Below are 139,463 nucleotides of genomic sequence, written 5' to 3'. Positions count from 1 at the left end.
TCCATTGATCTATATATTCGTTCTTGTGCCAGTACCAGGCTGTTTTGATTACAGTGGCTTTGTAGTATAATGTGATATCCGATATTATGATCCCTCCAACTTTGTTCTTCTTTTTCAAGATTGCTGTGGCTATTCGGGGTCTTTTTTGGTTCCATATACACTTTTGGAGTATTTCTTCTAGATCTGTGATGTTACATTATAGAACCTTGAATTATGCTAAGTGAAATGAGCAGCTACAAAAGGACAAACGTATGATTCTACTTATATGAGATACCTAAAATAGTCAAATTCATAGAGATAGTGGAATGGTGGGTGCCAGGTTCTAGGCAGAGAGAGAAATTGGGGAGTTACTGCTTCATGGGAACAGAATTTCAGTTTGGGAAGATGAAAAGTTCTGGAGATGATGGTGGTGATGGTTACACAATAGTGTGAATGTCTTTACTGTCACTGACCTGTACACTTAAAAATGGTTAAAATGGCCCTGGCCGATTTGGCTCAGCGGTTCGAGCATCAGCCTGCAGTCCAGAGAGACCCGGGTTTAATTTCCGCTAAGGGCCTGTACCTTGGTTGCAGTTTGTCTCTGGCCCAGGTTGGGTCATATGGGTGGCAACCACTCAATGTGTTCCTTTCACATCGATGTTTCTCTCTCTTCTTCCCAGTTTATCTGAACAAAAAATGGAAAAATGTCCTCAGGTGAAGATAAAAAAAAATAATAATAATAGTTAAAATGGCCCTGGCCAGTTTGGCTCAGTGGTTAGAGCATCGGCCTGCGGTCCCCCCAGGTTCGGTTCCCGCTAACGGTGCGTACCTCAGTTGCAGTTTGTCCCCGGCCCTGGTTGGTCATGTAGGTGGCAACCACTCGATATATCCCTTTCATGTTGATGTTTCTCTCTCCCTCTCTCTCCCTCCCACTCTGTCTGAACAAAAAATGGAAAAATGTCCTCGGGTGAGGATAAAAAAAAATGGTTAAAATGGTACATTGTTACGCATATTTTATCCTAATAAAAAAATTTTAGAAAACCAGGGTATGGTAGGCAGGAGGAGCAGATATAGTAACCCAGAATATTGGTGTAGTTAAAATTGAGTACTACAGTGATACCTCGGTTCTCGAACGCCTCGGTTTTCGACCAAATCAGGATTCGAGAAACTTTTGTCTCGGAATCCGAACAAATATTTGGAACTCGAACTTCCGAGTTGAGCCGAATGGCGTTCATTCGGCCCAGCGCGCCTTGCTTGCGTCATCAGTGTGAGTGCAGAGAGAGTCACGCTTTGTGGAGTCCGCTTTCCTATTGGGTTTCATTGCTTCGGTTCTCGAACAATTCGGTTCTCGACCGTCCTCCTGGAACGAATTATGTTCGAGAACCGAGGTATCACTGTACTTTGGCTCTGAGCCTCCTGAAACTAAGAAAAAAGAGTTACTCTTGCCCGGCCACTGTGGCTCAGTGGTTGAGCATCGACCCATGCACCAGGAGGTTGCCAGTTTGATTCCCGGTCAGGGCACATGCCCAGGTTGTGGGCCCGATCCCCAGTGGGGGGCATGCAGGAGGTGGCCAATTGATGTTCTCTCTGTTCAATGTTTCTATCTTTCTTTCCCTCTCCCTTCCTCTCTCCAAAATCAATAAAGAAATAAATAAATAAAAAGAGTTACTCTTGCCTTAGCCAGTGTGGCTCAGTTGGTTGAGTGTTGTCCCATGCACTGAAAGATTGCCAGTTCAATTCCCAGTCAGGGCATATGTCCATATGCCTTGGTAGGAGGTTTACTGGAGGCAGCCGATTGATGTTTTGTTCTTACATCGATGCCTCTCTCTCTCTCTGTGTCTCTTTCTCTGTCTCTCTCTCAAAAATCAATAAAAAATCTTAAAGAAAAAAAAAGCTACTCATCACAATGTCAAGAATGGGTTGATTGGTTCTAACAGTTTAAGGAAACGATTGCATTGGTTTAAATTGTGGCAGCTAAGTATTAAATAGTCTACATGCAATAGTATATTATGACAAAGTTAAATATCGAATACAAAATATATAGACTAAAATCCAGAAATTATGATATTTTTGGTTAATAGAGGAAACAAGGATTTTTTAGAAAGCAATATGTATGTAGAGTCTTCACTTTCTGTGCTATAGATCACTAATTGTTTACTGCATTCTATTCAACCCTTAAATTACTAAGAACTTTAAAAGTCAACTCATGGGTCTCAAGAGCAGGAAAAAGGGTAGGGCTACAGGCACCCATTCCGATACATTCAGTCCAGTCATGCTTTAGACTTTCTTTAAAGTAGGATCATGTTGCTGTGGGTGTGCTTTGAAAACCACTTATCCTACATACAATGTACCTTTGAAATTATGATAGAAATCTTGCTACTTAAGAATATGAAGTTCAGCCCTGGTCAGTTTGGCTCAGCAGTTAGAGCCTCAGCCTGTGGACCAAAGAGTCTCGGGTTTGATTCTAGCCGAGGGCACGGACCTTGGTTGCAGTTAGTCCCCGGCCCTGGTTGGGGTTGTGCGGGTAGCAAAAGAATGTGCAGTTCAATATTCTGATTAATTTGTTTTTAGAATATATGCTATACTGTTTGCCTAAATAATATTGAAAAGTAAAAAAAAAAAGTTACATTAAAAGAAATAAAATAAAAAGTAAAAATGTGGCCCTGGCTGGTTTGGCTTAGCTGTTAGAGCGTCGACCTTCGGTCCAGAGAGACCTGGGTTCGGTTCCCGCTAGGGGCACATACCTCAGTTGCGGTTTGTCCCCTGCCCTAGTTAGGTTGTGAGGGTGGCAGCCACTCAATGTATCCCTTTCACGTCGATGTTTCTTTCTCTCTCTCGTCCTCTCTCTCTCCCTGCTCTGTCTGAACAAAAAATGGAAAAATGTTCTCGGGTGAGGATAAAAAAAAAAGGTAAAAATGTGTATATTTATTAATATGCAATATATAGCTATTTGAAGAAACCATTAAAGGTATTTTATTTTGCTATTGGGACCAAGGTAAATTAAGATTTAGAAAAGTATATAGATTGTTGTAGCTTTTATTTTAAAAGTGGTTCTAGGCATGTGGAATACGAAGATAATTAAGAGAATCTCTGCTTTTAAAGACTCTTATGAGTCTGCTGAGAGACACTATGTAGGCTCTTATAATACTGCTAAATAAATACCAACAGAGAGGGAAGCAGAAATACTATGCAAACACAACTGGAGGGGCGTGTCACATGGAGACTCCTCTGGAAGGAAAGAGGCAGTGTCACAGAAATCCATGTTGAGTAAATAAAATCTCTGAACTGTTTTAAATGTTAAGGAGGAGTTAGCTGTGCTTTATGAATTGAATTGTTCCCCCCACAGAAAAAGATATGTTGGCTTTCTAACCCCCAGTACCTCAAAGTGTGACCTTATTTTGGACATAGGATTTTTTTTACAGGGGTAATCAAGTGAAAATGGGGGTCATTTGAGTGGGCCCTAATTAATATGACGGGTGTCCTTATAAAAAGGGGGCATTTGGACACAGATAACAGGGAAGACAACATGAAGAGGCACATGCAGAAGATGGCCATGGACATCCAAGGAACCAACCTTGTTGATACCTGTAAATTGGAGAATGTAATTGATTTTGGACTTCTAGCCTCCAGAACTATATATTTCTGTTGATCAGGTAAAAAAAGAAAAGAAAAGAAAATCTAAGCATTTAACCCTAACATTCTAGGTCATTCACATTCTGGGCCCCTGTAAAATTTCTAACTTTGTTAGTCTCTTGCACAACCTTCCATTCCAGCCAAATACGTTCACTCATTCACTAATCAACACATTTTACTGAGTGCCCACCATGCAATGGGCGGAAGATGTGACTGTCATCCAGTGTCTCCACTTTTGTGAAGCTTTATGTTCTAGAGGGAGAGATGCTTAATGACCATTTTCACAGTTTATTATTTAATTACAGCTGTGGTTAGAGTTAGAAATAAGAATGAGCTAAGAGAACCTGACCTAGTGTGGGTGAACCAGGGAAGGTTCTCTGAGAAAGTAATGCTTGGACTTGATGGATGAGTAAAAGCTCATGAATGAAAAGAACAGTCCTTGAAGACAGCTTTGTGTTTTCCTATCTCTCTGCTTTTGCGTATATGGTACCATCTGCTTGTACTACGTGCCTCCTTCAAGTATCCACATTCGAACTGAAGATTTGGCTCATGCCCTCCCTTCTCCAGAAAGCCCTTCCTAATCATCTTCAGCCGAAGTATTCTCTCCTCACTATGAACTAGACAGGTTTGTTGGTTTTTAGCTGTAAGCTATGCATGGTCCTATGACGTTTTTGCAATTCTCACTTGCCCTGTTACATAAATCTGGAAATCACCCTTGATTCCAACCTCCATCCAATCTGTTAACAAGTCACTTCTCTTTTAGTTGCATGCAGAATTTTTTGAGGAAGCAATGATTACATGACTTAGTTTAAATAATCTTAACCCTTTTACCTTTTAAGTTGTAAAATAAAATATTATTTTACAATTTAAACAAATTACAGGAGCTGGATTATGCAGAGAATTTATATTATGATTCATAGCTTAATGAGTTACAAGGAGGATATCCTTATAACCACTACTCAGGTCAAGAAATAGAACTACTCAGCAATACTACTTCTGGGTATTTACCGAAAGAAAACAGCCCTGGCCAGTTTGGCTCAATGGTTAGAGCGTTGGCCCTCGGACCAGAGAGTCCCAGGTTTGGTTCCTGCTAATGGCATGTACCTCGGCTGCAGTTTGTCCCCAGCCCCAGTTGGGGTCGTGTGGGTGGCAACCAGCTTATGTGTCTCTCACATCGATGTTTCTCTCTCTCTCTCATCCTCTCTTCTTCCTGCTCTATCAGAAGATAAATGCAAAAAAAAAAAAAAAAAAGTCTTCTGGTTAGGATAAAAAAAAAGAAAACAAAACCACTATATTGGAAAAATATATGCATTCCTATGTTGATTGCAGCGTTAGTCACTATTGCTCAGATATGGAAGCAGCCTAGGTGTCCATCGATAGACTAAAGGGTAAAGAAAATGTGGTACACACAATGGAATATTACTCAGCAATAAAAAGGAATGAAATCTTGCCGAATGTGACAGCGTGGATGGACCTAGAGGGCATTATGATAAGTGAAATAAGTCAGAGAAAGACAAATATATGATTTCACTTATATGTGGAATCTGAAAATCAAAACAAATGAGTAAAGAAAATGGAAACAGACCCATAAATACAGAGAATAAGCTGATGATTGCCAAAGGGGAGGGACGGGCAGGGGGTGAAAGGGAAAAAAATAGGAAAGGAAAAAAAATTTTTTTAATGAAGACAAGCTCTAACATAGAAGTATTGAGTCACACTTATATTTCTAAAACTAAACAACTGAGGTTTATTAGATCATAGTATGAAAACTTGTCCTTTGGAAATCATTATTGTGTTTCCAGTACTATATTCTTTTATTATTATTAATTTATTTATTTTTATTACAGATGTTTCTCCTTTTCCTCCCTAGACACTTTCCTCCCTATTCTGCCCCCATCCCCATCCTAAAAGGATTGTTGTCAGTGTCTATTGGTTACGCACGCATGCATGCGTTTAAGTTCTTTGGTTTATCTTATGCCTTCCCTCCGTCCCCCTCCACAGAGGTGTATCAGTCTGAACCATACTTCTTTCTTTGTCTCTGGGTCTATTTTGTTCATCAGCTTTTTTTGTTCAATATATTCCACAAATCAATGAGATCATGTGGTATTTGTCTTTCTCTGGTTGGCTTATTTCGCTTAGCGTAATACTCTCCATGTCCCTTTATGTCATCTCAAAGGATATGAGATCCTTCTTTTTTATAGCTGCATAGTGTTCCAGTTGTGTATATGTACCACAGCTTTTTAATCCACTCATCTATTGATGGACCCTTGGGCTGTTTCCAGATCTTAGCTATTGTAAATAGTGCTGCTATGAACATAGGGGTACATATATTTCTTTTTTTAAATTTTTTTATTTATTTGTTTTTGTTACAATTGTTTCTCATTTTCCCCTCATTGACACCCTCCTCTTCTTCTCCCCCACCCCATCCCCAGCTTTGTTGTCTTATGTTCATTGGTCATGCATACATGCATGTAAGTTCTGTGGTTTATCTTTTCTCCCCCCTACCTCCCCTCCTCTGAGGCTTGTCGGTCTGTACCCCATCTCTATGTCTCTGGGTTAATTTTGTTCAGCAGTTTGTTTAGTTCATTATATTCCACAAATAAGTGAGATCATGTAATATTTGTCTTTCTCTGCTTGGCTTGTTTCGCTTAGCATAATACTCGCCAGGTCTTTCCACGCCATCTCAAAGGATAAGAGATCTTTCTTTCTTACAGCTGCATAGTATTTCATTGTGTATATGTACCACAGCTTTTTAATCCACTCATCTAGTGATGGTCACTTGGGTTGTTTCCAGATCTTAGCTATTGTAAATAGTGCTGCTGTGAACATAGGGGTACATATATTCTTTCTGATTGGTGTTTCAGGTTTCTTAGGGTATATTCCTAGAAGTGGGATCACTGGGTCAAATGGAAGTTCAATTTTTAACTTTTTGAGGTAACACCATAGTGTTTTCCACAGTGGCTGCACCAGTCTGCATTCCCACCAGCAGTGTACTAGAGTCCCCTTTTCTCCACACCCTCGCCAACACTTGTTGTTTGATGATTTGTTGATGGCAGCCATTCTGACAGGTGTGAGGTGATACCTCAGAGTCATTTTAATTTGCATCTCTCTGATGATTAGTGATGTTGAGCATTTTTTTCATGTCTCTTGGCCATTTGTATGTCCTGTTTGGAGAGGTGTCTGTTTAGGTCCTCTGCCCACTTTTTAATTGGGTTTTGTCTTTCTTTTGTTGAGTTGTATGAGCACTGTATATATTTTGGAAATTAGCCCCTTATCTGATGTATCGTTGGCAATTATTCTCTCCCATAGAGTGGGTTCCGTTTCCGTTTTGATGGTTGTTTCTTTTGCTGTGCAGAAGCTTTTTAGTTTGATGTAGTCCCATGTATTAATTTTTTCCTTTGTTCTCTTGCCTTAGGCATTGTATCAGTGAAAATTCTGCTGCATGTGATTGATGTCTGAAATTTTGTTGCCTACCTTTTCTTCTAGCATTTTTATGGATTCACGAGTCACATTTAAATCTTTTATCCATTTTGCGTTTATTCTTGTGTATGGTGTAAGTTGGCAGTCTAGTTTCATTTTTTTTGCATGTAGCTGTCCAATTTTCCCAACACCATTTATTAAAGAGGCTGACTTTACTCCATTGTATGCTCACGCCACCTTTGTCAAATGCTAATTAAGCATAATGTCTTGGGTCTATTTCTGGGTTCTCTATTGTGTTCCATTGATATATATGCCTGTTCTTATTCCAGTACCAGGCTGTTTTGATTACAGTGGCTTTGTAGTAAACCTGATATCCACTATTGTGATCTCTTCTACTTTGTTTTTCTTTTTCAAGATTGCTGTGGCTATTCAGGGTCTTGTTTGGTTCCATATAAACTTTTGAAGTATTTGTTTTAGTTCTGTGAAATATGTCATTGGTATTTTAATGGGGGGATTACATTGAATCTATGATTGCTTTGGGTAGTATGGACGCTTTATTTTATTTTTATTTATTCTTATTTATTGATTTTGGAGAGAGAGGAAGGGAGAGGAAAAGAAAGATAGAAACATTGAACAGAGAGAACATCGATTGGCCACCTCCTGCATGCCCCCCCACTGGGGATCGGGCCCACAACCTGGCCATGTGCCCTGAATGGGAATCGAATCGGCAACCTCTTGGTGCATGGGTCGATGCTCAACTACTGAGCCACACTGACCAAGCAGTATGGACATTTTAATGATGTTAATTCTTCTAATTTATGAACAAGGTATATGCTTCCACTTTTTTATATCTTCCTCTATTTCTTTTTTCAGTGTCCTGTAGCTTCCTGCAAATATGTCCTTTACTACTTTGGTTAAGTTTATTCCCAGGTATCTTAAATTTTTTTTGCTGCAGTGGTGAATGGGGATTTTTTTTAGTTTCTCTTACTGTGAGTTCATTATTGGTGTATAAGAATGCCATCAGTTTCTTGAGGTCAATTTTGTATGCTGCTACTTTGCCAAATTTGTTTATTAAATCTATTAGATTTTTGCCCTGGCCGGTTTAGCTCAGTGGTTAGAGCGTTGGCCCACAGACCAGAGAGTCCTGGGTTCGGTTCCTGCTAAGGGCATGTACCTCTGTTGAAGTTTGTCCCCGGCCCCAGTTGGGGTCATGTGGGTGACAACCACTCGATATGTCTCTGTCACGTTGATGTTTCTCTCTCTTCTTCCCTCTCTTCCTCTCACTCTATCTGAAGATAAATGCAAAAATGTCCTCCTGTGAGGATAAAAAAAAAGTCTAGTAGATTTTTGATAGAGTCTTTAGGATTTAGGGTTTTCTAAGTACAATATCATGTCATCTGCGAATAATGACAGTTTCACTTACTCCTTTCCAATTTGGATCCTTTTTATTTTTTCTTCATGTCTAATTGCTGTGGCTAAGACTTTCAGTACTATGTTAAATGGCAAAAGTGGGCATCCTTGTCTTGTTCCTCTTCTTAAAGGAAATGCTTTTAGTTTTTGCCCATCATTGAGTATGATATTTGCTGTAGGTTTTTCATTCTATTCCCACATTGCCGAGTGTTTTTTATCAGAAATGGGTGCTGGATTTTGTCGAATGCCTTTTCAGCATCTACTGGTATGATCATATGGTTTTTATCTATCACTTTGTTTATGTGGTGTATCACATTTATTGATTTTCGAATATTGTACCAGTCTTGCATCCCTGGGATGAATCCCACTTGGTCATGTTGAATAATTTTTTTTGATGTATTGCTGGATCCAATTTGCTGGTATTTTGTTCAGGATTTTGGCATCTATGTTCATCAGGGATATTGGCCTGTAGTTTTTTTTCTTTGTAGTGTCTTTTTCTGGTTTTGGAATTGGAATTATGCTGGCCTCATAAAACAAGTTTGGAAGACTTTTTCCTTCTTGAATTTTTTGGAATAGTTTGAGGAGAATGGGTATTAGCTCTTCTTTGAATGTTCGATAAAACTCCTCTGTGAAGCCATCAGACTCAGATTTTGGTTTGCTGGGAGATTCTTGATTATATCTTCAATTTCCGTAGCTGTTATTGGTCTGTTCAAGTTTTCTATCTCTTCCCAGGTCAGTTTTGGGAGGCTATGTGTTTGGAAATTTGTCCATTTCACTTAGATTGTCCAATTTCTTCTTCATAGTATTTGTTAACGATTTTTTTTTTGTATGTCTGTGGTGTCAGTTGTTACTTCTCCTCTTTCATTTTTAATTTTGTGTATTTGGGTCCTCTCTCTTTGTTTCTTGGTCAGTCTAGCTAAGGGTCCCTCAATCTTGTTTACCATTTCAAAGAACCAGCTCTTTGTTTCATTTATCTTTTGAATTGTTTTTTTTAGTCTCTATGTCATTTATTTCTGCTCTGATCCTTAGTATTCCTTTCCTTCTACTTGCTCTGGGTTTTTCTTTATGTTTACTTTCTAGTTCTTTAAGTTGTGAGGTTAGTCAATTAGACATTTTTCTTGTTTCCTGAGGTAGGCCTATATTGGTATGAACTTCCCTCTAAGGACTGCTTTCACTCCATCCCATAGATTTTGTGTTGTGTGTTCATTTTCACTGGTTTCCAGGAAGTTTTTAATTTGTTCCTTGATCTCCTGGGTAATCTATTCATTGTTTAATAATATGCTATTTAGCCTCCATATGTTTGAACATTTTTATTGTCATTGATTTCTAGTTTCATGCCATTGTGATCTGAGAAGATGCTTGATATGATTTTAGTGTTCTTGTACTTGTAGAGATTTAGTTTGTGTCCTAACATGTCGTCTATCTTTGAGAATGTCCCATGTGCACTTGCGAAGAATGTGAATTCTGCAATTTTGGGGTATAATTCTCTGTAGATATCTATTAAATCCATTTGATCTAGTGCTTCATTTAGATTCTGTGTTTCCTTGTTAGTTTTTTGTCTAGAGGATCTATCCAGTGATGTCAGTGGGGTGTTGAAGTCCCCTGTTTGTATTGCTGTCAATTTCTCCTTTGAAGTCTTCCAGAAAATTTTTAATATATGTTGGTGCTCCTATATTGGGTGCATATATGTTTACCAAGATTATATCTTCCTGTTGGATAGATCCTTTCAATATTATATACTGGCCTTCTTTGTCTCTAGTTATGGCCTTCGTTTTGAAGTCTATTTTTATCAGATATGAGTATTGCTACCCTAGCTTTTTTTCCCTTTCTGTTTGCTTGGAAGAGTTTTTCTATCCCTTCACTTTCAACCTGTGTGAGTCTTTTGTTGTGAGACGTGTCTCTTGTAAACAACATATATATGAGTCATGCTTTCTTATCCAATCAGCTACTCTGTGTCTTTTGATTGGAGCATGTGATCCATTTACATTTAAGGTTATTATTGATATGTACTTATTTATTGCCATTTTTGTTTCTTGTGGTTATATTTTTCTTCCTATTCCTTCTACTAATTAGAGCACTCCTTTTAACTTTTCTTGCAGTGATGGTTTGGTGCTAATATATTCCATTAGCCTTTTTTTGTCTGGGAAGCTTTTTTTTTTTCTCACCCGAGGACATTTTTCCATTTTTGTTCAGCTAGAGTGAGAGGGGGAGAGAGGGAGGGAGAGAGAGAGAGAGAGAGACAGAGAGAGAGAAACATTGACGTGAAAGGGACACATCGAGTGGTTGCCACCCACATGACTGGACCATGGCCAGGGAATGAACTACAACCGTGGTACATACCCTTGGCTGGAATCAAACCCAGTTATAGGGAGATGCTTTAAGATTATATAAATACCCTCTTCCTCACCAAACTTTCATTTACTAGTTTAAGCATTTATTGATGATTCTCAAATCAACGGCTACAATTTTGAGCACCAACCATATTCCAGTTATTACTATAGGTGCTTAACACGTATCATTTCTATGTCGCCGATTAGGAAACTGAGGCCGAAGAGGTGAGCCATGGGGCAGGGACTCACAGCTAGCCAGCGGTGAGACATGGGGCAGGGACTCACAGCTAGCCAGCGGTGAGACATGGGGCAGGTACTCACAGCTAGCCAGAGGTGAGACATGGGGCAGGGACTCACAGCTAGCCAGCGGTGAGACATGGGGCAGGGACTCACAGCTAGCCAGAGGTGAGCCATGGGGCAGGGACTCACAGCTAGCCAGCGGTGAGACATGGGGCAGGGACTCACAGCTAGCCAGCGGTGAGACATGGGGCAGGGACTCACAGCTAGCCAGCGGTGAGACATGGGGCAGGGACTCACAGCTAGCCAGCGGTGAGACATGGGGCAGGGACTCACAGCTAGCCAGCGGTGAGCCATGGGGCAGGGACTCACAGCTAGCCAGCAGTGGACACGGGAGCAGACTGCAGGACCATCTGCTCCAGGCTCACATGCTGCAGGCTGGGAAGCAAGTGCAGGCTGGGAACTTGGGATCCAAGCGTCAGGTCTGTTGGGCAAGCCTGTTGCTGACGTTCCTCCCTTGTGCTTCCCAAACACCCCTGGACTTCGAGAGGATGTTGAGCAGGCGGACTCCAGGGCTGTGGGCTGTGACATGCTGGGTGTTCTGACATCAGGAGCAATTCCCCAGATAGAGTACCAGCTACTCAGACTGGTCCCCTGTTTGCAGCATCACGTGTCACTACGTGTCTGCAGCGCCCTGCATGTCTGGCTGGGTCAGTAGCTGGGTTCACAGAACCGGAAGCTCCAAGCTGTCTTTTCACAGTGCAGAGATGGAAGGTCTTGATAACCTGGAAGGTTCTGGGTTAAACACCTTCACTTATTCCTCTTGTGGGGCCTTAGCTGAGAGAACCAGAGCCTAGGCAGGGTGGGGTCCTAGGGCCGGGAGCCAGAGCCCTGAGTCATGGGGAGACCAAAGAGTCAGGGCCAGGGCAAGACACACTGAGCCAGAAAACCTGGAGGAAAGCCATGGTCTGAATGCTGGGAGGAGGGAGAAGTCACCAGATGCAGGCAGGGTCACAGGAGGGGCTGCGACCAGGACTGGAGCCAGGAATAAGCTCCAGCAGGTCAGGATCGCTTGGGGCTGCTACAGGAGCCCTGAACCTGTGTCTGGAGATCCTCAGTGCTGGAGGCTTGTTCTCGTGGGCTGGCAGTGGCCTCAGCCTGGGAGGCTGGCCCAGGAGTGTGGGTCCCCCTGGATCAGGAGGCCACCCAGCGCAGTGCCCCAGCTGCTGTGATTCCTCAGGCAGGCCCGGCCCTCTCTCGGGATGAAACTGCATTCTTCAAGAGTTTTACTCTGAGACTTTCTCTATAGTGGCTCTTTTCTCCTTAAGCTATCTGGAAATCATTTCAAATTTACAAAAGGTTGTAAAAATAAAAAGCAGCACAATATAAAAATACACATTTTCCCCTGAACCATCTCAAAGTGAGTTAAGTACATCCTAGCCCTTTACCCCTAAATACTTCACTGTATCATCATTGCTGGTTTTCTCTCCCTTGAAACTAATAAGCAGTGTGGGGAGGCCATGCACATATCATGTTCTTTATCAAAACTGCCCCCTAGATTTAGCATCCACAGCTAATTCTTGCCTACGCCCATCTTTACCACGATGGGTGTATAATAGTGACTTGCTGGCTCCAACACTCCTACCACGCTTTCCGTCCCGCCCCCTGCATTCTCCTGTGAACCAGAGACCTCGCGTTTATGTATTTATGGGCTCATGGCAGGGACTCATGAATTCCTATTTTTTCCATGGTTTACAATTTAATATCTAATTATTTTGGTGTTCAAATTGTCCCAGATTTGCTAGTGGGAATTCCTGTGACCCTTCTCCTTTTTCTTTTCTTTTTTCTTTTTCAGCACTTCCTTACTCTCTGGTATAACAAGGGGTTCCAAGCATTTCTTGCACCAGCCCCGGACTCGGTCATTTCCCCGAAGGAGCCCAATTTCTTTTACTGCTGAAGCTATTAGAGGTCAAGTGTGGAGTATTAGGTCTTGGTTGCTTCTGAAGTGTCTTTGCTCCTTGACTCTTTCAGTGGACAGAGCTAGGAAATATATGCATGAATGCACATCTCTGCATATGTACATTTATTTGTATATTCATAAATACATGTGTGACATAAACATGTATAACATATGCATATACATCGTTTAGAAATCATGAATTTGCACTGACACTTCTTCACAGCGTTATTTCCCGCCTCCCCCATTCTACAGCCTCTTCTCCCTCAGTGAGAGTCCTGACCCCCAACCACAGGTGCTCAATCCTATAGGATCGAAAATAGTTTATTATGTCTAAAATGGTTTCTGAGTGTTTTGCCCACACCATTAGAGACAACAGGCCTACTAACAAGAGTTCAGGGTCTGTTTATAATTCTTCCTCATCCTCACCACATCTCTGGCCCCGACTGAGGGTATTTCATCAATACTGAATTAAATTTAGTCCAATTAGTTCTTTTTTTTCTTTCAGTGTGGTCATAGTACTTACTTGAAATACAGTTGGTTTCATTGTTTCCGTTTGCTCTTGGGTTTTAGTTGACCTCCTTGCCATTGGGATGTGTAAAATATAGCCATGCTTTTGAAAGTCAGAACTAAGCAGAACAGTGGCCATGGAAGTTGGAATCCGCTAAGGAGTGTGTAACAACTCACCTGCCGAATAAAGTAAAAAAAATAAAAAGAAAAAAAGGAAGTCAAAACTATACAAAAAAGTGTGCAGAGAGAAACATCAATGTGAGAGAGACACATCGACTGGTTGCCACCTGCGTGACCCCAACCGGGGCCAGGGATGAACTGCAACCGAGGTACGTACCCTTGGCTGGAATCGAACCTGGGACTTTCTGGTCCACAGGCTGATGCTCTAACTGCTGAGCCAAACCGGCCAGGACTAGCTCCCAGTCTTATAGGTCAGAAGCCTAGGTGGGCTTTATCTGATTCTCTGCTCAAAATATCCTAAGGCCAAAACCATGATGTTGGCTGGGCTCTAACCTGGAGTCTCTGGAAAGAATTCACTTCTGAGGAAATTCAGTGGCAGAATTCAGTTCTTGGACTGAGGTCCTCATTTTGTTGTGGGCTCTCAGCTTCTAGTGGCTGCCCCTCACTCCTCGCCACGTGGCCCCTCCATCTCCAAACCAGCCACAGTGTGTCAAATCATTCTCTTGGAATCTCACTGTCCCCTGTCAAAGATAAAAAAAGGTCGCCCTTTGGCTCAGCGGATGGAGTGTCAGCCTGTGGACCAATGAGTCGTGGGTTTGATTCCAGTCAAGGGCACGTACCTTGGTTGCGATTCATCCCCGGCCCTGGTTGGGGCCGTGTGGGAGGCAGCCACTCGATGTGTCCCTTTCACATCTATATTTCTCTCTGTCTCTCTCCCTCCCACTCTATCTGAATAAAAATGGAAAAATGTCAGTGAGAATTAAAAAAAAAAAAAAGATAAACAAAGGTGGACACACTGTTAAAGTGTTAAGGACGGATTTTAGTTAGTTACAACTATTGCACTAGAGAAAAGAGTACACTGTGAACTGAACTCAACTTCGATTTGTACAGAGATGACTGAGTTTTCAAAGGGAGAAGGAGGTGGAGTGACAGGAACGGAAGGGGTTTAGTAGAGTCAGGGAAGTGAAAGTTTGCAAAGGGTCAGCTGGTGTAAATGCAATTAGGCCAGCTATGTTTGCTAGCTGGCAATAATTGAAGATTCTGACTCCCAGACAGACTGGGAGAGAGAGGCCCTACTCTCGAGTATTGGCTGGAACAAATATTTAATTCTTTTGGTAGCCTTGAGCTTTCTTGGGCAGTAGTTTAAGGGGGCCTAGGATAATCCTACGGATGTGGCCTTGAAACTATTAGAAACTAGGTTAATGTTTGTTCGAGTCTTTATAGGCCAAGGTCAATGCCCAGTTGAGAAGAGGCTCAGAGGAGCTTGGCTAGGCCTGCCTGGATAGCATCCCTTTTGCCATTTAATGTAACATAATCATGGGAGTAACACCCCTGGGCTAAGGTTACAGGGACCATCTTAAAACTCCCAACCTTCCTAGCAATTGTCCTGGCCAGCCCAGGATAGGAGGTCTGCGCTGTTCAGGGTTCTGAGCAATGCCAAGGCTGACTCAGTTGCTTGTTACCATGAATGGGAAGAGCCTTAGGATCCCATCAGGAAATTTTTGGGCACGTATAGTGTGGGAAGAGTGATGGAGGCTACACACAATGTCTTAGAGAATGAAGGTAGCGGCACCCCCGGGTTAACTTGAGTAAAAGGCGACTGCGGTAGGGCTGTTCCGTGTGGCCGATTCCTGTCTGTGCTTTTGTGCAAGAACATACACCCACGTCAATGCCTTTTAACGCTTATTCTGCTTTCAACTTCCTCAAGTTGAGTGACTTGGCCCTTGCTTTGGGAAGCCACCCCAGTGTGAGTGGCTGGTAGAAGCACAAGCTCTAAGTTAGATGAGTCCAGGATCTGCTATTGACAGGCTGAGGGGCCTTGAAATTACATAGCTTCTTAGTGTCTTGAATGATTTCATCTACAAAACACGAATAATAATAGCAGCTACCTCCTGGGGAATCAAATGAAATCATGTTCATAGAGTGCAAACGCATTTCCGGCACACAGTACGCGCCCAGCAAATGTTAGCTGTCTGAATTTATCACTCTATCTTGCTCATTTCTGGCTCTGTACCCAAGTTTTTCTCGGCTTTTCTGTGGTCCTTAGTGTTAGTCTCTGGATTCTCTTGGCACAATGACTTTTGGTTCCCAAGTGTCCTGTCCTGTAGCTAGTTCTACTCTTACATCTGCTAAAGGTGGAACCCTAAAAAGAAAGTACCCTGCATATCAGACATCAGCTTCGAGAAACCCAAAGAAGAAGCAACCTTCTACCCCTCAGGAGCCTTGCACAACATCGTCTTTTCGCTTAACTCAGTTCCAAATGCAAGTCTCGAGAAAAGGCATCTCTTGCCCTGGCCGGTTTGGCTCAGCGGTTAGAGCGTCGGCCTGCGGTCCAGAGAGACCCGGGTTCGGTTCCCACTAAGGGCACGTACCTCGGTTGCAGTTTGTCCTCGAACCTGGTTGGGTCGTGCAGGTGGCAACCACTCGATGTGTCCCTTTCAGGTCGATATTTCTCTCTCTCTCTCCCCCCCACCTCCCACTTTATCCGAACAAAAAATGGAAGAATGTCCTCGGGTGAGGATAAAAAAGAAAAAAAAAGAAAAGACATCTCTTCTGTTTAGTTATTATTATGTAACAAAGTACTTCAAAACTTGGTGGGTTAAAATAACCATTTTATTTTGATCATGCTTTTGTGAGGCAGGAGAGGGTTTGGTTAGGTTGTCCATCTCCAATCCATGCTAGGGCAGCTGGGGCTGGGGGACCTACTTGAAAGACAGCCTTTTCACCCCCACGGAGCACCTCCACATGCTGTCAGCCTCCCAGGTCTTCAGGATGCTTGGGCTTCTCACAGCAAGGCTGTCAGACTTCTCGCATGGCAACTGGCTTCCCCCAGGGTGAGCATTCCGAGAGGTCCAGGCAGACGCTGCAAGGCCTCGAAGGGACTATGCTCCAACTTTGAGAACATCATTGCTGCTGCATTCTTTTGTTCAAACAATTCTACAAAGCCAGATGGGTTTCTAGGAGAGGGAATTAGACTCCGCCTTTCAATGGGAGGAGTAGCAAAGAATGTGTGCGATCTTTATCAACCACAGCATCTGATGAGTGGACGCCGACTCCCACCCGGAACCCCACTGCAATGAGGTCTGGGAAATGTAGCTTTAGGGTTTCTAGTCTCTGTGGCAATAAGGAAGATGGGGCCCTGGAAGGAGGGTGAGACCGTCGACCTGCTGTATGCACCACGGGCTCTCCGCATTCAGTCGTGCCTTAGTGATCAGATTCTGCAACCAGCTTCCCTTCATCCTTGGCGTCAAATGGGAACTGGGAGCAGTCATTCCCCCACTCTAGCCTGTCCTACCGAGTTGTACTTCTCAATCCCTCACCCCTTTCGCTCATCGCCAACCCTGTCCCCTCTGGCAACCCTCAGACTGTTCTCTGTATCTGTGAATCTGTTTGAACGTTGTTTACTTGTTTATTTTGTTCTGTAGGTTTCATATATAGGTGAAATAAAAATGTTAATAGTGATTGTCTCAGGTATTTTTCATTTTAATACTTGGATGTGTATTCTAAACTGTTTCTGGTAAATATATATATTTCCTAATTGGAAAAAATAAAGTTGGAAGGAAGAAAGAAAAGAGAGCAGGGAGAGAGGGAGGGAGGGAGGGAGAGGGAGGGAAGAACTACTGAAACTGATTTAGTTGGAAGGCTGATTGCTTTTCAGGGGCTGAATTTTCCAGAAGAGTGAAGCTGGGAAGTGGTATAAAATCGGAGTGGCCTCACCCTGGCCGGTTTACTCAGTGGTTAGAGCGTCAGCTGGCGAACTAATGAGTCACAGGTTTGATTCTGGTCAAGGGCATGTACCTCGGTTGCAGTTGCGGTTCATCCCCGGCCCTGGTTGGGTTGTGCGGGAGGCAACCAGTCGATGTGCCCCCTCTCACATCGAAGTTTCTCCCTCTCTCCCACTCTAGCTGAAGATAAATGGAAAAGTATCCTTGGGTGAGGATTTACAAAAATAATAATAAATAAAATCTGAGTGGCCTCTTTCTCTCATCTTCCTCACCCACTCCTGGGTTGTTAGATGTTCAGGGCACTAGCAATAGCATCCAGTGCAGTTACTGTCTTCAGCATCCCCTTGAAGAGACTTCTGCTCGAAGCTTCCACGGGTGGGGCTTTGGCCTCCCCAGAGCTTTGGATGGACTATTCTCATCCAAGCTCCGAGGCTGGAGGACTGTGCTGATTAAAGAACCCCTTGCTTTGGAGCCAGGGGTGTGGCCATATACATCTCCTTCCATGAAATTCTCACCCAAAATTACTCCCTAAATCAAGCTGCCAACCTTTTTATACCTTTGGACTGGATAATTCTGTGTTGTGTTGTGGGGCTGTTCTGTGCACTGTAGGATGTTTAGCAGTTTTCCTGGCCTCTACTGACTATATGGTTAAACCTTCCCCTTCCCCATTTGACAACCAAATGTGTTCCCAGACATTCCCACTGTCAAATGTTTCCTTGGAGTGATGGTGGCAAAATCACTCCAGGTTAAGAATCATTGACCTAGCCCTGGCCGGTTTGGCTCAGCGGTTAGAGCGTCGGCCTGCGGTCCTGGGAGACCCGGGTTCGGTTCCCGCTAAGGGCATGTACCTCAGTTGCAGTTTGTCCCCGACTCTGGTCAGTCGTGCGGGTGGCAGCCACTCGATGTGTTTCTTTCACATCGAAACACATCGATGTTTCTCTCTCTCTCTCTGTTCCTCTCTCTCCCTCCCACTCTACATGAACAAAAAAAAAAAGTACAAAAAAAAAAGAATCATTGACCTAGCCCCCTTGCTACTCAAAGTATAGATCATGGACCAGCAGCATACAGGTATCACCTGGGAACTTGTTAGAAATGTAAATTGTCAGTCCCCCCAACCCCAGACCTACTGAATCAGAATCTGCATTTTAACAAGATGTGATTTGTGTGCTCATTAAGATGAGAGGCCTGGTCTAGCACGCCCTGTAGAAGGTAGCCTCTAATGTATTTCGGTGACTCAGGTGAAACTGAATTTTTTTTTTTTTATCCTCACCCGAGGACATTCTTGCATTTATCTTCAGCTAGAGTGGGAGGGAGGGAGGATGAGAGAGAAACATCGACGTGAGAGAGACACATCGAGTGGTTGCCACCCACATGACCCCAACCAGGGCTGGGGACAAACTGCAACAGAGGTACGTGCCCTTAGTGGGAACCGAACCCGGGTCTCTCCAGACCGCAGGCTGACACTCTCACCGCTGAGCCAAACCAGCCAGGGCCAAAACTGACATTTTAAACATAAAAATAAAAAATATCAAGGCCATGGTCTGGCCTTATTGACACCATCTCCTTTCTCACTGGCCCTAACTCAGGGCTTGTACTAGAATCTCCATGAACTTTCTCAACCTACAGGGGTCAAGGCCCCAGAGTTTCTGATTCTGTGGATCCAGCATAGGGCTCTAGGGTCTATGAACTTTGCCTCTCCGGGTGATGTGCTCCCAGTTAAGAACCCTTAATCTAACAGTACTGGGTCCTTAGCTGCCTCATAGCAGATCAATTACTCAAATTGTAAAATCTCCTAATGGAATAATTGGATAAGAAGTGAGCCCTGGCCCTATTTCAGAAGCACAGGGGAAATGGGGTCATATCTGGATTCTGGAAGTGGATTCTGTTCTGTGGCTTCCAAACCTGGAGGAGTGTGATCTCTGGAAGTGGCCAGTTGCTGACTCCCCCTCTTTTGCCTGGAGCCGCTCTTTCTCCTATCACACCCTGCATGGCACACACCCCGGCCGAAACTCTAATCACCAAACTCAGATTAGCTTCCCTTTCAAGAATACCCAAGCTTGCTTATTTCCTCTGTGTCCTCAAACAAGAGTAGCTGGAAAAAGTGACAGGGCAGGGTTTCTTGGAAAGCAATCTGGCCTGCATCAGCATTAATGATTAAAATGTGTCCTCGTGTGGCTATTCCCCAACAGACAGCACATTCTTAAGCTATTCTAACTCAACGGTCAGAAATTCTAGAGCTCATTTCCTCAGTTCTTGAGATTTAAATCCTTTCATCCCTGGAGAATCAGATCCAAACACCACTGATTAGTGGGTTCTATAAGACCTATAGAATGTCTATCTATCTATCTATCTATCTATCTATCTATCTATCTATCTATCTATCTAATATCTACCATCTTTCATTTATCTATCATCATAATCTCTCTATCATCATCTAGATATAGGTAGATAGTTGTAGAGATATTTATATTACAAAGAAATATAACCTTGATTTAGAGACTTGGGAACATAACAGAGTTTTTACAATCCTGTTAAAGTTCGGTGGCGAGGACAATCTTGACATTACCAGGGTAACAGAGAAAAGGCCAAGAATAGGCTGCCTTGTAGAATCGTAGGTACCTTGACTGGCTCCGTTATGCTCTCATGGCTGTCGAAACAGGCCATAAGACGTGTCAGGCCCGGTCCGAAGGAATGCACTTTCCTAGAATCTACAGAGTCCCCCATTGTCCTACATAAGCTGATATTTTTTCTTCACAAAGAACTATAAAATTCACTAGTTTCAGAGTGATGAACATCTGACTTAAAACTAAAGATTCACCAATTTGAGCCCAGCTTATCATTTCCATTTCTGTCTCAACTTTGTTAAGTTTATGGGACTCACTGATCAGTACCTTTATTTGCATATAATTCTATTCAATTAAATATTTAAATAATGACATCAACTGCTATACTGATACTGATACTGATGACAATTGATGATTACTGAAGTGAGACTACTGGCAGCTACACAGCACCCTCATGAGTTAGCCTGAAACCATGCTGAGTTGGCTGAGAATTTAAAGTTCAAATTTGGCCCTTGAAAAGTGCATTGGGAAAGTAAAGAGATGGGAAAAGGTATTTCATGCACATGGAAACACACACACAAAAAGCTATGGTAGCAATACTCATATCAGACAAAACAGACTTTATTTAAAATTGATTTTAGAAGAAGGGAGAGAGAGAGAGAGAGAGAGAGAGAGAAACATTGATGTAAGAGAGAAACATTGATTGGTTGCCTCCCACGTGCACCCTGACTGGGGATCAAACCCGAAACCTGGTGTGTGCCCTGACTGGGAATCGCCCTACCACATTTTGGTGTATGGGGAAAGGCAATACTCCAACCAACCAAGCCACACCAGCAAGGGCCAGACAAAATAAACTTTAAAACAAAGAAGAGACAAAGAAAGACATCAAATAATGATAAAAGGATTACTCCAACAAGAGGATATAACTGGTAAAAATTTACACACCCAACGTAGGAGCACCTAAATACATAAAGCAAATATTGACTGACATAAAGGGAGATATCAATAGTAATACAGTTATAGTAGGAGACTTTAACATCCTATTGAGCCATGTCAATGTGGCTCAGTGGTTGAGCATTAACCTACGCACCAAGAGGTTGCTGGTTCAATTCCCGGTCAAGGCACATACCCAGGTTGTGGGCCAAATCCCCAGTGGGGAGCATGCAGGAGGCAGCCGATCTATGTTCTCTCTCATCCATGTTTCTTTTTTAGTCCTCACCCGAGGACATTTTTTGATATTTTGTTCAGATGGAGTGGGAGGGGGAGAGACAAAGAGAGAGAGAGAGAGGCAGAGAGAGAGAGAGAGACATCGATGTGAAAGGGACACATCGAGTGGCTGCCACCCACACGACCCAACCAGGGCCGGGGACAAACTGCAACCGAGGTACATGCCCTTAGCGGGAACCGAACCCGGGTCTCTCCGGACCGCAGGCCAAAGCTCTAACCGCTGAGCCAAACTGGCCAGGGCTCTCATCCATGTTTCTCTCTCTCTCTCTCTCTCTCCCTTCCTCTCTAAAATCAATAAAGAAAAAAAATGTTTAAAAAGCACCATCCTATTGACATCAATGAACAGATCATCCAGACATAAAATTAACAAGGAAACATGGCCTTAAATGACACATGAGCCCAGATGGATTTAGTTGATATTTTTAGAACATTTCAGTCCAAAGCAACAAATATACATTCTTCTCAAGTGCACATGGAACATTGTTCATAATAGACCGTATGTTAGGACCTAAAACAAGTCTCAGTAAATTTAAGAAGATTGAAATCATATCAAGTGCCCTGGTCAGTTTGGTTTAGCGGTTAGAGCGTTGGCCCACGAACCAATGAGTCGCAGGTTCAATTCCAGTCAAGGGCACGTACCTCGGTTGTGGTTTGTCCATGGCCCTGGTTGGGTTGTGTGAAACAGAGGCAACCAGTCAGTGTGGCTCTATCATATTGATTTTTCTCTCTGTCTTTCTCTCTCTTCCTCCCTCCCACTCTATCTGATGATAAATAGAAAAATATCCTCAGGTGAGGAATTAAAAAAAAAAAGCCCTGGCCGGTTTGGCTCAGCAGTTGGAGCGTCGGCCTGCGATCCAGAGGGACCCGGGTTCGGTTCCCACTAAGAGGGCGTACCTCGGTTGCAGTTTGTCCTGGCCCTGGTTGGTCGTGTGGGTGGCAGCCACTTGATGTGTCCCTTTCACATCGATGTCTCTCTCCCTCCCTCCCACTCTATCTGAACAAAAAATGGAAAAAAAAAATGTCCTCGGGTGAGGATTAAAAAAAAAAAAGAAATCATATCAAGCATCTTCTCTGATTGCAATGGTATGAAACTAGAAATAAATTACAAAAAACTAAAGAGCACACAAACACATGAAATGTGCATTGGATCTGTCACTGTATAGTACATGAAATGTATGAAAGTATAGACTGTTCAAGACTTGAATTTAGCAAAGTTGAGGACTGTCTGTATCATGGCATCTTCAAAAATCTTCCTTCTATTCTGCTCAAAATTTAGAACATTACCCTCCTATCACTCATGATAACACCGTCTGTTTCATGGTATTTATAAAGAGAGGCAGAAGTGGTGAAGATTTTTATTATTTCTCTTGAAGTCCCATCTTGTGCTTGCATTTTATTCTGAGGAGTTCTTGACATATGGAGCACCTGCCCGTTAGGCCCATAATAGCCTTAGAGTGATCATTTGGGTAATTTTAATGACAAATGTGGTCATTAAAGTCTAACCAAAGTTTGGAATCCAAACATAAAAATAAGACAAGTATTTGCATTAGATAAATCTTGCATTAAAAAAAGGACAAGGGAGACTAATTCACATTATGTATCCTAAGCAGATAAAATTCCTGCAAGAGAAAGGGAACAAAGATTATCTGCCAGCTGCAGGCCTGTGTTAGAGAAGGCTCTGTCTAGGGGCATGAGAGGGGGTGGAGTGCAATCCAAACTGTGAGCCTATTAAAGCCAAGTGCCCAAGTGCCCAGGTTGGCTCATCTGAAATCTATTTGAGAATATTGGTTTTAAGTCTACTCAACTGCATTAGTTAGGACTGATAGAAATCCAACTCAAATTAGTTGAGGCCTAAAGATGGATATATTATAAATAACAGTGGGCTCTTGGAACCCATGTATCTCTTTGACCATGGGTCTCTTAGGACCCATGAGTAAGAACATAGTTGGGCCTCAGAAATTATATGGAGTCAGAGATGAAAACTACTAGCCTCTCTGATCTTCACCCTTTTTTTTCAGCAGTGCATCTGCTTCCAATCTTCTAGTCCATATGATCTGAAACATGGTTGTAGAGAGCTCCTGTATTTTATATTTTAACAGCTTCAGATACCAAAGAGAGACCGTTTCAACTCTTTTTCAGTCTTTGGTCCAAAAATCCATGAGAAGGCTCTCGTTGGATCAGCTTGGGGTCTTCCCTTGAATCAATCAGCTGTGGGCAGGGGCCAAGGTCACATGATAGATAATCTGGCAGCTTGGAAGCAGGAAGCTAGGTACAGGACAGCAACTAGAAAGTAATACTAGACAATCATTCCCCTGGATGTCCACTGAACCAATAATCCCACCTTATTGATGGCTTCTTCATTAATCTATGTATGAGTCTGGAGAAATACACCATGTTCATGAATTGGAAAACTCAATATTATAAAGATTAATTATCCCCAAATTGATTTATAGATTATGCATAATCCTTATCAAAATCTCAACATGTTTCTTAATAGATCTTGGTAAATGGATTCTAAATTTATATGAAAGTGCAAAGGGCCAACAATAGCCAAGATACTGGCCTATACTGGAAACTCTGGTCTATGAGATGACCCACTTTTTGCTCACTCAAGAAGTGATTTTTTTTTAAAGTTAGAAAGAAAAACTAGCAGAATTCTATCCTGTTATTACTTTAAAAAAGTGCCTATTTGGCCATACAGCAGCTTTTAGTTCACTGCCGGAGCAAGGAAACACGCTTACCAGCTTTTAGTCTGTTATAGGACAATTGGGGTAATTACCTAAAATATCAAGAATTTATCCAAGAAGTGTTAGTTGAGAACATAGTATGTGTTATCCTACCTAAAGGAAAATTATTTCTCTACTCACCATACTTCTGACACCTAATGTGTGGGTTTCCCAAACAAAGCAATTCTCCAGTGCTCTGCAGACACCACTTGGGTGTCCTACAATTTAATTCCGTTCCAATACTACCTACCTGGAGTTAGTCCAGATCCCATAGATTAAGGGCTCAGTTCCACAAGACAGATCCCTGTTTTAGACACCACTTGCAAGTCTGGGTCTTTCGTACTTCTGATCAACTGGCTATATCAATCATGGGTTTCCACCGTTCCCTGCTAAGTTAGATAACTAGCTAGAATGGCTCACAGAACTGCAAAGCAAAATTAACTTTAGACTGTAATAAAGAATAAAAAGGCATTTATTTGAGCAAAAAGAGCTGCAGCCCAGGAGACACAGATTCAGCTAGCAACCTAAATTGTGCTCTGCCAGGACAAAGGGGAGGCCACCTTTTATAGAGAAAGTTTCTGCCCAGGTTCCCAATTAGTTATGTTTTATGTAAATGAGGTATCCAAATAAGTATAATCCTGATTGGTCGGAATCACACAGTCCCGAATGGTTAGCATTATGCTTTCTGGTTGGTTGTTATGGAGCAGTTCTGACTGGACAGGGCAGGTATTAGTGCATTAGTCAAAAGAGGAACCCTGGTGGGTTTGGCTCAGCGGTTAGAGCATAGGCCTGCAGACCAAAGAGTCCCAGGTTCGATTCTGGTCAAGGGCACATACCTCGGTTGCAGTTTGTCCCCGGCCCCGGATGGGGTTGTGTGGGTGGCAACCAATCGATGTGTCTCTCTCACATCGATAATTCTCTCTCTCTCTCCCCCTCCCACTCTGTCTGAAGATAAAATGTAAAAATATCCTCGGGTGAGGATTAAAAAGCAAAAAAAGAGGAAGCTAGGAACTCTCTTATAATAGTTGACTCATTTGGCATAAATGAGCAGAGCATAGAAAGGGAAGCCAAGAGTTTCAGTCTGAGGTTCTTAATGGAATACAGAATATGTGAGAAGCCCCAGTCAACAAATGGTCACTAGGCTCTTATTATTTAGTAAATCTGGGCACTTGGTTGACCACAGGGAATCACATCAGATGAATCTTCTTGGGGTCCACATTTCCCCCTTGATAGAAACTGGATGCCACTGATGATTGATCAGGTTTGTCTTAGATGTGTTTTGTCCCATGTTGATGCTGGAGCAGATTTGGCTACCTGTTCCAGGGCTATCCAGCCCCTCAGTGGTACTCCCTCAGTGGGGCTATAGTCAACTGAGCAAGTAGGGCCATCTACCTTTAAGTGTTTCCTCAGGTACCTGTTAAACCTGAAAGGTTTCTGGGGCAGGTTTTGCCGTGAAGCTCAGTGAGGCTTTAGCAAGACCCCTAAATGATGTTCTACAAATGGCTGGAATAAAGAATATTAAAGGAGTTGAAAAACAGCTACAGGCATTTATTCTGAAAATATTGAGTAACTCAAAATCCATTGGCAAAAGACAATCAGACATATGAGTCTAGTTAGCCTATATCTTCTTAATCCAGGTGGATATTCAAGCAATTTATGTAGAACAGAAAAGAGTTCAAATCATTATGAATTAAAAGGAGGTAGTGACTTGGTGGATCATTTCTACTCTTCGTGCAAGGATCACTTGAGTCTTTATAAGGGGTTTTAGGCTCCTGGTTATACAGAATATCAACAGCTTGCCAATGAGGTACATTAAACAAATTAGAACAAAGATGAATAGAACAGTTTGCAATCCAGACCTTAAAATAGCCCTGAGCTCAGTTTGGAGTCAGCTGAAAATATCAGAAAACTTAAACCAGTTAATGGTACTTGTGGCAAAAGTGGAATGTCCCTTAAGAAATTTTGCAAGTTTAAGAAACTTGGTTGTTTCCAATTCTACTTGGAAAGAGGAGTTTAACCAGGTTCAGCAAGAGGTATTAGCTATGGCAGAAACTCCTCCTTGGACTGCAAGCAAATAATCTAAGGCTACTCTGCTGTTGAGGGTTACTCAGGCCAGGGGGTCTGAAGAGCTTTGTTGAGCTTTGATGGCTCTAGAGGCTGAGCGGGCTTTTCTGTTAACTGTTCTGGTTAGGTTTCACATCTACCTCTAATTCAGCAGTGCCAAGGCCAGTCCATAAGCCTACAGTTTTAAGGAAGTGCTTGTTCCCCTACTAATCTCAAAATTCTACCTGCCATTGTCTCGGAATGGTCAAGATTCAGCTACGTCTGAGAAGAGTTCAAAGGAATGGGACTGAAGGAAATCAGGAGCTAAGAAAAAGCATAGTCTTACAAACTTCCTATTGATGGCATTTAAAATTATACAACTGGGTTTGTTTGCTATGTACATAAACTAGTGCTGGAATTAAAAAGTACCACTTATGTCCACAGAAGCACTAAAATCATAATCAGATTTATGAAGAGGTAATAATCTGTTTACTATGCAACTAGATGCTTGTGAAATTTTAATGGTTAGAACAAAATCCTATGAATATAGTACTAAGGTGTAGCAAATTGCATCAATTAAGTAAGCAGCTCAAATTCATAAGGGTGAAGATCTACTATCCCTGAATCTCTAAGCAGTGTTAACATGCTTAGAAATATTCACCTAAATAGGACTCCATTTCCAATACATAATCATACTTTCACAGGTTAAAAGAGAACAATTAAATTTCTTTACCATTCCTGCCCATTTTTATTAATCTGATCTAGTGTTATTAGTGTTTAGGCTAATGTAGATGCTTTATAGGATCCAATGAATTACATCTCTAGGTTCCAAAACATTGCTGGTATGGTACAATAACTCTCTCTGCCAGAAAGTTATGTCTCTGGTTGAAATACATTCCTGAATCAATTATTAAAAAGTTAAGACCAGCTGTCAATGAAGTCAGACTGTTCTCTAATTGTCAGATAACAGTTTGACCTTCTCTATTAAATTAACTTTTTGTTTTTTTTTTTAGTAGATAGGACCAGGTCTCATTTTCCCCCTGTATCCTCTATAGCACCTACTAAACCACTGGGCAAAAATATATGCTCAAGGAAATAACAATGAGGGTGGATACTAAATAAAGGGTGAATGTGGTCATTGTGAAACTTTACTTCCCCCATCACTCAGAAGGCAGTCACCAGAGTAAATATCTGATGTTGTCACTGAAGAACAGATGTTTGTCCCCTACCACTGTCTAAAAAAGAACAAACCACTTGGACCTTTTCCTTTCTTTCTCCCAGTCACTAAGAAATTATACATGTGCATGAGTACTATAGGTGGATGATATTAGGAAAAGGGTTTTTCTGCCTCAAAGAAAGCACCAATCCACCACATGGCACACTTTAACCTTGATAATACAATTTATAGAATCATTAACTTTTAAAATTATGTACAATGTTAACTATTCTAGCCCAGTCAGTGTGATGTTGTCATGTGCACCAAGAGGTCACCAGATCGATTCCTGGTCAGGGCACATGCTCTATCCCCCCGGGGTGGGGGGTGGGGGGGCGCACAGGAGGCAGCCCATCAATGTTTCATGGAAATTTCTTTTTTTGGTAAATATGTGTGTGTGTGTGTGTATTATTTTTAAGAGCGAGAGGAAGGGAAAGAGAGAAAGAAACATTGATCAGCTGCCTCCTGCATACCCCCTACTGGGGATCAAGCCTGCACCCTGAGCATGTACCCTGGACCAGGAATTGAACCGGGACCTCTCAGTCCATGGGATCACCAGCCAGGTGATGTTTCATTGAGGTTTCAATATCTCTCTCCCTCTTTCTTTCTCTCTTAAAAAAAAAAAATCATATTTAAAAAAATGTAAATACAAAACTGAGCTGGTGTTTTTAAAAAGTTATCCATTCTTAGTTGTTTTTTTTAATGGCGGGTTTTTCTTGCTGACATCACATAAAATTCATTTCAATTTTAAAACATTGGCATGAGGTAGAATACAAGGAACTCACAAAAGGGAGTAATTTTCAAAATACTGAACTCCATTCAATACCATTAGTCCTGAGAGAGAAGTGAGAAAAGTTAGAGCCTTAAGCTGGCAGACTATCTACGGTCAAGATACTACTCTTGCCTGCAAGAAATTTTCTTACTTTAAAAATTGCCGCCTTTGGTTTACTTTCCATTTTAAGATATTAGAAAATGAACAAACAATACACATTTGGAAACATTAATAAAGATTGTACAGGGGTGGGCAAAAGCAGGTTTACAGCTGTAAGTACATGAAACACAAATTTTATTCTTGCTATGCTGTACACATGAAACTAATGTAATATTCAATGTCAACTGTAATTGAAAATATTTTTAAAGAAAAAAAATTGGCCCTGGCCAGTTTAGCTCAGCAGTTGAGCGTTGACCTGCAGACCAGAGAGTCCTGGGTTCAGTTCCCGCTAGGGGTATATACCACACACACACAAAAATAAATAAATAAAAAGAAAAAAGAGCCCTGGCTGGTTTGGCTTAGCGGTTGGAGCGTCGGCCTGCGGTACAGAGAGGCCCGGGTTCGGTTCCCGCTAAGGGCACGTACCTCGGTTGCAGTTTGTCCCCGGCCCTGGTTGGTCGTGCGGGTGGCAGCCACTTGATGTGTCCCTTCACATCGATGTTTCTCCCTCTCTCTCTTCCTCTCTCTCCCTCCCGCTCTGTCTGAACAAAAAAAAAAAAAAGGAAAAATGTCCTCGGGTGAGGATAAAAAAAGAAAAAGAAAAAAGAAAGAAAAAAATTGTATATAGCTTTTCTTAGCCATCAATTTTTACCTCACCATGTTTCTCCAAATCATGTCAATTGAGATTCAGGTCCTTTTCATTTGAATAACCCATCAGATATCATTATAGAGGTTAACATCCTTCTAGAATAAGAAGCAGCCCTGGCTGGTTTGGCTCAGTGGTTGGAGCATTGGCCTGCGGACCAGAGAGTCCCAGGTTCGGTTCCCGCTAGGGGCACATACCAAAAAAAAACAAAACAAAAACAAAACATAAGAAGCAAGGTAAAAGGAATGGCTCACTTTTAAAATAACGTACTTTTCACATAGACTAGCAGCACTTCATTTTACCAGGACATACACATTTTCTTCGTTGACTGTTCAGAAACAAAGGAAAGTGCATAGAGGTCCAAAACAGCTCCTTGTACAAGGGAGATGTGAAGCTAAATTCTTTACAGTAACTCAGAGGGTCTCCTTGATAAAGCAGATTTGTACATTTCCTTCTCTAGCCTCACAGTTTTCCAATAATTATTTCAAAAGGAGACAATCAATGTTTACCAAAGGGAGTAGATCTTAGGTTAAACAATAACAAGGGAAGGGCTTTAGGGCAAGGGAGGTTAAAAGAGCTAACGAGTTTGGCCAGTTGAGTTTTGACTATCTCAGTGGTTTGTTCTTCGAAGCCAGAGGACTGGAAACAAGTGCAATGGAAATGCTGCAGTATTGGCCACATTTTGCAGACCTAGTGTAGAATTTGTCCTGTGAGGTGGGTTCCCTGATCACTCTGAAACTCTGTGGGGATTCCACCAGCAGGAAAAATCTTTTCTAGAAGTATTTTAGTGACTGCTGGAAATCATCATTAATACTCATTTATTTCCTGCCCTGGCTGGTTTGGCTCAGCGGTTAGAGCGTCGGCCTGCGGTCCTGAGAGACCCGGGTTCGGTTCCCGCTAAGGGCACGTACCTTGGTTGCAGTTTGTCCCCGGCCCTGGTCGGTTGTGCGGGTGGCAGCCACTCGATGTGTCCCTTTCACGTCGATGTTCCTCTCTCTCCATCCCACTCTACCTGAACAAAACATGGAAAAATGTCCTCGGGTGAGGATAAAAAAAAAATAAAAAAATAAAAATACTCATTTATTTCCTTGACAAGGGGGTAATTGAATAAAATTCGTTTTCTAAACCTCAAAATTCTAGTGTGTCAAAAGGCCAAATTCGTTTTACTTTCTTCTTTTTTTGTAATGAGAAAGTCCCTTACTTTAGTTATTGATTTAATTATGGTGACAAAGATTTTACAAACAATCATTAAAGTAAATTGTTGGTATGGGGGGGAGGTGACTTTGTAAATTAGATAATTGTCTAACTATTATGGCTGTACATCTAAAACTAATATAAAATAATATTGACTATCAACTGTAATTGAAAAATGAAATAAAATAAAAAACAAAGTTAAATGATTGAAGGCAAAATTCAGCTCTTCTAGTATTAAGAGGATTTGGTTTACCTAAGCAATCAAAGATATGATGATGCAAAGCACAGGAAATAATTTTAATAAAACATAAAATTTTAATTTCTTTTTAAAGTTTTTTATTAAGAGCATACCAATATTACAGGAAAACTTGTTCTTTTAACAGAGGGAGAAAACCAAATTTTAATTTTGTATCAGTGTACTTTTTGTATTAAAAGAAAATTCACTTAAATAAATCCTTTCCAAACTTAGTCAGTTTTACCATACATAAGCTTTCTTTTTTCAAGATTCATTATCCACCCAGCTGGTGTGGCTCAGTGGTTGAGCATTGACCTATGCATCAAAAGGTCACTGGTTCGATTCCTAGTCAGGTCACATGCCCAGGTTGTGGGCTTGATCCCTGGTAGGGGGCATGCAGGAGGCAGCCTATTGATGTTGATGCTTCTCTCTCTCATTGGTATTTCTTTTTTTTTTTTTTATCCTCACCCGAGGACATTTTTCCATTTTTTGTTCAGGTAGAGTGGGAGGGAGAGAGAGGAACAGAGAGAGAGAAACATCGATGTGAAAGGGACACATCGAGTGGCTGCCACCCGCACGACCAACCAGGGCCGAGGACAAACTGCAACCGAGGTACATGCCCTTAGCGGGAACCGAACCCGGGTCTCTCCAGACCGCAGGCCGACGCTCTAACCGCTGAGCCAAACCGGCCAGAGCTCTCATTGGTATTTCTATCTCTCTCTCCCTCCCCCTTCATCTCTCTCTCTAAAAAATCAATAAAAAACATTAAAAAAAAAGATTCATTTTCCATAGGCCTTCTACAAAATTCACAACCCTTTCATCTTTCATCCTATATTTCTCCTTTCTTATTCTGGAATGATAATTTTACTTTAGGACAAAATTACTTTCTTTCCCTTCAACAAATATGCATTTCCAGTCTTCATACCTTCTTTACTAAGCACACATGCATCTTACTTTCCATATACAGCCACCCTCAATCACCATAATGTCTTCCTCTTCATTCCCGTAATGCTCTAGGAGACTCCAGCATTCAGTATCCTAACTAAGCCCTGCCATAAATGCCAGGATCCCAATCTGAGTTATCTCATGCCCTACCAGACTTGCAAAACAGCATATTAAGGTCCCCAGCGTATTCCCCTGTTTTCCCAGCTGGTCTGCTAGCCCTGAAGCTAGATGAGCATTGAGCAACCAGATGTCCTTTTGCTAATTTCAACTCTTCTTTAAAATTTAATATGGAGTATATGAGAAACCCCATTAGCAAATGGACACTAGGCTCTTATTTATAAAATTTGGCTCTTGGTTGACCATGGGGAGTCCATCTCAGCAGATACATTTCTTTTTTGGGTTCACATAAATGAACATTTCTTCTTCACAGAACTCAGGGAAACAGTTTATTTATAAAGGATATTACAAAGTATGCAAAATGAGCCCAGCCGGTGTGGCTCGGTGGTTGAGTGCCGACCCATGCCTCAAGAGGTCACCGGTTCGATTCCCGGTCAGGGCATATGTCCAGGTTGTGGGGCCCAATCCCCAGTGGGAGGTATACAGGAGGCGGCCAATCGAATCGATGTTTCTATCTCTCTCTCCCTTCCTCTCTCTCTAAAATCAATAAAGAAAAACAAATAAAACAAAACAAAAAAACCAAAGTATGCAAAATGAACTGCCAGATGAAGAGATACGTAGTGTGAAGCCTGGAAGGCTACTGAGCTTCTGCCCCCATGGAGTTTGGGGCATGTCACCCTTCAGACATGGGAAAGTGTTCACCAATCCGGAAGCTCTCCAAATCCCTTTGTTTACGGTTTTATGGGGATTCTATAACATAGACATGATTGATTGAACCCTTGGCTATTGGTGATCAATCAATCCCCAGCCTCTATCCCTCCCAGAGTTTAGGGAATGGGGTTAAAAGTTTCAACCCCCTGATAACTGTGGTTGGTTCCTCTGGCAACCAACTTCCAATTCGAAGCTGTCTAGGTGCTCTTTCATATACACACCAGTGTGGCTGAAAGTGGCTTATTATGAATAACATAAGATGCTCCTCTCACTCTTTTCGTTCCGGAAATGGCAAGGGTTCTAGGGGTTCTGGGACAAAGACTAAATAAGTATTATTTTTATTTATTTATTATTTTATGATAGTTATTTTTTTAATCTGCACCTGAGGACACTTTTGCATTCATCTTCAGATAGAGCAAGAGGGAGGGAGGGAGGAAGCGATAGAGAAACATGGATGTGAAAGAGACACATTGAGGGGGCCGGGAACAAACTGTAACCAAGGTACGTGCCCTTAGCGGGAACTGAACCCGGGTCTCTCTGGACCGCAGGCCAACGCTCTAACCGCTGAGCCAAGCTGGCCAGGGCAATATGTATTATTATGTCACAATATCACATTGGTGAGGGCAGCAGTAATTTCCAGCATCCTGGTGTTTCAGCATTCCTGTACATTGCTGTTTAAATATGATGAAGGATTGCCCTGGCCAGTTTGGCTCAGCGGTTAGAGCGTCGGCCTGCGGTCCGGAGAGACCTGGGTTCGGTTCCCGCTAAGGGCACGTACTTCGGTTGCAGTTTGTCCCTGGCCCTGGTTGGTCGTGCGGGTGGCAGCCACTCGATGTGTTCCTTCACGTCGATGTTTCTCTCTCTCTCTCCCTTCCTCTCTCTCCCTCCCACTCTATCTGTACAAAAAATGGAAAAATATCCTCGGGTGAGGATGAAAAAAAAAAATATGATGAAGGATTTACAGAAAAATGTTTGAAGTCATTTCCTCATTCCCCAACTAATGAAGGGCCAGAAAGACCCTTTTAGCAGAAATATATGCACAAAAATTATGTCACAACCCAAGATTTTATTTATATTTTTTTATTTATTTAAAAAAATCAATAATGTTATTTCATGATCAGTGTTTCATGATTAAACGTCTGTCTTACCTATTGTACCAAGCTGATTATTTTAAGATAATATTTAATTTTCGTTACATAATTTGCTAATAACTTATTTTTTAATCTTTATTGTTGAAAGTATTACAGATGTCCCTCCTCTTTTCCCCTGTTGACACCCTCCTCCCTGCTCCTGCCTGCTCCCTGTCTTTACTGCACTTTTGTCTGTATCCATTGGTTATGTATATATGCATATACGTTCTTTGGTTTATCTCCCCCCCCACCCCTTTCCCTCTGAGGTTTGTCAGTCTGTTCCCTAATTCCATGTCTCTGGATCTATTTGGTTTGTCAGCTTATTTTGTTCATTATATTCCACAAATAAGTGAGGTCATGTGATACTTGTCTTTCTCTGACTGGCTTATTTCATTTAGCAAAATATACTCCAGGTCCCTCCATGTCATCTCAAAGGGTAAAAGATTTTTCTTTCTTACAGCTGCATAATATTCCATTATGTAAATGTGCCACAGTTTTTTTATTTATTTTTTTATCCTCACCTGAGGACATTTTTCCATTTTTGTTCAGCTAGAGTGGGAGGGAGAGAAGAAGAGAGGGAGAGAAAAACATCGATGTGAAAGGGACACATCAAGTGGCTGCCTCCTGCACAACCCCAACTGGGGCCAGGGACAAACTGCAACTGAGGTATGTGCCCTTAGTGGGAACTGAACCTGGGTTTCTCTGGACCGTGGGCTGACGCTCTAACCGCTGAACCAAATCGGCCAGGGCGTGTCACAGCTTTTTTATCCACTCATCTATTGATGGACACTTGGGCTGTTTCCAGATCTTAGCAACTATAAATAGTGCTGCTATGAACATAGGGGTACATATATTCCTTCTGATCGGTGTTTCAGGCTTCTTAGGGTATATTCCTAGAGGTGGGATCACTGGGTCAAATGGCAGTTTCATTTTTTATTTTTTGAAGAAACACCATAGTTTTCCAAAGTGCATGCACCAGTCTGCATTCCCATGAGCAGTGTACTAGGGTCCCCTTTTTCTCCACATCCTCATCAGCATTTGTTGTTTGATGATTTGTTGACGGTTGTTTTAATTTGCATCTCTCTGATAATTAGTGACGTTGAGCATTTTTTCATGTGTCTCTTGGCCATTTGTATGTGTTTTTTTTTTTTGGAGAAGTGTCTATTCAGGTCCTCTGCCCATTAAAAAAAATTTTTTTTTTCTTTATTAGATTTTAGAGAAAGGAAGTGAGAGAGAGAAAGAGAAGGAAACATCGATGAGAGAGAACATTGATTGGCCGCCTCCTGCATGCCCCCCACTGGGAATCAGGCCCACAACCTGGGCATGTGCCCTGACCAGGAACTGAACCAGTGATCTCTTGGTACATGGGTCCATGCTCACCCACTGAGCCATACCAGCCGGGTATCTCTGTCCTTTTTTAATCCTCACCCAAGGACACTTTTGCATTTATCTTCAGACAGAGTGGGATGGAGAGAGGGAGGAAGAGAGAGAGAGAGAGAGAGAGAGAGAGAGGGAAACATCGACGTGAGAGAGACCCATCAAGTCATCGCCACTCACATGACTGCAACTGGGGCCAGGGACAAACTGCAATTGAGGTACGTGCCCTTAGTGGGAATCGAACCCGGGTCTCTCCGGTCTGCAGGCCGACACTGTAACTGCTGAGCCAAACTGGCCAGGGCTCTGTCCATTTTTTTTTTTTTTTTTATTGATTAATTTTTGTTACAGATGATTCTCCTTTTTTCCCCCACTGATTCCCCCCTCCCCCTCCCCTCCCTGCCCCTTCCCCAGATTGTTGTCCATGTCCACTGTTCATGCATACATGCGTATAAGTTCTGTGGTTCATCCCTCCCCCACCTCCCCACTCCTTAGGGGATTGTCAGTCTGTACCCCGCTTCCGCGTCTCTGGGACTACCCCATTCCTCAAACTGTTATGTTCATTATATTCCACAAACCAGTGAGATCATATGAAATTTGTCTTTCTCTGTTTGGCTTGTTTCACTTAGGATGATACTTTCCAGGTCCCTCCATGTAGTCTCAAAGGATAAGAGATCTTTCTTTCTTACCACTGCGTAGTACTCCATTGTGTATATGTACCACTGCTTTTTGATCCATTCATCTACTGATGGGCACTTGGGCTGTTTCCAGATCTTAGCGATTGTAAATAGTGCTGCTACAAAGATGGGGGTACATATATTCTTTCTTATTGGTGTTTTATGCTTCTTAGGGTATATCCCTAGAAGTGGGATCACTGGGTCAAATGGAAAATCAATTTTTAATTTTTTGAGGTGACACCATATTGTTTTCCATAGTGGCTGCACCAGTCTGCATTCCCACCAGCAGTATACTAGAGTCCCCTTTTCTCCACACCCTCGCCAACACTTGTTGTTTGATGATTTGTTGATGGCGGCCATTCTGACAGGTGTGAGGTGATACCTCAGTGTTGTTTTGATTTGCATCTCTCTGATGATTAGTGATGTTGAGCATTTCTTCATATGTCTCTTAGCCATTTGTATGTCCTGTTTGGAGAGGTGTCTATTTAGTTCCTCTGCCCATTTTTTAATTGGATTCTTTGTCTTCCTTTTGTGGAGTTGTATGAGCACTCTATATGTATTGGAAATTAACCCCTTATCTGATATATCATTGGCAATTATGCTCTCCCATACAGTGGGTAGCCTTTCTGCTTTGATGATTGTATCTTTCGCTGTGCAGAAGCTTTTGAGTTTGATGTAGTCCCATGTGTTCATTTTCTCCTTTGTTTCTATTGCCTTAGGTGATGTGTCAGTAAAAATTCTGCTGCGTATGATGTCTGAGATTTTGTTGCCCACAGTCTCCTCTAGGATTTTTATGGATTCATGAGTTACATTTAAGTCTTTTATCCATTTTGAGTTTATTTTGGTGTAGTGTAAGTCTGTCTATTTTTTAATTGGATTGTTTGTCTTCCTTTTGTAGAGTTGTATGAGTACTTTATATATTTTGAAAATTAACCCCTTATCCGATGTATCATTAGCAAATATGTTCTCCCATACAGTGGATTCCATTTTAATTTTGTTGCTGGTTTCTTTTGCTGTGCAGAAGCTTTTTAGTTTGATGTAGTCCCATTTATTATTATTTTTCCTTTGTTTCTCTTGCCTAGGTGATGTAGTGGTAAAAATTCTGCTATGTGTGATGTCTGAGATTTCGCTGCCTACATTTTCTTCTAGGATTTGTATGGTTTCATGAGTTCTATTTAAGTCTTTTATTCATTTTGAGTTTATTCTTGTGCATAGTGTAAGCTGGTGGTCTAGTTTCATTTTGTTGCATGTAGCTGTTCACAGTGACAGAAATGGGAGAATGCCGGCAGTGAGGGCAAGAAATACCGCAGCCACCAGAAGCTGGAGGAGGTGCGGAGGGAATCTCCCTAGAGCCTGTGGAAGGAGCACGGCCCTGCTGACACCCTGAGTTCAGACTGACCTCCAGAGCTGTAAGAGAATAAATGCATGTTATTTTAAGCCACTCCGTTTGTGGTAATTTGTTATAGCAGCCACAGGAAAAAAATATACCTTCTGTCAGGCATTCAAGAACTCATGGCCGCCCTGGCCGGTTTGGCTCAGCGGTTAGAGCGTTGGCCTGTGGTCCAGAGAGACCCGGGTTCGGTTCCCGCTAAGGGCACGTACCTTGGTTGCAGTTTGTCCCTGGCCCTGGTTGGGTCGTGTGGGTGGCAACCACTTGATGTGTCCCTTTCACATCGATGTTTCTTTCTCTCTCTCTCCCTCCCACTCTACCTGAACAAAAATATCGAAAAATGTCCTCAGGTGAGGATAAAAAAAAAAAAAGAACTCACGGCCAATTTGTCCAGGGCTGTGTGTCCTGTGAGCACTCACCTTCTACATTCCACCTTGACGGCCAGCCCAGGGTTGTGTCCAACAGCACAGAAATATTTGCAAGGAGCAGAGTAAACAGGCAGGAGGTGTGTCGGGGAGCCTGGCTGGAACCCTTCAGATCCACTGGGCCCCTAAAAATATTCTGGAAATAATTCCTCTGGAGCATCACTCATTTCCACCCCCCTTACCCCCCGCCATCATTAGGGTCAACCGGGGAATAAAGAGAAAAAGCAAGTCCTTCTGTTTCCTGAAAACTGATCCTTCTCCAGAGCATGATCCTGGTGAAGGGCCAGCCCTCCTGGGGCAGCCCTGAGGTGCCTGGTGGCACTGAAGGGCGTGGGGATCCTGCCATCCACAACTCAGTGAGCTACAGCTCAGCCCCCAGAGTGGCATTCAGACTGGTTTCCCTGCTCTGCAGTTTTCTGTCCCAGTTGCTTTTACTTCTCTGTCCAACCTGGCTCTGTGACCCCCGAGGCCTCAGCTCCTGGACGCAGGCCAGCTTCACTTTCCTTGAATGACTGGCAAGCACAGCAGGGCCAGGCAGGAATCATCACCAGACAGGGAACAGGATAATTCCACAGTCCTGCAAGTAATCTGTTGAAAATACTAAGTAATTTTGCCCTGGCCAGTTTGGCTCAGCGGTTAGAGCGTCGGCCTGCGGTCCGGAGAGAGCCGGGTTCGGTTCCCTCTAAGGGCACGTACTTCGGTTGCAGTTTGTCCCCGGCCCTGGTTGGTCGTGCGGGTGGCAGCCACTCGATGTGTCCCTTCACGTCGATGTTTCTCTCTCTCTCTCCCTTCCTCTCTCTCCCTCCCACTCTATCTGTACAAAAAAATGGAAAAATATCCTCGGGTGAGGATAAAAAAAAAAAGAAAGAAAGAAAATACTAAGTAATTTCAACAGATTACTTATAAATTACAAAGAAAAAAATGGTAGCTTCATCATGGAGAAAACTGATGGACACAACCCTAACTAGATGATCAAAATCATCACCTACTGGTGATGGGACTAACTGACCTGCGTGCTTCCTGCTGTGATATACTGAGAAAGGCACAACATCAGTGCTGGGGCCTTACTGCCTCCCAAATGCATAACCCGAGACAGCAGACAACTCAAGCTGAAGGCTATTTTACAAGTAACAGGTGTGCCTCCAGAATGAAAGACAGAGAAAGACTGAGGAAGTATTCCAGATTAAAAAAAGACTAGACTAAATGCAACCTATAGTTTTGAAGGGAAAAATAGCTGTAAAGGACAATTGGGACAATTGTGGATATTTGAATAGGAATGGTATATTAGATATCATATCAATGTTAAATTGCCTTCATTGGATCATTGTATAAGAGAGCGTCCTTGTTGTTTTTTTTTATCCTCACCCGAGGACATTTTTCAATATTTTGTTCAAATAGAGGGGGGGGGGGAGAGAGAGAGAGAGAGAGAGAGAGAGAAACATCGATGTGAAAGGGACACATCGAGTGGTTGCCACCCACATGACCCAACCAGGGCCGGGGACAAACTGCAACCAAGGTACATGCCTTTAGCGGGAACCAAACCCGGGTCTCTCTGGACCACAGGCTGATGCTCTAACTGCTGAGCCAAACCGGCCTGGATGAGCATCCTTGTTTTTAGGAGATACCAATGAAATATTTACTGGTAAAGGGACAAAAGACACAATGTCTGTAATTTATTCTCAAATGGTTCAATAACAATAATGATAATTCTATCTATCTATCTATCTATCTATCTATCTATCTATCTATCTATCTATCTATCATCTATCGAGAAAGATTAAGCAAATGTTAACAATTGTTGAGTCAATGGTTGGACACCTGGTGAAAGATACATATATTGAAGTTAATGGTACTATTCTCACCAATTTTTTTCTATGATTAAAAAATTTCAAAATAAAGTTTAAAAAACAACAACCCATGGGCCTTTTCCTTCTGTGGATTACCGAGATGTAGAACAAAGCGAATTGAGGATACTTCTCCCATTATTCAAATTAATCCATGTGAACCAACATCCAAAGCCTCTTGTAGGCCCAGAATAGTGATGGGCCCTGAAAGAAATGTGCAGGGGATAAAATGCCCTTCCCCACCTACGCAGCTTCCTGTGAGGGAGGAGAAATAGACGAATACACGAAGGGCAAGAAAGCAAAGGAGAATGGGGGAAGTGCCTTAAGGAAGGTGTGAACTGCGGCATAGGTTGCTGGAGTCCCAGAGATGAGACCCTTCTGAGTGGAGGGGCATCGGCAGTGTGAAAGCTGGTGGCTGGAAAGCCAAAAGGAACAGAAGCGGGAACCTGGGCACCTGAGTGGTGAGCAGTCTTCACTGCCTTGAGTGCTCTGGTTAAGTACACAGAGGGAAGGTGACGCTTGTCTTCTACCCCGACATTTTGTGGCCGGGGCCTGAGACACTGACAAACGAGAGATTTACAGAGAAAGGGCTTATTGCCCAGGCACACAGGAAGGAACCAACAAAGGACGTAGCTGGTTCCTTAAGTGGCTCGAGGTAAAGGCTGACATTCTTAACAGGAGAAAGGGAGGGGTAGGTTTTGGGCTTCTAGGGGTGGTCAAGTGTAGTAAATTAAATATATGTGGGAAACCAATGGAAGGTAAGGGTTACTTAGTAAGGTGTTGTCGCTGGAAGAAATGTCCAAACCTATAGAAAATTTTTATGAATTTATTTGAGCCAAACTGATGACTCTGGCCAGGAAGCAAAATCTCAATGGACTGAGCAGAAAAATGGCAGTTTTAACCACTTATTTTATATATCAGAAGCGAAGAGGAAGACGTAAACTGGTTACATGAAATCCACTGGTGACAGATTAGGGAGGCGGGAGAAAGTAACACTGGGGAAATCTCTGAGATTAGATAAAGAGTAAAATGGATAGACCTCTTCTTCTTCTCCTTCTTCTCCTTCTCCTTCTCCTTCTCCTCCTCCTCCTCCTCCTCCTCCTCCTCCTCCTCCTCCTCCTCCTCCTCCTTCTCCTTCTCCTTCTTCCTCTTCCTCTTCTTCTTCCTCTTCTTCTTCCTCCTCTTCTTCCTCCTCCTCTTCTTCCTCTTCTTCCTCCTCCTCTTCCTACTACTATTCTTCTTCTTCTTCTTCTTCTTCTTCTTCTTCTTCTTCTTCTTCTTCTTCTTCTTCTTCTCCTCACCTGAGGACATTTTTTTATTTATCTTCAGATAGAGTGGGAGGGAGAGAGAGAGAAAGAGAAACATCTATGTGAGAGGGACACATCAAATGGTTGCCTCCCCCACAACCCCAACCAGGGCCGGGAACAAACTGCAACTGAGTTGCATGCCTTTGACCAGAATCGAACCCACAACTATTGGTCTGTGGGCTGACACTCTAACCACTGAGCCAAACCGGCCAGGGGACACATACTTCTTTTAATCAGTGGGTACAGGATAGTTAACATTTAACATTTACAGCACATAGAGATGGTATTCGGGGAACAAGATAACAATGAGTGGTTCATGGTCTCATGTTCTGGTGGGAGATTGTGCCCTGAGAGGTCTGGAAAAAGGAATGACTCTGGCCTTCCAAACATGTTATCGTAGATGCAAAAAGACAACAGAAAGCCTCAACTAAGGTAAAGATTGATTTTTGTCAGGGAAGTTTCTAGCCTAGGACATGACTCGCTTTTAGTTAGGAAGTGTTCACACTTCAGACCATCCTCTGTGGTTACTTTAGGTCTCTGAGTTTTTTTGTGTTTTTTTTTTTTTAATCCTCACCTGAGGACATTTTTCCATTTTTTGCACAGATAGAGTGGGAGGGAGAGAGAGGAAGAGAGACAGAGAGAGAGAAACATCGGTGTGAAAGGGACACATCAAGTGGCTGCCACCCGCACGACCAACCAGGGCCGGGGACAAACTGCAACCGAGGCACATGCCCTTAGCGGGAACTGAACCCGGGTCTCTCTGGACCGCAGGCCAATGCTCTAACCGCTGAGCCAAACCGGCCAGGGCTAGGTCTCTGAGTTTGTAAGACCTGCCATGCTTATCAGGTTCAGTATGTGGCCCCCCCTTTTTTTGTCCACAGTTGGTTACGCAGGTTCAAGTCCTGATAAGCTGGTAAGAGTTATCTCCAAGTTGTTCTCTTCCTGGTGAGGGGTGGGGGGCACCTTTGTGCCACCTGCCACTGAGTTGACTTCTCTCCTCAACAGCCCTGCTCAGCTTCTGTAGACTCATGCCTTTGGCTACTATTATGGAGTCAATCCATCTCATATGTGGTCTTCCTCTTTTCCTGCTGCCTTCTGCTTTTCCTAACATTATTGTCTTTTCCAAAGAACCCTGCCTTCTTATGGACCTCAAGTAAGACAACATCAGCTTTGTCATTTTTGCTTGCAGTGATGTTTCGGACTTAATTTGCTCTAGGACTTACTTGTCTTTCTGCTGGTCTAGGGTATCCATAGAGCTTTCTACCAACACCATATTTCAAATGAATAATTTTTTTTCTTATCATCTGTCTTCACTGTCCAACTTTTGCATCTGGACATAGTAATTGGGAAAATGAGGGTGTGGATGATCTCAGCCTTGGTATCTAATGACACATATTTGCTTCTGGTGATCTGTTCTAATTCTGCGGAGTCTCAGCCTTCTCCTGACTTGGTGGCTGCAGTCTCCATTTGAATCGACTAAACCAAGGTAAACAAAATCTTGAACAATTTCAATGTCTTCATTGTCTATGTTGAAGTTGTGTATTTCTCCTGCAGTCATACTTTTTGTCTTCTTGGTGTTCAAATGCCATCACCAATTTTCTAATGGAAACGTCTTTTACAAAAGAAAAATTAATACCTTGCTTCAGGCAGAAAAAAGGACAAAGAACTCCTCTTGTGTTTTCTGTTTCTTAATCACCTTCAGCTCAAAAGAATCCTAATACCACAATGGCATATTTTGAGGTGAGGAATTCTGATCCCCTTCAGATGTAATTAAATGCCAGGTTCTACACGAAAATATAAGCCCATCAATGCAGCAGGGACTGACTTGTTCACTACTGTGTCTTTAGTGCCTAGAACAGTGCCTGGTTCAGGACACTGGTAAATCATATGTGCTGGAGTCACCCAGATCCTGCTGGGAGTAGCATATCCTTCATAGAAGCTGCTTGTCCTGAGAAAGCGACCTGCAAGGGTGGCTAGAATCTGGTAGCTTTTGGAGTCTCTCTATTTTCTTTTCTTTATTGATTTTAGAGAGAGGGGAAGGGAGAGAGAGAGAGAGAGATAGAAATATCAATGAGAGAGAGTATTGATTGACTGCCTCCTACATGCCCCCCAATGGGGATTTGGCCCACAACCTGGGCATGTGCCCCAACCAGGAATCGAACCGGCGACCTCTTGGTGCATGGGTCGATGCTCAACCACTGAGCCACACCTGCTGGGCTAAAAAAAATATGTTTTTTATCGACAGTTTTAGAGAGAGAGAGAGAGAGAGAGAGAAACATCGATGAATGAGAAACATCTATTAACTGCCTCCTGCACACCCCTTACTGGGAATTGAGCCCACCTGGGCATGTGCCCTGACAGGCAATCGAACCTGTGACCTTTTGGTCCATGGGTTGATGCTCAACCACTGAGCCAGACTGCCGGGTGCCTCTGCAGTTTCTTTAACCAGGGAGGGAAACCAAGCGACAGGAGAAAATGGCCCTTTTGAATCAGGTAACAGGAGGCCTGAATAGGCTCTAACACTTAGGGTACAGGGACAAGTCACTAGGCTTGGCATCTGTTCCTGGTCTACACTGGTATCACTAGTCAGCATCTGTGGGCAGAGAGGGCTCCCTAGAGTACCTCCCTTTCCAATCCATGCCCTCCCTGGAGCTCCCCCCCCCCCCATATATGTTAGATACTTGCTTGAGAGAGGCAGACATCTGTAGTGACTCCAGCCCATACTCAAAGCACCCAGCATCTCTAGTGTAACCCAAGGCTCTCACCATGGCCCTCTGACTCAGTGGCTCTCAAACACTGCAAGGGAGCAGACTTTTTCTGGGATCTTTTTTTTTAAGTATAACAAACACAGAAAAGTTCACATGTGTGAACAGTGTGATCAATTTTCACAAAGTTAACAAACCAGGTAATTCCCAGGTCAAGAAACAGAAGATTACCAACTAGCCTCTCTGAAGTTCCTCTCATGCCACCTCCTAGTCACTACCCCCATTTCTGTCACCCAGAGCTTCTGCTTCAGAAAACTGACGAGAGGCCTGGTGTCTAGTTTACAAAGCTGCACAGGTGGTTTATATGCATAGCTAGGCTTGGAAACCACTTCTGGCACTCGTATAATCTCTTCTGTCATAAGTGGAACCAGAGGATGCTTTGCTCCCAGTCTTCAGCTGAGCACCAGTAGTTGTCTGGCTGTGTTTCCCATCGAGCAGTGGGCATTTCCTGTATCTAGTGTTTGCAAAGCACGTGTGTGCAGCTCCTGGGCTCAGGAAGCCCAATTGGATGGTTACAGCCTGGGCATGTGGCCCTCTCTCCCTGGCAGGAGTTGCATGAAGAGGTATTTTTGGAAGGTGCAGGAATTCCGTAGCCATTTGGAAAATGCCTGCTCATAGGCTCGGCTGGATTCTCGTTTTAAAATGATGATGTGGCTGAGGGACCTGACCTAGCCAGTTTTCCTGGATCTAGGGGTGGGGAAAGTGAAGAGGCATGCTCCTTTCCCCACTTTCTTTGACTTGTATCACCATTTTCTTTTTGTCTCAAATCTCTCTGTCCCACGAGCTTCAAGAGAATTGTGAGGTGTCTCCTGCAGCTCACTGGCTCTTTGATGCTGTTTGCAGGTAAGTGATTAACTTGTCCCAAGTCAGCCAGGGCTTTGGGTCACTTTAAGTCAAGTGAAAGTTTACTCTCAATTCCCCATCAAGGAGTTTTGGCCCTGTCTGTCTCCCTTCCCTTCCAGGCAGGACTCTGAGTGCCCTCTATTCTCTTTCCTGTGTCCCTCTCTGCTTTGCTCTGGTGACCTCCATTGACAGCCACAGCTTTTGCTAATCACCTATCCATTCATTCACCCTTTCGCTTAGTGCCAGGCCCTGTGCAGGGGACACGATGGAGGTGCAGGCAGACAAGCCATCTTCTGTCATCATCATTTCTGCCCTTACCCTGAATAACTTGTTTTGTCCCCACTTTTCCACTTCCTCCCACAGCCATGCCTGTGCTCTCTGAAAGATCTCTGCTCCTGCACTTGCATTTCCAAGGTAGCCTGTCCTCTCCTTTTTCTGTGTCCAAATCCCTTGCTTCTAACTCTTGGAGTTGGACAGAGAATAAAAAAGGACTTGGTATAATTCTCTTTCCCAATTTTTTTTTTTTTTTCCTGAGGTCCCCACTGTCCTTTCCACCTCCCACCTCTGTAACGTCCTCTCCATTCCAGATCTGGGCATGGAAATGCCATGAAGGGAGATCTGCTGCACTTCTGTCCTTCCAAAAACCAAGGCAAAGCCAACAACTCCTCAGAGTAAAAGTGCTGGAAGTTGTGCTGCCTCTGCAGTTCTCCTCAAAGTCTGAACATTCCTAGGTGTGTTGCACAGACTTTCCTTCCAGGAGGAGAGGTTACTGTAGTAAGGGGTCCTCATTTATCCTTGGCCGCGCCTTCTTTCCAGGAGATGAATTCCCCAGGCAGAAGCAAAGGCTGGCCTAGAGGGCAGCCTGGCTCTCACTAGGGTATCAGCAGGTGTCCACTTCCTCTCTTTTCTTGGGCCTGCTTGGGCTGTTTTGAAGAAACAAGCTCTGAACACTTAGAATTGCCTATTGGTTAGGGGGCAAAGCTGTCTGTGCTCTCATATGAGGTTATCTGAATCTGAGCTCTATCACTTGGAGGAGGTAAGTCCGACAGGGGAAAGAGATACAGAGTGTTTAGAATATGTGTCCTCAACATGAGGCTTATTAAACTACACAGAGAAAAACAAACGTCATGCAAACCACATATTCATACAGGCTTAAAGAGTAAGTTTTCCAGGAGAGTGTTCTTTCCTTTAAAAATTACAAATTTATTCATTTTTAATAGGCAATCCAAGCACATGGCACACACTTTCAGAGTATATAGTGAAAAACAAGTCTCTTTCCCACTCTCGTGCCCAAGTCCCCCAGTTTTCCTCCCAGACACAAGCACTGCTGCTAGTTCACTGTGCATGCTTCTGGAAACTGTCGCTGAAACCACAAGCGCACGTGTGCGTGCATGTCTGTACTTAAAAACACAATGGGCATATTACATATGCTGTTTACAACTCTGTTCTTTTCACTTAAGAGTATATTTTGGAGGTTTTAAAAATATTTTGAAATAGATTTTTAGAGAGGGGGGAGAGAGAGAGAAAGGAGAGAAACATCGACGGGCTGCCTCACCCAACTTCGGAGCTTTGAAAGGGTGGAGGAGGGCACTCCTTCGGTGCGGGATTTCCCGGGTAGTGCGCAAGGGTGTGTGCCCTCCCCTGAGCCATCTAAGGATCTCGGCGGGTGGAGGAGGCACAGTCCTTCTCTCTGGGGCGCGGGGTACCTCCGTCCGCAATACAGGGTTTGTTCCCTCTGTTTCGGTGCACCATGTTCCCCAGGTAGCTCTCGGGGCTGTCACCCTGGCGTGTGTATCGGCCACAGGGTTGGTATTTAAAGCAGTGGACAGAGGGAGGGGGTGTCTCCCGAAAAGGCTCGTTTTCTTGCCCTCTCCCAGGGTTTCACGGACGAAGGCCACCCACGTGAAGGGCTGGGGCTGCGCGCAGACAGCCACCTCTGCGCGGCTCCCCTCCATCCAGGCCACGCACACGGTTGCTCCGGCAAAAACGCGCCCAAGCAGGTGGCGCCCCGGGAGTCCCCGCGAAGAGCTCGCACAGGTTGGGACGCGGGGCACCCTCCCGACCGCAACGTCAGGCCCACCCCGGTCCCTCAGCGCCTGCGGGACACGGCCCAATTCGGAGCCCCGCCTCCCTCGGTCGGGAGCCTGCGGAACCCACGAATCAGAGAGACTGACACATCGCCCGGCCCTGCGCCAGGCAGCCAATCCCCGCAGGCGTGTGATCCCGCCTCGCCCGGGAGGCTGGCGGCTGGCACGCAGGCAGCAACGGCGGGAGTCGCTGTTGAGGCGGCCGCGGGCGCGGGTCGCGTCGGCGCTGCTCCGCGGGCCGGGCTGGGCTGGCGGCTGCTGGCGCCTGGCCGTGAGGGCGGCTCCCGGGGCAGGCGGAATGGCCCCCACCTAGGGCGGTGGGAGAAGCGGCTGAGCCCAGGATGCTGGGGAGGCGGCGCGGCGGCTCCTCACTCATCCCAGGTAAGGGGGACGCTGCGCTCGCTGCGGCCCCGCTGCCCGCCCGCCGCCGCCCACCTGGCTCCGAATCCCGGCCGGCTGCGTCCTGGCATCCCTTGGCCCCACGTCGCCTCTGCCCGCGCACTCCCGGTTTTTCCCGGGGCAGCTGTCCAGCCCCGCCCCCCGAAGCGCGGCGCCCCGCGCCGTGGCCCATCCGACCCCTGACGCACCCCCTTCCCCCAACGCCAGCGTTTCCGGGGCTGGGGCTTCTCGGTCGCTCGGCTGGCCCCCCGCCGGCGTGGGCCTCCAGCACCCTCCCGCCTCTCCCCTTCCTTTCCGCGGCGCTGACACCGCTTCCCAGCCCCCGCATTCCTTCGGGCCCCTTGCGAGGGTGAGACCCTCCTCCCCTCGCCGTCCCGCCGGGGTCAGACTTGCCCTTACTCTACCTAGGCTTCGCTTCTGCAGGTTCACCCCCATCCCTGCCCCTTCTGCCGTGTGCTGTCTACATTTCATCCCCACCCCCCGCCCCAGGTGTCCTGGGTCATGCCCATTTGCTCCCAGATGCCTGCCTTTTCCAAACTCCCCGCTTCTCCCCTCACTTTCCATCAACTACCGTAGCTAACACTGCTTCCTTCACTCTTTAAACCTTCAGACACTGTAAATACTCTCCCGTATGTCAGGTCTATAGTTTTGACATCTTAGTTCCTCTTTAAGGGAGCTGCCCTGCTCGGAGACTCGCACACAGTAGGTCTGGCACATGGTGGATGCCCACACATGCTAGTCTTTTAGACTCCAGGCCTTTGTACTTACTCTCTAGATGGAGGTAGCAAGAGGTCCAGTATCCAGAGGATTACCCACTACCTGAAGGATTGTTCTGGCGATGGCAAAATGAATTAATGAACTCCAAGTGTGATCTTTGTGTTATATATTGTTTTATATTTTATATTTATTGTTTTATATTCATTGGCTTTGTCAGCGATTCTTAGTGAGCTTACCCCCTTATTCCCCTCCTTCCCATCCCCATCTTTTTTTTTTTTTATCCTCACCGGAGGACATTTTTCCATTTTTTATTCAGGTAGAGTGGGAGGGAGAGAGAGGAGCATCGATGTGAAAGGGACACATCGAGTGGCTGCCACCCGCACGACTGACCAGGGCCGGGGACAAACTGCAACCGAGGTACGCGCCCTTAGCGGGAACTGAACCCGGGTCTCTCAGGACCGCAGGTCGTCGCTCTAACCGCTGAGCCAAGCCGGCCAGGGCCCCATCTTTTTTTAGGGAAGAAAGAGCTCCTACCCTCGTAGCTGAAATAGTATGGCATGTAAGAAGTGTTTACTATGTTTATCTCGCAGCTGGAGAGTATAGCCCTGCAATGAATTTTCATCCTTTAAGAGTTTGGAGGGCCCTGGCCGGTTGGACCTGGCCAGTTTGGCTCAGCGGTTAGAGCATCGAACTGCGGTCCAGAGAGGCCCGGGTTTGGTTCCCGCTAAGGGCACGTACCTCGGTTGCAATTTGTCTGGGTTGTGCGGGTGGCAACCACTGGATGTGTCCCTTTCACATCGATGTTTCTCTCTCCCCCCTTCCCACTCTATCTGAACAAAAAATGGAAAAATGTCCTCGGGTAAGGATTAAAAAAAAAAAAAGAGTTTGGAGGAATCAGGTTTAGATTTCTTGGAATCACCTGCTGAAGGGATAGAAAAATCTTGGAATCACCTGCTTAGGAGTGAGGGTTCTGACAAGTTCCCTAAGGGTGAAAAAGTAATGAAACTCCCACCCACCCACTCACTTTCTGGCTCTCAGAGGAAATAGCTGCCGTCCATTTTCCAAAGAGTAATATAAATTTGACTTTTTAAAATTATAAAAGCATTGTTACTGGCCTCAAGCCATTCTTGCCACATTTTGCTGTGATGGTCTCCAAGCCTGGATGAATCAAACAGTTGGCTTTTTTCCTCCTCTTGGGATCTCCAGAGCCGGCTGGAGAAAATCATGTAACTGAGCTGCTGGTGCTGTTCTAAACTGGATTCCAACTTGACTCTCACTGCCTGAACATGCTTTGACTACCACCTAGGTTCCTCTTATGGACAAAAAGCCTAAATGGCTGTCTCTAGATTTTTACCATTCTCCTCTATGTGTCCTACTCTTGACTTCTTTTCATTGCTTATATTGCCTCCTACTTCACAGAAGAAATTGGTGGGCATAAGCCCTGAGCCCTTAAAGGTCTGTCATTTTTGTGTGTGCCTGTACTTATCCTATTTCTGATCTTTCCTTTCATTGGAGGAAGTCCTCCTATCTAAGACTGACATCTCTGATCTCCCTCTATATTCTCTTTTTTTTTTTTCAGCCCGCATACATACTCAGGTTTCTACCATCAAAAACAAAAAATAAAAAATTTTCCTTGATGTTTCCTTCTTTTTTCCCTTAGATTAATGTGGTATTTTTTAGAGTTTCATTTTTGGTTCTTTTCTCAGTTCTCTCTAATTTCCTTGTGTGGTTACACTTCCTTTCATGGCTTCAAATAGCACCTGCGTATTTATGGTTTTCAAAGATGTATATCCAGTCCCCCTTTTATTTGAACATCAGATGTTCCTTATTTTCATCTGTCTGCTGGATAAATATACTAGATACTTGGTACTTTATTTATTATTATTTTTTGTTGTTAATCCTCACCTGGAGATATTTTTTCATTGATTTTTAGATAGCACGGAAGGGAGGGAGGGAGAGAGAGTGAGAGAAACATCGATGTGAAAGAGACAAGTCAATTGGTCACCTCCAGTATGACCCAGATTGGGGCCAGAGATCAAACCTGCAACCCAGGTTTGTGCCCTTGACTGGGAATCGAACCCTTTGGCCCGAGGTCAGACGCTCTGACCACTGAGTCAAACCTATCAGGGCGATACTTAGTACTTGAAACTCAGTTGTCTTTTCCTTTCCCTTCCATCTACTCATAGCCTCCTCAGGCACATGCATAAATACTCCTCCCATTTTAAGGTCTTTACCCTAGAAAGCTTAGAATCCTCTTCTTCTCTCCTGACAGTAAGTCTGCCGTAAATCCTGAAATCTTTTTCTTTCTCTCTTCATTGCCAGAAGATTAGTTGAGGCCTGTGCTATGTTTCTTCTAGAGTCAGTGTCAGTCATTTATAACTCAGGCACTACTTTAAAACCACCTCGGGACCTTCTAAAGAGTAAAGATGAGAGGATCATGGTATCCATAGAGATTCTTATTCAGCTGGTCTGGTGTGAGGCCAGACCTTATCATTTAAAAAATGCTTCCCATGTGATGGTAATATGCAGCCAGTGTTGAGAACTGGGCTGAGAGCTAGAAGAGAGAGTGATAGAACCCTAAGGAATTATAATATTTAACTCATCCTTTAAAAGTCAGGATGAATGCCACTTTTGTTGGCATGGTTGCTTGCTTACTTTCCTGGTACTTTGTATGTGTACCTTATTAAAGCACATGTATCGCTCTGGCCGGTTTTGCTCAGTGGTTAGAGCATTGGCCTGCGGACCAAAGAGTCTCAGGTTCGATTCCAATCAAGGGCATGTACCTCGGTTGTGGTTCGGTCTCTGGCCCTGGTTGGAGTCGTGCGGGAGGCAACCGATCGATGTGTCTCACTCATGTCGATGTTTCTCTCTCCCTCTCTCTCCCCCTCCCACTCTATCTGAAGATAAAAGGAAAAAATATCCTCAGGTGAGGATTAAAAATAATAATAAAGTACATGTACCTGTTATTTATCACATTTTATCTAAATTATTTCTCATAGGACCATTATTTTCTATAGACTAGGAATTTCTTGAGGTCTGGGATTATGCCTAAAGGTACAGTAACTACCTGCAGTTAGTGCAGACTGCACAGATCAAGGACTCAGTCCTACAAGACTGTGCCTCACTTCAGATGCCAGTTGCAAATTCCAGGTTGTGACCTGTACTTTAATATATACCCACAGACTATAAATTGGGGCTTTCCAAACCCCATCCTTGGGTTGATAATTTGCTAGAATGGCTTACAGAACTCGGAAAAGATCTTTATTTGTTATTATTATTATTTTTTATTAATTCATTTTTGTTACAGATGTTTCTCCTTTTTTTTTCCAGACACCCTCCTCCCTTTCGCCCCATACCCGTTGTCCGTGTCCATTGGTTATGCGTACACGCATATAAGTTCTGTAGTTTATCTCTTCCTATTATTGTTTATTATAAAGGCTGTAACTCAGTAACAGGCAAATGGAAGAGATGCCTAGGGCTAGATATGTGGGCACGCCATCCTCCCAGCATCGTGATGTGTTCACCAGTCTAGAAGCTCTTCAAAACTCTTCAGTTAGGGTTTTTATGGATGCTTTATTATACAGGCCTGGTAATTAACTTAATCTATAGTCCCTTTCTCTTAGGAGGTCAGGGGTTGGTTCCTTTGGCAACCAACCACTTACCTCCAAGATATGGTTGAAATTGGCTTATAATGTGTAACAACAGTTGCTCCTCTCATCCCAATCAAGAAATTTCAAGGATTATAGAACTCTGTGCTAGAAACCAGGGATGAAGACCTAATATACAGGGGTTGGCAAAAGTAGGTCTACAGTGGTAATACAAATAATACAATTATTAATAAATAATACAAGAATAAACTATTTCAGGTACTCACAACTGTAAGTCTACTTTTGCTCACCCCTGTATATTCTGTTCTATAATAATTATTGTATCAATATCACAGTGCCTTATTTATCTTTTCCTCACTGCCTTACACAGTACTTGGTATATTTTAGAAACTTGATAAAAATTGGTTGAATGAATCAGTTTGGTAAATAATGTAAAACAGGTCTTGAATTTACAGTTTTGCAAGTTGACTAGCTGTTTCTTGGCTGCTGACAGGTCAATCAGACTTGCACAGTCATTCTTGACTCTTGAGTGTTTAATCCATTTACATTTAATGTAATTACCAGTCCATTCTGATTTACATTTGCCATTTTGTTATTTGTTTTCTGTGTCTTGTCTTTTTAGTTTCTCTATTCCTTCATTACTACCTTCTTCTGTATTAAATATTTTCCAGTGTATAGTTTAATTAGCTTATTATTTCTTTTATAATTTTTCTTTATTTTTATGGTGATTATAGTTAATATTTTAAAACAATTTACTGTAGCTTAATACCAACTTAATTTCAATAATGTGTAAAACCTTTGCTTTAATTCAGTTCTGTTCCCTTCCTCCTCCTTTGTACTCTTATTGTCATTCAAATTACATATTTTATATTGAAAGCTCATTGACAGTTTTAAAATTATTGCTATGTGCAGTTGTCTTTTAATTCAGATAGGAACAGAAAAGAGTTGCAAACAAATATGAGTTTATACTGTTTTTTGTATTTATTTTTGTGGTTATCTTTTTTTTTTTTTAAACATTTTTTTTCTGTTTTGATTTTAGAGAGAGAGGTAAGGAGAGGGAGAGAGAGATGGAAACATTGATGAGAGAGAACATCAATTGGCCGCCTCTGCATGCCCCCCACTGGGAATCGGGCCCACAACCTGGGCATGTGCCCTGACCAGGAATTGAACCGGTGGCCTCCTGGTGCATGGGTCAACGCTCAACCACTGAGCTACACTATTTGTGTAGTTATCTTTATTGGTGTTGTTTATTTTTTCATGTGGATTTGGGTTACTGACTGGTGTCTTTTCATTTTAGCCTTAAGGACTTCCTTTATTTTTTTGTACAAGAGCTCTTCTCAGTTTTGTTTAGTGGGGATATCCTAATTTAGCCTTCATTTTTTTAAAGGATAGTTTTTCTGGATATAGAATTCTTGAATGATAGTCCTTTTAGCACCGTGAATATGTCATTCCATTGCCTCTGGCCTCTGTGATTTTTCATGAAAAGTCAGCTGTTTGTCTTACTGAGGATTTTATATATGCTGAGTCACTTTTTTCTTGGTGCCTTTAAGATCCTCTGTCTTTGGCTTTTGACAGTTTGGTTATAACGTGTATAAGGTGCACATCTCTTTGAGTTTATACTACTTGGTGTTTATCTAGTTCCTTGGATGTTTAATGTATTTTATTGAATTTAGGATGTTTTCAGCCATTTATATATATAAATATGATTTTTTCATTCTTTCTGTCTTCTCTGGGACTTCTTTATGCATATTTTGGCATACTTGATGATATCTCACAGGTATGAGGCTCAGTTAATTTTTTTTTTTTTTCTTATCCTCACCCGAGGACATTTTTCCATTTTTTGTTCAGATAGAGCGGGAGGGAGAGAGAGGAAGAGAGAGAGAGAGAAACATCGATGTGAAGGGACACATTGAGTGGCTGCCACCCGCACGACCAACCAGGGCCGGGGACAAAGTGCAACCGAGGGTACGTGCCCTTAGCAAGAACCGAACCCGGGTTTCTCTGTACCGCAGGCCGACGCTCCAACTGCTGAGCCAAACCGGCCAGGGCTAGTTAATTTTTTTATATATTTTTTCTTTTTGTTCTTCAGACTGGAAAATTAATTTATCTGTTAAGCTTAGTGATTTTTCTGCTACCTTAAGTCTGCTGTTGAGCCCCTCTAGTGATTTTTTTTTTTATTCTCACTTGAGGACATTTTTCCATATTTCGTTCAGATAGAGTGGGAGGGGGAGAGAGAGAGAGAAACATTGATGTGAAAGGGACACATCGAGTGGTTGCCACCTGCACAACCTAACCTAGGCCAGGGACAAACTGCAACCGAGGTACATGCCCTTAGTTGGAACCGAACCCGGGTCTCTCTGGACCGCAGGCCAACACTCTAACCGCTGAGCCAAACTGGCCAGGGCCTCTAGTTAATTTTTTCAACTATTGTACTTTTCAACTCCAGAATTTGTCTTTGCTTCTTTCTTTAAAAAAAATTTTTTTTTTTATTTTACCTATTGGTGAGAAATAATTCTCATAATTTTCTTTTAACTATTTAGATACGGTCTTCTTTAGTTTTTTTTTTTTTCTTCTTTCTTTCTTCTTTAACATATTTACAATAGCTGATTTAAAGTTTTTGTTTAGTAATTCCAACATCTGGGCTTCTTCAGGGATAGTTTCTATTGACTGCACCTTTCCACCTCTGTATGGGCAATACTTTGTTTCTTTATGTGTCTCAGTTTTTTGTTGAAAATGGACACTTTAAATAATATAATGTGGCTACTCTGAAAATCAAACCCTTCTCCCTTAAAATTTGTTGTTGTTGCTGTTTGTTTTGTTACTTTTTGGGTCTAACTTTGTCCTGTGCAACCACTGATGTCTGTTTGGTTAGCCTAGTGGTCATCTAATGATTGGACATATTTTCTTAAATGTCTTGAAACTGTTAGTCTCCTAGCCTTTGCTGAAGGGCTGTGTGTGTGTGTGTGTGTGTGTGTGTGTGTATGTATTTTGGCTCCCTTCATGCACTGTGCCTTAGCCTTTACTTCCTGATTGTATAGAACATCAAGGTCTGTCAGAGATGAGAGGTAAGGCCCTTCCCAGGTTTTTCTGGGCATGTGCACACCTTCTAGATCCCCAGGAATATATTGGAGCTCTTCTAAGCCTTATATGTACAAGTCATTCCTCAGTTTTTTATTTTAAGTGTTTGATCAATGTCTTGTTTGCCCCAACTATTATTGTCACTGCAGAAAGCTAATTAAGCAATTGTCTCAACTTCCAGTAAAGGTGGCAGAGTAGGTGAATGCTGTGCTCGCTTCCTCCCATAACTACATCAAAATTACAGCTAAATTATAGAACAACCACCATTGAGAACTACCTAAAGACTAGCTCAACAGAACTCTTACAACTAAGGGTATAAAGAAGCTAAGTTAAGACTGGTAGGAGGGGCAGAGATGTGATTTGGGCTGGTTCCACACCCACACATGGCAGTTAAGAATTGGGAGGGCACTGGCTGGTTTGTCTCAGTGGCTAGAGAGCATTGGCCCATGGACCAAAGAGTCGCAGATTCGATTCCAGTCAAGGGCATGTATCTTGGTGGTGGTTGGGTCCCCCGCCTGGTTAGGGTTGTGTGGGAGGCAGCCAGTCGATGTGTCTCTCTCACGTTGATGTCCCCCCCCCCCCCAATCGCACTTTGTCTGAAAATAAAAATGGAAAAATATTCTCTGGTGAGGATTAAAAAGAAAAAAGAAATCTTGGCTGTGGCAATAACCCCCGAGTATCTAGGGATCCCATCCCCACAACTGGCTCCTAGTCTGGAGCACTAATGCTGAGGACAGGAGTCCCCACAATATCTGGCTGTGAAAACCAGCAGGGATTCCAACTGGGTGAGATGGAGGGTTGCTGGAGTAGCAGGTGTTCCTCTTGAACAGCCCACACATGAACTAACTTGGTGATGGACACACTCACTTTGAGTTCTAGCACTGGGCAGCAGCTCAGAAAGCACTAGGGATATATGGGAGGGAAGTGCAATGTCTGGCTTCAGGGCAAGGGCTTGAGGGGCATCTCTTTTAGCCATTTTGTTCATCTCAGGAACTCTTCTCCCACAGAGCTGGTAGGTGCATGTAGGCTCCAAATCTGAGTGTCCATCAAATTCCCAACACTGTAGTGATTCCCTGAGAACCCATCCCACCCAACTCATGCACAAGCTGAATCTCAGTGGCTGTTACAAGTAGTGGCCTCAGCCCACACCTCAGACTTTTCTAAAATCTCTCAAAGGTTTGCCAACCCCTAGCAGCACTTGGTCTCAGCATGCCTGTACCTCTTGCTAAGTGGCTCCCAGTCTGGCACTAGTGCCAGCCAGCCTCTTTTGGCAGCATAGCCTTTCCCAGGCATCTTCAAGCCTGGCACCAGCTGCAATCACTTCATAGCTCCTACCAGGTAGTCCCGGGCTAGGCACAAGCAGCAGCTGATCTAGGCCTGCACCAGAGCCTCTCCCAAAGAGGCCCTAGAATCAACAAACTTGGTGACTGGCTTCAGACCACAAAAGAATACTACCCAATTAGCTCCACAAACATCACATCCAAAGGGTGGATTCAGAGAGAACTTCCGGTCAAGATGGTGGCGTAGGTAAACGTGGTATCGCGTCCTCCCCAACCACATCTAAGTTACAACTACACTACAGAACAACCATCATTCAAAACTGCTTGAAATCAAGCTGACTGGAAGTCCTACAACTACAGAGTTAAAGCAGGAGCCACATCCAGACTGGGAGGAGGGGCGGAGGCGCAAGGGGCGGAGGTGTGACGGGCTGGTCCCACACCCACGTGTGGCGGATAAAAATCAGGAGGATACCTCGGCTGGGAAGGTCCTTCCTGAGGATTGAGGGGTCCCTGTCCCACACCAGGTGCCCTGCTCAGGGTTCCAGTGCCAGGAAGAGAAGTCCATAACTTCTGGCTGGAAAAACCAGCAGGAACTGAGTCTCAGGGAAGCTGAAGCGGCTGGAGCCCCAGGCAGCTCCTTAAAGGGCCCACGCATGGACTTATCAGACTCACTCCCTCTAAACTTGGAGGGGAGGCAGCTCGAGGGGCATCAGAGACATACAGGGAAGAACTGAGCTGTTTGGCACTGGAGCGAGGCTGGAGAGGGGGCTTTCTCTGGGACAAACGTGCTGTCAGAGGCCTTTGTTCCTTTGGTGAGCCCTTCCCTGGGGCGGCAGACAGTTGCCATATCTGGGACTCCAGAAACCTGGCTCACACTGGTAGCCCTGCCCTGGTGACTCCCTGAGGCTCCGCCCCACCCCACACAACTTTCAGGCCCACCCAAGCTGTTGCCAGTTGCTTAACTGTAGGATTGGCCTATATTGGATCCTGCTTCAGGTTTTCCTAAATTCTTTCAAACAAGCAGCATCTGGTCTCAGCTAGCCCCATACTGCTCCTTAAGTAATACACAGAAACAAACACAGGGAGGCAGCCAAAATGAAGAGACAAAGAAACAGGTCCCAAATCAAAGGACAGAACAAAACCCCAAGAAAAGAACTAAGCGAAATGGAGATAAGCAACCTAACAGATGCTGAGTTCAAAATGCTGCTTATAAGGAATTTAATGAGAACCTCAGTGAATTTAGTGAGGGCCTCAAGAGCATAAAAAAGGACCAGTCAGAAATGATGGATGCACAGTCAGAATTGAAGGAGGCATTAACGGAAATAAATAATTTACACAGATTCAATAGTAGAGTACGTAAATCCAAGAAGCAAACCATCGATTTGGAATATAAGGAAGCAAAAAACGCCCAATCAGAACAGCAAAAAGAAAAAAGAATCCAAAAAAGTGAGGATAGTGTAAGGAGCCTCTGGGACAACTTCAAGCGTGCCAACATTCGCATCTTGGGGGTGCCAGAAAAAGAAGAGCGAGAACAAGAAATCGAAAACCTGTTTGAAACAATAATGGCAGAAAACTTTCCTAACTTGGTGAAGGAAACAGACATACAAGGCCAGGAAGCACAGAGAGTCCCAAATAAGTTGAACCCCAAGAGGCCCACACCAAGACACATCATCATCAAATTGCAAAAGGTTCAAGACAAAGAGAGAATCTTAAAAGCAGGCTGTCAGCTGATTTCTTAAAAGAAACTTTGCAGGCCAGAAGGGAGTGGCAAGAAATATTCAGAGTGATGAAAAGCAAGAACCTACAACCAAGATTACTCTATCCTGCAAAGCTTTCATTTAGAATCGATAGCCATATAAAGAGTTTCCCAGACAAGAAAAAGTTAAAGGAGTTCATCACCACCAAATGGTTATTATATGAAATGATGAAGGGTCTTTTTGAAGAAAAAGATAAAATATATGAACAACAACAAAAAAAAGGCAATGAATACATATCTATCAACAATGGAATCTACAAACAAAATGAACAGGCAGAACAGAAACATTCTCATAGATACAGAGAACATTTTGTTGTTTGCCAGATGAAAGGGGGTTCAGGGGGATGGATGAAAAAGGTGAAGAGATTAAGAAGTACAAATTCATTGCTAGACTGACAAACCTCAAAGGGAAAGGGGTTGGGGGTGGGAAGAAGTAAACCAAAGAACTTATATGCATAACCAATGGACACAGACATGTGGGAAAAGGTGGGAAGGGGGTGGGTGTGGGAAGGAGGGGGTCAATGGGGGAAAAATGTGGAACATCTGTAATACATTCTACATTTAACAATAAAGATTTAGAATTATATATGTATATGTATATGTATATGTATATGTATATGTATATGTATATAAATAAAACAAAGGGTGGATTCAGCAGGCACCAGAGCCCTGCAACAGTAAATCCCATTTTGTGGGATCAGCCCCCATACAACAGTAGTAATGGCTAGTCCTCAAAACCAGTCAGCCTGAGGGTCAGTTCCACCCACTGACATGCCAACAGCAGTCAAGGCTCAACTACAATAGGAAGGTACAAAATCTACACAAGGGACATCCCTGGAGCACCTGACTCAAGTGACCAGGAAGAGTGAGACACTGGGCCCCTCAGGACACCTAATACATAAAGCCACCCTGAGAGACCTAGCAGATATACCTAATATGTAGAATTAAACACAGAGAGGCAGCTAAACTGGGGGGCCAAGGAAACATGTCCCAAATGAAAGAACAGGAAAAAGACTAAAAGAAGAACTAAACAAATGGAGGCAAGCAATCTACCAGACGGAGTTCAAAACACTGGTTAAAGTGAACTTAGGGGAAGAATAGATGAACTCAGGGAGAACTTCAACAAAGAGATATAACATTAAAAAGGACAAAGAGACCATAAAAAGGAACTAGTCAGGAATAAAGGGTACAGTAACTGAAATGCAGATTACATTAGATGAAATGAATAACAGAGTAGATGAAGTAGAGGATCGAATCAGTGATTTGGAATACAAGGTAGCAGAAAACACCCAATCAAAAGAACCAAAAGAAAAAAAATCCAAAAATATGAGGATAGTTTAAGGGTCCTTTGTGATAATATCAAGCATACCAACATTCACATTGTAGGGATACCAGAAGGAGAAGAGAGAGAGCAAGGGATTGAAGACCTATTTAAAGAAATAAAAACTAAACATTTCCTTATCCTGGCAAAGGAAATAGACACACTGGTCCAGGAAGCCCAGAGAGTCGCAATCAAGATGAACCCTAAGAGGCCCACACTAAGACACATCATAATTAAAATGACAAATGTTAAAAGAGACATTTTTTTTTTTTTTTTTTTGCATTTGTCTTCAAATAGAGCGGGAGGGAGAGAGAGGTGAAGAGAGAGAGAAACATCAATGTGAGAGAGACACATCAACTGGCTGCCACCCCCATGACCCCAACCGGGGACAGGGACAGACCAACTGAGGTACATGCCCTTAGTGGGAACTGAACCCAGGACTCTCTGGTCCGCAGGCCAATGATAACTGCTGAGACAAATTGGCCAGGACTAAAGAGACAATTTTATTTTATTTATTTATTTATTTTTATCCTCACTCGAGGACATTTTTTTCATTTTTTTGTTCAGATAGAGTGGGAGGGAGAGAGAGAGAAACATCGATGTGAAAGGGACACATTGAGTGGCTGCCACCCGCACGGCCCAACCAGGGCTGGGGACAAACTGCAACCGGGGTACGTGCCCTTAGCGGGAACCGAACCCGGGTTTCTCTGGACTGCAGGCCAACGCTCTAACTGCTGAGCCAGACCGGCCAGGGCTCTCTCGCTCTATTTGAAGATAAATGCAAAAATGTCCTAGGGTGAGGATAAAAAAAAAAAAAGAAAACAGTGGAGGTGCCTCAAAAAGTTAAAAATAGAATTACTTTATGATCTTATTCTACTTCTGGGTATTTGAAGAAATCCAAAACACTTATTTAAAATGATATATGCTGCCCTAGCCGGTTTGGCTCAGCAGTTAAGAGCATCGGCCTGCAGTATGGAGAGACCCGGGTTCGGTTTCTGCTAAGAGCACGTACCTTGGTTGCAGTTTGTCCCCGGCCCTGGTTGGGTCGTGTGGGTGGCAACCACTCAATGTGTCCTTTTCACATGGATGTTTCTCTCTCTCTCTCTCTCTCTCTCTCTCCCTCCCTCCCTCCCTCCCCCCCTCCCTCCCTCCCCCACCTCCCTCCCTCCCGCCTTCCGTCCTTCCCTCCCTCCCTCCCACTCTATCTGAACAAAATATCGAAAAATGTTCTCGGGTGAGGATAAAAAATATAAAAAAATAAAATGATATATGCATCCCTGGGTTCACTGCAACGTTATTTACAATAGCCGAGATATGGAAGCAACTTAAGTGTTCATCGATAGATGATTGGATAAACAAGGCATGATACATGTATAATATGGGAATATTATTCAGCCATGAAAAGAATTAAATCTTACCATTTTTGACAACATGGATGGACCTACAGGGTATTGAAATAAGTCAGAGAAAGACAAATACCATATGATTTCACTTATATGTGGAATCTAAAAAACCCAAAATAGCCCTGGCCGGTTTGTCTCAGCGGTTAGAGCGTCGGCCTGCGGTCCTGAGAGACCCGGGTTCGGTTCCCGCTAAGGGCACGTGCCTCGGTTGCAGTTTGTCCCTGGTCCTGGTTGGTCGTGCGGGTGGCAGCCACTCGATGTGTTCCTTTCACATCGATGTTTCGCTCTCTCTCTCTGTTCCTCTCTCTCTCTCCCACTCTACCTGAACAAAAAAATGGAAAAAAAAAAAAAAATGTCCTCGGGTGAGGATAAAAAAAAACCCAAAATAAATAAAAGATAAAGAAACTCATAGATACAGAGAACATACTGATGCATTGCCAGGTGGAAAGGGTTGGGGAGATGGGTGAAAAAAGTGAAGGGATTAAGAAGTACAAACTGGCAGTTACAAAATGGTCATGGGGATGTAAAGTACAGCATAGGGAATACAGTCAGTAATATTGTACTAACTATGGTGTCAGGGGGATCATTTCATAAGTTACATAAATGTGTAACTATATGCTGTACACCTGATAGTATTAATGTCAATTGCAATTGAAATTTAAAAACATAAAAAATAAAGAAGTTCAATCTAAAAAAAAATAAATTGTCTCAGAAAACAGTATGGTGATTACAGAGAGAAAGGGGATTAGGGGGAGGTAGGAAAGGGTAAAGGGAGAATAAATGGTGATAGAAGGAAACTTGACTTCAGATGGTGAACACACAATACAATATACAGATGATGAATTATAAAATTGTACCCCTGAAACCTATATAATTTTATTAACCAAAGTCAACCCAATAAATCCAATTATATATATGTATATGTGTGTGTATGTATATACATATACATATGTATACACACACACATATATATAGGGTACATAATAAATACAAATAAACACAACTTACAAAAAAATGAAGTAAAAAAATAAAAATAAATTGTCTCAATATTTTTAACAAACACCTTGGGCATAAGAATGTCATATTGAGGGTGTTGATTCAGGTCCAATAAAGATAAGCCCTGAGAATGCAGCTTTTTCAGTGAGCAGCTGGATAGGTTAAGTAGTGACAGTTCTTTGGAGACGTGGGTTTGGGGGAGCTCCTAAACTGTTCTTTCTTAAATGGCTGCTGGGCTGCTGCTGCTGTTCACAGCTACCATGTTTGCAGGTTGCTGGTTTCCAAGTCTTCCAGAGAGCTGGGTAGAAGGAATAGGGAGAATTAAAATGCCATAAAGTTTGTTCTGCTTAATGAAAGTCAGCTGTTTTTCTTGGATAAATGTTTCTTGGATTGTTGCAAGCCTTTGGTTAATTTTCAGTTTTCTGAAAAAGTTGAATTTGTATTTTGCCAGTCTTTTTTATTACTTTTATGGAAGATCAGACTTTTGGAGTTCCTTACTCTCCTGTGTTGGATATGCTTCCTCCAGCCTTTTCTTATTTATATAGTAGAAGGGGGTTATGCATTCAATTTTAACAGATTGTTTAGGTACTAAGAACTCTGAGGTTATACAATAATGTTTTTACAGTTTTATGTGCTATTGTTCTCCTACACTCTGGCTATGTTTATTGCTTAATGTTTTCTGAATATGTGCTATCCTCTTCCACTTCGAGGCTTCTTGTTGTCTTATTTCCTCGCTCAAAGCACTCTTTTCCTCCCCTTACTCCCACAGTGGGAGTCCTGCTTATCTTCTAAGATTCGTTCTGATATAGTTTTCTTTATGTAGCCCAAGGATGTAATCCTTTCTAGAAATTTCTGTATGTCTTCTTTTATACCTTTTGTATTACCATCTTACTATTTCGTTATGTAGTTTCTTGTCTCCTCCCCCTGCTAAGCCGCTAGTTCTTTGAAGGCACATGATGAATCCTACCCATTTTTATGCTCAGTAAATGTTTGCTAATTGAACTGTAGGAGTGAGGTTTCATAGAAAGAACATTTAACATTTTAGGTATTGTGACTAGGGTTTGCATCTTATTCACCCATTACTGAACTGGAGGAAATGTATACTCTGGAAGAATTAATTAACAATACATGGTTGTACACACACTACATTATATAATCCTTGGAAAGGTATAGGAAGATAAAAATCTCCAACAAAGATTGTTATAATAGTGGTTTTCTGATAAAAGATTTGATGTCCAACTTATAATAGAGATCACATAATTCTAGCTCTGAGTAACTGTATGAGAAGTATAATTTCTCATAAAGTAGGAACTTATATGTGAGAGTGACTGCTAAAGTAAAACCGAATTGATAAAGAACACAGAAAAGATAGAACTGTTGTCCATGCTAATTTCTAGCCTCCACATATGTCTATTATCTCTTGCGACCAGACTTATCAGGGGGATCACTAGTTCTCCATTCTTAATCCCATCTAGATGAGATCTTCAGAGACTTGCAGAAAGTTTGCAAATATGCATGCTGCTCATTTATGCAAACAAAACATAGTGCATACATGGATTTAGAAGTTTTTCCCTATCAGTCTAATTGGATCTGAGATGATCATCATAGGATAATTCAAGCTAGGTATATTTTTGGCTCTTCCCAGTCCCAGCAGTGAGCACTGTCATGGCACACATCACTGTCAACCAGTACCTGCAGTAGGTTTATGAAGCAATCGACAACAGAGAATGGGCTCCTGTGTGGAGCTGGTGTCTTTCAAGCATCCACACGATGCCAACCCACGGCTTCAATTGGCCTCACCAGAAGAGAAGAAGAAAACTGGGCTCTGCCTGTCACATATGCAGTAGCACTTGACCTTCAAGTAATTTCCAGTAATGCAGATCAGAAGTTGGTAAAGAAAGGAAAAAGTAAAGTCAGGGACATGTTGGACATGCAGCTGAATTGTTGATGAGCTGTTTTCAGGTCTATGTCAGGGATGCTCGTGCTGGTAGAGAGGATTCTAAGAAAGGGGGGGGGTGCTATTTATGGTGAATCAGTTATTCAAAGTTTACTTTAAGATCAACAAACTTCATTTGTGTAAACCCCTCATCAGAGCTATCAACAGCTCAAACCTGAAAGATGATCCCAGCACAGCACAGAGGGTAACATACAGGTAGGTACTTTGCTGGATGAAAGGCCATGTTCGACGGTGACTTTAAGCAAGCTGAGGAGTACCTGTCCTTTGATTTTGAGCACTGTCACCATTTAAATCAGAAGAACAAAAGGATGATACTGGTATATTTATTTCCAGTAAAAATGCTGTTGGGTCTTATGCCAACCACTGAGCTTTTGAAAAAAGTATTATCTCATACAGTTTGTTGAAGTAACCAAAGCTGTAAGCAGAGGCAATTATCTCCTGTTGAATGAGGCTCTGACAAAGCATGAGACCTTTTTATTTGCTGAGGTATCTTCCTTAACCTTGAAAAGCTGAAGATCATCACCAACAGGAATCTTTTTAAGAAAGGGTACTTGTTAAAGTCACCAGTTATCTCTGGATACTTTTCTAGCTGCTTTGAAATTCATGCAAGTGGAATACATGGACGTCGATGAAGTCCAGTGTTGTCTGGTCAGCCTGACATACATGGATCACATTAATGGCTATATATCACATCAGCATCAGAAGCTGGTTGTTAGCCAGCAAAATCCATTTCCTCCACTGTCTACAGTGTATTGAAGGTATAAGCAGTCCTGAGAGGGAGTGTGTTCCTGTAGTTCTTTGTTGTGCTGATGAAATCAGTGTTTTGCTGTGACGTTCTTCTCTGTAGCCAGAATCTCTTTGGGGCTTTTTACTCAGGGATGTTGAGACTGAGTTTGCCAGCACGCATGGATACCTTGAAATCTCTGTCATCACTCATAATTAATGTCAACCTCACAAACACCGGGAATTCCTTTTTCAGACATTGCAGACCCCTCCTTTGGCTCTGGAGCATTGGTGAAACTTCTGTGAAGGAGGCTGTCTCCAAGGCAGCTATAGTTTACTTCTCATAAGTCTTACTTATAAATGCAGCTTTGTAACTTTTTACATAACCCTTTTTATAAGAAAGTCATCCTGAATTTAAAAAAAAACAAAGCTAGGTTATATTTTTAAATCATATGCTAATGAAAGCCTTATAACAATATCAGATAATCTTAAACTCAATTTGACCATACTTATTGCATACATGGCTTTTGGTTCATGCCAGGCTCAGTGTCTGGAAGTACCATGGACTAGCTATCACAGTTTTAGAGTCACACCTGGGTTCCAACTTGGTTAATAATTTGCCAAGTTTTGATACCATACGTGAGCTACAAATCCTTTCTGAATTTCAGTTTCCTCATATGTAAAACGATTCTAGGACGAAAATGTTCCTTTAACTTCTCATTTGTTGCAGTGAGCACAATGGATTACCAAAAAAAGTTCTGATTCATTCATCAAGAGAGTGTGAAATGATAGAGGCAGATAAAATAGACTGATAAATAAAGAGAGTGGATTAGAGGAGCAAGGTCAGAGGGAGAAAAACAGGAGGTGAACTTTGTACTTTAGTCTTTCTAAATATAGTCAACCCATATTTTAACACTGGAAGCAGAAGGAAATACCATTATTCTAATCATAGGAAAGTGTTAGCGGTCTGGGGTTTTGGTGAGAAATTTTTAGTGGGATCACTCAATGCATATTTATTGAGTGCTTAAAATGCATGTAGCATTTTATGTTATACATTATGGGGAAAGCTGAAATAGATATCATGTAGTCAATACCTTCCAAAAACTGACAACTAACTACACTCATAGAATCTAGTTACATTAACTTACTGGCAACCAAGAATCCATTAACTCATTTAAGAGCCCCTACTTTCAAGGAGTTCACAATCTACTGAAGAAGCAAATTAACCATGTAATGTAAGAAGTAATGCGATTTGAGTAAGTACAAGGGCGCTAGGAAGCATACCTATGTCATACAAGGCAGAGAGCTGTCAGGAAAGCTTCCTACAAGACACTGCATTGAAGCTGAAAGCTGAAGGATGTGCGGGAGTTATGAGTAAGAGATGCTATAGGTTGTTCAAGATGGAGGCAGCATTGGGGGGGGGGTGTTGGTGATGGAGAGTGATAGAAGAATAGGCTTGGGCAGGCAAAGGCTGGATCATGAAGGTCCTTATATGTTATGATGAGGGTTTTTTTTCTGAAGGAAGTCAAGTCATTGCAGGGTTGTAAGCAGGGGAGTGTCTTTAGTATATTTACAATTTAGAAATACATGAAAATGTAAATAAATATACATTTATATAGTATATTTATATATACTAAATAAATAATTATACATTTAGTGTATTTAGAAATATACTGAAATGTAAATATACTGAAACAGGATAGTGAATGAACTGATTGAAGGAAGTCAGACAATACCAGTTAGGCTGTGGAGTTATTCATAAGAGAAAGGATGAGGGTGAGGACTAAAGTCATGCCAGCAGGGGAAGACAAGAGGAGAAGAGATTCAAGCTAATTGATGGAGGAAGCATTGACAGGACTTCACCAGTTACCTGTGGAGAGTTTAAGGGAGAAAGTACATAAAGGCTCTCAGAATTTTAGCTTGGATGTCTGGGAGGACATGGTTCATTTACCAGTAGCAGAAATAGAAGAGGAGGAAAGCTTTTTGCATTTGGTGTTTTTGAATTTGACATGCCAGTGGAACATCCAGATGGAGTTCTCCCTTGGCCTTTGAATGGTCAGGTCTTGGTTGCAGAGAGATTTGAGAGGCATCAGAATATAACTAGAGGGTGACTGTGGATGAAGCAGGGTGAGTGTAGGAGTGTGGATGAGGGAACCTAATACCTTAAATTCAGTGTTCTTTTGTTACTCTTTTGTGATGTTTGCTTTTGAAACATAATAAATTTGTATACATAGTTAAAGCTGTTTTTCCTCCTTTTGAGCTTTCTACTATTAGTATCATAATAGTTAAAATATTTTTGTTAATACCTTAATATCTACATGGCTCTTTTTCCAAAATCTTGGCAAAATTATTTTTCCTACCTGCTGTAAATTTGGCAGATTCAATAAAAAAAAATCCTGTTGGGATAATGATTGGAATTGCAATTTTTTCCCCATGGCCTACAGATTACTTTGTTTTCATTTGTAGTTCTTTGTTTCATTTGACATTTGTTGAACATTTGCTTTGTTTCAGATTACTCTATAGGTATTTTTTTTTTAATCCTCACCTGAGGATATGTTTATATTGATTTTAGAGAAAGAGGAAGGAAGAGAGAGAGAAACATTGATCCTGTATGTGCCCCAACTGGGGATCCAACCCATAACCTAGGTATGTGCTCTGACTGGAAATTGAACCAGAAACCTTTTTGGTGTACCTGACACTCCAACCAACTGACCCACCTGGCTAGGGTGACTCCAGAGGTATTTTAAGGAGATTTAAGAGAGAAGATTTTACTAAGGGCTTACTCATCTGTAAATTCCTTGCTTTATATTTTATCTGATATTCATGCACTGACTGCATGGATGATGAATGGGTTAATCTGTGCTTTAAAGGAGTTTATAGTTTAGTGGTGGTAAACTAACCACAATACAGTGCATGAATGTGCAAGCCAAAGTGTTTTTACGAAGTGCTTGAGGTTACAGAATAGAGAACAGTTGCTTTCTGGGGGTAGAAAGAGGGGAAAGAGCACTGAAGAGGCGTATAAACGGGAGGAAGGGTCATGGCACAGGAGGCAGCAGCATGAGCAGAGGCCAGGTGTGGAGGTGCCTGGTGTGGATGGGGAGTGACCCTGAGCGGGGCAGGCTGCGTGGGAGGAATGCTGAGAGGTAAAGTTGGAGGATGAACAGAGGCCAGTGTGTGAAGTGTGCCACAGACTCCTGTTCTTTAAAAGTCAAAAGAGCCCTGACTGGTTTGGCTCAGCAGTTAAAGCATCGGTTCCCGCCGGGGGGGATGTAACTCGGTTGCAGTTTGTCCCCGGCCCCAGTTGGGGTTGTGTTGGTGATGAGCACTCGATGTGTCTCTCTCACATTGATGTTTCTCTCTCTTCCTCTCTCCCTCTTGCTCTATCTGATGATAAATGCAAAAAAATAATAATAATAAAAATAAAAGTCAAAAGAAAAAAGTCCTTTTCATGCGTTATCCACTTGCTTGGCATAGTAGCTCTGTGAAAGACTAGAGGACTTGCACGTGTTCCTTTATTTTTTACATTTTCTCTCCACCTTCTTTTCATAATTTCTACTCTAATTATATGTGAAAAAGAGTTTGGTTATCATTATTTCTATTTTATGGACAAGGGAACTAATGCTCAGTGATTTATCTAGATCAGTGGTTTTTAACTTTTTCATCCCATGGCACACATAAACTAATAACTGAAATTCTGTGACACACCAAAAAGTATATTATATTGTTTGCTGATCTGACAAAAAAAAAAAAAAGGTATAATTTTGATTTATTCAGACCAGATGACTATTGTTGTGTTGGCTGTTGTTACTTTTTTATTTGACAGTCCAAGGGAAAAGAGGTCAGTGCTCCTCACTAAATAATCAGATATTGCATGTTTAAAAATTCTTGCAACACACCAGTTGAAAATTGCTGATCTAGATCCATGTGACTAAGAAAAAAAAAATTTCATACTAGAGCCCAGGTCTTCTGACTAATATACTAGACTTTTTTTCTTTTTTTTTTTTAATCCTCACCCAAGGACATTTTTGCATTTATCTTCAGATAGGGCGAGAGGGAGGAAGAGAGAGAGAGAAACATTGATGTGAGAGAGACACATCGAGTTGCCACCCACACGGTCCCAACCAGGGACAAACTGCAACTGAGGTACGTGCCCTTAGCAGGAACCGAACTTGGGACTCTCTGGTCCGCAGGCCGACACTCTAACTGCTGAGCCAAACCAGCCAGGGTATAATAGATTTCTTTAACATTAATTCAATGCCATCTTCTTTTCTCCTTTTCTCATTCCAGGCACTGTTTAATTGTAAAAGGTAGGAGGTTGGTAGAAAAATTGCATAATTGAATTACTGAGTGAGTATATAATTTGAGCAAATTTGCTTTCTTTGTGTTTTCTCTCATGGTTGGTTTAGACAGACAGTAAACATTAGTGAAGAATCTAGAAGAGCAATGGTTAGCCTACAGTGACCCTGTGATTTACAAGTCTGAGAAGGTTGGAACTTGGTAACTTAAACTGTTTATTTTGTTTTATTTCATTTTAACTCTTTATTATGAAAAATTTAAAACAAATCCAAAAATAGAGAGAAAATTACATTGAACTCTTAAGTACCCATCTTTCAGCTTCAACAGTTATTAACCCATGGCCATCTAATTTCATATATAACCCACTCCCCAAACCTACATCTGCACTCAGATATTTTTGAGACAATTTCATTTAACTTGAACTGTTTTTTTAATCCTCACCTGAGGACATTTTTTCCTTTTTTTTTTTTTGTTTGTTGTTCAGATAGAGTGGGAGGGAGAGAGAGAGAAAAAAACATCGATGTGAAAGGGACACATCTAGTGGCTGCCTCTCACACAACCCAACCAGGACCGGGGACAAACTGCATCCGAGGTACGTGCCATGAGAGGGAACCAAACCTGGGTCTCTCTGGACCACAAGCCAATGCTCTAACTGCTGAGCCAAATCGGCCAGGGCTAACTGTGTTCTTATGTCTATTTGTGTCCTAGGCATTAGGTCTATTTCTTAGTATTCGGCCAGCACTTTTTCCTCCTGACCATGGGGTTTATTGAAAACAAAATTCCAGTATACAGCTTTTTTAAGAAGATATGTCCCAGTAGATTCCCAAAGATTGTCAGCTGTGAATAACACAGTCTTCTTGCCATTTGCTATTTATTGTCAGTGGTTCTAGTGCCGGCCTCCAATGTGTAGCTAGAAAAAGGTGTTCCCACATTTGTGCTCTGGCCGTGAGCTGACATAAGAATTGATCTTGCAACAATGGATTTATTTGAGGTTTTTGGTGATTGGCAAAGATATCATTCAAATTAACCCGTGGATGCATTAATTGGTAAGTTCAAGCGCATGATACAATTACTTTTCCTTTTTCTAAAAAACTAGAAGTGAATAGAGAAACCAGCTATACAGGGTGGGGCAAAAGTAGGTTTACAGTTGTGCATATGTGAAACAGAGTTTATTCTTGTATTATTATTTACTAATGTATTGTTTTTCATATGAACAATTGTTAACCTACTTTTGCTCTGCCCTGTAGATTGGACTTTAGACAGCAGGCAAAGTGACATTGGCAATTGCTACTTACCGCATTGGTTGGCATCATGAATAGGCATAGGAAGCAAGGAGCTAATGATTAACAGAAGAAAGAAGGTTTTTAGGGGATTGTTGCATTCCTATAATTTATCTTTTGCTGGAACATTTACCCAGCATCTCCTTGGACCTAGTGATGGCCACTTTCATGATTTTAATAGCACAGTGTGGTGCATGAGCTCACACATGCATGTGCCTGGACCCGTGTGTATGCACTGAGTGCTAGGCATGGTCTTGCTGACTACCAGACTCTGTACCCCTACTTTTGTGGAGTGATACTGTTTTTTTATTAGAAATATTTATAAAATTTGCAAAGATGTAAGTGTGGAAGTATGATGTCAGCATTCTCTTCTGTACAGCATTATTTCTGGGAGTCTTTCATTTGGCTTGCTGGGAAAGAGCAGTGCTATTAATAGTGATGTCTCAGATATGTTTGTTGCAGTGTTTCAATGCTTTCTCTCCCCTGGAGATAAAAACAAGACTACTCTTTATAATATTCCCTTCTAGCTCAGCCTCAGCTCTGAAAATGTCCCAGTTGAGAAAATATTGATGCCGCTTGTCTGAAAATACAGTGAAATGGAGTTTAAGCTAATGGAAAGAGGCCCATGTGTGTTCATGTGCACATAGTGGTTGGATATTTAAGGGTAATGGTCAGACTAGCTTTTCCTGTACAGTGCTTCTTAAATTACAGGGCTAATTTTTTTAGACTTTGAGAAGAATTAGTATCAAGGTGTGAATAGAGTCCACAGGCTCCACAGTGTCTCTCTGCTAGAGAAATATAGCTCCCAGTTTGGTTAGTCTACTGGTGCTTTTTGAAGGCTCAGTGGATTTGGTGACCTGGTATTCTGTTAAGCTTGCTGTGGTAGGGGACAGGGACACAGACAAGGTCTGTGAGCTTCAGGAACTTAAAATATTTTGGAGTAAATAAAATATACATGATAAAATGAAAAGTGACCTTTGAAGAACAGGTAAGATTTAGAGTGGTGGTGAGGAGAACCTCAGTTTGTGTTATCTATAGAATGAGAAAATTGGACCAAATGATTTGGAGGTCCCTTCAGCACTGATGATCTATGATTCTATGATTCTGCAAGTTTAAAAACATCCAAAGAGAGACTGTAAGGCTTTGTAAGCTTAGTGAAAAGTAATGTGAATGTTTCTGGGGAAGCCCAAATCCCCTTCTTTTTCTTTTTGGTATCCCTTACAAGGCCTTGGACCACTGTCATACTTGCTGTCAAGCTTCTTGAAGGGCTATAGAACATACTCCTTCATCCCCGAGTGTGTTGGGAGAGTTGTTTAATTTAAATACAGTAGGTATGAAAACTTAAAAAAATCACCCAAAATTGTGTTGGCACAACTATCAAGTATGCTTGGAAATATGGTAAGGTGTTCTTTTCCCCTTAATTATCCTTTGGTAAAGAAGGAATTGCCTTCATTTGAATCCTTATGAAACCTTTAAGGTTAAGAGGTGCCTTCTCAGTTACTTTACTCTGAACAACAAACACTGTTTTGGGAGGATGAAATATTAGCCTGACCTCAGTCAGTGTACTTTTGATGCCTATAGAGATTTCTTGACAGATCAAGAAAATCAAGAAAAAGAGACAGATTTTACCACAGATTTAGTGTTGGGTGTCTTAAAATATGCTTTTTCAAGACCACTTTGAAAAAAATACCAGGCTTTGAGCAAAAGAATGATATGTTCTGTCTTACAATTTTTTTTAATCCTCACCCAAGGACATTTTCCCGTTTTTTGTTTAGATAGAGTAGGAGGGAGAAAGAAGTAGAGAAACATCAACATGGAAGGGACACATTGAGTGGCTGCCTCCCATAAGACCCAACCAGGGCTGGGGACAAACTGCAACCGAGGTACGTGCCCTTAGTGGGAACAGAACCCAGGTCTTTCTGGACCACAGGCTGATGCTCTAACTGCTGAGCCATACTGGTCAGGGCCTGACTTACATTTTTAAATCCCCTGGCTGTTGAATTTGAGAATGGGTTCTAGGAGGGCAGGAATCGAATCCTTGTGAGAGATGTTGGATTGCTAGTGGAAGTGTTGAGAAGTGCTCAGATTCTGACTATGCTTTGAAGGTAGATCCAATAGAATTTTTTTTGTCAGATTGAAATGTAGGATATGAGAAAGAGATGAATCAAATATGTATTAAATGCTTTAAAATCAAGCACATCCCATACCTGTTTATCTAGTAATTCCTCTTCTAAAAATTCAGTTTAATAATCCTGTGTGCAAAAGTGTTTATGTATGCAAGAATATTTCTCATAGTATTGTTTATAGTCATAAAAATTCAAAACAACTTAATAATAATAGAGAATTGGTAAATAAACATTGATAGATCCTATCAGTAAAGTATTATGCAGCCATTAAAATGATTAACAACTATGTTTCTGGACAAGGTAATACATTGATCATATATTTCCAGTTTTTGTATTTCACTTATTTTACTGGGAATGTGGGATATTTTAATGGGAAGTTATTATCAGATACGATTGGTTGCTGCTATAGTAACTTAGAGGTTAACTTGACTGGTGAACATTTTTGTATCTGGTGTACTGTCTTGAGTGTGTCGTCTATATCACAGATACAGTTTTCTGCATGGATATTTCAATGCTGTATTGCTACCAATTATCTTAATTAATGCTTTTTTTCTTTGCAGTTTTTTCTTATTAAGCTGATCTTTCCATCTCAACCTGTTCTCACGTTGTGGTTCTTTGTTGCAGCTTTATAATAAACTACAGTGCCTAGTGCAGTAAGTGTTCAAATACGTGACTAAAGGAATGAATACATAAGTAAACAAAAACCAGATCTTGTTGGTGTATCCTACTGAGACTATCAAAATGTTTTTCCAGGAATGTATTCTTTAGAAAACAAAGCAGCTGTATTGAGGTATAACTTATGTACCATAAAACTTACCCATTGTTAGGGTGCAATTCAGTGATTTTTAGTAGATTTTAGAGACTTTTGCAACTACCACACCTGTTCAGGTTTAGAACATTTCCATCTCTGCAAAGAGTCCCCTTATGCCTGTTTGCCATTAAATCTCTGCTTCCAGTCTCTGTAAATCTGCCTTTTGTGGACATTTCATATAAGTGTATACTGGTGTAGATGCTCAGATGCACACACACACAGTTGCTTTTATTTTATTTTATTTTTAAAATGATTTTCCATTGATTTTTTTGAGAGAGGAAGGGAGAAGGGAGGGAAAGAACAAAACATTGATTGATCAGCTGTCTCCTGCACACCCCCTACTGGGGATCGAGCTGCAACCCTTGGGTGCACATGGAAATGCCCAACCAACTGAGCCACAGCAGCCAGGGCTGTTTTTATTTTTTTAAGCATGGCTTTCTAGGGGTTTCCCACTTGTCTGTGTCATTTAGAGGTCAGTGGTTATGCTCAAACATCTTTTTTTTTTTCCTTTTTTTTTTATTTATTCAGACAGAGCGGGAGGGAGAGAGAGGAAGAGAGAGAGAAACATCGATGTGAAAGGGACACATCGAGTGGCTGCCACCTGCACAACCCAACCAGGGCCGGGGACAAACTGCAACCGAAGTACATGCCCTTAGCGGGAACCGAACCGAGGTCTCTCTGGACCACAGGCCGATGCTCTAACAGCTGAGCCAAACTGGCCAGGGCTATGCTCAAACATCTTGAACCAGTAAGACTTGTCCTTTGACAATGGGTCTGTCTGTGGGTGGATGAGCACATTCAAAGTTTAGGCCACTTTTAAGTCTGCCCTGACATTTACTTTCTACTCAGTCCTTTCATGTCTCCTCTTTGCCTGTGTGCAGCCTCAGGGTTGGCCACAAACTTGCCAGCCACGACTCTCACCTTAGCCTACTGGATCTGTTCACCCTCTCTGCTCACCTGCAACCTGGAACTTTACTTATACTTGCAGAACAGTAGTCCAAATTGAGTGATCTCCCTTTAACCAAAAGCTGCCAGTCCTCACCGTTTGCCCTGCCTTGCCCTGACCTTCAGAACCTCTGTGCCTGCTGAAAGGGTGGATGGTGAAGTCAAACTGTCTCAAGCAAGAGTGCCAGAGACTCTCACTGTTCTTACCCAACATTTAACAATTTTTCAAATGTGAATGCTTCTTGGGTTGTTGTAGTCCTCTGGTAGATTTCCAGATGACTGTGAAAGGATTGCTTTGTCAATTTCATTTCACTTGCTAGTGGATTTTGGGGGAGAATTGTCTACCTTCTCACTAGTCTATAACTAGATGTCCTGCGCTCAGAATGTATTCTTTTGATCATTTTCCCAGATATACTTACTGTTAGTGTGTGGGTGAGTGGGGGGGGGGGGAGGGGTGGTGTATGTACACACAAGAGGGAGAGAATTTTTTCAGAAATTTGTTCATGTGGTTGTGGGTGCTGGCATTTCTAAAATCCATAGAACAGCCAGGCAGGTAAGAGTTGATGTTAGCCTTGAGTCCGAATTCCTCAGGGCAGCAGGCTGGAGGAAACTCAGGTGGAGTTTCTGTGTTTCAGTCTTGAGGAGAGTCCTTTTTCTTCAGGAACTGTCTTTACTCTTAAGGACTTCAGTTGTTGGATGAGGCCCACTTGTATTATGGAGAGTAAACTGCTTTACTCAAAGTCTGTTGATTTAATTGTTTTTTGTTTTGTTTTGTTTTGTGTTTTTAATCCTCACCTGAGGATATTTTCCCATTTATCTTTAGGTAGAGTGGGAGAGAGGGAGAGAGAGAGAGAGACATTGACATGAGAGGGACACATCCACTGCTTGCCTCCTGCACAACCTGACCAGGGCCAGGGACGAACTGCAACCGAGGTACGTGCCCTTGACTGGAATCGAACCTGCGACTCATTGGTCCACAGGCCGACGCTCTAACCGCTGAATCAAACCGGCCAGGGCTAATTGTTAATTATATCCAAAAAATACTTCCACAGCAACATTTAGACTGCTGTTTGACCAACACTGCCTGCCATAGCCTAGCCAAGTAGTCACATAAAATTAACCATCCCACTTGCCCTCTGAAGATTCAAGGTACATTTTTTAGTATGTGTAGTCTGATTGCTGTCTGCTTGGTAGCATGTATTCTTGTTCCACTTAAACTAGCAGTTCCATGGTGTGTATATTTGATGTAGTATTTCACACACATGCTCTGCTTTTACATGTCACATCTTTGGTCATCCTCAGCTTAGAATACTGTGTCCAAATCTTATTGGTCCTTCTGAAGGCTAGATTTCAGAGACACACACACACACTTTTCTTTGCACCCAAAACACCTGCTCCCCTGCTACTTGTTACCTAATTATGCCATATTCTGTCATGCCATTGTGCTTTTGAACACAAGTTTCTATTGTTTAGAGTAGCCGTCCCTCTTATTTTCTATAAGTCCTTTATAACTTTCTCAGGTAGACTTATTTGTTCCTGTTTATTATGCTTCCATTGTCCTCTGTGCTTATTTCTACTAAGGCCATGGTCCTATTTTATTGTCATTGTTTGCATATCTATCTGTTCAAAAGACTTTGTTTCTTGAGAGCGGGGTCACTGCCCTGCTGTCCTTTTCAAAGTTTATCCTCAGCCAAGCCCAAGCATCTGGACTGTAGTACCTAAGTACATAATTTGCGGGATGAATAAACTGAATATGTGTTAAAGATTTAGAAGTTGTATATTTCTTCTGTAATTTCTCTTTATAGTAGAATGTGAAGATAATGACTTCTTGGGGATGAATCAAATCTAAATACCAGAGATGAGCCTTGGGTTAGATTCCAGATATACTTGGACTTACTAAATATTCACTTGACTCACTGATAGAAATAATTTTATTGAATTTTCCATTTTGTGCATAGCTTCAGAATTGTTATGTTAAGAAGCTATTTATGATTGGAAATGTTGTTTTATTTTTGCTTGCATTTTTGTATATTTGTGTTTTAAGAATATCAAAGCATCTAAAACAACTTCAGCTTCTTTCTAGCTAAAATGTTATGGTGATAACTGATGACTAATTTCTAAACCATCTTATGATGATAAAATAACTTTTTCCTTTTCCTATTAGATGTTGATCATCTTTCTGAAGCAGAATCTCCATGGCCTGAACATTTTCTGGAAATCATTTTGAGCAAAGTATCTGTTTAATAAAAAGATAACCATATCAAGATGGTGGGAAAACTGAAGCAGAACTTATTATTGGCATGTCTGGTGATTAGTTCTGTGACTGTGTTTTACTTGGGCCAACACGCCATGGAATGCCACCACCGAATAGAGGAACGTAGTCAGCCCCTCAAGCTGGAGAGCACAAAGACGACTGTGCGAACTGGCCTGGACATCAAAGCCAACAAAACCTTTGCCTATCACAAAGATATGCCTTTAATTTTTATTGGAGGTGTGCCTCGGAGTGGAACCACACTCATGAGGGCCATGTTAGATGCACATCCTGATATTCGCTGTGGAGAGGAAACGAGAGTCATTCCCCGAATCCTGGCCCTGAAGCAGATGTGGTCACGGTCGAGTAAGGAGAAAATACGCTTGGATGAGGCTGGTGTCACCGATGAAGTGCTGGATTCTGCTATGCAAGCCTTCTTACTAGAAATCATTGTTAAGCATGGGGAGCCAGCTCCTTATTTATGTAATAAAGATCCTTTTGCCCTGAAATCCTTAACTTACCTTGCTAGGTTATTTCCCAATGCCAAATTTCTTCTGATGATCCGAGATGGTCGGGCATCAGTACATTCAATGATTTCTCGAAAAGTTACTATAGCTGGATTTGACCTGAACAGCTATAGGGACTGTTTGACCAAGTGGAATCGTGCCATAGAAACCATGTATAACCAGTGCATGGAGGTTGGCTATAAAAAATGCATGTTAGTTCACTATGAACAACTTGTCTTACATCCCGAACGGTGGATGAGAACACTCTTAAAGTTCCTCCATATTCCGTGGAACCACTCAGTATTACACCATGAAGAGATGATTGGGAAAGCTGGGGGAGTATCTCTGTCAAAGTGAGTAGATGTTATGTTTTTATTTTGACCCTATATTCAACTAATAAAGATGTGTGTGTGTGCGTGTGTGTGTGTGTGTGTGTATAAAAACTACAGACCTTTTCTTGAACAGATACAGCTTCATCAATGAGTTTTGAAAAATTTCTCTAGCTAGTACATTATAGACCCTTTCAATTACTTTATTCATTCATTTATTTATGAATTATGGTTCTTTTTATTCATTTGATGGAGACAAACTCAGTGTATAGTGGTAAAAGGCCTTTTTCATGGACCTTAGGTTTTAATGCCCATTATTCAATTCCCATTTCTGATTTCTAGATATTTTTGTTAATAAGGATAGTTGGCTTTTGTGTAGATTAAGGTAAAGGTGAGGAAAAGCATGTACCATGTTGGTGAGCATGTAGTAAATTCTGACCATTTACTCTCTCTCTCTCTAAAAATAAATAAACAATTTAAAAAAATGTTTTTATTATCTTTTTAGAGCGAGAGGAAGGGAGAGAGAGATAGAAACATTGATGTGAGAGAGAAACAACAATCGGCTGCCTCCTGCACACCCCCTACTGAGGATCAAGCCTGCAACCTGGGCATGTGCCCTGACCAAGAATTGAACCGGACCTCTCAGGATGATGCTCAATCCACTGAGCCACACTGGCCCGGACTTTCTTTATTAAGGGTTCTGGATTGCTGATTTCTTAGACAGCATGAAAATAATGGGGTTTTAATAATTTTACAAAAAGAGTTCAAGCTGCTCAGGAAAAGCAACTGTGCTTGCTGGAGAAAACCCAGTTCTTTCAACTGCTGCACAAGGAGAGTGGTCTCTCTCCCTTTCTCTCTCTCTCTCTCTTTCTTTTTCTTTATTGAAAGAGTTTTAGAGAGGGAGGAAGGGAAAGGGAGAGAGATATAGAAACATTGATGAGAAAAAACATCGATTGGTTGCCTCCTGCATACCCTCCGCTGAGGATTTGGCATGTGCCCTGACCAGGAATTGAATTGGCGATCTTTTGGTGCGTGGGTCGATGCTCAACCACTGAGCTACACTTGCTGGGCAAAACATATTTTTTTAAAAAGAAACTACTGTTAAATTCAGGGAGTATCTCCTCATGAAGAAGAGTTGGTTAGAACAATTTTATTTTTTTCTATTTATAAAAGTAACATATACCCCCTGTTAAAAAATAATAATAAAAGCAGTGTACTTCCCTTGTGTACCCTGCTTGCCCCTACAGAGGAATGTCTTGGTTTGTTTCCAGTATATAGAACTTGTACAGTAAATATTGATTCCTCATGCAGATAATTAGAAAGGAACAGCTACCTTTCTGCACCTAGGTTTCAGCTTTTTATTACAAATTATTAGGTATCATCACTCCAGTGGTTCTAGGTTATTTTTATTGATTTAGAGAAATCACAGCTCTAGCTACTGTCATCACAGTTTATTGTTTTTTTTTCTAGCTAATAGGCCATAACTAATTTCTAATCTCCTATATTTTTAAGTAAGTATTTTACTTTGTGTGCTTGTATGTTGGCCCAGAGATTCTGATGCTAGTTCCTTCTGTTAATATAAAATAAGCCAGTTAGAACACCTCCCCTCAAGTCTTTCCAACTAGAAATTAGAGAGATATGCTCAGGTTATATGTGTGGAAATCAGGAAAAGATCATTTTGCATATATACTTACTATGAAGACCAAGGAAATTCATAGAAATTTTGAATTAATGAATTTCACAAGGGAAAGATACCTTAGCATCTAGTATATGGAATGGACACCCAGTGAAGTCCTGTGCTTCATCAAGAGTCACAAATGGCAGAATCATGAGAACTTCCAATGCTTATTTCAAGACTCTGGCTACTATATGAGTTTGCAAAAATTAAGGTATAACATATAGTAAATGCATAAATATTCGGTGTACAATTTGATGAAAATTTACATCTGTATACATTTGTGTAATCACCATTCATATCAAGACATAGTAAATAACTAGCACCCAGGAGGCTCTTTTATGCTCCTTCTTAGTCAATATCCTCCTCAACCCCAAAGTAACCACCATTCCAACCTCTATCACCAGAGGTGATATGAGGTTGCAATTGCATGTGAAGTTCAGAAACAATCAATCTTGCTTGTTTTAGTTTTTATAATGTTTATTTATTTATTTTGGTTACAGATGTTTTTCTTTTTTTCCACAATTGACACTTTCTTCCCAATCCAACCCCCCCCCCCCCGCCCCAACCTTATGGTCTATGTCTTTGTCTACCCATACATGCATATAAGTTCTGTGGTTTATCTCTTCCCTCCCCCAACATCCACCTCTTCTGGTCCGTGGGCCAACGCTCTAACTGCTGAGCCAAACCGGCCAGGGGAATAATGCCGTTTTTAAAGACTGAGTCCTGCCCTGGCCAGTTTGGCTCAGTGGTTAGAGCATCAGCCAGCAGATCAGAGAGGCCTGGGTTCGGTTCCCGCTGAGGGCATTACCTCGGTTGTGGTTTGTCCCCAGCTCCAGTTGGGGTCATGTGGGTGGCAACCTGTCGATGTGTCTCTCTCACATCAATGTTTCTCTCTCTCTCTCTTCCCCCTTTGCTCCTTCCCGCTCTAGCTGAGGATAAATGCAAAAAAAAAAAGACTGAGTCCCTGCTCTCAAATAAGAGCTAATAGGGGGATAAGGCAGGGACATATAAAATTATTCCATTTGTAAGTACCAAGTTATAAATATTCCATGTTAGTCATGACCATAGGAATTCATAGCCCAGAGTAGATCATCCTATGCAATTGTGCCTTCCTATAGACATTTTTATTCTGGGAAAACTGTTTAAAATAAGTACTACTTATTTTAGTATTATTTAGTACTAAAATACTGAAAATATTTAGTCAGTCTCGAAGGCTTGCAGATGTCACCAGATGGCTCAGGAATATATGCAGAAGTTGTTCGAAGACAGAAACAAGGAAAGCCTTCACAATTCTACCTGCCTTAATTTGTTAACTATGAGAGTCAAACTTTGCTTTGCTTAGGAATTTCCAGTTATTTTTAGTTTGCTTGGGCTCCCTGGTCTGTTCAGTTACAGAATTGAAGGAGGAGAAATCCTATGAAAGAATTTTGTAGAAGAAAGCATACTTTCTTCTGGTGTAGTCCAGGGAGTCTTCTTAGAGGTTAGTGTATATAAGCCAGGCCTTTAAAAACTGAAAATGAAAACAAAGAATTTAATGAGTGGAAAAAGGGATGAAAACAGATTGCTTTGACTGGCTGATGATTTAGTTCTACTTTTAGGTACAACTGGAGAAGTTTAGGTGAACTATTTATCCTTGATGTTTTTAGGTAGTCATTTCAAGTCCAGTAGTAGTGCTAGTTTCTTCAGTAACTGGACTTATAACTTTAATGTTTTGAATACCATGTTTTTTTTTTTTTTTTTTTTTTTGTTTTTTTTTTTTTTATCCTCACCCGAGGATATTTTTCCATTTTTTGTACAGATAGAGTGGGAGAGAGAGAGAGAGGAAGGGAGAGAGAGTGAGAAACATCGACGTGAAGGGACACATCGAGTGGCTGCCACCCGCACGACCAACCAGGGCCGGGGACAAACTGCAACCGAAGTACGTGCCCTTAGCGGGAACCGAACCCGGGTCTCTCCGGACCGCAGGCCGACGCTCTAACCGCTGAGCCAAACTGGCCAGGGCTGAATACCATGTTTTGTTTTAAGAAATTATTCAGCCATTCTGTTCAACTGTATATTAAACTAAACCTTAATATAAATTCCAAATATGATGGCTCCAAAAATAATATAAAACTCACTGATCTAATATTTCCAAACGAATAGAGTAGAAAAAAAATCAAGACATTTTAAAATGTGTTTTTGCTTTTATCTTTCAAGAAATGTTTGAGTAGAAGGGTGGGAGAGTACATTTTAGGGAAAATATGCAAATAGATGTATTGCAGTAAAATTCTCCAAGTGATTGAATATGGAAGAGGATCTTGCTGATTAGTAAATGACATCTGCTGAAGCCTGCTTCTCAAATATTTTGAATAAGAAATAGAAGCTATTTACATTGATTTCTTTTCATGAATTGTGGAATTTCTGTGGAATTTCAGTCATCTTCATCTGGGAACATTCAAGAAGTTACTATATAGTGTACAGAGTTGTTTCTGCTATTAGATTCATTAAGATACTATAAAATTACCTGGAACAAATAAAAATTAGTAACAATAACAAAAGTTTTACCAAGGTATACTCAGTGATAAGAGAAAGAAAAAAGTAACCTAGGATTCGTAAACAAGTTTTACTAGGTCAAAGAACAGAGCCAGAAAAACAGAAGACTATACTAGTACTTAAACAGAGTAAGTTTAACTATAACTATAATTCATAACTATATGTATATAATTCATAATTATAATTCAGAGAGAAGAGTTATCGACTCTTAGAGCAGAAAACAACTGCTAAGTATAAATAGGTTAGAATGAAAACTATCATAACAGGGCAAATACAAGAGAATAAGAACATGATAACTGACAACTCTAAAGCTTCTAATAAGAAAAAATTTAGAAATTAGATCCATAGCAAAGAAAGATGAAATAAACAGGTGAAAATAATGCAAACAAGTTTTTTCATTTGAAAAAATTTAGTGAAAAGTTTTATTTATTTATTACTTAAATTTTTTTTCTTTATTGATTTTAGAGAGATAGGAAGGGAGAGGGAGAGAGAGAGGGAGAAACATTGATGAGAGAGAATATTGACTGGCCGCCTCCTGTGTGCCACCCACTGTGGGTGGGGCCCACAACCTGGGTGTGTGCCCTGACTGGGAATCGAACCTACGACCTGTTGGTGCATGCGTCGGTGCTCAACCACTGAGCCACATGAGCTGGGCTTAGTGAAAAGTTTTAAAAACTGCATTGTAGAAAATGGATTATTAAATAATAGTGAATTTTAGGAATTAAAACTTTATGATGTCATAAATGAATATGATCAATTCCATAACAAGGTTATGAGTTTATTTTATGGTGATCATGCTGATGCTAAACCTTTGTGTTTATTTATGTTTATTTACTTATTCATTTATCAACTTTTATTTATGTCATGATGTATTTGGTTTCTCTGCTTACAGGAATTTAAAAATATGGGCCCTGGCCTGTTTGGCTCAGCAGTTAGAGCATCGGCCTGCCAACTGAAGGGTCGTGGGTTCGATTTCCGGTCAAGGGCACATACCTGGGTTGCAAGTTTGAACCCTGGACCCAGTCAGAGTCGTGCAGTAGGCAGCCAATTGATGTGTCTTTCTCACATTGATGTTTCTGTCTCTCCCCCTCCCTCCCTTCCACTCTATCTTTTTTTTTTTTAATTCTCACTCAAGGACTTTTTTTTTTTTTTTGCATTTATCTTTAGATAGAGTGGGAGGGAGAGAGGGAGGAAGAGAGAGAGAGAAACATTGATGTGAGAGAGACACATCGAGTGGTCGCTACCCACACAACCACAACTGGGGCCAGGGACAAACTGGAACCAAGATACATGCCCTTAGCGGGAACCGAACCTGGGACTCTCTGGTCCGTGGGCTGATGCTCTCGCCGCTGAGCCAATCCAACTAGGGCCCTTCCACTCTATCTTAAAAAAAAAAAAATTCAATCAAAAAATACCCTTAGGTGAGGATTAACAAAAAGATAATTAAAAATAAAATAAAAACCAGTATGGTCCAGCTGGTGTGGCTCAGTGGTTGAGCGTCAACCCATGCACCAGGAGGCTGCCAGTTTGATTTTTGGTCAAGCCACATGCCTGGGTTGTGGGCTCAATCCCCAGTAGGGGGCGTGCAGGAGGCAGCTTATTGATGTTTCTCACATCGATGTTTCTCTCTTTTTTTAATCCTCACCTGAGGACATTTTTGTACTTATCTTCAGATAGAGCCAGAGGGAGGAAGGGAGGAAGAGAGAGAGAAAACTCAATGTGAGAGAGACACATCAAGTGGCTGCCACCCACACAACCCCAACCAGTGCGGGGACAAGCTGCAACTGAGGTACATGCCCTTAGTGGGAACCGAACCCAGGCCTCTCTGGTCCGCGGGCTGATGCTCTAACTGCTGAGGCAAACTGGCCAGAGCTCACATTGATGTTTCTATCTCTCTCTCTGTAAACACACACACACACACACACACACACACACACAATCCCAAACAAACAATATGACATAGCCACTGACCTTGGCGCCCACAGTCTAGTGATGGAAACAGATAATTATAGGATAGCCTGCTAGTCCTGTAAAAGGTAGTGCTTTGGGGGCAACAAGGACCAACTGATTCTACTGCAAGTTAAAACACTATGTCAAGCAAAATCTTTGTGAGCATGACATTAAAACTAAAAATCATAAATGCAAAGAGGGTAATAAATTTGATTCTATAAAAATAACAAGTAGTATAGACATTCATGTATACATGGGAATATCTGCATAAACATAAAAAATGTACCCAAATGTTGTTACTAGCCAGTTCTAAGGAGTGGTTAGTGATACAGGCAGAATGGAAAATCTTTTCAAATGAAATCTCATAAGAAACCTTGGTATAAAAAAATACTTAGAAGTAAGGTGGCTCTAGCTGAGACAACATTTAATTTTGCTGGAATCTAACAAAATTGAAATGAAACTCAGGGAATTGAAAGACTTCTGTTTTCTTTTCAAAAGAAAAAATTATAACGTCCTCTAAAATTTATAGAAATGATAAAAATTTAAGAGGTTGGGATTATAATGCTTTTTAAGAAACAGTTTTAACAGGCATACGTTTGACCTTTTAGGGTATAAAGTATTAACGTAAAAAGCCAAAGTGAAAGGTAACAAGGATTGTGATCCTAGAGCACAGATTGAGGCAGAAACCCAAATTGTGTCCCAGTTTCAGGGTTAAAGCAAGGAGTTTTTATGAGAAAAAGGAAGGGAAATAATTACATGAATAGAAGAAAGAAATTTCCTTTGGTGCTATCAATTAGGAATCATTCTAGGAATTATTCTCCATGAATCTCAGCTCTGCCCTCTGGGCTCTTGAGTGACCCTTCTTTTTTTCACCTCACCAACCCCTGTGGGTCAAATCATGGTCATTCTGCCTGGTGTCCCTCATACCAATAGGACGTGACTGTGTTCTTTAAAACAGGTCAGAAACTTTATTCTTTGGCCAAGGATGGAGAAGGATGAGCTTGTGCTCTAAAAATCCCTTCTGGATTCCGAGGAATTAAAGTCTTAAAGGGCAATGATGGGGAAGGCAGGTGAGTTTAGGGGTGGAGAGTTCTGAGGGTTCCAGGGGAGCATGCATTGTTTCCAGTCATGCTTGAAACATGTCTAGCCATACATTGCATGTCTTATTTTAATGTCAAATCTCTCAGGGCCACTTTTTTTTTTTTTTTTTTTTTTTGACAAGTTCAGCCTGCTTTTATCCGGGGATATCTTGGAGAGAATACAAGAAATTCAGTAAAAGTTAAAAGATGAACTAATGCCCTGGCCAGTTTGGCTCAGCGGTTAGAGCATCAGCCCGTGGACCAGAGAGTGCTGGGTTCAGTTCCCACTAAGGGCACGACGTACCTCAGTTACAGTTTGTCCCTGGCCCCAGGTTGGGGTCATGTGCATGGCAACCAACTGATGTGTCTCTCTTACATCAATGTTTCTCTCTTTCTCTTCCTCTCTCTCACCCTCCCGCTCTGTCTGAAGATAAATGCAAAAATGTCCTTTGGTGAGGATTAAAAAAAAAAAAGATGAACTAATGATGTGGTAGCACAACTGGTGACAAATGCTACCATTTTGTAATTATGTGGTTTTATCAATCTACTTTCTGCCAGAAGAATTTCGGGAATCCATTGCATCTTCATTTGATACTATTTCTGTCTCTTTCAGTCTAAGATGGAAGTGTTGCTGCTGATAAACTTATCTCAGCAACTGTGTGGTTTCTCTAAATCTCATTGGGGCTCATTGGATTGGATAATAGTTATACCCACAAATCTCTCAGAAATAAACCCTTCTTTGCTGTGGACTCCTGCTGTGATAGCTAAAGGACAATGCACTTACGCTTCCTTGAAGCCCTCTTGTGGTGTGATTGAGAGGACCCAGGAGCACACCTTTAATTTGTTTAAAGGATTTTTTGTATGACTGAGTTATTGGGAGCCATTTTAGAAGCAGCCTGCCATAGAGGTTAAATTTTATCTAATTGAAGTAGTCATATGATGTTTTTTCTCCCTTAAGCTACTAATATAGTAAGTTACAGTAATAGAGTATCTTAGGGTCCACAAAGCTATAGTAATAACAGTATGGCACTTGCATAAAACAGACACATAGACCAATAAGACAGAACAGAGAGCCCTGAAATATTTTTATGCATATACGGTCAACTAATCTTGGACAATAAGAATATACAGTAGGGAAAGGATAGTCTCTTCCATAAATGGTGTTGGGGAACCTGGATTTCCATATGCAGAAGAATTAAATTGAACCATAATCTTACACTCTATACAAAAATCAACCTGAAGTGGATTAAACTTAGCCATAAGACCTGAAACCATAAAACTCATAGAGAATACATAGGGGAAAACTTCTTGACATTGGTCTTGGCACTGGTTTTTATTTATGACATCTAAAGCACAGGCAGTGAAAGCAAAAATGAATATGTTGGACTATATCAAACTAAAATCTTGTACATAGCATAGGAAATAATGAACAAAATGAAAAAGCAACCTATAAAATGGGAGAAAATATTTGCAAACCATGTGTGTGTTAAGTGGTTAATATCCAGACTATATATATAAGGAACTCATACAACTATAGAGCGAAAATGGATTTGAATAGACTTTTCTAAAGAAGACATAAATGCCCAATAGGTACATGGAAAAGTGCTCAACATCACTAATCAGGGAAATGCAAATCAGAATACAATGAGATATAATCTCATACCAGTTAAGATGGCTATTATAAAAAAAAAAAAGCAAAGATAAAAAGTATTGAGAATGTGGAGAAAAAAGAATCTTTGTACACTACTGGTGGGAATATAAATTGGTATAGCCATTCTCTAAAACAATATGGATATTTCCTCAAAAAATTAAGAATAGAATTATCATATGATTCAGCAGTCCCATCCTGGGTATATATTTAAAGGAAATGAAATCAGTATTTCAAAGAGATATCTGTTCTCCCATATTCACTGAAGCCTTATTCACAATAGCCAAACTGTGGAAACAACCTAAGTGTTGTTGACAGATGAATGGATAAAGAAGATGTGGTATATATGCACAATGGGATATTACTCAGCCTTAAAAAAAAAAAGGAAATCCTGTCATTTGTGCAAACATGTATGAATCTGGAATACATTTTTAAGTGAAGGAAGCCAGACAGAGAAAGACAAATACTGTGTTATCTCACATATGTGTGGAATCTTAAAAAACAAATACACAGAAGCAGAAAGTAGAATGGTGATTACCAGAGACAAGGAAGTGGGGGATATAATGTTGCACTGGTCTCATAGGTTATGTACACTTTCCACCACTCCTGTTCCTCAGATTGAATAATAAATAAAACTTTCTGCCTTCTGACCAACGTCTCCCCATTAGATGTTGGTCAGAGGGCAGAAAGCTTCAGTTATGTAGAATGAATAAGTTCTTGAGATCTAATGTACAACTTGGTGTGACTAGTTTATAACATTATATTGTATATTTCAAATTTGCTAAGAGGGTGGATCTTCACTGTTCTTACCATATACAAAAAAGATGTATATATGTTTGTTAGCTTTATTGTAGTTTTCATTTCACAGTGTTCTGCATATTTAAACATCGTATACCTTAAATATATACATTTGAAAAATAAAAAATAAAGCGAAGTATGAGAACAGTGTCCCACCAATAGAAAATATCAATGTAGAGATAGAACTGTAATAACAAACTAGATAGAAATTCTGGAGTTGAAAAGTACAATAACTGAAATGAAAATTCACTCATTGGGCCCAAGAGAAGATTTGAACTGGAAGAAGAAAGAAAACACAGATAGGTCAATTGCTATTATCCGATCTGAGGAACAGGAAAGAAAAAAAGCATACAGAACTTATTATGAGATCTGTGGGACTTCATCGAGTGTACTAACACACACAAAGAGAGACTTCTACAAGGAGAGGAGGTGATATTGAATGGGACAGGAAAACTATTTGAAGTAATAATGGTTAAAAACTCTAATTTTAATGAGAATCCTATCGACACATCCCAGAAGTACAATGAACTTCAAGTAGGATAAAACCAAAGAGATCCACACTTAGACACATCATAATCAAACTGTAGAAAGACGATGAATCTTTATCCTCACCCAAGGACATTTTTGCATTTATGTTCAGATAGAGCGGGAGGGATAGAGGGAAGAAGAGAGAGAGAGAGAAACATTGATGTGAGAGAGACACATTGACTGGTTGCCACCCACACGACCCCAACCAGGGCCAGGGATGAACTGCAACCAAGGTATGTACCCTTAGTGGGAACCAAACCTAGGACTCTGGTCCACAGGCCAGTGCTCTAACTGCTGAGCCAAACTGGCCAGGGCAAGATGATGAATCTTTAATGCAGTAAGAGAAAAGGACATAACATTCAAGGGACCCTTGTAAGAGTAATAGCAACCTTTTCTTTTTTTGTTAATCCTCACCCGAGGATATTTTTCCATGGATTTTTTTCAGGAAGAGTGGGAGGGAAGGTGGGAGAGAAATATCAATATGAGAGAGACACATTGATTAGTTGGCGCCCGCATGACCCTGACCCAGGCCTGGGATCAAACCTGAAACCCAGGTGTGTGCACTTGAACCTGTGACCCTTTGGTCTGCTGGCCAACGCTCTAACCACTGAGAAAAACTGTCCAGGGCCTACCTTTTTATTGGAAACCATGGATTCCGGAAGCAGCAGGATTACACGTTAGCAGTACTGAAATTTATCGTGCAACTCATTGATCCGTGGGCTGATGCTCTACCTCTGAACCAAACCAGCCTGGGCTTCTCTCATCTATTGATGGACACTTGTGCTGTTTCCAGATCTTAGCAATTGTAAATAGTGCTGCTATGAACATAGGGGTACATATATTCTTTCTGATTTCAGGCTTCTTAGGGTATATTCCTAGAAGTGGGATCACTGGGTCAAATGGCAGTTAAATTTTTAATTTTTTGAGGAAACACTATATTGTTTTCCATAGTGGCTGCACCAATCTGCATTCCTATCAGCAGTGTACTAGAGCACGCTTTTCTCCACATCCTCGCCAGCACTTGTTTGATGATTTGTTGATGGCAGCCATTCTGGCAGGTGTGAGGTGATACCTCATAGTTGTTTTAATTTGTGTGTCTCTGATGATTAGTGATGTTGAGCATTTTTTCATATGTCTCTCGGCCATTTGTATGTCCTGTTTGGAGAGGTGTCTATTTAGATCCTCTGCCCTTTTTTTTTTTATCCTCACCCAAGGACATTTTTTCATTTTTTGTTCAGATAGAGCGAGAGGGAGAGAGAGGAAGAGAGAGAGAGAGAGAGAAACATCGACGTGAAAGGGACACACAGAGTGGCTGCCACCCACACGACCCAAGCAGGGCCGGGGACAAACTGCAACCGAGGTTTGTGCCCTTAGCGGGAACTGAGCCCGGGTCTCTCTGGACTGCAGGCCAATGCTCTAACCGCTGAGCCAAATCGGCCAGGGCCCTCTGCCCATTTTTTTAATTGTGTTTTTTGTCTTCCTTTTGTTGAGTTGTATGAGTACTCTATATATTTAGGAAATTAGCCTTTTATCTGATTTATTGCTGGCAATTATTCTCTTCCATATAGTGAGTTCTCTTTCCATTTTGATGGCTGTTTTTTTTGCTATGCAGAAGATTTTTAGTTTGATGTAGTCCCATGTATTAATTTTTTCCTTTGTTTCTCTTACCTTAGGCGTTGTATCAGTGAAAATTCTGCTGCATGTGATGTCTGCAATTTTGTTGTCTACATTTTCTTTTAGGATTTGTATGGTTTCATGAGCTACATTTAAGTCTTTTATCCATTTTGAGTTTATTCTTGTGTATGGTATAAGTTGGTGGCCTAGTTTGACTTTCTTGCATGTAGCTGTCCAGTTTTCCCACCACCATTTATTTAAGAGGCTGACTTTACTCCATTGTATGCTCTTGCCACCCTTGTCAAAATATTAATTGAGCATAATGTCTTGGGTCTATATCTGGGTTTCCTGTTCTGTTCCATTGATCTGTATACCTGTTCTAGTGCTATTACCAGGCTGTTCGGATTATAGTGACTTTGCAGTATAACCTGATATCTGGTATTTCGATCCTTCCTACTTTGTTCTTCTTTTTCAAGATTGCTGTGGCTTTTCGGGGTCTTTTTTGGTTCCATATGAACTTTTGAAGTATTTGTTCTAGTTCTGTGAAATATGTCGTTGGTATTTTAATGAGGATTGCATTGAACCTATAGATTGAGTTGGGTAGTATGGACATCTTAATGATGTTAATTCTTCCAATCCATGAACAAGGTGTAAACTTCAACTTTTTTTTTTATCCTCACCCAAGAACATTTTTCGATATTTTGTTCAGATAGAGTGGGAGGGAGGGAGAGAGAGAGAGAGAGAGAAACATCGACGTGAAAGGGACATATCCAGTGGTTGCCACCCACACAACCCAACCAGGGCCAGGGACAAACTGCAACCGAGGTATGTGCCCTTAGCGGGAACCAAACTCAGGTCTCTCTGGACTGCAGGCCGACACTCTAACCGCTGAGCCAAATCAGCATGGGCATCAACTTTTTTATATCTTCCTCTATTTTTTTTTTTAAATATCCTGTAGTTTTTTACAAATAGGCTCTTTACTTCTTTGGTTAAGTGTATTCCTAGGTATCATAATTTTTTTTTGCCACAGTGGGAATGTTTTTTTCAGTTTCTCTTTCCGTGAGTTCATTATTGGTGTATAAGAATGCTGTCGATTTCTTTGTTATTTTTGTATCCTGCTACTTTGCCAAATTCGTTTATTAAATCTAGTAGAGTTTTGATGAAATTTTTAGGATTTTCTGTGTACAATATCATATCATCTGTGAATAATTACAGTTTCACTTCCTCCTTTCCAATTTGGATCCCTTTTATTTTTCTTCATGTCTAATTGCTGTGGCTAAGACTTCCAGTATTATGTTAAATAAGAGTGGCAAAAGTGGGCATTCCTGTCTTTTTCTTGTTTTTAAGGGAAATGCTTTTAGTTTTTGCCCACTGAGTATGATGTTGTCTGTAGGTTGTTCATATATTGCCTTTATTATGTTAAGATAGGATCCCTCTATTCCCTAATTGCTGGGCATTTTTTATCAGAAATAAGTGCTGGATTCTTTCAAATGATTTTTCAGCAACTGTTAATATGATCATATGGTTTTTATCTTTCATTTTGTTTATGTGGTGTATCACATTTATTGATTTGCGAACATTGTATCAGCCTTGCATCTCTGGGATGAATCCCACTTGGTCATGGTGAATAACTTTTTTAATGTATTGCTGGATCCAATTTGCTAATATTTTATTAAGGATTTTGGCATCTGTGTTCATCAGGGTGATTGACCTGTAATTTTCTTTCTTTGTGGTGTCTTTATCTGGTTTTGGAATTAGAATTATTCTGGCCTCATAAAATGAGTTTGGAAGTCTTCCTTCTTCTTGAATTTTTTGAAATAGTTTGAGAAGAATGGGTGTTAGATCTTTTTTGAATGTTCGGTAAAACTCCCCCGAGAAGCCATCTGGGCCCGAGTTTTGTTTGCTGGGAGATTCTTGATTACATCTTCAATTTTCTTAGTTGTTATTAGGTCTGTTCAAGTTTTTTATTTCTTCCTGGTTCAGTTGTGGAAGACTGTGTTTCTAGAAATTTGTCCATTTCGCCGGAATTGTCCAATTTGTCGCATGTAAGTATTTTTGGTCTTTGTTAACGATCCTTTGTATTTCTGTGGTGTCAGTTGTAACTTCTCTTTCGTTTCTGATTTTGTGTATTTGGGTCCTCTCTCTTTGTTTCTTGGTGAATCTAGCTAAGGGTCCATCAATCTTATTTATCTTTTAAATGAACCAGCTCTTTGTTTCATTGATCTTTTGAATTGTTTTTTAGTCTCTATGTCGTTTTTCTTCTGCTCTGATCTTAACTATTTCTTTCCTTCTACTTGCTCTGGGTTTTTCTTTTTGTTTGCTTTTTAGTTATTTAAGTTGTGAGGTTAGATAGTCAGTTAGGAATTTTTCTTGTTTCTTGAGGTAGGCCTATAGTGCTATGAACTTCCCTCTCAGGACTGCTTTTGCTGCGTCCTATAGATTTTGTGTTGTGTGTTCATTTTCAATGGTTTCCAGGAAGTTTTTAATTTCTTTCTTGATCTCCTTGGTAACTCATTCACTGTTTAATAACATGCTATTTAGCCTCCATGTGTTTAAATGATTTTGCTGTAATTGATTTCTAGTTTCATGCCATTTGGATTTGAGAAGATACTTGATATGATTTCAGTGTTCTTGAATTTGTAGAGATTTAGTTTGTATCCTACCTCCCACGTGGTCTATTTTTGAGAATGTCCCATGTGCACTTGAGAAGAATGTGAATTCTGCAGTTTTGGGGTGTAATTCTCTATAGATGTCTATTAAATCCATTTGATCATTTAGAGTCTCTGTTTTCTTGTTAATTTTTTGTCTAGAGGATTTATCCAGTGATGTTAGTGGGGTGTTGAAGTACCCGGCTATAATTTTATTGCTATCGGTTTCTCCTTTGAAGTCCTCCAGAAGTTTTTAACTATATTTTGGTGCTCCTATGTTGGATACATATATGTTTACAAAGTTTATATCTTTCTGTTGGAAGATCCTTTCAATATTATGTAGTGGCCTTCTTTGCCTCTAGTTATGGCCTTCATTTTGAAGTCTGCTTTATCAGCTATGAGTATTGGTACCCTAGCTCTTTTTCTCTTTCCATTTGCTTTGAAGATTTTTTCCCACCCCTTCACTTTCAACCTACTTGAGTCTTTTGTTGTGAGGTGGGTCTCTTGTAAACAACATATATATGAGTTATGCTTTCTTATACAGTCAGCTACTTTGTGTCTTTTGATCGGAGCATTCAATCCATTTACATTTAAGGTTATTATTGATATGTACGTATTTACTGCCATTTTTGCTTATTGTGGTTTTCTCTCTATTCCTTCTACTAATTACAGCAGTTTTTTAAACATTTCTTGCAGTGCTGGTTTGGTGCTAACATATTCCCTTAGCCTTTTTCTTTTGTCTGGGAAGTTCTTCATTTGACCTTCTATTTTGAATGATAGCCTTGCTGGATAGAGTAGTCTTGGATTCAGATCCTTATTTTTCATTACCTTGATTATTTTATGCTATTCCCTTCTGGCCTGTAGAGTGTTTGTTGAGAAGTCAGATGGTAGCCTAATGGGGGTTCCTTTGTTGGTAACCTGTTGCTTATCTCTTGCTGCCTTTAGGATTCTCTCTTTGTCCTTAATTTTTGGCATTTTAATTATTAGGTGTCTTGGTGTGGGCCTGTTTGCTTTCTTCTTACTTGGGGCTCTTTGTGCTTCTTGTACTTGTATCCTTTTTTCCTTCACCAAGCTAGGGAAGTTTTCTGTCACTATTTCTTCAAATATATTTTCTAACCTTTGCTCATTTTCTTCTTTTTCTGGAACTCCTATGATGCGGATGTTGTTACGTTTCATATTGTCCCACAGTTCTTCTAGGGTGTCTTCCTGTTTTTTAGTTGTTTTTTTTTTTTGGTTCTCTGATTGGGTGATTTTTTCTACTCTGTCTTCTAATTCACTGATCCAATTCTTGGCCTCCTCTACTCTGCTGGTTATTCCTTCCAATATGTTCTTTATTTCTGCTATGTCATTCTTCATTTCCAGTTGGTTTGTTTTCAGTACTTCTATATCTTTACTCATGCTGTTGAGCTTCCTCATGATTGTTACTCTGAACTCTCCCTCTGATATCTTGCTCAATTCCCTTTCATTTATTTCATCTTATGTCGAATTATCTTGTTCTTTCATTTGGGATTTGTTTCTTTGTTTCACCATTTTGTCTGTCTCAGTGGATTTTGGAGCCTGCCAAATTTTCCCTGTGGATATTTGTGTTCCACTGGTTGTGGCTCTCTCTACTGGGTTTGAATAAGTGTGGGAGGACCCACGTTAAACACCACTGTCAAGTCCTACTTTCCTGGATAGATTTGCCAGTTCAAGAAAGGTTCAGTTATCCTTTAGCTTTTTGCCTGGAGGCTATTAGTTTCAGTTTCCTGATGAGCCTTGGGTTGTAGCCCTCAACTGAATGAAGAAATTCCTCAGGTGTTGAGGTTAAGAGGATTTCCAGTGGGTGGGGCAGATGCTTGCTAGCTGTTAATGAGCCTCAATTTGCATTTCTCTGGCCTGGCCAGGTGGTGTTAAATTCCTGAGGAAGGGGCTGTTGCTTCTCCCTGGGGTTCTGGGAGGCTCTTTGAGTAAGATGGCTACTGTCCTACGAGTGATTCAGCAAAAAACTCCCAGTGCCCTCCAAATACCAAGTCTCTCTACACAGTTCCAGTTCAGTCTGCCCTCCCTCTGCTGGAGCCCAAGGTGAGTGACTGCAGCTAATTTAGTGCTCTTTCCGGACCTTTGCACTGTAGAGCCAGCTTGGTATTTTAACCCTGAGGGAGCTGCTTACAGCTAAAACAGCTGCTGTCCGTGGGCTCCTAGCCTGTTCTCTCGTGCCTCCACAATTCCTACCAGGCTCGATTTACTGTCTTCTTTTTGACCGTGGTCATATGGGTCCACTCCAGCTGCTTTTCTTTTGTTTTTCCCTACAATTTGTCTTTATTTTAGTGGTAATTCCAGTTTGGTTTTGGGAGATGGTCTGTGTAGCTTTCATTCACTCTGCTGCCATTTTTGAATCTCTAAAAAAAAATTTTTTTTTATCCTCACCCAAGGACATTTTTCCATTTTTCATATAGAGCGGGAGGGAGAGAGAGAGAAACATTGATGTGAAAGGGACACATCAAGTGGCTGCCACCCACATGACCCAACCAGGGCCAGGGACAAACTGCAACTGAGGTACATGCCCCTAGCGGGAACCGAACTCAGGTCAAAACCAACCAGGGCTCTAAAAAAATTTTTTTATGTCTCTTTTTAAAAATATATATTTTTATTGATTTTTAGAGAGAGAGGAAGGGAGAGGAGAAAGAGACAGAAACATCAATGTGAGAGAGAACCATTGATCGGCTGCCTCCTCCTTGCCCCCTACTGGGGATCAAGCCAGCAACCTAGGCATATGCCTTGACCAGGAATCAAACTGGTGACCTCTTGGTGCATGGGTTGACCCTCAGCCACTGAGCCACAGCAGCTGGGTGATATAAAAAAAAATTTAATGGGTAAAATCAATTATATAAGTTGACTCAGGACTGGCCTCATTGGTCCCTAGAGAGAGGAGGGCTTCCAAAGATCACTTGATTTAATAAGGTATGGGTAGAGCCACACTTCTCTTTCCTTCTCAGGAGGCCTGCCCCTTTCCTTTATTCAGTATATAATTTTTAATGGGTTTTTTTTCTATACTCATCGAGGACACTTTTGCATTTATCTTCTATAGAGTGGGATGGAGAGAAGGAGGAAGAGAGAGAGAGAAACATTGATGTGAGACAAACACATCGACTGGCTGCCACCCACACGACCCAACCAGGGCCAGGGACAAACTGCAACCAAGGTACCTGCCCTTAGTGGGAACCAAACCTGTGTCTCTCTGGTCTGCGGGCCAATGCTCTGACTGCTGAGCCAAACCGGCCAGGCCCAGTATATCATTTTTGAAGAGATTTTAGAGGTGAGATCTTTTCACTATTCTAATTCTAAGTAAGTAAATAAATAAAGGGTAGGCTTAATATGATTAGTTAACAGGAAATAAAAATTAAAACTATAATGTGATCCCCCTGTGTTTCCACCAGAATGGTTAATATTAAATGGATGGACAAAGAGTGGTGGCACTGATATAAGCAAGTGGAACACTTAATGTTGATGGGAGTGTAAACTATTGTAGCCACTTGGGAATACTATTTGTTATAGCCATTTGGCAAAACATATATCTACCTTATGACCAATCCAATATACTCCTGGGTATATTTGTAATAGAAAGATGTTATACACATAATGAAATTATACCCAAAGACTTATACAAAAATATTTATAGCAGCACTATTTATAATAATATCTAAAGGTTGGAAACAAATCCAAATGTCCATCAACAAGGGAATGGATAATGTGATATGTTCATACAATGATATACTACTCAGCAATAAAAAAAGGAACAAACTGCTGATACACACAAGATGGTTGAATCTCACAAATGTCCTTTGCTTAAAAAGCCAGACACAATATATAATATGTTTCCATTTATGTGAAGTTCAAAAATAGGTAAAATTGATCTATATAGTAGTTAGAATGGTGGTTATTTTTCGGGTACTGACTGAGATGCAGTGCAAAGGAGCCAGCCACTTTGGAGACTGGGAATGTTCTCTTCTGGGTGCTGGTTACATGGGTGTAGACATGAAAATTTGAGTTAAACACTTTTAAAAAGACACTGTTCTTTTTTTATATTTTATTTTTTTATCCTCACCCGAGGACATTTTTCCATTCTTTGTTCAGGTAGAGGGGGAGAGAGAGGAACAGAGAGAGAGAGAGAGAAACATCGATGTGAAAGGGACACATCGAGTGGCTGCCACCCACACGACCAACCAGGGCCGGGGACAAACTGCAACCGAGGTACGCGCCCTTAGCGGGAACCGAACCCGGGTCTCTCTGGACTGCAGGCCGATGCTCTAACCACTGAGCCAAACTGACCAGGGCAAAAAGACTCTGTTCTTGAAGTTCTGTTTGTATCCCATATTATGAAAGATAGGTTAAGATCTTGAAGAAATATATATATATATCTTTATTACTCTGTCAGTGTTCAAATCAGAGATAAATAATACTATGCAATTAAATCATTGGTGTAAGGAAATTCAACCACTCTTTCATTATTTGTAACTGTTAAAAGCCTTAATTAAGATATAATATGTTAAAAGTACCTTTGAGAAAAAACATAAACGTAGGTCTACTGATGACTCTGAAGATTACAGTATTTGATTTTAGGTAGTATTTAAATATTTGGTCACAAATGTTATTTTTGAAATCCAGAATGGAATAAGGGCAACTATTAGCAACATTTAACCAGCCTGGTTCTGTTATTTCCCGCTGGAGGATTAAGGCAGAATGAGCAAGTGAGAGAACTTTTGAAAAACTGAAGTGCCAGTATTTTTACAACTACTTTGTAGGCCATAAAAAACAAATGAAATCTGTTCCTTGCAAAGAATGCTAGGCTGGCCAAACACCAAGATGTTGCTACACAGAGAAAATAAAACAAGCAGAAACAAAACCACAACAGAGCTGCTTTCATCCCAGAATGTGCAAGGCACTAAAGAATAAGGACTGAGCCATGACCAGGGCACAGGGGAGAGGAAGGTTAATCAGGGGAGGAGAGAGATTTTTTTCCTGGACTTTGTACTAACTATTAATCCAAAGCTGGAAATACTGATTTATATCTGAAGAATTAGAAACATATTTCTTCAGTTTATTCATTCAATAAATATTTATGGTGCTTCTGTTATGTGGTTGGCACTGTTGTAGGCACTTGTGATATAGCAGTGAACCAAAGAGACAAAAATTCCTGCCTTTGTGGAACAAATATTGAAGATGGGAGTAGGGTAGGAATGTACACACATTATGTATGTTGCAGTGAGTTTACATTAAGTAGCTACTTTTCTTGTTTAGCCATAATTTGGTCTTCAATTACACATACTTTCTGGAACCTCCAGTTTAATGCTGCTAGTGAAGCTCCATTAATCTTTCCAAAGAGACCTTCCTCAGTACTTTAATAATGAAATCTCCTTGCATATGAATCAAGATTGGTCTGTTTTGATAAGTGGTAAAGAATAGAATAAGAAATAGACCTAAATCATATAAGAATTTAGGATAATGGTATGCAGTCTTATACAAAGGAGTAATAGGAATCTTTTTATTTTTAATTTTTAAAAATTGATTGGAGAGAGAAAGAGAAATGTGGATTTGTTGTTCCACTTAGTTATGCATTCATTGATTGATTCTTGTGTGTGCCCTGACTAGGAATCAAACCTACAACCTTGGTGTATCAGGACAACCCTCTAATCAGCTGAGCTACCCAGCCAGAGCCAAGAGAAATAGGATTTTAGAGTCAATGCAGATAAAAGCTGAAATTAATAAAATAGATAAAAAATAGTAGAAAGGATAAATAAAAAACAAAATTGGTGATTTAAGATGGTCAATGAAAAGGTAAACCCTTTGCAATACAGATGAAGGTAAAGGAGCAAATATATATCACATAAAGTATGTGAAAGAAGTAATCACAGATACAAAAGAAATTAAAATAATTTTGTGAGAATACTACATGAAAGTACATTTGTAATAAATTGAAAGCCTAGAGACAAGAGCTGATTTTTCAAGGTAGATGGCAAACTAAAATAGGTTGATTAGCATCAAAGAGATGGAAAAGGTGACTAAGAGATTCCATTTAAAAAGTCATAAATGATTAACAATCGAATTGTTTCTAACCTTCAGAGAACAGATGAGTCCAATGCTGTTTAAACTATTTTAGGTCATAGCAAAAGATGGAAAACTTCCGGTTCATCTTATGACTTAATGATAGAATCCAATAGAAATTAACAGAAAAGAAAACCTCAGATCAATGTTCTTATGCACATAGATGCTAAAATCATAAATAAAATACTATTAAACAGATCTCACCAGTATATCAAAGATTGATATGCTATTATGACTAAATAGTTTGCATTTCAAAAATGAAAGAATGGTTCATACCAGAAAAATCTTTTAATATCATTCACTACATCAGTAAATTAAAGATAACCATGTGATCATGTCGCTTCAATGCTGAAAAGGCTCTTGGTAAAATTCATAAGGCTCTTGTCATTATAATAAAAACTATTAAAAAGAAATAGAAAAACCAGTTAAATATGATAATGAGTATTTGTTCACTTAACATGTTTTTCTGAGCATTCATTATATGCCAGGTGATGTTCTAAATACTGGAGTTCCAGCCGTTAACAAAGACAAAACAAAATAAAGCCTTTCTTCACTGACCTTACATTAGCATTTGGTAGCCATCCATAAAAAATACGTTAGCCCTGGCCAGTTTGGCTCAGTGGTTAGAGTGTCGCCTGTGGATGGAAGAGTCCTACTATGGGTGCATACCTCGGTTGCGGTTTGTCCCCAGCCCCAGTTGGGGTTGTGCGGATGGCAGCCAGTCGATGTGTCTCTCTCATGTCGATGTTTCTCTCTCTCTCTCTTCCTCTCTCTCTCTCTCCTGCTCTATCTGAGGATGAATGCAAAAATGTCCTCTGGTGAGGACAAAAAATAAATAAGTTAAATGTCTCGTTTGTCAGATGGTAATAAATACTGCAGAGAGAAATAAAGCAGAAAATAAGTAGTTGCCAAGATCTGGAGCATAGAAGTAGTAGGGAAGTCGTCATTGATAAGGTAGACATTTCTAGCAGAGACCTATGGGAGAGCAAGAGCAGATGAACAAAAACAAATTCCTGCCCTCGTGGAGTCTACAATCTAGTGGGAAAAGGCAAAAAACAAAATCATACTAAATAAGAAAAGCCAATAGTGTGTACTCTAAGGAAAAAAGAATAATCAAGAGAAGGGGACCAAGATCCAGGGGATTTTGAGGGACAGGTTGTAATATTAAATAGAGCGGTCAGGGTATTCCTCATTGAGAAGCTGAGATCTGGGGAAAGTCTTAAAGGAGGTGAGGGTACTAGCCAGTCTAGGGGGAGAGTGTTCTAGGCAGAGGAAAGAGCCACTGTAAAGATTCTAATGGACAGCGTGCCTGGTGCAAGCAAGCAGTTTCAAAGAGGTCAGGGGGCTGGAACTGAGTGGATATGGGAGTTTGCGGATGTCAGATTATGTTATGTAGGGCGTTGAAGACCATTTTAAGGACAATTTAAAAACAGTTGCCCTGGCCGGTTTGGCTCAGCGGTTAGAGCGTCGGCCTGCGGTCCGGAGAGACCCGGGTTCGGTTCCCGCTAAGGGCATGTACCTCGGTTGCAGTTTGTCCCCGGCCCTGGTTGGTCGTGCGGGTGGCAGCCACTCGATGTGTCCCTTTCACATCGATGTTTCCCTCTCTCTCTCTTCCTCTCTCTCCCTCCCACTCTGTCTGTACAAAAAATGGAAAAATGTCCTCGGATGAGGATTAAAAAAAAAAAAATAATAAAAAAAATAAAAAAAATAAAAACAGTTGAATGATTTTTGCCCTGGTCAGTTTGGCTTGGAGGTTAGAGCATCGGCCTGAGGACCAAAGGGTTACAGGTTGGATGCCCAGTCAAGGGCACATACCTGGGTTGCAGGTTCAATCCCTGGCCTTGGTCCGGGTTGTATGGCAGGCAGCCAGTCCATGTTTCTCTCTCTCTCTCTTTCTCTCTTTCTCCCCGCCTCCCCCCTTCCACTCTGTCTAAAAACTGATAGGAAAATATCCTTGGGTGAGTATTAACCACACACAAAAAATAGTTTAATGATTTGTAGTAAGTCAAACACCCTTATAACTACCACCCATGTCAAGAAATTGAACTCAGCCAGTCAATCCAGAAGCCTTTTCCCCATAACTATCCATTGTTCTGGCACTTTCAGAAATCATTTCCTTATATTTCTTTATAGTTTTATCACCCAGTTGTGTATCCTTATATACTACATTCTTACCCATTAAAAATAATTTGACGTCTTTTGCCTCGGCTGGTTTGGCTCAGCAGTTAGAGCATCAGCCCACAGACCAAAGAGTTGCGAGTTCGATTCTGATCAAGGGCAGGAACCTCGGTTGCAGTTTGGTCCCCAGCCCTGGTTGAGGTCATGCAGGAGGCAACCAATTGATGTGTGTTTCTCTTCCCCCCACCCCCCAATCCCACTCTATCTGAAGATAAAATGGAGAAATATCCTTGGGTGAGAATTTAAAAAATAAGTAAATAAAATAAAAATAATTTGATGCCTTTTAAGTTTCTTTTTAATCTCTTTACTTCTTTACCATATTCATTAGTTTTAGGAGAATCTGGGTCATTTAGCGTGTAAAGTTATTTACAATCTTAATTTTGCTGATTGCAAAATTTTTGCAATCAAACTGCTGACTGTCCAGCATATTCTTCTAAATTCTGTACTTCGTGCAAATTGGCAGCTGAATCCAGAAGGTTAATCAGACTCAGGATCTGATCTGGCATGGCTGTCCATTATGTGTAGTTGTCTTTCTTTTTGTGATTTTAGCAGCCATGATACCCAGTGCCTATAGTCATCAATTTGTTGGATCTTACAAAATTTTGCTACTCTAATCTGGTTTCCTTTCTATATATTAGTTGGAAAATGTTTATAAGGTGATACAATCCTGCATCTACTATTTGATTACCAGATTTGCAGTTCACATCGGAAAAAGGAATGATTCTTTTTCTTTATTTGGTGGTTTTCAAAATAATGAGTTGGTTTCTTATATCTTCCCAAAAGACCAATTCGATGATTTCAATCTATTATTATTTTTATTGAAATTTAAATTGCCTCATCTCTGGCCACTAGAAGATTCTTCAAATTGGCTGCTGCATACTTTTGCTATGACCACAGTATTGCCTGATAACTTCTTTGCTGTCTAGTATGACAAGATATTACAGGCTCAGCTCAGATCAGGAACCAGTCATCTCTTCAATATGCCTTAGTTTCTCTTAGCAAAACAGGGTATTTCAAGACCACTATCTGGTCAGGATATCCCAGTCCTTTTTCAGTGGCCCCTAATTATTTTACATGTCTGTACCTCATTTTCTCATACAGGGACTGGCCAACTATAAGGCTTGCCACCTGTTTTTGTATGGCTTGTGAGCTAAGAATGGTTTTTACAAAACTTTAAAGTGTTGTAAAAGTAAAGGAGGATGTGCAACAGAGACTGGCTTGAAAGCCTAAGATATTTGTTGACTAATCTTTTCACAGAAAGTTTGCTGACTTGCATGCTAGTAGATTCTTCAGAAAGTATCTGTGGAAACAATATTCCCTGATTTCTTAATTTTGATAATAGCTGCTCTGTGCCCTTTATATCTCAAAGTCAGTGTTACTGGGCATAACTTTTTTGAAGATATATATATATATATATATATATATATATATATATATATATGATTGCTCCTTTTTTTTTTGGCAAAAAGTACTGATGTTGAAAAGTAAGATACTAATTTTTATTTTTATTTTTCACTTGCTCTTTAATCTCTCTCCTATAGTCATTTGCTTATTGTTCCTAGATGCTCAAAGGATTTTTTTCTCTCAAGTCTCATAATTTTAGACATTTAAAAGGGACACTTTTATTATGTGAGCATAACAAACACCAAATCGGTTTTCTCTACATTTCTGTTTAATGGCATACTCAAACATTTTAAGCAGATAACAGTCAGCAAAATAATAATATATTACAATTAAGTAAAATAAGATTGTTGCTCAGTGGTTGAACATCAACCCATGCACCAAAAGGTTGCTGGCTCCATTCCTGGTCAGGATACATGCCCAGGTTGCAGACTCGATCCCCAGCAGGGGGCATGCAGTAAGCTGCTGATTGATGATTCTCTCTCATCAATGTTTCTATCTTTTCTTCTCCATTCCTCTCTCTCTAAAAATCAATAAAAACATTAAAAAAAAGATGATGTTAAGTTCTAGTTTTTGCTGAGGACTGATATCTAAGAAATTGTAATTGAGAGATTATTATATATTTTTCAAAAATTGTTTTTTGGAATATGTCTTGCTGTTGGTCATTATAAAGCAGACATTCTCAGATAGACTGTCAATATATACCTAAACTTTTTTTTTTAATCCTCACCCAAGAATATTTTAATTTTCTATTTATCGTCAGATAGAGTGGGAGGGAAGGGGAGAGAGAGAGAGAAATATCAGTTGTGAGAGAGACACATTGACTGGTTGCCTCCCCCATGAACCTGACCAGGGCCAGAGACTAACCGCAATTGAGGGACATGCCCTTGACCAGAATCAAACCTGTGACTCTCCCATCCATGGATCAACACTCTAACCACTGAGTCAAACCGGCCAGGGCCTAAACATTTTTATTAAAGACCATTTTCTTTGAACTTGGTTTTTAGTGTGTCCTCTTGATTCCTAACTTTGGTTTTTATCCTTCTTCAAAGAATCCTATTGTTCATATGCTGGTTTTTTTGGTCTATTTGTTTTGTTTTTTGGCCTTTCTTCAATATTTGGTCACTTTGACTTGAATTTATTTTATCTCTCCACTTACTTTTTATTTTTAAAATGTTTCTTCTTTTTCCAATCTTTATTGATTTTAGAGAGAGAAGAAAAGAGAGGGAGAGAGAGATAGAAACATCGATGAGAGAGAACATAGATTGGCCATCTCCTGCATACCCCACATTGAGGACTTGGCCCACAACCTGAGCATGTGCCCTGACCAGGATTCGAACCTCTTACTGCATGGGTCGATGCTCAACCACTGAGCCACACCAGCAGGGTGTCTTTTTCCAATTATTTTAAATCAGAAACCATTTACATCTTTGGAGACATTATTCTGTTCCACTTTTAATTTATTTTAAGAGTATGTTATATTTATTAATTCTTGTCTGTCTTCAAATTTAGTCTTCATTTCATTTCTTTCTTTCTTTTTTTTAATCCTCACCTGAAGACATGCTTAGAAAGAGGAAGGGAGGGAGAGGAGAGAGAGGGGGAGAGAGAGAAATAGAGGGAGAGGAGAGAGAGTTCCCCAACTAGGGATAAAACCCTCAACCCAGGTATGTGCCCTGACTGGGAATTGAATCGGCAATCTTTCCATGCGGATAAAACTCAACCAACTGAGCCACTCCAGCCGGGCTAGTCTTCATATCTGAAATAATTTTTTCTTTTAATTTCTTCCTCAATTCTGTTACTTCAGTTCTGAGTTTTTGTAATTATGATTTATGTTCTTCTTTCATGTCTTATATCATTTTTAAATGTCTTTTAGCTTATTTTAAAGTAGTAAGCTACAATTTTAATTTGTTTTGTGGGCATGTCTTTCTGGCTGCTTTCCTTATCCATAGGAATGTTATTCTTCTCATTCTTTTCTTTAAAAATAAACTTTATTCTGCCCTGGCTGGTTTGGCTCAGTGGTTGGAGCGTCATCCTGCAGACCAGAGTCCCAGGTTCAATTCCCACTAGGGGCATGTACCAAGACCAGAGACTGAACTGCAACCAAGGTACATGCCCTTGACTGGAATTGAACCTGCGACTCGTTGTTCCGGGGGATGATGCTCTAACTGCTGAGCCAAACTGGCCAGGGCAACTATATTTATTTTTTTCTTAAAATTTTTTTTTTCTTTATTGATTTTTAGAGAGAGAGGAGGGAAGAGGGAGAGAGTGATAGAAATATCAATGAGAGAGAACCTCAACTGGCCACCTCCTACATGACCCCCACTGGGGATCCGGCCCACAACCTGGGCATGTACCTTGACCAGGAATGAAACCGGTGACATCTTGGTGCATGGGTTGACAATCAACCACTGAGCCCCATTGGCCAGGCTTATTGGTTATTTTTGTATGTGCCCTGACTGGGGATCGAAATTGCAACCTTGGTTTATGGGAACGACACTAACCAACTGAGCTACCTGGCCAGAGCTCTTCTTTCTTTCAAATTTTAGGATAGAAATTTCAGCATGCATGCAAAGGCATGGTCTACAGACCTGTGGGGACACTGTTGACTGTCCTCAAAGTGAAGCTGAAGTGTCAAGCTGGGGCCAGGTCCTTAGGGGTCTCCATGGTCCTGCTTGGAATTTGGGTTTTCCCCTGATGGCAGGAAGGAGCCTTTGCCAGCAGTGGAGTGACTTGGCTCTGAGTTGTATTTTAAGCAGGTCACAGTGGACAGCTGATGATAACGGGCCTGAGGACTCTTTGTTTTCTTATAATAATTTTGTATACTTATAATAATTTTATACTTGTTGCTTATTTGTATATGAAAATTGTTTTCTCAAATATTTAGGAGGAGGAATGAATGGTTCAGGATATTTTTATTAATTTCACAGGTCTCCCTTTTCTGGTTTTTTTTTTTTTTTTTGGTAAGGTATTAAATAATATGGTGGCTTGCTTTCTGAAATTTTCTTGCTCTGTACCCCTTCCTCAACCTTCTCACTCCTTTGTCTCTGTCCCTATTCTGATTCTACACCAAGAAGTTTCTACTGCCCTGGCTGGTTTGGCTTCGTGGTTAGAGCGTCGGCCTGCGGTCCAGAGAGACCCAGGTTCGGTTCCCGCTAAGGGCACGTACCTCGGTTGCAGTTTGTCCCTGGCCCTGGTTGAGTCGTGTGGGTGGCAACCACTCGATGTGTCCCTTTCACGCTGATGTTTCTCTCTCTCTCTCTCCCTCCCACTCTACTTGAGCAAAATATCAAAAAATGTCCTCAGGTGAGGATAAAATTAATTAATTAGTTAATTAATTTTTAAAAAAGTTTCTAAGTGTGGTGACCTGTCTTGGAAAGGAACTTTGACCGGTTGGTTTCAGGAGGCCATATTTTCCAGCCTTCTTGACCCCTTTCAGACCTTACCAAGGGCTCCTTGTACTCATCTTTTGTTTGGATGGAACTACTCCCAGCTTCTGCTGGCATTCTCAAATAGGTCTGCTAGGATTTTCAGAGTACAGCTGTCTTTCCAAAGTCCTGTTGCTTGCTGCTTATTCCCACACAAACATTCATTCTATGCAGGTATCATGGCTATGTGTTGGTTGTCTCTACCCACTTAATTTTGGGGTTTGTGGGGCTACTTTGTTACCGAGTTTTATTTAAAATGTTGTCCATGGGTTTTCAGTTTTGCTATCTGTTTTCTTTGTTTCAGGAGATGATTTGGTGAGATTAAAAAACAATTCTGTGGTTTCTCAGATTCCCTCTCATTTTGAGGACTTGGACTTGAAATACCTGGGAGATGTTGCGGGATTTTGAGCAGAGGAGTGACATGATCTGACTTGTGTTTTTAAAGGTTCTATCTGGCTTATATACTGAGATCAGACCACAAGGGTGTCAAGGAAGAAGCAGGGAGACGGTTAGGAGAATACTGTAGAAATTCAGGCGAGAAATAATGTTGTCTTGGACCAGAGGAATAGCAGTGGAGTTAATGAGAAGTGATAATATTTGGATATATTTGGAGGTATAGTTGGTAAGATTTTTGATGGATTGGATGTTGAGTATGAGAGAAAGAGAGCAGTCAAATGACAATTCCAGTTTTATTTTGTTTTATCCTGCGCAGCCAGAAGAATGAATTTGCTTTTAACTGAGATGGGAACGGCAATGGAAATGGTAGATTTTGGGGTAAGATCAGGAGTTCAATGTTGAGCTTCTGAATAGTTATTACACTTCTGAGTGACTCTAAGAAAATAAAAATTACACTTAGTCATATCACTCTCATTGTTAGTATTTTGATATTCGATGCATATAGATACGCATATATAATACATATTTACAAAATTGGATTTCTGTTTCGTGCACATTTTTAGATCCTTTTTCACAAGACATAACCTGTGCACTTTCTAAGAGTGAAATCATCTTTGAAAACATGGCTTTTAATGGTATTTCATCTTCAATTTTACTATAATGAGTCTAGCCATGTAGATTATGTCCTCTTTTACACATTCCATTTTGCATGTCCATTCCAGTCCAGAGGATTTGGTTTCCTGTAGTTGCTGTGTATTATAATTCACACCTGTGGTTTGGCAGCTGGCCTGGCTGTTGTTTAACTGACTCATGGAAGCCCTGGCCAGTTTGGCTCAGCGGTTGAGCGTCGGCCTGCGGACCAGAGAGTCCTGGGTTCTGTTCCTGCTAGGGGCACGTACCACAAAACAAAACAAAACAAAACAAAACAAAACAAAACAAAACAAAACAAAACAAAACAAAAAACAGACTCATGGAAGGCCCATGCTTTTAAAATGAGTGTCTCAGAGGATTATATTCACCTCTGTCATTCAAGACCCTGGCATTGTCCCCATTCTCTAAGAAGTGCCTTCTACCATGAATGCTGCAGTGGGAAGGAAGCCTGGACACTTACAACTGGGGGAGAACATACAGATTCACGGATATCTTGCCTGCAGTGCTGTGCCTGGGTTGTAGGTTTTGAAATATACAGTCTGTCATGTTTTAAGGTCCCAGGGAGACTCAAAGGTACTGGAATGGTAACTAGTTTATACCGCAGTACACTTCAGACCTAAGTGTTGATTAATTTTTTGAAGGATCAAAGGAGGAAGAGAGATTTGATGAACTCCAGCCAGCCTGTAAGTTGTTGTCTAAAAAACAAAATTAGGCTCTCTGGAGCAGGCTCATTTCTCTCTAATAACTGTGTCCTTTTGAACAGAGGATGGCAAACTTTTTCTGTAAAGGGCTGGATATTTTTGGCCTTATAGACCACATGATTTCAGTCGTAACTATTCAGCTCTGATGTTGCAGAACAAAAACAGCCATAGACAGTGCAGAAACAAGTGGGTGTGGCTATGTTACAGAAAGTTTAATTTACAAATCAGGCAGCAGACCAGATTTGGGCCATGGTTTGCCAATCTCTGCTTTTGAACAATCTTTTTGAAACCATGTCTCTACCTGTTAGTAGCCATTATCCCCAGTCTCTGAGGATCAGTTTTCTTGGATCACAAAGCTAGATCACATAGGCCCAACTTAAAGGTCTACATTATCCCTACTACACCTTGCTGCCTCTTAGAAAAAGGCAAACAAAATAACTAGAACCCATGGGAAGAGAGGGAAGGTGAGCCCAAAGAACTGATTTGGAACTAAGAAGCAACTCTTAAGAGTGTGAGTGTAAACTTTGTGTGGCTCACCAACAGACAGTGACCTCCTGGAGGATTGCTTTTTATTTTGTTTTACCTATCCATCCTTATAGATCAACAGATGCCTTTCTTGAACTCAATATGTACAAAGTAAACACCTTTCTCTCTCACCCTCCCCACTCAAGTAGCCTCAGTACATGCTTACTTTCCTCATGTGCCATTCTAAACTCAACAGGTTCTCCCATGTGTGTGAAGGTTGATTTGGTCCTTCTTTGAGGAAGGACATCACCTGAGACCCTTCCACCCTTCACCAGACCCTACATGCCCTTAAGGTACAGTCTTAGATCAGGGTTGACAATTTTTTTCTGTAAAAGGCTAAAACAGTAAATCTTTTAGGTTTTGGGAACCATATGGTCTCAACTACTCAACTCTGTCATTGCAGATAAGAGCAGCCATAGACAGATGTAAACAAATGAGCGTGTTCCAGTAAAACTTTATGACATTGAAACTTGATGTCATATGATTTTCCTATGTTATGAAATATTATTCTTTTGATTTTAAAAATAACTATTTAAAAAAGTAGAAGCCATTCTCAGCTTGAAGGCCAGACAAAAACAGGCAGTGGGACTAGATTTGGCCTATGACCCATAGATTGCTAACTCTTTTCTTTTAATTTTTTTTTTTTTAATTCTCACCTGAGGACATTTTTGCATTTATCTTCAGATAGAGCAGGAGGGAGAGAGGGAGGAAGAGAGAGAGAAACATCAATGTGAGAGAGACACATTGACTGGTTGCCACCCACATGACCCCAACCGGGGCCAGGGTCAAGCTGCAACTGAGGTACATGCCCCTAGCGGGAACCAAACCCAGGTCTCTCTGGTCCATGAGCTGACGCCCTGACCGCTGAGCCAAACCGGCCAGGGCAGATTGCTAGCTCTTAATTTAGCTGCTTGGTAATTTGCCCTGACTTATGTGTCCCCACCCAGAAGAAGAATTAGCCTAGTTCTGTCACCTGCATTCCCATAATATGGTTTCTAACCTTTGTCCTGACATTTATCATGCTGCATATTAATCATGTGTATATGTTATCTCTCTTACTGGTCTCTGAGCTTCTTGAGAGGAGGGCTGTGGCCTAGTCAGTCATCTTTGCATCTTTAGTATTGATCTAACACATAGTGGGTATTCAGAAAATGTTTAATTTGAATTTTATGCTCAATAAATATAAAATGCGAATACTACTGTCTTAAAGCGAAGTACCTGATTGATATGCTATAATAGGCTTTCCCAAGTTCTTCCCCTAAGGAATCCATAGTAACTGCATTTGATTTGAGTGGATTTTGTGACTCAGTGGTTATATAACAAAAACCTTTCCAAATTCTTTCATTTTAGAGTTCTATCTCTTTCAGATAAGAGATAGTTAGACCTTATCTTTAAATCATTTCTTCAATCCTAGTGGTAAAGAGTGGCTTTCACTTTACTTATGAACCAGTGCTATAATCTGGATGGGAAAAAAAAAAAAGCTACTGTTCACTGAGCACATACTACATTGCAGTCTCTAATTTTTCTTTAGACCTTTGCTAACTTTCTGACTACTATCAATTTACCCCTTTTTCTTTGTTCCCTATACCTGAAACAAAACAAAGCCACAACATGTTTTTCCTCCATGCTATGTATTGTAATGAATGATACCACCATTCATTCAGTTCTTTAAAATCAAATCTGAATTCATCTAGACTCCTTTCCCTTCTCTCCCCATATCTAATTGGCCACTAAGTCTTATAAATGTCTCTTTAAAAAAATCTATAGAGCCCTGGCCAGTTTGGCTCAGCGGGTAGAGTGTTGGCCACAGACCAATGAGTCGTGGGTTCGGTTTGGTCAAGGGCACATACCTCGGTTGCAGTTTGGACCAGGCCCTGGTTGGGGTCGTGCAGGAGGCAGCCACTTGATGTGTCCATTTCATGTCAATGTTTCTCTCTCTCTCTCTCTCCCACTCTATCGGAACAAAAAAAATAAAGAAACATCTATAGAGCCCTGGCCAGTTTGGCTCAGTGATTAGAGCATCAGCCCATGGACCAAGGGGTTGTGGGTTCGATTCCCAGTCAAGGGCATGTACTTGGGTTACAGATTCAATCCCTAGTCCCCGTGTGTCATGTGGGAGGCAACCAATTGATGTGACTCTCACATCGATGTTTCTCTCTTTCTCCCTCCCTTCCTAACATTCTTATCTAAAATCAGTGGGAAAATATTCTCGGGTGAGGATTAACAACAACAAAAATCTATAGAGATTTTCTTTCTTCTATCTCCCTCTCATTTGCTCTAGTTGAAATTTTAATCACTTCAAAACACTTTCAACATATAGTTGAATATCTTTCCTGTTTTTTCTGACCCTGTTTGTTTCATCTTTCAGTGGACTCTTCCCATAGTTATTAGCATTGAATGCTAATAATGATATTCTGATCATATATCACTTTTGTAGTTAAAACCCTTCTATCATTCCCCAACATGGTCAAGGTAAAGCCAACTTCCCAGTCATGACATACAAACCTTATGTGTGGCTCTAGTGCTTCAGAATTCAGAAAGTTTTGGATTTTAAAAAGGTCATATGATGTACATAACACATTATATAACATCCTCTGTTGGTTCTGGGTCAACACTCTGTAATCAAACACATTAATATTTCCTCATCAAAGAGTATGATTGTTTATATGAAGTAGAATAAGACTATACATAGATTCCTGTTCAGGTCCTGTTTTGCTACTAAATAACTTACAGAAATAGGTTTCATTTTTAGAGCTTTTGGGGTTTCAAAATTTGAGATAAGAGACTATGGCCCTGTAGATACCCAGTGGTCTGCTCGAGCTGCCTTACCCCAGCTGCAGAAAGCACAATTTGTGCATCTCTCCCCAGCTCTGCAGTTGGTGACTTCGTATTGGTGGCTTGATATCAGCCATGGTGGGGGTTTTTCCACCATGGACATGCAACAAATCCTGGCCTTTTCTTCCCTGGAGAGCAGATTGTTAAACATTACTAGCACAGCATTATGCATATGTATTATATGTACAGAATATCTGTATGTTTTTTTGTTTTTCGTTTTGTTTTTCTTTTATTGATTTTAGAGAGAGAGGAAGGGAGAAGGAGAGATAGAAACATCAATGAGAGAGAACATCGATTGGCTGCCTCCTGCATGCCCCCTACTGGAGGATTGGGCCCACAACCTGGGCATGTGCCCTGACCAGGAATCGAACTGGTGACCTCTCGGTGCATGGGTTGATGCTCAACCACTGAGCCACACCAGCTGGGCATAGAATATCTGTATGTTTTTAAAATTGTGTCAAACCAACTTGCTTGCTCTACACAAGGCAAAAAGCCAAGGTTTTCAGGGAGGCATAGAATGTAAAAATTAAGATAATCAGTAGGATGGCAATAGAGAAACTGGGGACAAAATGGGAACTTTGGAGTCAGACAGACATAGGTTCTAATCCTAATTTTATTATCTTCAGACCGTGTTATCCTGGGTGAGTCACTTAGTTCTCTGGATCTCAGTTTACACATTTGAAAGATGGGGACTGATCATATCTTTCTCTTAAGGTTGTTTTAAGGATTAAATGAGATATCATAATCAAAGTACCTGAATAGAAAATGTTATCCTTTGTTTAGCATAAACCATTTTTGTTTTTTATTCTGGAGATGTTTATCTCTGCAGACACGGCTGTCATTCTCTAACATTCCTGACACACCCACATACCATGCAGTTTGTACCTGGATATTCTCCAGTTATTTCATCTTGTGTCAGATGTTCTCTTTATAAAGATATGATCGTTGACTCTCTTGAGCATGTTTGTACAAACTAAATTTGTGAAGTTTTTATTCCATGAAAAGTTTGTATTTATTTATTTAATTAACATGTTTTGAGTTTCTTTTTTTATGTTCATGTGCTAGGTGCTGGTGATAGTGAGATTAATAAGACATAGACCCTCCTTATGTTCTGATGGAATCATAGACAGTTGGGCCTGAAAGCCAACTATTTAAATGCAGGAAATTAGGAGGCTTTTGTAGTAATTCCAGTGAGAAGGGATGGTGACATTAATGAAGATAGTGGCAGTAGGATTGGAGGAGAGATTGTTCTACCCAAAGATGAAATCTATCAACCTGGTCTTAGTTTCTCCATGTTCCTGACTTTGCCTGGTGGATAGGTAGTGTGCCATTTATCGAGATAAGATGTACAGCCCTGGCCAGTTTCTCCCAGTGGTTAGAGCGTTGGCCGGTGGACCAGAGAGTCCCGGGTTCGGTTCCCTGCTAAGGGCACTGTACCCTGGTTGCATTTGGTCCCCGGCCCCGGTTGGGGTCGTGCACATGGCAACCACTTGATGTGTCTCTCTCACATCGAAGTTTCTCTCTCTCTCTTTCTCCCTCTTTCCCTTCCGCTCTATCTGAAGATACATGCAAAAAAAAAAAAGTCCTCGGGTGAGGATTTAAAAAAAAGAAAAAGATAAGATGTGCAAACTGGTGTGTGTAATATTCTTGGCACTTAATTTTCTGCTTCCTGACTCTTTTTCCCTTCATGTTCTATATTTTTATGGTATTTCTCAAGTTTCTTTGCTTTTTCATTCTCTGTTATCTGCAGGAATTCCTTGCAGAATTTTTAAAGTAATAGTGTATAGGTGGCATAGATCTGAGCCCGTATTCACCTGAGACTTTTGTTCTTGTACATGAAAGATAAGTTGACTGAGAAGACATTGTTGGTTTATTTTAATTCTCTCAAAATTCCAAGGTTATTGCCTCATTGTCTTCTGTCTGCAATACTGTGGAGAAAAGTTTGATTCCTCTATTTGTTATTTTATTGCCACACAGTAAATTACCTCAAACTTAGAGATTTAAAACAATAAGTATTTACTGTCTCATAATTTATTCAGTTCAGGAATTTAGGAGTGGCTTGGCTGGGTGGTTCCACCTCAGGAGCCCTGAGGAGGTACAGTCATGGTACTGGCCAGGGCCATGTTCATCTGAAATCTTTGCTGGAAGGGAGGGTCTGCTTCTGTTGGCTGCAGGCCTCAGTTCCTCCCTCAAGGGCTTCTGCAAAGGCTGCTTGAGAGTGGTCATGTTTCCCTGGCTTCCTCTCTAGCAAGCAATCCAAGAGAGCCAGGTAAAGCCTATTATTTTATTTTATTTTATTGATTGATTGATTGATTGATTTTTATCTTCACCTGAGGACATTTTTCCATATTTTGTTCAGATAGAGTGGGAGGGAGAGAGAGGAAGAGAAAGAGAGAAACATCGATGTGAAAGGGACACATCGAGTGGCTGCCACCCACACAACCCAACCAGGGCTGAGGACAAACCACAACCGAGGTATGTGTCCTTAGCGGGAACCGAACCCAGAACCGAACCCGGGGCTCTCTGGACTGCAGGCCGACGCTCTAACTGCTGAGCCAAACTGGCCAGGGCAAAGCCTATCTTTTATGACCTAGTCTTGGACTCACACACGATCACTTCCAGGTCATTCTGTTGGTCATACAGGCCAGCAACAATTCAGTGTTTGAGAGGACTTCATAAGAATATGGATACCAGGAGGCAAGAATAATTGGGGGCCACCTTAGAAGCTGTCTGCCACAATGCCATAATGATTTTTCCCTTTAGGTGTTTCCTATATTTTGTTGCTACTATTGTGTTATTCCCTATATAGCTAGCTATTTTTGAAATTTTTCATTACAATGAAATTATAATAAAAAAATTTTTTATTTTTTTTTTTTTTTTTTTTTTTTTTTTTTTTTATTATTTTATTTATTTATTTTTTTAATCCTCACCCGAGGATATTTTTCCATTTTTTGTACAGATAGAGTGGGAGGGAGAGAGAGAGAGAGAAACATCGACGTGAAGGGACACATCGAGTGGCTGCCACCCACACAACCGACCAGGGCTGGGGACAAACTGCAACCGAAGTACGCGCCCTTAGCGGGAACCGAACCCGGGTCTCTTCGGACCGCAGGTCGACGCTCTAACCGCTGAGCCAAACCGGCCAGGGCTTTTTTTTTCTTTTTTAATTAGAGCAAAGAGTAAAATTTTCAACCACTTAAAAAAATAGATAAGAAGATGTACATGAAAAGGAGTAGATTTTGAGCAGAAGATGATGGATCCAGTTTTGGACCACCTTAGTTTTGTGGTGTGTGTAAGAGTATATGAGTAGCATGACTGTATAATTTATCATACAGACTTGAACATTTATGAGAACAAGTGAGATGTGCTGTTAATAATTAAGCTGGGGCAGTAGGTATAAACTGGATCTGTCCTGGACAAGCTGGGATGTTCTTTATACAGGTGAACAAAGTCAAGCAAAGATCACTGGAGAGGAAGCCATTCAGGGAAAATGTGTAGAGTGAATAGAGCAGTGGGTTAAGTGGCGTCCTGGAGACATTTTTGAGAGAGGAAAAACGAATGTGGCTATTGAGACAGGAAGGAAACTTGGAGCTAGTGGTCTCACAGAATCCCAGGGAAGAATAATTTCATTTTCTCTTGTCTGTTGTTAGAAGCAAAACCCCTGAGGGATTCCTTATCAGGTAGTAATGATCTGAAGTGAGAGGTCATATACTTACAGAAAAAGTGTTTTACCTTTATCAGAATACTATGTTTGAGTGACTTATGTGTTATGATATAAAACTCTCTTAGTCATTTGCCCAAAATCTGCTTTGTATCTAGGTGTATTTTCCCTAAGATTCTGAATTATTTAGGCAAATATAGTGAATATAATCACTATTCACTAAAAGTAGATTTCTAGGTTAAAAAGTAGAGCACATTTATTCTGTAACAGTGAAAGTCATAAACAGCATTTCTTTTTCTTCCTTAGAAAGTAGAGTTCTTCAGGAAGTCAATGGAAAAATAGAACAAATGAATATTTTTGCATTCTTAGTGGATCATGGTTGGCTGTTTTCCCTCCAATATTTTATTATGAAACATTCCAAATGTACAAAGAATGGAAAGAATTACACCCACTATCTTATCAATGAAGATTTACATTTATACAATTAAGATGTTGCTGCCCTGGCCGGTTTGGCTCAGCGGTTAGAGTGTCCGCCTGCGGTCCGGAGAGACCCAGGTTCGGTTCCCGCTAAGGGCGTGTACCTCGGTTGCAGTTTGTCCCCGGCCCTGGTTGGTCGTGTGGGTGGCAGCCACTCGATGTGTCCCTTTCACATCAATGTTTCCCTCTCTCTCTCTTCCTCTCTCTCCCTCCCACTCTGTCTGTACAAAAAATGGAAAAATGTCCTCGGATGAGGATTAAAAAAAAAAAAAAAAAAAAAGATGTTGCTGTATTTGCTTTATCACATATTTGTTCTTCTAGTCATTCATCAGGTAGTGATGATCTGGCCAAGCCATCAGGCCAAGCCATCTTATTTATTTTTTATGCATTTCAAGTAAATTGACTAGCTGATTTTCTAAGCAGTCTTTTTCTGAACATTGTCATTTAAATGTCAACACATTTCGTGAGATGGTATCAGCTGACCCTTATTCCTATTTCTAGAAATCTGAGGTTGTCAATAATTACTGTCAAATTTAGAACATTAAAAAATGTCTGGTAAATAGTGTTAAGTCTAATCAGTGCCTGATTTATAATGCAGACACTTAAAGTTTTTAAAGTTATCAAAAATAATTTTCAGTGGTTTTTTAACATGATTATTTGTGGTACTCTAAATAAATTTTTATTCATATTATATTGTTTTCAGAGTGGAGAGATCAACAGACCAAGTCATCAAGCCAGTCAATGTGGGAGCTCTATCAAAATGGGTTGGGAAAATACCTCCAGACGTATTACAAGACATGGCAGTGATTGCACCCATGCTTGCCAAACTCGGATACGACCCGTATGCCAATCCACCTAACTACGGAAGACCTGACCCCAAAATCCTTGAAAACACGAGAAGGGTAAGTGAGATTTTTTAAGTGAATTGATAAAACTGGATATGAAATTTTAATCCTGAAAGTTGTTTTTCAGTTTTGTTTCTTGCTTGTTTTTATGATCAGAAAATTATTTTAAATTAGAAAAATTCTATTTATAGAATGCTTTATCGTCGTGTGTCTTCCACTGCATTTTAAGGAAAACTGTGGCCCATCCCAGGAACTATGGGGACAATTTTAAAATATATTTTGCACAATTTCTAGGAATGGTGCTTACTGTTGGGGAGATTTATACTCATAGCTGATTTACCACATAGTTGCATAAATAAAAGAATTACTAGCAACCTCACTGAATTCTTCTTTCTTTTCTCTTTTAATCTAATGACTACTTTACTTTAAAACCTTTGTTTAGATGAGGCATGATTTCTTGATACTTAGAAACTAAACATTGGCTACATTAGAAGAATTATTAAACAGATGCAATGAATTACCCTCTGAGAAAAAGTTGTTACTGAAGCATAATTATAGCTTTTCCTTTTAATAAGTTATGCTTACATCTTTCTGAAATATTGTTTCAGAAAAGCTGCAAACTCAAAGAGCGAATATGGATATATACCTTACCAGATGAATCTACTTAAAATCAGACCTTAATGTATTCTTTTTAAAAATTGTGGTAAAATATACATAATGAACGGGTTCTCAGACCCAACTAGTGTGTAGAGGCTTCCCCACACCAACAGGCAATTCTCTGATGCCAGTAGGATGTCTGCGAATGCAACTAAATTCTGGCCCCATCTACCCAGGGATAGAATCAGATTCCACAGGTAAAGGGCTCATTCCCACAAGACCACCCTCCACTTCAGATACCAGTTGCAAGCCCAGGTTGTTCTGAACAGCTACAAATTAGAGGTTCCCATGACCTTCCTCCTTGAGTTCAATTAATTTGCCTAGAGTGGCTCACAAAATTCAAGAAAACCCGTTTACTCACTTAGATTATGGATTTATTACTAAGGGCATTAAAGGATAGGAATCAATAGTCAGATGCAGAGGTACAGAGGGTGGGGTCCCAAATAAAGGAGCTTCTGTCCTCATGGAGCTGAGACCCCGCACATGGTAGCATTCTGGTTCCCATAGGTGGAAGCTCTCCAAAAAGGGTCTAGGAGCTATCCTTTTGGGTTTTTATGGAGGTTTCACTCCCCTCCCTGGAAGTTGGGGTGGGCCTGAAAAATTCCAGACTTCAAACCACAAGGCTGGTTTTCACTGGAGACCAGCCCCTACCCTGGGGTTGTGTCCAGCAGTACCTCATTAACATAACAAGAGACACCATTGTTGGTGTCATCACATAGGATGGTCTAAGGAGGTGGGGAGCTGTGAGCCAGGAACTGTGGATAAAAACCAAATATATCTGAGAAATATATTTTGGTCATCTGAATAACCAAATATATATATTTCTTTCTTATAAATCACAATATTGCACATAACATAAACTTTACCATTTAATATTATAAGTGTACAGTTCAGTGGCATTAAGTGCATTTGCAATGTTGTGCAATTGTTACCACCATCCATCTCCAGAACTTTTTTCCTCTTTCCAAACTGAAACTACATACTCATTACCCACCCTCCATACCTGCAGCCCCTGGCAACCACAGTTCTACTTTCTGTCTTAAGATGTATTTAAAACTACAATTTAAATGAGAAAATCATGTTAGCTAAATTCACTGATAGGTTATTTGATTTCAAGAAGAAAATTCCTTGCCTTTCTCCGGTATTCTCTTGTTTATGTCAGTGATCTTCCCTCCCCACAGACTTTGAATATATTATCTCTTAATTATCTTTCCTTTTTTTTTTTTTTTTTTTTTTTTGGAGAGAGAGTGTGGAAGGAGGGGGAGAGGGAGGGAGAGAGAGAGAGAGAGAAAGAAACATCGATGATATGGGAGAGATGCATCGATCGATTGCTTCCTGACACAGGCCAGGGATCAAACCTGCAACTCAGGTATGTGCTCTTGACTGGGAATCAAACCCAAGACCCTTCATTGCGCAGGCCAATGCTCTAACCATTGAGCTACATCGGCCAGGACTACTCTGTCTTTTTTTTGAGACTGCTAATTGACAAAAAAATTTATATTTTATTAGGTTAATTTCCAATGTGGATTTTTTCCTCTTAGGCATTACTTACATTTTCCTTTTTCAATTTACTAGTGGCTATGTAGCAAATGCTACCTTCTTGTAAACCATCATATATAAAGGCAAACTTTTTATTTTCAAAATAATCTTTGTCCTTTTTATATTTTTCAGATATATAAACATTTTACTATAAAAATATAAGCTCAGTGTATAAAACTTATAAAAGATAAGAGAATAAAGTTTACCTATAATGTTACTTTTACCAGACAGCCCCCTGAGTTGGAGGGGAGAGCTGTCACTTTTTTGGCTCTTGTCAGTTTCGTAAGAAAGATTTTAGAGTAGTGATAGAGAGCAGCATTGTAGCAAAGCAAGAGCATTTATTAAGGAAGCAAGGCAGGCAAATTTGAAAAATACGCTTGGCATAAAGCATAAGTAGGCAACCGAACTGGTCTGAGTGTCCCACCTGGCAGAGGTTTATGGGTTTTATACTTTTCTGTCTACAGGTTTTAAGGTTCCTCTGCCAGGTATCTTGAGCAACAGGCTAGATTTTAAGGTCCTTCTTTTACTTTGTTGTGGCTTTTCCCAAAATTTATGAGAACATCTGGTGATTTTATATTGGCAGGTCCCAAGACTGCTGACCTCTTTGTTTAGTAGGTGAGATAAATTCCCCCTTTTCTCCCCTTCCCCTCATCCTGCCCTAACATCCCCCAAGTGATATTTGTCCTTGAGTTTAGCTGGCACAAATGGCATTAATTGGGTCTTTGTTCTCTATTTTCCCAGACCGGAGTGATTTAACCTATGTACTCTCTGGTTAGGGAGGAGAAGTATTAACCATTTGCTCTCAAGTGTCCTTAGTTGGGGAAAGTAAGATCTTGTGATTTACAGGCTGGCTGAAAGCTGCCCAAGCTGTTTGGCCTTGTTTACTTTTCTTGTCTCAGTTTCGCCATCCCACTTGCCCAGGAATTTTCCTAGTTTTTTACTATCCTGCCACATTACCACCCATGCACATATTATTCTTAATATTTTAATGGATTCCCTTCTTTCTCTACATGTTGTTAAACAACAATAAGTTTACATATTTTAGCCCAGTTGGTGTGGCTCAGTGATTGAGCATTGACCCATGCACCAAGAGGTCGCCAGTTCGATTCCCGGTCAGGGCACATGCCCAGGTTGTGGGCCTGATCCCCAGTGGGGAGCATGCAGGAAGCAGCCAAGCAGTGTTCTCTCTCATCAATGTTTCTGTCTCTCTTTTTCTCTCCCTTCCTCTCTCTCTCTCTAATATCGATAAAAAAAAAAAAAAAAAGATTTACATATTTTACAATCTTACCTTTGCACACACATGAGTTTGTATCCAAGCCTTTCTTCTTAATATTTATGAGTATCTTCCCATTGTGCACATGCTTTTTTTTTTTTCTTTATTGATTTTAGAGAGGAAGGAAGAAGGAGAGGGAGCTAGAAACATTGATGAGAGAGAACATTGGTTAGCCACCTCCTGCATGCTCCCCACTGGGGATTGGGCTCACAACCTAGTCATGTGTCCCGACTGGGAATCAAACCAGCGACTTCTTGGTGCATGGGTCAACCCTCAACCACTGAGCCACACCCACTGGACTGCACATGATTTTTATTTATTTATTTATTTTTATCCTCACCCAAGGACCTTTTTGCATTTATCTTCAGATAGCAGGAGGGATAGAGGGAGGAAGAGAAAGAGAGAAACATCGATGTGAGAGAGACACATCGAGTGGTTGCCACCCACACAATCCCAACTGGCGCCGGGGACAAACTGCAACCGAGGTATGTGCCCTCAGCAAGAACCAAATCCGGGACTCTTGGTCTACGGGCCGACACTCTAACTGCTGAACCAAACAGGCCAGGGCTGTACATGCTTTTTAAACATAAATTTTCATGGTTATGGAATATATCATTGCATGAGCCACCTTAAGTCCTTTCTGAAACACAGTGAATAAAAGAATGAGCAAATAAAATGTTTCCCTGGTATGTCCTATAATTCATTTTACCGGTTTTTTTTGTTGTTGTTTACAATGTCACTTTGACAAATTGTGCTACAATGAACATCTTTACACATATGATAGTTTAGTTTTTTGTTTTGTTTTTTTAGGTTAGACTAATGAAAGTGGAATTAAAGCAAGTCAAAGTCTTTGATATTTTTAAGGTTTTTGATACATATTGATAAAATTTTTTAAAAGCCTTTTGAACTATCATTATAATTAATATAGGTCATTTTATTTTAGACTTTTGCTAATTTTAATAGGTTTCTTTGATTAATGTTATTGAACATGTTCTAGTTTCACCTATATGTATGTATTCTTTCATGAACCATCTTTTAAGTTTTAAATAGTTTTATCTGTTTGTGAACTACATTCTGCTAAAGATGAAATACTCATCAATCTAGCATCCATTATCATAGTGCTTGATAATCTCTTAGTAATTGGTAATTCATAGCTTTTTCCTTTATACAATACTGAAATGGTTTTTGTAAACCAAGGTCCATGTACACATGCTGTTTAGAAGTTTCCCAGGCAGCAGATATTATAGTTTTCCTACATTCAAGTTGGCTGGCTAGATTATTCCTGGCTTGCTTGCGTGCTAGTTTGGGAAGAATGCTGTGGCTCAAATCCATGTGACTAGAGAATTTGTTTCATACGCATTTGTAGCTTTTGAAAGGGTTTCAAAATCACACTGGAAAGAAAAACCTTCCCATCTCCGCCTATCTCTAAAGTGATAAATAATTTTGAGGGAGAAAAGATAACGTGTGAACCATAATTGCATTTTTGAGCACTTTGTGATAATGCATACAAGCTGACATTCTTGTTTTGTGGATTTGGATTTTATAGCCCTTCTTGCAGTCCCAATCCTGTGTATTTTCAAAGTTTTTTTTGCCTGTAAAAATGCAGATACTAAAATATACAGCATTGATGATCATAGAGTTTCATAAAGTAATGCTTAATAAGTGACCTTTGATTGTCAGCTGTGACATGAGATAGGCTCCGGAGAAAGAAGGTAGCTGAGGAGATCGTTCCCTTTATTTATGGGATGGGAGTGGGAATAAATTTATTTTTTGACTGGGAATATAGAATCCAAAGCCCTAGGCCTATACGTGCTGGTTTTTATACAATTCTGGGTAGTCTAGAAATATTAGTGTCTAAGTCAACATAATGCTCAGTTTTGAGTAGGAAATCATGTGCTTCATGGTTGCCGTGACTCAGATGGTAAGTTGGAAATGAAATACTAACGTGTTCCATGTTTTTCCCCACCACAGCCTCTAATCATAGCACATTTCAGTAAATGTGCCCTTAAGGTTGCATCTTCAGCACTCTCCCTCCCCAAAAGGTTTCTAATATTTTTAGGTTTACAGACCTATTTGAGAATCCAGTGAAACTTGTGGATCTTTACCTCAGAAATACAGACACATATACACACAAAATTTTATATACAATTTCAGTGGATTCATAGATGCCCCTGAATCACATCATATTAAAATCACATCATTTTATAGTCTTCTTGATCAAGCTAATCTACTCAGCTTGATCACATTCTATTTGCTGATGATCATAAATCTATCCCTCGGTGGGTCTCTTTCCTAAGACCCAGGCTCATAATTTCCAGTTGCCCTCTGTATATCTCCACCTGGCTGTTCATGAGGGCCTCAGACAATGCCCAAAATTGAACTTATTGTCCAAACTTGTTCCCTGATAGGCAGAAGCTAACTAGTGGGACAGTAGTGTTGGGATAGGATGAGGCTGTGCTCATCTATATTTGCACGGCCTCTGAGCCAGTGAACAGATATGAGGAGCAGAGTCCTCAGGGCACATGGATCAAGCCAAAAAAAAGAAAAAGTTCAAAGACCTGTTTACTAAACCTGCTAAAAGAATGGATGGAATATTCCATTGAAAACCTGAGCAGACAGCAAATGGAAAAGGCAAGTATCAAGGTACAGAACCTTGGTAGGAGCTTGAAGAATTAAGGGAGCTCTGGGAGGTCATTGAACCAAAGTCCCTGAACCAAACAGTAGGAAGTTGGAGTTGATATTCTTGCATCAACATGCCTGTAATGCACACTTGTGTTTTCTAGTTACTGTACCCAGAAAAAAATGACTTCTTCCTGTTTTTTCTATCTCCATGCATAGCTTTCCTATTTAGATCACATGTAATTAATTGGTCACCAAGTCTCTTGATTGTATAGAGCTAAGTGGGAAAGCCACCACGGTGATCAGGAAGCAGGAGACAGGAGAAAGGGGAAGGTTTAGGTTAGAACCTTTACTGGGGGTTTCTGAGGGAAAAGCAAGTCAGGGCAGAGTGAACAGTTTAATATTGGCTGGTTTAAATTACTTCAGTGGAATTTGGGCTATCGTGTGGTTCCTACCTCCTTGGCATCTGGCCCTGGGATGACTAAGGCAGAGGAATATTGTCTCCTGAGGTACAGGGGCCAGATAGAGGAGGTATGGTTCTGGGTTGCTTAATTTGTATATCAAAGACATCCTTCAGGCTGGGCCCTTTGCTACCTCTAAGAATTGGCTAGTCCTGGGGGGGCAGTCTCTCTCCAGTCAGAAAGGTGTTTTTTTAGAATATGTCAAAACATCAAAATATACAGAAAATTTAAAATATTACAATACATGCTCAATGTCACTAGTCAGGGAGGTGAAAATCAAAACTACAATGAGATACCACATCAGAGCCATTAGGATGGCTGTTATTTTTAAAAGGAAAGAAAAGAAAATTGCAAGTGTGGGTAAGGATATGGCGAAATTGGGACCCTCATGTATTCCTGGTGGAAATGTAAAATAATGTAGCCACTTTTTAAAAAATATGTTTTTATTGATTTTTTTAGAGAGAGAGAAAGGGAGAGAGAGAGATAGAAACATCAATGTGAGAGGGGAACATTTATTGGCTTCTCCCTGCACGCCCCTACTGGGGATCGAGCTCGAGGCCCGGGTATGTGCCCTGATGGGGAATTGAACCGGGGCCTCTCAGTCCATGGGACAACGCTCAGTCCACTGAGCCATACCAGCTGGGCTAATGCAGCCACTTTTTAACAGTTCTTCAAGAAGTTAAACATAGAATTACCACAGGATCCAGAAATTCCACTTCTAGGAATTCCATGCCAAAGTATTGAAAGCAAGAATTCACATGGGGCCCTGGCCGGTTTGGCTCAGCGGTTAGAGCGTCAACCTGCGGTCCAGAGAGACCAGGGTTCGGTTCCCGCTAAGGGCACGTACCTCTGTTGCAGTTGTCCCCGGCCCTGGTTGGGTGGTGTGGGTGGCAGCCACTCGATGTGTCCCTTTCACGTTGATGTTTCTCTCTCTCTCTTCCTCTCTCTCCCTCCCACTCTACCTGAACAAAAAATGGAAAAATGTCCTTGGGTGAGGATAAAAAAAAAAAGAAAAAAGAAAAAAAAAGAATTCACATGGGTATTTGTACACCAATGTTAATAGCTGCATTATACACAATTGCTAAAAGGTGAAACAACCCAAATGACCATTGATGGATAAATGGATAAACAGGTGATATATACATAAGTGGAATATATTATTCAGCCTTAATAGGGAATGAAATATGATATGTGCTATATTTTGGATGAAAATTGAAAACACTCTGCTAAGTGAAATAAGCTAGACACAAAAGGACAAATATGATTCTACTTATAGATGGATAGAATAGACAAATTCATAGAAACAGAAAGTAGAATGGAGATTATCAGGGGCTGGGCTGTGATTCCATTTCTATAAAGTTCAAAGTTATACCTATTGGGGGAAAGACACGTGACTACAAGGAGCCACAAGAGAGACTGCTGGGCCATTTTCTAGTTCTCAATCTACATTCATTTTGTAAGTTCCATTGAGCTGTTCAGCCATAATTTGCACATTTTCCTTTATATGTTATACTTTAATGAAAGTTTTTTTTAAAATTAGGGGGGAAAATAATCTGGATTTCAGGTTTTTTTATTTTTAATTTTTTTTCTTTCTTTATTTTTAGAGAGAAAGGAAGGAAGAGAGATAGAAACATCAATGAGAGAGAACACTGATTGGCCTCCTCCTGTATGCCCCCCACTGGGGGTTTGGCCCACATCTGGGCATGTGCCCTGACCGGGAATTGAACGGGCGGCCTCTTGGTGCATGGGTCAATGCTCAGCCACTGAGCCCCACCAGCCAGGCTGGATTTCAGTTTTTAAATGCTGCACTAAAGATAGCCATTTATTCCTCATCTTGGAAATCACCTAAAAACAATAACTGTAACAAGAAATAGAGACACAAATTCTGTTTGACACTTGGAGAAATCTGTGACCCCGAACAAAACAGTGAGGAAGAGTGAACAAATGCAGTGAAAATCAAACTACAGTGAGAGGGACTCACTGAAAGAAGACTTTGAGGAAGGATCTCAAATGCAGTGAAGGTCAGGGGGTGAGGGGGACACCCAGTGTAGACACTTTGTGGCAAGAACACAGGTTTCCACAGAATTAGCAAGACCTGAGGACAAAACCAACAGTCTCTTGTCTGTAATAAGAACAGTATACAGTTAAGAGCCAGTAGCTCCCTAGACAGGGTTCGACATGAAATATCAAGAAGCCCGGAAGGTGGGGACACAGACCATAGCCATATTTGTGCAGTGCTGTGTGCGGTGGAGTAGGCTGAAGGAGAGAGGCCGCGGTGAAAGCAGCCTGCACTGTGAGTCCTGGTTAGTCGTGGAGACGTAAAGGAAAACAGTCCAGTACTCATAGAATTCCTGCTAACCTGGAAAGTAGCCCTAACCCTTGCCCAAATATGAACCTGCGGTAAATATTTGACATGTAAACTACTTTTCTCTTTCAAAAATGAGTAATCAAAAAGGAATCAGCATTAGATGAAAATTTGACCAAACATATAGCCCTGAGTTGAATTTTGTAAAATAAGGAAGCAATCACCTTTTCAAATCTTATTATTATCCAGAAGGAGATAGGAAGCATGTGCAAGTGTTTGCTATTTTCAGCATTTATACAGGAAACAAGGTTTGTCATGTAGATGACATATTTATATATGAAACAGAACTCTTGAGGTGGGCATTTCTCAAATGTGGGAAGGCGATTTTAATCCTGTGAAGCCAAAAGAGTACAAATATCACTACATGGAAGTCTGTAAGAAAAGAAAACAATAACAAAAAAAGCCTTAATATAGGAAATGTAACATTTATCTAGTTTTTTCTGGACAGCGCAAGACTATTGAACTCTCCAAGAACCCAGTTGGAGATCGGCAAAGCTGCCAAAATATTTTTAGACAAATGAGAATATGTAAACATACATGTTATCAGCTGTTTCATATTTGTGCTTTAGAGATTATGAGTCTCTAGTGGGCCACAAGAGCCAAGTGGGATTAAAGATGTAAATTTCAAAACCTGGATTCCTTCCTGTATTATCATATCTGGCTGGTGTTGTGTTTTCTCTGCATGTGAAAATCAAGTAATAATTTCTTAAGGGGGAATGATTAATACATTATTAAAAATAACAAATTACATTACAAAATAAGTAACAGCAGGCCAAGCATGGATCAATGATGAAAGTTTGTCATGAATTAAGGATTATGATTAATCCACTTTTGTGCACTTGAGTACAACTGGAAAGAGGAAGGAAGTGAGGGAGGATTGTTTTATAGAGTTTACAGCGAGTTCACAGAAAGGAGGAGGAGTAAGTTAGATTTGAGTTTACAGTGAAATTCACAACAGGTTGTGAGACTAATCTTTTAAACTTTGGAATATATATACTTATAATCATTAGTACATGTTTCTGGAGATTGTTCAAAATTCTCTTATTTTGAACTAATGTTTTGAGTTAAATCAAGGATTGGCACTTACAGCCTGCAGGCCAAATCCGGCCTGCAATCTGTTTTTGTAAATAAAGTTTTATTAGAACATACTCTGCTTTTTTATTTACATTTTAACAATGTCTTTTTTACTACAACAGCAGAGCTGAGTAGTTGGAAGAGTAACTTTAAGGCCCACAAAGCCTAAAATATTTACTCTCTGGCCTTTTACAGAGTAGGCTGCCAACCCCTGAGTTTAATCCTAAATGTCAGCCCATTCACAAATTATATAGTTCTTATAATATACTCCAGGAGTATTCTAAGGTTAATAGATTTGTGGTGTTGACAATTGTTTTGATCTCCCTGATTTTTCCCAACTTTTTCATACTTACAGAAAAGTTTGAAGAACATCTGTATACCTTTAACATGATTCATTAGTTGTTAAAATTTTGCCATATTTGCTTCATCTCTTCATCTCTCTGTTTGAAGTGTATACACGGATGTTTTGCTGCTGCTGTTGAATTATTTGAAAGTTGTAAATATGCTTCTTCAATACACATCTCTAAGAATAAGAACATTCCCCTATATCATCCATTGTTTTAAAATTTAAAAACATGTGTATAGCTTTCTGTTTGTGCGTAAGGTCTATACAGCTTTCATTTCTATAGCACTTTGTTCATCCCTGTGCTCCTATTTATAAACTGTAAAAAAAACAAAACAAAAAAACCTAAGTATAATGCATTATCTATTGCTTACATGTGGCAGATTGAATATAATGTCCCCCTAAAGATTCCCATGTCTTAATTCTTGTAATCTGTGAATTTGTTGCATTACATGGCAAAATGGGCTTTGCAGATATGTTTAAGGAATTTAAAATGAAATTATCCAGCATTATCTGGGTGGACCCAATGTATTCTCAAGGATCTTCATAAGAAGGAGGGATATGCCTTGGTTGCAAGTTTGATCCCTGGTTGGGGTGTGTATGGGAGGCAATTGATCAATGTTTTTCTCTCTCTTTCTCTTCTTCTCCCTCTAAAAGCAATAAAAATAAATAAAAACATTTTTTAAAAAGTAAAAGGGTGAATAAAGATATACCATGATAGCACTAATCAAAGAAAAATTGGAGAAGCTTTCAAACCAACCAAACAAACAAAAAAACATTGTTAAAAGAATGAAAAGACAGGCCACAGGCGGGGAGAAAAATCTTTGCAAAACACGTATCTGATACAGGACTGGCATCCAAAATTTGCAAAAAATTCTTAAAACTCAAAACTAAGAAACAACCCAATTAAAAAGTAGGCTAAAGATCTGAGCAGACATTTTGCCAAAGAAAATATACCAGTTGCAACTAATCATGTGAAAAGGTGCTCAATCATATGTCGTTAGAAAAATGCAAATTAAAATAACAACAGGATACCACTATATACCTATTAGAGTGGCCAAATTCCGGAACACAGACAACACCACATGATTGTAAGGAACTCATGCACTGCAAAATGGTACAGCCACTTGGAAGATAGCTTGGTGGTTTTTATGGAACTGAACATACTCTTTTTTGTTGTCGTTAATCCTCACCAGAGGATATTTTTTCTATTGATTCTTAGAGAGAGTGGAAGGGAGTGGGAAGAGAGAGAGAGAAAAACAAACATCGATGTGAGAGGCACATCAGTTGGTTGCCTCCCACCAGGGCTAGGGATCGAACCTGCAACCCAGGCGTGTGCCCTTGTCGAACCTGTGACCCTTTAGTCTGAAGGTGATGCTCTAACCACTGAACAACAACACCCAGGGCCTAAATGTATTCTTATCGTACAATCCAGCACTCACACTCCTTGGTATTTACCCAAATGAGATGAAAACTTATGTTCACACAAAACCTGTACACAAATATTTATAGCAGCTTTATTCATGATTACCAAAACTTGTAAGCAATCAAGATTTTGTTTAGTTGGTGAATGGATAAACTGCTATATATTCAGACAATGGAATATTATTCAGTGATTTTAAAAAATGAGTTATCAAGGGACAAAAAGAGGGGGAAAACTTAAGTGCCTATTGCTAAGTGAAAAAAGCCAATCTGAAAAGGCTACATCATGTATGATTCCAACTCTATGACATTCTAAAAAAGATAAAACTATGGAGACAGTGAAGTGGTTGGGGAGAGGGCAGATAAATAGGTGGCGGTGCACAGGAGATTTTTATGACAGTGGAACTATTCTGTATACTACTATAATGGTGAACACATGTCAAAACCCGTATAAAGTACAACACAAATAGTGAACCCTTATGCAAACTAAAGATTAATAACAATGTATTAATACTGGCTCATTAATTGTAACATATGTACCACAGAAATGCAAGATGTTAGTAATAGGGGAAACTGTAGAAGAGGGAGAGGAAGTATATGGGGACTCTGTACTTTCTGCTCAATTTTTCCATAAGCCTAAAACTGCTCTAAAAAATGAAATCTATTGTGCTGGCCAGTTTTCTCAGTGGTTAGAGTGTCAGCCCGCGGACCAGAGAGACCTGGGTTTGCTTCCGGCTAGGGGTATGTACCTCGGTTGCAGTTTGTCCCTGGCCCCGGTTGGGATTGTATGGGTTGCAACCACTCGATGTGTTTCTCTCTCTCTCTTCCTCCTTCTCTCCCTCCCACTCTATATCTCAAGATAAAGTGCAAAAATGTCCTCTGGTGAGGATAAAAAAAAAAATCTATTACTATAAAAATGCATGAGACAATTATTAACTCAAGCTAAAACACACACAAGTTGTATAAAAAAAGTAAATATGTGACGTTTATATTGTCATTTTATGTGTGTGGTTTTTTTTTTTGTTTTTTTTTTGTAGTATGTGCCCCTAGCGGGAACTGAACCCAGGACTCTCTGGTCCGCAGGCCGACTCAACCGCTGAGCCAAACTGGCCAGGGCTATATTGTCATTTTATATAAATATTTATATAATAATAATGAATATTTATGTAATAATAATGAAAACTTACAGAATGTGGCTTTTTTTTTTTATCCTCACCTGAGGACATTTTCCCATTTTTTGTTCAGATAGAGTGGGAGGGAGAGAGAGGAAGAGAGAGAGAGAGAGAGAAACATTGACGGGAAAGGGACACTTCAAGCAGCTGCCTCCCGCATGACCCAACCAGGGCCGGGGACAAACTGCAACTGAGGTATGTGCCCTTAGTGGGAACCGAACCCGGGTCTCTCTGGACCGAAGGCCGACACTCTAACCACTGAGGCAAACTGACCAGGGCCAGAATGTGGCTTTAACCAAAAAGTAGTGTGTGTGTGTGTGTGTGTGTGTGTGTGTGTATTTTTTTTTAATCCTCACCCAAGGATATGCTTTTGTATTTTAGAGAGAGAGGAAAGGAGAGCAAGAGAGAGAGAGAAACATTGGTGTGAGAGAGAAACATTGATCAGTTGCCTCCCGAATGTGCCCTGGGTGGGGATTGAACCTGCAACCTGGGTACGTGCCCCAACCAAGAATTGAACCGGCAAGCTTTTAGTGTACAGGATGATGCTCCAACCAGCTGGACCACATTGGCTAGCGCTATTGTGTAGCTTTTGAGAGACTGGAGGAAGGGAAGTGTTTCAGACCTGATATCCTCATCTACATAATAGGAAGTCTGTGTAACAGAAGTGAACGTCCATGCTCCTGTCTGAAGGTATTTCCTCCACGTGTGTGCCCAGGCCCATCTCCTCAGGTCTCCTGCATTGTCAGATTTTACTCTCCAGCAGGATCTTTCCCATCAGTAAGCAAACATGTGCTTAGTTTTTTTAGCTTAACGCGCACACACTCTCTGTCTCTCTCTCTCTCTTAGTCCCAGTTGCCCTGCCACTGCCATTTTATTTCTTTGCCAGTCTTTATAGCAAATCCCAAGTGTTCTGGACTCCCTGTCTCCAATTCCTTCCCGTCTATTCTGTCTTACATCCACTCCATTCAGAGTTTCACAACTACAGTGCTACTTAATTTGCTTTGTCAAGGTCACAGTGAACTTTATGTTACTATGTCCAGTGGTCAGATTTTATTTTATCTCCCAGTCTCTTTTGATACAATTGATTGCTCCCTCCTTGATGGTTCCTTCAGTTGGTTTCTAGAACACCACTTTTAAAATTTTTCTTCTATGTCATTGGTAGCTTCTTAGTCATCTTTGCTGGTTCTTCTCCCTGACTTCTCAAGGTTAGAATGTCCCATTTCTCAGTCTTAACTCTTCTGCTCTCCTCTAGCTGCCCGGAGCCCCTGGGCTGTCTCACCAGGTACCAGAGCTTTACTTCCCATGTCCAACTTGATGATTCTCAAGTTTATATATCCCAGTCCAGACCTCTTCCATGAACTACAGACTTGTATGTTCCACTGGCTACTTGACATTTTCATTAATTGTCTAATAGATACCTCAAGCTTAACATATCCCAAACTGAACTCCGATCTTCCAGAAATCTGCTATGCACAGAAACTTTCCCAGCAGAGTTGATGGCAACTTCCTATTTCCAGTTGGTAGTTGCTTAGGCCAAAATCCATGGAGTCATCCTTGACTCCCCTCTGCTCTGTCACATTCCATATCCAGTCTTAGAAAATCTAGACATAATTAGAAGAACTAGTTCATAAACCTGCCACTGGTCACTGCCTCCACTACCACCTCCTTGTCATCCTTTCGTATCTGGTTTACTGCTGTAGCCTCCATACTTCAGTCTAAGCAGAGCAACAGAGTCTGAGGATAGTGCTTTGCAGTTTCCCATTTCACTACATTGGACAAATTACTCAACTCTGTGCCTTTCTCTCTCAAAAGAGAATACCTCCCTCCCGAGATTGTGGGATTCAACGAGATGATACATATGAATCCCTTACTAAACACTAACCTGGTGCAGAGGAAAGAGTAAAGTTTAGCTGCTGTTCTTTTCATTTTTATTTCCAATACCCCCTCCAAATCAAAAGCCTGCTTTTGTCTCCTGTCACTTCTTCAGTGCTTGAGGTGGGAGGGTCCTGTAGGAAGGTGTGGACTCTGAGTACCTAGCTCATGGCTGTCGGGCAAAACCCTCAATCCATTAGTGCCGTGGAGCAGTATGTCCAGGGGCACCGTTCATTTCACCAGAGGAAATTCCATTCCTAACTTTGCTGTTTTTGTAAGCAAGGCAGGACTTGGTTTCCTGCACTAAATAGGAATTGCTCAGTCAGTAGAAAATGTTCCTTTCGTCAGTACCATGGTTCCTGACTTTTGAAGCATTTGTTCCCTAAAAGATAATGAAAGGAGACAGCTTTCCATTTATTTTTTGATTGAGCCTTTTATCTGAGGTTTTATACTGACCCCATTTTGGTTATTTATTACATTCGTGACATCACATATATAAGGGATTCCCCCCCCACACACACTTTATATAAGCCTCACCTCTCTGAAACTGTTGGTACCTGAAAGACACTCGTATTTAATGTTCCTACTCATATTTTCTGTCATGCCTTACTTGTTTTCACAACGAACCAAAAAGAGAAGGTAAGATTTTATCATAAGATTTGTTAATGGTAATAAGATGCAAAGAGCATGTGTATAATGGGAGAGAGCAGAAGAGGCTAGCTAAGGGAGAGGAAATTCGGTTTCTGAGCATCTGAGTGAATGTGTGAAATATAAGAAAAGTTTCTGGGGAACCTAACCCACGAACAGTGGAAGAGGGACGGGGCAAACCAAACTTGTTCTGGTTCAGCAAAGCAGCCGGGGCACGAGACACTAGGCCTGAGCCACTTATGTCCCAGGGGCTTGGGAGATGGGGGTTGGGACTTAAGGGAGAAGGAAAGACACTTGAGAATCTGATAAAAATCAAAAACAAGAAAACCTTCTTAGTGGCTTGTGTCCTTGTATTTATATGGTGTCTGTTAGCCCCACAGATAGTAGTAGGTCAGCGTAAAGGGAGTCAGTGTTAATATGATTCACAACTCCAGGGGTTTCAACACTTCCTACACCAGAAAGCTGGAACAGTAGTACAATGTCATATGTCAACTGTATCAATAAAACGGGGGGGGGTTGGGGGGTAAGGAAAGCTGTAACAATCTCTGGACTGTGGGTTAAGGTAGAGCAAAGAGTGCTCTTATATGCAGATTCTTTAGAGAGCCACTGAGCCAGTCCCTCGGTGACCTGGGACCACTGGAAGGTGTGAAAGCGATGGTGGTAGCTTTTGAGGCATCCTGCATCCACCTCAGCTCGCGTGACGCACCTCTGAAGAAATGCCTTATCCATCAGTTTGATGGTTCTGCTGTAAGCTTCCGAGGACTGTAGCACAGACCCCAAAGGATAGAGCAGGTTTTAGAAATTGCAAAGAGACAGAGAAAAATACATTTGTTCTCTGAACCTCAGAAGGAATGCTGCTACTTTTAGAAGTGGATCAATTGTCTGACAACCAAGAAAAAATCCTTTAGAAGATTTCTTTGTGTTCTGAGGGACTACCCAGTAACTCTCGTCCCAATAACAATTCATAGTTTTTTACTGTAGTTTCTTGAGTTCAGCGGTAGTCAAATTTTGCTAATGGAGCCCAGCTGGTGTGGCTTAGTGCTTGAGCATCATCCCATGCACCAAGAGGTCACCAGTTTGATTCCCAGTCAGGACACATGCCCAGGTTGCAGGCCCGATCCCCAATGGGGGACAGGCAGGAGGCAGCCAACTGTGTTTCTCTCTCATCAATGTTTCTATCTCTCTCCCCCTTTACCTTCCTCTCTACCTAATAAAATCAATTAAAAAAAATATTTTTATGCCCTGGCTAGTTTGGTTCAGTGGTTAGAGCATCAGCCTGCGAACCAGAGAGTCCCAGGTTCAGTTCCCACTAGGGGCATGTACCTAAAAAAAAAAAAAAAATATATATATATATATATATATATATATATACACACACACACACACACACACACACACACGTGTGTGTGTGTATTTAATGTATTTAAATTATATATATATATTAATTTTGCTAATGGAGACCTTCACTTTTGAACTACATGAATAGTTTCAAAGCTGTTGCCATGTTGAAACAAACATTTTTGAACTTAACAAAGTGTATGTGCGTGAAATTTCTAACATTAAACTACTGGCTTAATTTGTTTATTCAGTTTTGTTATTGAAGTATATAACATATATACAGCAAAGTACACAAATCATAGCTCAATAAATGATAATAAAGTGAACATACCTTCATAATCTCTACCCATAACTAGACAGACAATTACAGAACCTTGGAAACCTCCTTTATCCCCCCTCCTCATCACTACCACTTCCCTCCTCCCCAGAGTAAACAGAATCCTGATTTCTAACGTTAAAGAATTGTTTTGCCTGTTTATGAGATTTAAAAGTTTTAAATGGATGTGTGTAGTATATTATTTGGGGAGGGGGCTCTGGCTTTTTATCCCTCATCATTATGTGTTGGATCCATCTATGTTGTTGGTAAAGTAGTAGCTCATTTTTTATTGCTGTACAGAATGTCATATATATATATGAACCACATTTACTTATTTATTCATTCTAATTTTACTGCTCTATAGTACCACCTTTGTCTCGAGCCAGGCATCTGTATGCAGTGGTCCGATTCCGGACACTTCATTCTGTGTCATTAATATATTTGTATATCCTTGTGCCAAAACTTTATTGTCTGAATTATAGCTATATCTGTATAATACAGCTTAATTACAGCTGTATAATAATGTTCATATCTGGTAGAATAAGCCCCCCTCCTACTTTGTTGTTCTTTCTAAGATTACCTTGACTATAATTGGTCTAATGCATTTCTGTATAACTTTTACAATCAGCTTCAAATTACCCCTTCCCCTCCCCCAAAAAAAGTATGTTAGAATTTTTTGATTAGAAATATTCTGAGGACAATGGACATCTTTACTGTGTTGAATCTTCCAATCCCTAAAAGTAGTATGTCTCTATTTGGTCTTTAATTTCTCTCAATAATGTTTTATAGGTTTCTGTCTTACACACATTTTATCAGATTTATTCTCAGATATTTGGTGGATTTTTTTTTTTTTAAATCCTTACCCGAGGATATTTTTCTATTTATCTTTAGATAGAGTGAGTGGGAAGGAGGGAGAGAGAGAGAGAGAAACATCAACAGGAGAGGGGCACATTAACTGGTTGCCTCCCGCACGACCCCAACCAGGCCTGGGATGAACCCCAACCAAGATACGTGCTCTTGGCTGGAATCGAACCCGAGACTCATTGGTCTGCGGGCCAAGGCTCTACTGCTGAGCCAAATTGGCCAGGGCAGTGGATGATTTTATTTATTTATTTTTTGATGTTATTATAAATGGTAGTATTTTTTTAAATTATTTTCTAATTGCTGGCATTATAAACATAATTTTATATATAGAAAAGAATAAATTTTTAATTATAAAATTTTATGAGGTTAAAAGTATTTATTATTTTTTAAAATATGTTTTTTATTGATATTTTAGAGAGAGGAAGGGAGAGAAACATCCATCAGCTGCCTCCTGCACTCCCCCTACTGGGGATTGAGCCTGCAGCCTGGGCATGTGCCCTCACTGGGAATCGAACTGGGACCTCTCAGTCCATGGGAGGATGCTCAATCCACTGAGCCACACCAAAAGTATTTATTTTTTTAAGAAACATCTAATATTCAAATTATAATTGGAATCTTGGGTATATTAAGAAAGATTGGATTAAATCCAGGGTTTTTGACAATTTCAAAAGGAAACCAGAAGGAGCCTATTCCCAAATTGTGGGAATTCTGTGTTGATTGCTTGAGAGAGATGGCCTAGGGCTTGCTTTCTTCTCAGCTGAAATGACTGACCTTGGGATATTGTTTATTCTCCTTCGTGGACTCTGAGCCCTCTCCCAGCCAAGCCCACTTGTGGAAGCATTCAGGCAAATACGGAGCAGGTGGGATCAGAGCGACTGGGGATTTCACTCAGTCCTTCAGCTCTGGCTGCTCTTGAACCAAGAGGCTTCCTGCCGTTCTAAAGCGCACCAGGAGTGAAGCAGCAAGCCTGCCCACCATCAGGTATCGCAAGCATTTGGAAGTCATGATGACAGTACCTGTTTGCTGAAACTCATACTTGGCTTTGTTTTTCCAGGTCTATAAAGGAGAATTTCAGCTACCTGAATTTCTTAAAGAAAAACCTCAGGTACTGTATCTGTTTGCCCCCCTTGATGTATAGTAAGTAGATGGGCTCTTGCACTGAAGTGATCTGCTAGAGATAATATATGCTGGTAGTAGAAAGATTGGTCTTTGGTTGTTGGTGGTTTTTTTTTTGTTTTGTTTTGTTTTGTAATCCTCAACCGAGGACATTTTTCCATTTTTTGTTCAGATAGAGCGGGAGGGAGAGAGAGGAAGAGAGAGAGAGAGAAACATCAATGTGAAGGGACACATCGAGTGGCTGCCACCCGCACGACCAACCAGGGCCGGGGACAAACTGCAACCGAGGTACATGCCCTTAGCGGGAACCGAACCCGGGTCTCTCTGTACCGCAGGCCGACGCTCCAACCCCTGAGCCAGACCGGCCAGGACGGTTGTTGTTGGTTTTAACAATAAGTTAACATAGTCTTAATTTCAGAGAGCTCATTGTCTTCCAAAACTAGGGAAATACTTTATTAGTAATTAAAATCCGGTTGCTTGAGGTCTTCCAAACCACACAGTATTCCACACATAAGGAGCCTGTCTTGTGTATCTGCTCCAGGCTTCTGATACCTACCGTGAAATAAAATGTCCAGCTACCCTGTGTTCTTATTATACATATGCCCATTGCCTTTAACTGTTCTCATTTGGAGCCTAGAAGATTTGTAAGTACATTATATACATAGCCATTGGCCCTCAATTGCAAAGCCCCCCAAGTTGGGAAAGATGATAAGAGTTGGAAGCTTATAACTTTTTAAAAAATTAATTAAAACAAATCCAGAGTTATCCATGTAATGTCACACCCACCTCACTCAGATTCTAATATTGTTTCTTGAGTTGGAGAGAAACAGGTCGTGTTATGGCTGACGTGCCTGCAATAGCCCAGTGTTCTGCATCTGAGCCTCATCTGCCATTCATATATAGTAATGTGTGTGTGTGTGTGGGGGGGGGGGGGATTGATAATACACTGTGAGCCCAGCAGACTTCCCTTTTCTAGCATAGTGATAATACATGTTGCCCCCAGGCTGCTGCTCTCAGTGATGAGCTTGTTAATAGAAGAGGAAGACTCAGCACTGAACTCAGTTTCCAGAAATGTTCGGATCTGGGTTGCTGGGGAAGCACAGCACCTCACAGCCTCTGTGGCGTGGTCGCCTGAAGCAGGCCGCAGTAGAGGGCTGGGCTCCCTCAGAGACGCTGTGGCACACCAGTGGGAGGCTCTGTCCTCTCAGGTCCTGGCTGTAACAGTCAGCCGTCAATACATATTACTTAAGAATTTCAAACTACTTTCAAGGCATCTATTTAATTTTAACCCATCCCTTCATTCATTTTAATATTTCAACAAATGTTTACTGAATTTATATTATAGGTGAGAAATTGGAATAAGTCCTCAGGAGTCAGAGGAAAAAAAGAAAAAATCTTCTCTAGGAAGATATTTGCCAATGATACACCTGTAAGGGGTTAATGCCCAAAATATATAAGAAAATAATACAATTTAATGCCAAAAAAACACATGATCCATGTGTGTTTAAAATGGGCAGGGGACCTGAATAGACATTTCTCCAAAGAGGACATACAGCTGGCCATATGAAAAGATGCCCAATGATACTAATCATTAGAACAATGCAAATTAAAACCACAATGACATATTACCTCACATCTTTCAGAATGACCACTACTCATAAATCAACAAACAAGTGTTGGTGAGGATGTGGAGAAACGGGAACCCTTATACACTGTTGGTTGGATTGAAAATTGGTACAGCTACTATGGAAAACAATGTGGAGGCTCCTCAGAAAAATTAAAAATAGAACTGTCATGTCACCCAGCAATTTCACTTCTGGGTATTTATCCAGAGAAATCCAAAACACTAATTCAAAAACACATATTTGTCCCTAGGTTCATTGCTGCATTATTTACAATAGCTAAGATATGGAAGAAACCTAAGTGTCCATCAATAGACAAATGGATAAAGAAGATGTGGTACCTATATACAGTAGAATATGACTCAGCCATAAAAAAAGAATGACATTTTTTTTGTGTGACAACATGGATAGGTGTAGAGGGTATTGTGCTGAATGAAATAAGTCGGACAGAGAAAGACAAATGCCATATGATTTTACTTATATATGGACTCTAAAAAACAAAATAAATGAACAAACAAAACAGAAACTCATAGATACAGAAAATATTTTAATGATTGCCTGATGGGAGGGCAGTTGGGGGGATGGGTGAAAAGAGGAAGGAATTAAGAAGTACAAATTGCCCATTATAAAAACAGTCACAGGGATGTAAAGTACAGCACAGGGAATATAGTCAATAATATTTTAATAACTATATTTGGTGTCAGATGGGTACTTAGACTTCTGGGGTGATCATTTTGTAAGTTATGTAAAGTATATGTCTAATCACTATGTTATACACCTGACACTAATATAATATTGTATATCAACTGTAATTGAAAAAAATTTTTTTTAATTTTTAAAATCTCAAGGAACTCCTGGTCTATCCAAAAGACTCTCTTTGACTTTTGCATACAAGCGAGTAGAGGGCCCTAAGCCTGGGCGGGGCATGAATTACCAGAAACCTGGATGGATTCATGAACAGGCTGTCATTCACTTACAGCCTATGGCATTTGGGGCCAGAGAATAATCCAAGATGCAGTCTTGAAGGAATGTCCAATCCTAAACTGTTTTGCAGAATAAGTCTGAAGGAGTCCAGAAAGGGTATTTAAGACTAGAACTAAAGGGACACCCCTGCTTTATGGCATACACAAAAATCATTTCCAGATGGAGAATAGACCTTATGTTACAGGCAAAATAATATAGTTTTTAGGAGACAATAGAGGAGAATATCTTTATGACTTTAAGAGGGAAGGATTTCTTAAACAAGTCATTAAAATACTAATTATTAGCCCTGGCTGGTTTGGCTCAGCAGTAGAGCATCGGCCCTCAGACCAATGAGTCTCAGGATCAATTCTGGCCAAGGGCACGTACCTCAGTTTTGGTTTGTCCCCAGCCTTGGTCGGGGTCCTGCCTTTCTCTCCCTCTCTCTCCCTCCCATTCTATCTGAAGACAAATAGAAAAATATCCTCGGATGAGGATTTTAAAAAAAAATTAATCATTAACTTTAAAATACCTAAATTGGACTACATTAAAACTGAGAATGTTTACTTATTAGCATCATAAAGAGAGTAAAAAGTATGCCTTAAGTGGGAGGAAATATTTGAAGCAAATGACTCATCTGTGGAATGTAGATTATTTCTACAAATCAGTAGAAAAGGATTTTTTAAATTTTTAAATGGGGCAAAAGGTGTATGAGGCACTTCAAGCCCCTTATTCTGGTAGTTTCATCAACTGCATCACACACATACTTAGAAAAGGGCCTATAAGACTTTGGTTTAACGTCTAATAAATGAGAAAACTGAAGCCCACAGAACCCTCAGGTTTCATACTTGACTAGAATGACTCCCAGAACACAGGGAAGCACTATATTTGTGATTACAGTTTTATATTTATAAGGAGTACATATCAGGACCAGCCACATGAAGAGACACAGGACAAAGTCTGGGAGGGGCTCAAACACAGTTTCTCAGCCCATTCTGCATGGAATCGGGGTACTTCTCCCTCCCGCACATCCGTGTGTTCACCAACCAGGAAGCTTCACTGAACTTTGGGGTCCAGAGTTTTTCTTGGGTTCTAATTACTTAGGCACGATTGATTGACTCACTGGCCACGTGGTTGAACTCAATCCCATCAACTTCCCTATCCAGAGCTTAGGCTGGCTCAAAGCCCCAACCCTCTAATAATAGTGTTGGTCTTTCCGGGGAACAGCCCTCACCCTGAGTCATCTCATCTCTCAGGGTAACTCAGGTATGACCCAAGGGGCTCATGACTAACAAAGACACTCCTGTCACACAGGAAATTCCAAGGAGTAGTCTTCCTACCAGGAACCAGGGACAAAGGCCAGTCAAATTACTTGTTATATACCAGTAGCAGACAGTTCATTAGAAAGTCTCATCAGAGCCTGTAAGCTACACTGATATTTTAGCCAAAGCAGTCACTTCTCATCTGACCAACTTGGAGGACTCTAACACATCTTTTGCTTTCTTTGACAGACTGAGCAAGTGGAGTAGCAGGGCCAGGAACCTCTTACTTACATGAGGTGAGGCTTGGGACACTGCTGGGTCTTTGGGTTTCCTTGCTTGGGCCCTCGTAGGAGGGCAGTGTGGCCAGGATGGAGAGCACGGCAACTCAGATCCGTCTGCCTGGGTTGGAATCTTGGCTCCGTGTGGCACTGAGCAAATCACTTAACTTCTCTGTTTCTTACTTCCTCATCTGTAAAATGAGGACAATATTAAAAAGAGAGTAAAAATTAACCATAATAATCTCTGCAAAAAGCCTGGCACATAGTAAGCAAAATAACACAGTTGTTATTTTCAGTAGTGTAGCTGAAAGAAACCTGGGGAACATCAGCCTCAGCCATCTGTTTGCTGATAGGACAACTGATCCTAGAAAGAGAAGGTTATTTGGCAAGGTCACATCCCAGGTCAGAGAACCATGGCTGAAGAACATGCCTTTTCCACCGTGCCGTGCTGCTTTCTCTGTGTGCTGGACATGCTCCTGCTGGCTTTGACGTATTCTGAGTCTTGTGTTTGTCACCTCTGTTGTCTCATGGTAGCTAAGGGCTACAGCTCGGGCCAGGCCAGCCATGCCTTATAAGCCCCCTTTGTATTTGAGCTCTCATCAGGTCCATGTCCAGGGACACCACCACTTAGTGGCAAAGCTGGTTTCTGAACCCAGACCTCCTGCTGTGGCTGCTCAGAGCTCACACCCCTGTCCCACACTTTCTGACGATTCTGTTTTGCTCTGAATTATGTGGAGATGCCCTAGATCATTTGGAACTTGAAAAGTTTTTTGAAAATTTGATTCTTGTGTGTTGTTTTATTTTAATTTTATATAATAACCATGTATTGAGTGCCTAGTCCATACCCAGCATAAAATACCAAGCATTTTATATATAGTATATAAATGATATATATTATGATATATATAATATTATATATGATAGCATCTATGATAAATATATTTTTATTTATATTTAATTTATATTTTATTTTTATATATATATATATTTGAATGGGTTTATTCAAGTTTCAAGCCACTCTGGCAAGTAGGTGGAATTATTCCTGTTGTACTGATGAGAAAATTGAGATTGAATAATTTGAATAGGAGATTTTTATGACTTGCTGTGTGTTGATGGATTATAGATAGAAAAAGCACACAGCCCTGGCTGGTTTGGCTCAGCATTAGAGCATCGATCCGAGGACCTAAGGGTCACAGGTTTGATTCCCCGTCAAGGGCACGTGCCTGGGTTGCAGGTTTAATCCCCAGCCCCAGTTGTGTTCGTGTGGGAGGCAACCAATGGATGTGGCTCTCTCACAATGACGTTTCTCTCTCTCTCTCTCCCACCCTCCCTTCCACTCTAAAAATCAGTGGGAAAATATCCTTGGGTGGGATTAACAAAAAAAAAAAAGGAAAAGCACACAAACACTGCTCTGCCATGTCAGAATCGCGGACAGCAGTGAGCCCATAATATGAATACGTTTTGGGATTTATGACTGCCTTTCGCTAAGGGGCAGATGCAAGTGTTAGACTTACACTCGATGGGTATGCATATCTAACAGCAGTTATCAGGCCTTGGATAATTTTGTTTATCCAAAATGCTTTCAAAATTTATCAGTTCTCCCCAGAACACACAGCTGTTTTACAAGACACATTCAGACAAACTTCTCCAGTAACGAACTAGAAATGATCCCTGAAAGTATAGTCTTTGTCTTACAAGACAAAACGCAGTGTCAGGTTGACCACAGCCTTCTGGTTGGCTCCACAGCAGCACTGCATTGTCTTCGCTTATCGAGGCCTGTAGGTGCCCACATGCGTGGAGGGAAGGATTCAGGACAAGCTAGGAAGACAGCAGAGCATCTCAGGACAGATACTAGTCTCACTTTTTGTCTTTTGGGTCCTTTGGCATTTGAATGAAAGTCACTGTGTTTTCTACAGCTTCCTTTAAAGAACCTTAGCATCCACTTTCTCAAAAGAAGAGTCAGAATGTTGGCTCCCTGGACATTTGACATCCCTACCAATGCCCCCGCAGTAGCTTCAGTTTCTATGACGGTTGCAGTCTTTTAGGAATGGGCAGGAGCAGCCCTTGCTTTGCCGGCCATCTGCTTGTTCTGCACATTGGAGCGACTGCAGGCAGCTGCAGGCATCCCAGACTGAGGGAGAGTGTGCCTCTCCGGTAGTCCTGAGGCATCTGTTCTTGTAATTGTCAATCCCCCTGCCCATCGACCTGGCTTATGTCAGACCCTCAGCTGGGAAGGAGGAACTGGGACTCCACACTGTAACCGCATTCCTCTTGCTTGCCCTAGGGAAGACCGATGCCTTTTCATCAGAAGGGAGGTTTCTAGGACTGGCTGTCACCTGCTGAGACCCACGGAGTGTATGTACCATGGCCTGCACCTTCTGTTCATTTGCTAGACTCCTCCCCCTGAGAGGGTGGACTGTCAGTACACATTTGGGCCTTCCTGAGCACAGCGCTCTTGATTCCGATGCATGCACAACCCAGGGGATGAGGAGCCCAGACGGGACGTGTGTTCCCTGTTAAAACTGCTCTGGTCCTTATCTTTTCTTACCAGATTCCAAACGTTGTTTTCAAGGGGAGGATTTTAAAATGGACTTCTGTAAACAAAATTGGGCAGTTTCATCTTGGAAAAGGTCATCTGTACATGTTCTAATGTTTTGTAGAACACTTGTACCTGTTTAAATGTATTGATGTGGACAGTACTAAATATCTTAATTATTTAAATAAGTCATTGTATTGTTTCTGAGAAGCTGAGGGATTACTGTATACATTTACAACTTAATGACTTTTGTATTTTATTTTTCAAAATAAAAGCTTTAAGTGTGAAGCATTCTGGTAGTTTACATGTTTTCATTACTGTGATTTCAGAGAAGCAGCAAGACCTTATCAGACAGTGCTCTGATGAACCAAAGTTTCTGCAGTTTTCTGTACAACTGAATATTCCGTTGTATTCCCCTCTATGCATCATAATTTCTTAATGAAGCCGTTGCTGTAATTTATTTCAGCTACTAGTTGTCTCAGAATTCTATTTTTCTATTTCATGCTTACATATACTAT

At 41.0% G+C, this 139,463-nt stretch overlaps 1 protein-coding gene and 1 pseudogene across 4 annotated transcripts; both read left to right on the top strand.

Annotated features, from left to right (window-relative positions):
- The first annotated feature begins 45,951 nt into the window (after nt 1-45,951).
- On the top strand, nt 45,952-139,236 carry TPST1 (tyrosylprotein sulfotransferase 1). Of its 4 annotated transcripts, none has more exons than XM_036280576.1 (7): nt 46,069-46,156; nt 74,636-75,581; nt 113,067-113,265; nt 115,988-116,019; nt 132,226-132,276; nt 136,381-136,427; nt 138,694-139,058. In XM_036280576.1, the coding sequence occupies exons 2-6, from the start codon at nt 74,737-74,739 to the stop codon at nt 136,424-136,426; spliced, it is 1,173 nt and encodes a 390-aa protein (XP_036136469.1). In that variant the 5' UTR covers nt 46,069-46,156; nt 74,636-74,736; the 3' UTR covers nt 136,427; nt 138,694-139,058. The 4 variants fall into 4 exon arrangements, with proteins under 4 accessions (XP_036136472.1, XP_036136469.1, XP_036136470.1 ...); XM_036280577.1 differs by lacking the exon at nt 46,069-46,156 and adding an exon at nt 71,294-71,368; XM_036280578.1 differs by lacking the exon at nt 46,069-46,156 and adding an exon at nt 71,489-71,505.
- On the top strand, nt 61,895-63,293 carry LOC118642676 (annotated as a pseudogene).
- Nucleotides 139,237-139,463: the final 227 nt, after the last annotated feature.

The sequence above is a fragment of the Molossus molossus genome, unplaced genomic scaffold (assembly GCF_014108415.1).
Source record: "Molossus molossus isolate mMolMol1 unplaced genomic scaffold, mMolMol1.p scaffold_m16_p_3, whole genome shotgun sequence".
NCBI lineage: Eukaryota > Metazoa > Chordata > Mammalia > Chiroptera > Molossidae > Molossus > Molossus molossus.
This window is presented reverse-complemented; position numbering and strand designations above follow the sequence as displayed.

Bases quoted from the DNA above. Each gene is read 5' to 3' on its own strand.
- TPST1 (XM_036280576.1), top strand. From the start codon at position 74,737: ATGGTGGGAAAACTGAAGCAGAACTTATTATTGGCATGTCTGGTGATT. The intron at 75,582-113,066 runs GTGAGTAGATGT...TATTGTTTTCAG, and splicing joins GGGGGAGTATCTCTGTCAAA to AGTGGAGAGATCAACAGACC. The intron at 116,020-132,225 runs GTGAGATAAATT...TTGTTTTTCCAG, and splicing joins CTGACCTCTTTGTTTAGTAG to GTCTATAAAGGAGAATTTCA.